General features: G+C 42.5%; 4 protein-coding genes and 1 long non-coding RNA gene across 5 annotated transcripts; 1 reads left to right on the top strand and 4 right to left on the bottom strand.

The window, feature by feature from the left end:
• Positions 1-4015: 4015 nt before the first annotated feature.
• Positions 4016-15084, bottom strand: LOC115143313 (interferon-induced GTP-binding protein Mx1). The gene is made up of 12 exons (XM_029683587.2): positions 14722-15084; positions 7783-7920; positions 7423-7577; positions 7160-7298; positions 6865-7063; positions 6646-6724; positions 6424-6546; positions 6051-6192; positions 5717-5875; positions 5456-5532; positions 5066-5305; positions 4016-4725 (listed from the first exon to the last, which is right to left on the bottom strand). Exons 1-12 carry the CDS (start codon positions 14909-14911, stop codon positions 4501-4503), a joined length of 1866 nt encoding a protein of 621 aa, XP_029539447.1. The 5' UTR covers positions 14912-15084; the 3' UTR covers positions 4016-4500.
• A 12545-nt stretch (positions 15085-27629) lies between these two features.
• On the bottom strand, positions 27630-32380 carry LOC115143312 (interferon-induced GTP-binding protein Mx3). Its single transcript, XM_029683585.2, has 12 exons — positions 32038-32380; positions 31111-31248; positions 30751-30905; positions 30505-30643; positions 30210-30408; positions 29945-30023; positions 29723-29845; positions 29366-29507; positions 29021-29179; positions 28745-28821; positions 28349-28594; positions 27630-28008 (listed from the first exon to the last, which is right to left on the bottom strand). The coding sequence occupies exons 1-12, from the start codon at positions 32225-32227 to the stop codon at positions 27784-27786; spliced, it is 1872 nt and encodes a 623-aa protein (XP_029539445.1). The 5' UTR covers positions 32228-32380; the 3' UTR covers positions 27630-27783.
• Positions 32381-50775: 18395 nt separating this feature from the next.
• LOC115143311 (interferon-induced GTP-binding protein Mx2) lies at positions 50776-60997 on the bottom strand. The gene is made up of 12 exons (XM_029683584.2): positions 60725-60997; positions 57213-57350; positions 56884-57038; positions 56609-56747; positions 56285-56483; positions 53315-53393; positions 53075-53197; positions 52852-52990; positions 52379-52537; positions 51641-51717; positions 51224-51508; positions 50776-51125 (listed from the first exon to the last, which is right to left on the bottom strand). Exons 1-12 carry the CDS (start codon positions 60912-60914, stop codon positions 50901-50903), a joined length of 1908 nt encoding a protein of 635 aa, XP_029539444.1. The 5' UTR covers positions 60915-60997; the 3' UTR covers positions 50776-50900.
• Positions 60998-61043: 46 nt separating this feature from the next.
• LOC135560244 (uncharacterized) lies at positions 61044-66447 on the top strand. The gene is made up of 2 exons (XR_010458840.1): positions 61044-61185; positions 65418-66447. It is a non-coding gene; the product is annotated as an uncharacterized LOC135560244 (long non-coding RNA).
• Positions 66448-69233: 2786 nt separating this feature from the next.
• LOC115143738 (synaptoporin-like) lies at positions 69234-110190 on the bottom strand. Its single transcript, XM_029684213.2, has 6 exons — positions 110061-110190; positions 109833-109898; positions 72097-72224; positions 71344-71542; positions 70951-71142; positions 69234-70859 (listed from the first exon to the last, which is right to left on the bottom strand). The coding sequence occupies exons 1-6, from the start codon at positions 110076-110078 to the stop codon at positions 70602-70604; spliced, it is 861 nt and encodes a 286-aa protein (XP_029540073.1). The 5' UTR covers positions 110079-110190; the 3' UTR covers positions 69234-70601.
• Positions 110191-144179: the final 33989 nt, after the last annotated feature.

The following is a 144179-nucleotide window of genomic DNA, read 5'->3' as shown; positions in this document are numbered from 1 at the left end:
CTTGTAATTCTCTATTTGGTTAGGTCAGGGTGTGACTAGGGTGGGCAATCTATGTTTTCTATTTCTTTGTTGGCCGGGTATGGTTCCCAATCAGAGGCAGCTGTCTATCGTTGTCTCTGATTGGGGATCATACTTAGGCAGCCTTTTTCCACCTGTAGTTTGTGGATCTTGTTTTTGGTACTGTGCTGTTTAGCCCTACTAGAAGTTACGTTTAGTTTTGTATTTATTGTTTTTTTTTGGCGTTCATGTAATAAATTAAAATGTACGCCTTCCACGCTGCACTTTGGTCCGATCCTTCCATCAACGAACGTAACATCATTTAGCCTCATTTACTGCCTTTAATTTTAACTAGGCAAGTCAGTTAAGAAGATGGCTGACTTCGTTAAACAAATATGGTTTCTACTGACAATTCAGATGTACAAGCTATGGCATAAGGGGACAACAAGCGGATCAGAGGCAATCCATAATAACTCACTCATTAAAGTCAACACAACTCCACATGGTTTATAAGCACCATTACACAAGAGATTGCTTCATAATATTTCAGAACAACACAATGAGATGCAACAAATCTATTTTTTTCTGTCAATGAAGTTTAGATTTTTTTGAGAGCAAAACATCATTGACAGAACTTTATTTCATTCCCATTGTAGGTTAGCCCCTCGTGTTGTGTTGTTGTTGTCCTCCGGTGGCTGTGATTGGTGTGAAGCAAAATCCAACCTGGCTTCCCTTGACACTTTCTCTTGGTGCGCAAGGACCATTCACAGTAAAACTGCAAAAAGACTAGAAATCATGGTGAATGACAATCTAACACAGGATGCTGTCGAAATAGCAATAGCCTTCAATTCCTACTTTATTGACTCTGTCAGGGTACTGACACAGAACCCCTCCACTGGTTTCTTTGGCTCAGTGCTAGTGAAGGATACTTAACCTCATCATAAGGAAGGTTTCTGAGTCAGAGGTGAACAAGGTGATTAGATCACTAAAGAACTCTAAAGCCAAAGATTTGTTTGAGCTGGACTCGACCTTTCTTAAAAACCACTAAGCATCATCTCATTGGCCCCATTACTAAGGTAACTAAACATAATAACGGCCATCTTTAAATCAGGTGACCCTGCTGACATTAGTAACTACAGGCCCATTAGTATACTACTTGTGGTTGCGAATGTTGCTGAAAAGTGTGTAGCAGAGCAACTGATTGCCCACCTCAACAACAGCCCTTTCACATTACACTCCATGCAGTTTGTCTTCAGAGCATAAGACTCCACAGAAACGGCCAACTGCTTTCTTCTGGAAGATGTGAAGTCCAAGACTAACAAAGACGGCGTTGTTGGGGCTTTATTTCTAGACCTAAGGAAAGCTTTTGATACTGTTAACCATGAGGTACTCGTCACAAAATTCAACTTTTCCCCCGATGCCTTGAGATGGATGAAATCCTATTTTGAAGGCAGAACCCAGTGTGTCAGAGTGGGCAATGAGCTGTCGCCCACTCTCAGCTATGATGTGGGCGTGCCCCAATGTTCAATACTGGGGTCCCTCCTGATCAGCCCTGTACATTAATGATCTGCCTTCTGTCTGTGCTGGGTCTGAAGTTCAAATGTATGCAGATATACTCTACAGTACTGTTCAAAAGTTTGGGGTCACTTAGAAATGTCCTTGTTTTTGAAAGAAAAACACATTTTTGTCCATTAAAATAACATCACATTGATAAGAAATATAGTGTAGAGATTGTTAATGTTGTAAATGACTATTGTAGCTGGAAACAGCTGATTTTTAATGGAACATCTACATTGGTGTACAGAGGCCCATTATCAGCAACCATCACTCCTGTGTTCCAATGGCACGTTGTGTTAGCTAATCCAAGTTACCAATTTTACAAGGCTAATTGATCATTAGAAAACACCTTTGAAATTATGTTAGCACAGTTGAAAACTGTTGTTCTGATTAAAGCAGCAATAAAACTGGCCTTCTTTAAATCTAGTTGAGTATCTGGAGCATCAGCATTTGTGGGTTCGATTACAGGCTCAAAATGGCCAGAAACAAAGAACTTTCTTCTGGAACTCGTCAGTCTATTCTTGTTCTGAGACATGAAGGATATTCCATGCAGGAAATTGCCAAGAAACTAAAGATCTCGTACAACGCTGTGTACTACTCCCTTCACAGAACAGCGCAAACTGGATCTAACCAGAATAGAAAAAGGAGTGGGAGGCCCCGGTGCACAACGGAGAAAGAGAACAAGTACATTAGAGTGTCTAGTTTGAGAAACAGACGCCTCACAAGTCCTCAACTGGCAGCTTCATTAAATAGTACCCGCAAAACACCAGTCTCAACGTCAACAGTGAAGATGCGACTCCTGGATGCTGGCCTTCTAGGCAGAGTTGCTCTGTCCAGTGTCTGTGTTCTTTTGCCCATCTTAATCTTTTATTTGTATTGGCCAGTCAGATGTGGCTTTTTCTTTGCTCCACCTCTGGATTACCGACCTCTGCCTGACCTGAGCCTGCCTGCCGTCCTGTTCCTGTGCCCCTGTTGCTGTAATAAACGTTGTTACTTAGACATGGTCTGGTTCTGGGTCTTACCTTGATTCCTGATACATCCATGCTTCACGGTGGGAAGCAGAGAGCGCAGATCATCCATTCACCTACTCTGCATCTCACAAAGACAGAGGTTGGAACCAAAAATCTCTCATTTGGACTCCACAGACCAAAGGACAGATTTACACCAGTCTAATGTCCATTGCTCGTGTTTCTTGGCCCAATCAAGTGTCTTCTTCTTATTGCTGTCCTTTAGTAGTGGTTTCTTTGCAGCAATTTGACCATGAAGGCCTGATTTACGCAGTCTCCTCTGAACAGTTGATGTTGAGATGTGTCTGTTACTTGAACTCTGTGAAGCATTTATTTGGGCTGCAATATGAGGCTGGTAACTCTAATGAATTTATCCTCTGCAGCAGAGGTAACTCTGGGTCTACCTTTCCTGTGGAGGTCCTCATGAGAGCCAGTTACATCATAGCGTTTGATGGGTTTTGCGACTGCACTTGAAGAAACTTGAAAAGTTCTTGAAATGTTCCATATTTACTGACCTTCATGTCTTAAAGTAATGATGGACTGTCTCTTTGCTTTTTTGAGCTGTTCTTGCCAAAATGGAGACTTGGTATTTTACCAAATAGGGCTATCTTCTGTATACCAGCCCTACCTTGTCACAACACAACTGATTGGCTCCAAGAAAGAAAAAATTCCACAATTGAAGTTTTAACAAAGCACACCTGTTGATTGAAATGCATTCCAGGTGAAGACCTCTTGAAGCTGGTTGAGAGAATGCCAAGAGTGTGCAAAGCTGTCATCAAAGCAAAGGGTGGCTACTTTGAAGAATCTCAAATAAACTTATCAAAATATATTTTCTAAGTTATTTGGTTACTACATGATTTCATATTTGTTATTTCATAGTTATGATGTATTCACTATTATTCTACAAAGTAGAAAATAGTACAAATAAAGAAAAACCATTGAATGAGTAGGTGTATTCAAACTTTTGTCTGGTACTGTACATGTGTATTGCAGTTTTGAGGAGAGCATTTCGCTACAACGTTTGCTTCCTTTATTCAGGGCATGTGACCAATAATCTTTGATTTGATTTGATGACAGCCAGGGACTAATTCTGAAAATGTACTGGGCAGGGGCGCAGCCTTGGGTGGGCCTCCATCCACTGGGGAGCCAGTCCGTCAATCAGAATGTGTTTTTCCGCACAAAAGAGCTTTATTACAGACAGAAACATTCCTCAGCACTCGACTCATTTTCCTTTAATGGGTACAAAACAGCCGTTGTCATTCCTGGAAATCGTATCTTACCCGGTATGTTTCACTTTCATTTCTTCATTGAAAGTTAGTGCAAGGGAGTCATGGCGTCATTCCTAGGCTAGACCAGTAGATGGACCTGTTTCACCATAACATTTAACTTCAGATTGAGAGGTCTCATCTAGAGTGCAATAAAATTGGACAGTTCAACATGTTTTTTTTTCTTCACACATTTTTTATTTGGCTTAATTTTTTTTAAAGAAATTATAATAAATATACAACTTGGTTTAACATAGATAAACCCTAATTGTGAGGCCATTAGTTGATGCTCAGTGGTCCACAGGCCCACCATCCAGACATGATAAAAAGGAGACACAATAACAATAAAATGTATGTCAGCAGAAATATAAACCACAAGTTATACATTGCCTTTCAATAAAATGATTGCACTTCCTTCTCTGTTCCCAAATGTTATCAGGCAGGTTCCCACTCCACCTGGTAGACTAGCTGCTTGCGTTCGTCAGACAACAACAAAAAAGGATAACAAAGGACTTGATTGCATAGTAACTTCTATTACATTTACTATGCAATGAACTGAGATCACAGAATATACGCCAAACCCCACTGCAACACACCTGTAGGTCTACTTCCATTGACCAATCCATCTGGCATTAGTCAAGACCATCCTAAATGTTAACAAGCAGCTGTCCATACTAGAACTCCACTAGGTAGCTGTGTGCCTTCATCAGGCGTTTGAGCTTGTTCTGCAGTGCAGCCCTCTTGCTGCCGATGTCGAAGTCCTCCTTCAGCAGCTGCTCGATGTTGTCCTTCTCCTGCAGAGTCTGAAGCATCTCCCTCTGCAGCTGGGAAGCAAACTCCTGCAGGACCAGGTAGCGGATCACCATGGGAATCTGATCAGCCAGACGCTGACTGGCAATCTGGCAAAGATAAAGAGACAGACAAGACAAAACACCTATTAATAAAATAGATAGATATAGTGGTCTACCATCACTTTTGTCCCATTCAAGTTGTAGTCTCCTCACAATGGTTGGTTCACACACACTCTGAATTGTATAATGGTATAGCACATTTACATGCAATATTATAATCTAGCTTTCAGGGAATTGGTGAAGAAATTAGTTTAAGAATCAGCAGTTCCATTCAATCTCTGAGTTAGTGCCCTCTTATCCCTAGTCTGAAGAGCTGGTGGAAATACAGGTAGGTTCTTGTTTAGGGTGTTAGGCCAGCATCTAAGATAGTGATTTACACAGTGCTTACAGTGTAATAGGACATGAGGTGCAGAATCATCTCCTGTAGGGTGGCATGGTTGTCTGTGCTAAAGATCGTACTCCTTATCTCAGTTAAGGGTTGGTCTTCGTCCTCCTCCCTCTTCCTCTCACACAGACTGTGGCTGTAGGTGCTGTCCTGTGTGTACACTATCATCTCCATCTTGAACTGAGTCCTCAACATGGACTCAGCTGTAGACTCATTCACCTGCTTAATGGCCTCAATCTTTGTCTGTAGTTAACAAAACACAACTCAGTCAATCAACAGGAGATAAATGTAGTTGGTGCATGTCAGCTATCTAATTCACATACAGGTTGATGACCAACTGTGGGAATATCAGAGATAAATGGTGACATTAATATTGCATGGTGTGAGATAAACCTTCGCTGATTTCAAGAGGTTAGGAAATCCAGTGAAGCTGCTCTGAGCCAGCAGTAAGAACACCTTCCTAACGGCATCTAGAGAAGGGAAGAAACACCATAACATCACTCAGGACTCACAGATAGATTACATTCTTGGATGGAAAATATACATAAAGCATCTTGGCTTTATAGTTTGGCAAATAGGGCCCCCATATCAAATAAAATCACAAACTGGGTTTCAGTATATGTATCAAATAAAATGATCAAACATATACTATACCTGAAATCTCCTTCAGTTTCTTGACTGCTGGTTCCTCCAGTTGTTTGATCTGGTCTTTCACCATCACCTCAAAGGTCTTGTAGTTGATGAACCCTGGGAGCTCCCTTCCACGGTACGTCTTCTCATAATCATCCACTTCTCCCTCGATCCTCTGGTTAACTGCAATATACAAAGGATGTCACTGTTGCATTACATTAAATAAGCACGTGTATATGCCTTCCATGTTGAATACAAATTTGGTACAGAAATCTCAATTCACATATCTATTATTTGTTATCTAGCACGCTGAAATGAGCAATTGTTTTCGATGGGTGTGTGATAATAGTACACTCACAGTTTTCTCCAGAGCGATCCAGGTGTAACTTCCATTTCCCAAACTCTTTTCTGAGTGTGGAGAAGACGTTGAGACGAACTCCGCTTTTCAGCTCCTCCCCAGTGCTCAGGTTGATGGCATCTTGGGTGAATGCAGTCACTTTCTGGGACACAGAAAAATAAGTTGTTGGATACATGGAGAGGGATAGACGGATAGAAAGAGAAAAAGCCATGGATATAAAATATGATCAACTTTCAAATTATTTCCAGAATTTTCCAATTTTGCTAACAAAGACTAACATGACTGCTGTGAGTTTGGGTCAAGAGTCAAAGCCAAAGCAGAGTGAAAAAGACTGTAACTAAATAATCTGGGGATTGCAGGCTGGGGGACTCACATCAATTAGGAAATACAGCCTCTCTGCCGAGTCCTCAGGTGGCCCGGTACCATATCTTTCCAGCTCGGCATGTGTCTCTGCCAGCTTTGCCTCAATCTGCTCTTCTAGACGAGGCAGGGATTTCTAAAGGGCACAACGCAGAGTCATGGCTTATGGCAACAGTCACTCAGTAACAAATGTATAGGATTTTGTGCAGTGAAATGTAATGGAAGAAGAATTTACCTCGATATGATGCACCAGTTCAAGAGTTAATTTCTCTGCCAGTTTAGGGATGGTGGCATGGCCCTCATCATAAAGTGTGCTGCAGAAATGATAGGATTTTTTTTTCTCACAACTTCACAAATAGTTTGGTTACCACACAGGTACAAACTTTATTTAAAAATCTATAAAATAGATCGTATTGTATAAAATCTGAGGGACACATCAGCCTAGAGGACCAACCTGAGATGAGCGTGCTCTTTGAAGAAAGCCTTCTCCCTCTCTGTGGCCTCGGTCAGTGAGACTCGCTCCATGATCTCCTTCTGGCCCCTGCACTTGACTATCATGTAGCCCTTAGTCAGGTGGATAACCTCATTATGAACTATGTCCACCACCGTCTCCTCTGTGCCTTTGTCTACCAGGTCAGGCTTGGTCAGGATGCCTGTTCAATGGGAAACACACACAAATCTCACTCATTAAAGTCAACACAAGTCAACATGGTCCATAATAGTTGAGTAAATATTAAAAGGGGGATTACCTAATGTCCTTTCCCCTTCAGGGTCCACCTCTTGTGCCATCTGCAAAGCCTCTGTGGTTGCAATGTCAACGTTGCATGGCACAACCACCAAGTTGATTGTTTCTTGCTTCATGATGAATTTCCGTATCAGTCTCTTAATCTGAAAATGTTGAACATTATTATACATAACATGTTGTGGGGGGACTTGGCTTCTGTTCTAAAACTGGGGTTAAAAATGCACAGTGTTTTCCCACTAACATTGTGGGTCAGGTGGAAGGGTGTACCTGTTCACCAATGTTCTCAGGTTGACCTTTGACAGCTACCCGGGCGATGCCTGGCAGGTCGATGAGTGTGAGGTCTGGGACGTCAGGGGAGCCAATCTCTAGGCTGATGAGGTCATCACTGATACCCACCCCCACACCTGCCATTTCATCCTGGGCTGAAGGAAGGAATAAGAATACAGAACACCGTTGCTAGAAACCACCAGGGTTCCAACAGCACAATAGTAAAGTGCATCAAGTTATCTTTTTTATTGGCATTTAGGTATTTAATACTTATGGTTGTGCTGTGTTATGGAATAGAGAACATAGATAAGACTTTAGAGACTTTCATCTTTGCTATGATCAGCAGACCAATGACCACACCTTCACGAATTTTCTTCTCCACATCAGAGGGATCCTCAATCTCCTCTTCATGGTCTTGGTAGCTGATTTTTCCATGCCATTCCTCTCCTTCTTTCTTCCTCTTCATCTTCAGCTCGAGAGGGCATCGTGTTACAATACCTGTCAGAGTTGACAGAGGAGGAGGAATTAGAGTGGGATCAAATGAAACTGAACAAAAGCCCATACATCAACTAAAGCAACCAGAAATAAATTACTTTTAATGAAAATGAAATTGTCCAATGCTTAATTACCAAGTGAAATTAGAAATCAAATGATAATCAAATCAATATAGGCAATATAGGCTTCTTCAACCTATTTGAGACTGATATTGATAAATAAACAAGGATACAGTAAACATGTCGTCCCCCACAAATGATGCAACCATACAGATACGAACCCTGTTTAGGGTAAGGATACAAACATGGTTTAGGGTAAGGGTTTGGGTTAGGTGGTCAAGTGGCATCTCTAACAATGAAAATAAATGTCTTCAAAAATGGAAAGCAGTTAGCCTCGGTACCAGTATCTTTAGGTAATCCACTCCCTGTTCTCCATGTCATGCACTGAGGCATAATAAGAATTAGAGACTGCCTCCACGATGACCAAGCTTTGTTTTCAATGTAATCTACTCACATTCACTTTTTCATGGTTGCTGCCATCTTTCTTACTGGGATTAAGAAGCCTGCGCACTAGCACTCAGTGCACACTGAACAGACAGCATTATCGAGCAAACATTCACCAGCAACTCTGTCAGATCATATGGACAGCTAAACAAGCCGACCAGCACTTCCCCGGGCTAGCTGGGATCATGATCTCAGAGCATGAATATAAAATGTTCATATCCTAATAACCACTTTAGTCATCGTTGCTGCGCGCCCTGCACCCTGTATGCACTGAGTGCTAGTGCGCATGTGATGTTGGTCCTTATAAACTGGATGCAACCCGGGTATAGAGGGTCCATGAATCTGCCTATGCGAACATGAATAGATTACCTTGAAAACAACAAGCGGACGCAGTCTCCAGTTCTTATTATACCTCAGTGGAGGAGGCAAGATCAGTGGGACCAATGATGTGTATAAACCCACAATGACTGACAGAGGGTGCTGTATTGATGTTACCACGCAGTCATCTTGCTACTTCTCCTCCATGGTAAAAAAAGATTTAGGAAACTATATACATTTATTTATTCATGTCTACATTCATTTTTCACACGTTTATTCTATTACAGACACCTTAATGTATACTTTAAGTTATATTATGTGAGATAAACATACAAATCTATTTGTATGTTTTGTTCACATAATATAATTTAAAAGTTTGAAGATCAGTCAATCCAGATAATTTCAAGATCTTTGAAAGTTTCTTCAAGTGCAGTCACAAAAACCATCAAGCGCTATAATGAAATTGGCTCTCATGAGGAAAGAAAGACCCATAGTTACCTCTGCTACAGAGGATAAATTCATTAGAAATTGCAGCCCAAATAAATGCTTCGCAGAGTTCAAGTAACAGACACATCTCAACATCAACTGTTCAGAGGAGCCTGTGTGGAACAGGCCTTCATGGTCGAATTGCTGCAAAGAAACCACTACTTAAGGACACCAATAAAAAGAAGGGCCAAGAAACACGAGCAATGGACATTAGACCGGTGGAAATCTGTCTTTTGGTCTGATAAGTCCAATTTTGAGACACAGAGTAGGCGAACGGATGACCTCCGCATATGTGGTTCCCACCGTGAAGCATGGAGGAAGAGGTGTGATGGTGTGGGGGTCCTTTGCTAGTGACAATGTCTGCGATTTATTTAGAATTCAAGGCACACTTAACCAGCCTGGCTACCACAGCATTCTGCAGCGATACGCCATCCCATCTGTTTTGCGCTTAGTAGGACTATCATTTGTTTTTCAACAGGAAAATGACCCAACACACCTCCAAGCTGTGTAAGGGCTATTTGAACAAGAATGAGAGTGATAGAGTGCTGCATCAGAAGACCTGGCCTCCACAATCACCCTACCTCAACCCAATTGAGATGGTTTTGGATGAGTTGGACCGCAGAGTGAAGGAAAAGCAGCCAACAAGTGCTCAGCATATGTGGGAACTCCTTCAAGACTGTTGGAAAAGTATTACAGGTGAAGCTGGTTGAGAGAATGCCAAGAGTGTGCAAAGCTGTCATCAAGGCAAAGGGTGGCTACTTTCATTTGAATCTCAAATATAAAATATATTTTGATTTGTTTAACACTTTTTTGGTTACTACATGATTCCGTATGTGTGATTTCATAGTTTTGATGTCTTCACTATTATTCTACAATGTTGAAAATAGTATAAAGTAAGAAAAACCCTTGAATGAGTAGGTGTGTCCAAACTTCTGACTGGTACTCTATTATTTATTTTTTTACTAACGCTACGGTCCCACTACTATTGTTTTTTATTAAACATGTAATTGAAATACTGGAAATACTGTAGAATTCCATTCATTCCTATGGAGGAGTGCCAATTTGGCTGACTGACCAGTGGCTTCAAGCCTCTCAATGGCCAATAGGCTACATGGCATCAGCAATCCAAAGTTTATATACATCATTGGGTGGGACCATTTTCAATTTGTATTTATTATGGACCCAATGTGACCAGCCAAATTAAGGCAGTTACTTCTAGCTAAGAAGACAGATATGCGTGTGAACAATGGGTGCGACTCCAAAATTAATTTTATTTTATTTTTAAGTTGCCGGTATGTCATGTGTCCTACTTATCAGTACACTCCTAACAATCTATGCACACACAAAAAATATATTCAATCAAATAAGCCACACATACTGAATAAGCCATTCCATTTTTGTTAACCACATTTCAACACTTTCTCATTGACCTGTATATTAAAACTCCACCTGCTGGAGAAGTCAGATTTTGGGCCTAGATATCCCTCTTGCTTCGCCTCTTCCTCTCTGGTGACTCACACATTTCAATGAATTATTATAGTAATAATTATAATTATATATATAATAATATAATAATAATAATATAGAATATAATAAATATAATTACAACTTTCGAACGGACACCGTTCCACAAAATCAAACAGACAACGATCTACAGTCCCCTTCTTATCATAGAGAACAATAATCATGATCTGTTTCATGAATTATCCAGCATGGTCTCATATTTCGATTTTAGCAGACGCTCTTATCCATAGCAATTTACAGTAGTGAGTGCATCATTTGTAATAGATGTTTCTAGGGATGCACGATATATCGGTGAACATATCGGAATTAGCCGATATTAGCTAAAAATGCCAACATCGGTATCGGCAGATGTCTAGTTTAATTAACACTGATGTGCAAAACCGATGTCGAAGCTGACGTGCGTACCTATATAATGTAGGTACATGACGTAATGACACCACATAATAGTTTGCGCTATACGTGCAACCAGCATTCCTAAACTAGCCCACAATGTCTGCTGTGTGGATCGAGCAGTCATTTGAAAGAGTAACAAAATTTCAGCGAGACAACTCAAAGGCGAAATCCATTTAAGCCAAGATAATGGAATTCATTGCCCTTGACAATCAACCGTTCTCTGTTGTGGGTGATGTTGGCTTTCGCCAACTGGTCGAGCACCGGTACACACTACCAAATGTGCTATTTTTCAGATGTTGCCCTACTGGAGTTACACAGCAATAGTGTCACTGCTATTAGCTTCACAACATGCATACTATGGATCGCCATTTGGGTCTTTGTGTGTCACTAGCACTGTCAAAGCTGTACAAAAAAAGTTTGCAAACAAGCAAACACTGGCCACTAACAATGTGTTTACAATACCACGTTGGGTAATAAAGCATCATTTGTTCGAGCGCAACTTCTGGAGTAGCTAGCTTTAGCTTGGTATTACCTAATGTTAGCTAGCATCAATACAACCAGCCTGAAAACAATGACCAGTAGAAACTGTAGTAATTTCCATTATTCTTAGCAATGGTTTAGGAATCCTTGTGTAAGTATTAGCTAGGTTGCCACTTGTTCGCCTATTGAAACTGAACTCCAGTTCATGAAAAAGAAATAGCTATCCAGCTACTTAACCCTGTTATAAGCCACCAGCTAGCTAGCTTCATCTGGCTATTCAGCTTCATCTGGCTCGACCAGACCGGGTTATGTGTTGTGAAGGTAGCCACAATAAGGATTAGGCACAATAGTGGAATTTGCGGATTGCCTTCAAAATAAAAGTATGTCATTGACAGTGATGCAAATTAATACAAATAGTATAATTATGCCATACTTTTCTTTTGAAGGCTAACCGCAAAGTCCACTATTGTGGCCAATCCTTAATTGAGGCTAGCTTCACATAGATGGGTCCGATGGGTCAAATAAGAACTGTTTTAAAAATTAGGGTTATTTTAGATGATGACACCTAGCTATTTTTGTTTTACGTAGTGATTACACATTGATTACACTATCACTCGTATTTCATACGTCACAACATTTCATCGATACGTATGCTACATTGCTGGTAAAGTTGTCTCGCGCACCTACAGTGCTGGTCATTTAAAAAAAAGCTAGCTAGCTCATGGATGCAAAAAAAAAAAATCCCCAAAAACATAGCAAAACAACATAATCTGTTTCAGTAGCTATACGATTCATCGATACGTATGCTACGTTGCTGGTAAAATTGTCTCGCGCACCTACAGTGCTGGTCATTTTTTTTTAAACTAGCTAGCTCATGGATGCAAACAATGTTCTTCCTCCAAAACATAGCAAAACGACATCTGTTTCAGTAGCTTGATTACACTCACTCGTATTTCATATGTCACAACGATTCATCGATACGTATGCTACATAGCTACTGAAACAGATTATGTCGTTTTGCTATGTTTTGGGGGAAGAACGTTGTTTGCATCCATGAGCTAGTTAGCTTTTTTTAAATGACCAGCACTGTAGGTGCGCGAGACAATTTTACCAGCAATGTAGCATACGTATCGATGAATCGTTGTGACATATGAAATTCGAGTGAGTGTAATCAATGTGTAATCACTACGTAAAACAATTATGAACGCTTTAAATTATTATGTGACGTGTAGTCATATTCAGGTCCTGATTGGTCAACAAGCTTATTTGACACGTCAAATAGTGTTATTTGACACATCAAATAGTGGTAAATAGTCAATTTTTTGACACGCAAAGACCCAAATTGCGTCCCATAGCAAAGATCCAGCCCCAAAAAATTGCTAGCAAGTGCAAGCTAACTGGCTAAATTGCCGTATATGTTTAAGGCTTTTCGACCTGTCCCCAAATGAATGTGAATGGTTCAGAGTTTGTTTTGATATTTTAACTTGCGTGTCGTGATAGCGTTTGGTGTAGGGGGACAAACTAAATGTGTGCACGATAGCGCACGCGCGCAGCCGGTTTGGGTTCCGTGTAACAGTGAGGAAAAAAGTAGTCGGCTTGAGGATAAATTCAGCCACTATTTATTGTTGAACTCAGCTGGTTTTGTTTGGCTAATAGCCTACACATATGGGCTGCAATATTCTAGGTACATTTAAATTAAATGCAACTTGAGTTGCTCCAACGGTGTCCTGAAGTCTGCATCTTCTGTGTGCACGGCCTGTAGGTCCAGGTTGCGGGCCGAATGTTTTCTATACTCAGTATTGCCAACCCGTACAGTATTTCCTGAGACATTGTGCATTATATGTTGATACATTTAGTCTTGAATGATGCATGCCAAGATATTGATGCATGCCAAGACTATTGATATTGCAACCACACAACTCAGACTCCGGTTCGACAGTATGAATGAAGGCTGGGCTGCAATGAAATCGCAAACAGCTTTTCTTGTTCAAGCCCTTAACAACTTGTCTGCTAAAGATGATAACCTGTTTGCATCTGTTAATTTATTGGCTGTCCAGTATCAAGACAATATAAGGTTAATCACTTTCCATAACGTGTTGAGGCCGGTGGGTACACACTCAATTCTTTATTGCTGTGACTTGCTTGCTAGTTGAGATTTCTGCTCTTCACTCAAGTTATCGGTTTAGCCTAGATTTCACTGATCTTAGTAGCAGAAAGCATTTTTTTTATCTGTGTCCTTCAAGACAGCTGTCAATGATCACGTTAGGCTGCGTTTCACTTATTTTTTTTAATGGTGGTTTGATCGCAGGGGAGGAACTAATAATGTCTGCAGTTTTCGGTTTGGCTATTTGTTTCAAGTGTATTAGTCTATAAATACATCTCTTTGACACAATTCGTCATCTCTCCCATGTGTTATTCGACTAGTAGTTGTTCCGAAATTGTTATTGCTTACCTACATTTTACTCCCTCTATGTTTATGTGGCCGATGTGATATGGCTAGCTAGTTAGTGGTGGTGCGCGCTAATAATGTTTCAGTCGGTGACGTCACTCGCTCTGAGACCTAGAAGAAATTGTTCCCCTTACTCTGTGGAGCAATGGATAAAGATGCTTCGTGAGTGACTGGTTGATGTGCGCAGAGGGTCCCTGGTTCGAGTCAGGTCGGGGCTCATTTACAACACCGAATGACATGCATGACTAATGTTACAGAACTCCGCCCAGTTTCCCTGATGTTGCTACGGCAATCAAACTATTAAATCTGTCGCTTCTACTAAGATCGTTTTCTCTTCTAAAACTAAGAAGAATTAGGCTAAGTAAGCTCCACTCATTGCACTGTCGTCTGGCGCCATCTTAGCCTTGATCACGGCATTTATTCAAGGATATACCCATATACTTTCAATCAGTAATATATTTTTTAGTCACATTCCTGAAGCACAAGAACGTAGCTTCCTAGTACATAAGGTTATTAGTGACTTTTTGGAGTCTTACTGTATAAATGATTTATTAAATACATTTTTAAAAAACACATCGATAAGCTGGGGCTGCGGGGGTGTCAGGTACGCCAGTGCGTCTATCCATGAGTCCAGGTCTAATTATCACTCACCACTCCCCCTTGGCAAAGCCACCCCAGACAGCGCCTCCAACACGGAGCTCTTCCCCGAACTCTGGTCCCCTATCACGGCGATGGCTGGCAGCGCAAGGTCCTTCTCTACGCCAAGGGAGCGTAGAGAGTCGATGAGGTCGATACAGGGCCGCACCTTCTCTTCGTAATGTTGGTTCAGCGTATTATTCATGGTGTATTATTATTTAGTGATACAACTTAAATAAAAAGCAAGATTTTCTGCTATCTGATGCCCACTGCGGATGTTGAAAAGTTATGAAATGATTGGCAATGCATATATTTCAAAAGTAGTCTATTCCCTCCTCAAGCTCCAGTCCCTTCTCCGAGAGGGAGAGTTTTTACTCTCGACTCGTTTTTATAACAACCGGTTTTGTAAAACGGAGGGAGTATCATTCCTGGGAATCGAATCTTACACGGTATGTTTCACTTTCATGTCTCAATTGAAAGTTAGTGCTGAAGCTGGATGCTGTCATGGGATGGGGTAAGGCTATAGGGCAGGGTTCCCCAACAACGTCGCCTATGGGCACAAACCCACCGTCGCTGGAGACGAGTCGCGTTTTGTCTCACCAGGGGTGATGGTCTGATTCGCGTTAATCGTCGAAGGAATGAGCGTTACACCGAGGCCTGTACTCTGGAGCGGGATCGATTTGGAGGTGGAGGGTCTGGTCTGGGGCGGTGCGTCACAGCATCAATTCAATTCAATTCAAGGGCTTTATTGGCATGGGAAACATGTGTTAACATTGCCAAAGCAAATGAGGTAGACAACATACAAAGTGAATATATAAGGTGAAAAACAACAAAAATGAACAGTAAACATTACACATACAGAAGTTTCAAAACAGTAAAGACATTACAAATGTCATATATATATATATATATATATATATATATATATATATATATATATATATATATATATATATATATATATATATATATATATACAATGTACAAATAGTTAAAGGACTGTAAGGAATTGCTATTTCGTATGCAGGTGACTAAACTTACTGCTAATTACATGGCTACAACTCACAGTAAAGCCTGTGGGGTCCCCTACAGGATAGCTCCCACATTACACACATAATCTCCCTTTTTTAACCGAACACTGTGCCCGAAGAAGATCCTACGATGACGGACAGACAACTGAGCCAATGGCGGAAGACTACAGACTACAACCAGCTGAACCAATCCGGAGATCCGATCTTCCTAGGGTCAACCTACTTTCTGTGACGTATATAAGGGCTGTGCTGACTGTTTACGCTCTCTGCCTGCTGTTCCAACACGAACTAACGGAAGAGCCGTATTTACGTGTACCAGATATTCTCCCTCTGAAATAAACTGTCGCTTGTCGTACAATTTTAACACCTGGTCTGAATCGATCCTTAACCGGCTCACCCTTCTAATATCCTTTTATCAACAGGACACAAGATAAAATAAATAAGCATAAATATGGGTTGTATTTACAATGGTGTTTGTTCTTCACTGGTTGCCCTTTTCTCGTGGCAACAGGTCACAAATCTTGCTGCTGTGATGGCACACTGTGGAATTTCACCCAAAAGATATGGGAGTTTTTCAAAATTGGATTTGTTTTCGAATTCTTTGTGGATCTGTGTGATCTGGGGGAAATATGTATCTCTAATATGGTCATACATTGGGCAGGAGGTTAGAAAGTGCAGCTCAGTTTCCACCTCATTTTGTGGGCAGTGAGCACATAGCCTGTCTTCTCTTGAGAGCCATGTCTGCCTACGGCGGCCTTTCTCAATAGCAAGGCTATGCTCACTGAGTCTGTACATAGTCAAAGCTTTCCTTAATTTTGGGTCAGTCACAGTGGTCAGGTATTCTGCCGCTGTGTACTCTCTGTGTAGGGCCAAATAGCATTCTAGTTTGCTCTGTTTTTTTGTTAATTCTTTCCAATGTGTTAAGTAATTATCTTTTTGTTTTCTCATGATTTGGTTGGGTCTAATTGTGCTGTTGTCCTGGGGCTCTGTAGGGTGTGTTTGTGTTTGTGAACAGAGCCCCAGGACCAGCTTGCTTAGGGGACTCTTCTCCAGGTTCATCTCTCTGTAGGTGATGGCTTTGTTATGGAAGGTTTGTGAATCACTTCCTTTTAGGTGGTTGTAGAATTTAATGGCTCTTTTCTGGATTTTGATAATTAGTGGGTATCGGCCTAATTCTGCTCTGCATGCATTATTTGGTGTTTTACGTTGTACACGGAGGATATTTTTGCAGAATTCTGCGTGCAGAGTCTCAATTTGTTTGTCCCATTTTGTGAAGTCTTGGTTGGTGAGCGGACCCCAGACCTCACAATCATAAAGGGCAATGGGCTCTATGACTGATTCAAGTATTTTTAGCCAAATCCTAATTGGTATGTTGAAATTTATGTTTCTTTTGATGGCATAGAATGCCCTTCTTGCCTTGTCTCTCAGATCGTTCACATCATCGGACTGAGCTTGTTGTCATTGCAGGCAATCTCAACGCAGTGTGTTACAGGGAAGACATCCTCCTCCCTCATTTTGTACCCTTCCTGCAGGCTCATCCTGACATCAACCTCTAGCATTACAATGCCACCAGCCATACTGCTCGTTCTGTGCAGGATTTCCTGCAAGACAGGAATGTCAGTGTTCTGCCATGGCCAGCGAAAAGCCCAGATCTCAATCCCATTGAGCACGTCTGGGACCTGTTGGATCGGAGGGCGAGGGCTACGGCCATTCTCCCCAGAAATGTCCGGGAACTTGCAGGTGCCTTGGTGGAAGAGTGGGGTAACATCTCACAGCAAGAACTGGCAAATCTGGTGCAGTCCTTGAGGAGGAGATGCAAAGCAGTACTTAATGCAGCTGGCGGCAACACCAGATACTGACTGTTACTTTAGATTTTGACTCCCCCCTTTTGTTCAGGGACACATTATTCCATTTTTGCTAGTCACATGTCTGTGGAACTTGTTCAGTTTGTCTCAGTTTTTGAATCTTGGTATGTTCATACACATATTTACATATGTTAAATTTCCTGAAATTAAATGCAGTTGACAATGAGAGGACGTTTCTTTTTTTTTGCTGAGTTTAGTTGATGATCCCTGCTATAACGACCGAGGTAAAGTCAGTGTCAGGTTGGATATTCAACTGATATTCGTGCTTTCAAAACCTCAATAGCCTTCAAACATTCAGAATGGATTAAATGCATTTTTTTCTCTCACCATTCTACACACAGTACCCCATAATGACAAAGTAAAAACAAATGTTTAGAAATGTTTGCAAATTCATTGAAAATGAAATACAGAAATATCTAATTTACATAAATATTCACAACCTCTGTCAAATTGGTTGTTGATCATTGCTAGACAACCATTTTCAAATCTTGCCGTAGAGTTACATTACCAGTCAAAGTTTGGACACCTTCAAGGGTTTTTCTTTATTTTCTCTATTTTCTACATTGTAAAATAATAGTGAAGACATCAAAACTATAAAATATCACATGTGGTAACCAACACTTTTTTCAACAAGCTTGAGAGCTTTACACACTTTTTTAACTAGGCAAGTCAGTTAAGAACAAGTTATTAACTGCCTTGTTCAGGGGCAGAATGACATATTTTTTACCTTGTCTGCTCAGGGATTCGATCTAGCAACCTAACCGATCTACCTGCCGCCCCTCTTGGCATTCTCTCAACTAGCTTCACCCTGAATGCGTTTCCAACCGTCTTGAAGGAAAAGGTTAAGTGTGCCTTGAATTCTAAATACATCACTGACAGTGTGACCAGCAAAGCACCATCACACCTCCTCCTCCATGCTTCATGGTGGGAACCACACATGCGGAGATCGTCTGTTCACTTACACTGCTTCTCACAAAGACACGGCGGTTTGAACCAAAAATATCCAATTTGGACTCATCAGACCAAATTACAGATTTCCACCAGTCTAATGTCCATTGCTTGTGTTTCTTGTCCTTTAGTAGTGGTTTCTTTGCACCAATTTGACCATGAATGCCTGATTCACGCAGTCTCCTCTGAACAGTTGATGTTGAGATGTCTGTTACTTGAACTCTGAAGCATTTATTTGGGCTGCAGTTTCTAAGGCTGGTAACTCTAATAAACGTATCCTCTGCAGCAGAGGTAACTCTTTACTTTGGCGGTCCTCTAGAAAGCCAGTTTTATCATAACGCTTGATGGTTTTTGCGATTGCACTTGAAGAAAATTTCAAAGATCTTTACATTTTCTGGATTGACTGACCTTCATGTCTTGAAGTAATGATGGTGTAACACTTTTTTTGGTTATTGTATGATTCCATATGTGTTATTTCATAGTTATGATGTCTTATTCTACAATGTAGAAAATAGTAAAAATAATAAACCCTTGAATGAGTAGGTGGTACAGTAAGTCAACCCTTTAACTAGGCCACTCAGGAACATTCACTGTCTTCTTGGTAAGCAACTGCAGTGTAGATTTAGCCTTGTGTTTTAGGTTTTTGCATTGCCAGGTTTTTGTCCTGCTGATTAATTAACCCTCCTGTTGTGTTTGTTTCATGTTAATTAATTCTGTGTTCCCGGGAAAAAATAACCTCTTAATTATAGCTGATTATGAATCCATAATAATATATTATCACCCAATGTTGTGTTAGATCTTTTTATCAACTTAAGTTCTTGTGAACATTACACGTTTTGAACTTCTATTTGCTATTTATGGCCAGTATGACCTGAGCTCGTACAACCCGTTTTTGAGTTTTAAAAAACTATGTATGGATTATTTTGATTAACAAATACTCAGATTAAACATATTGTGCTATTTATCACAGACTACTTTGTGTCAAACTTTAACAAGGACTCTCTCCTCCTCACCAGTGTCATGATCAAAGATATGATCAAGAGCCTCACATACAGTATATCGTTTGGTCATTGTGCTGCCACAGAATGAATTGTTAGCAAGGCCTCAAAAAAGCTTTATATACCAGAGCTGCAAGAATTTCTATATATTATTGAAACAATATTGCGATTGTTTGTGAGAATGCCAACAGGTGTGATTCCCGTTTGGGTTGCCTTTCTAGCTAAGAAGGGGAGTGAGGTGTGTGTTTGTTTGATCAAACTCACATGAATGTGGGGGTCTGGGAGAGGAAGTATGTCCATCTGATGAATGGGCATGTGCCTGAACTCAATTTTATACACTAATTGTAGTCTCACCCATTCATTTCTAATGACCGGTCATTTTTGACCGGGAACACCACATGTGTTCAAAAGTTATATTAAACACCCCAAATGTCATGAAAATCATCAATGTATTTTGTGTGTTCAGATGACCTGTGTGGACAGTCATGGAATCAGATTAAATTAACTACAGGTCCAATTCGACCGGAAGACAACAGGAGGGTTAATCTCTGTGTCTGGTGGAAAGCAGACAGAACCAGGTTGTCCTCTAGGATTTTTGCCTATTTTATTTTATTTAATCTTTATTTAACTAGGCAAGTCAGTTAAGAACAGATTCTTATTTACATTGACGGCCTACACGGCCTGTGCTTAGCTCCATTGTGTGAATGTTTTTTTATCCTGAAAAATTCCCCAGTGCTTAACAATTACATGCGTACCCATAACATGATGCAGCCACCACTATGCTTGAAAATATGGACAGTGGTAATCAGTAATGTGTTGTATTGGATTTCCCCCAGAAATAACACTTCATATTCAGGACAAAAAATAAATTGCTTGGCCACATTTTTTTGCAGTATTACTTTAGTGCCTTGTTGCAAACAGGATGCATATTTTGGAATATTTTTATTCTGTACAAGCTTCCTTCTTTTCACTCTGTCAATTAGGTTAGTATTGATGAGTAACTACAATGTTGTTTATCCATCTTCAGTTTTCTCCTATCACAGCCATTAAACTCTGTAACTGTTTTAATGTCACCATTGGCCTCATGGTGAAATCCCAGAGCGGTTTCGTAACTCTCTGGCAACTGTGTTAGGAATGACGCCTGTAGTGATTGGGTGTATTGATACATCATCCAAAGTGTAATTAATAACTAACTACACCATGCTCAAAGGGCTATTCAATGACTGCTTTTTAAATGTATTTTTACCCATCTGCCAATAGGTGCCCTTCTTTGCGAGGCATTGGAAAACCTCCTTGGTCTTTGTGGTTGAATCTGTATTTGAAATTAACTGCTCGACTGAGGAACCTTACATATAATTGTATGTGTGGGGTACAGAGATGAGGTAGTCATTCAAAAATAATGTTAAATACTATTATTACACAGTCAGTCCATGCAACTTATTATGTGACTTGTTACATATATAGGCTTGCCATAACAAAGGGGTTGAATACTTATTCACACAAGACATTTCAGCTTTACATTTTTTGTAAATTTGTGAAAATGTCAAAAAAGGATAATTCCATTTTGACATTACTATGCATTGTGTGCAGGCCAGTGACAAATATCAATTGAATTCATTTTCAATTCAGGCTGTAACACAACAAAATGGGGGAAAGGTCTAGGGTTGTGAGTACTTTCTGAAGGCACTGTATTAGAACCAATGGTAACCTATTAAGCATTTAAATATAATTTTATTTGTCACATACACATGTTTAGCAGATGTTAATGCGAGTGTAGCGAAATGCTTGTGCTTCTAGTTCCGACCATGCAGTAATATTTAACAAGTAATCTAACCTAACAATTTCACAACAACTACCTTACACACAAGTGTAAAGGAATGAAGAAGAATATGTACATAAACATATATGAATGAGTGATGGCCGAACGGCATAAGCAAGATAATTTATTCAGTAGGTTTTCTAATAAATGTGTTAATTCATTCACAACTAGGATGTTGCTGGGCTCAGTAAAGGACAGTGTTGTTCCCCTGTGGTTCTGGTACCAGTGCCGTGAGAAAGGATGCTAGGCTTAGGCAGTGGAGAGACACACAGCTGTACTGCCAGTTCCTTAATATGTAATAGTAATTAGCACTAGGGTAGGGAGGCACAAATATGACACAATCCTAATTATGTCTACTAATACACACTTAAACTGCTAATTAGTTTAATGTCCCTATAATTGACTAAGTGTTTTTATTCATTGACAACTACGATGATGCAAGGCCTAGCACAGATAATGATGATGCCCAGGTCCATCATAAAGCTGAAGAAAGAGAACAAGAGAAGCAAATGGGCTGGTGTGGCAAAAATGTCAGGGAAGAATTTTCGTCCCAGTTTGCCAAGGCAGTGCAGGGAGTTATTTAAAAAAAAACATGTATTTAACCTTTACTTAACTAGGCAAGTCAGTTAAGAACAAAATCTTATTTCCAATGACGGACTACTCCGGCCAAACCCCGACAACGTTGGGCCAATTGTGTGCCGCCCTATGGGACACCCAATCACGGTCGGATGTGATACAGCCTGGATTCAAACCAGGTACATAGTGACGCCTCTAGTGCTGAGATGCAGTGCCTTAGCCCGCTGCACCACTCAGGAGCCCAAAAGTTCTATACAGAAATGCACCTTCTCATAATGTTGGTTCAGTGTGAATGATTATTTAGTGATAAAACTGAAATAAAAAGCAAGATGTTCTGTTATCTGATGCCCACTGCAGATGTTGAAAGGTTATGCAATTATTGGCAAAGCATTTATTTTAACACTGTTCACCTTACAAAAATGATTGCAGTCAGAGTGTATTATTACATTTACATTTAAGTCATTTAGCAGACGCTCTTATCCAGAGCGACTTATTATAACTGCGGTATGCAGCAAATACTGCCTCCAAAATAAAACATTTTTACTGCTGTAATTTTGCAGTGTAATTCTCCAATTACTGCATCTAAAATACCACAGTCTACTACAGTCTTTTTTGTAAGGGTCTCTCATGCAGCTCCAGTCGAGCACTATAAATGACACCGCATTTTACACTCGACTCGTTTCTATAAATGACACCGCATTTTACACTCGACTCGTTTCTATAAATGGCTAAAAACAGCCGGTGTCATCCCTGGGAATCGAGTCTTACATGATATGTTTCAGTTCTGTGGTCCATAGGCCCACCATCCAGACATGGTAAAAAAGGAGACACCATAACAATAAAAAGTGTCTTTGCAGAAATATAAACCTATCAATAAAAAGATAGCATTTGGGAACAGAGAAGGAAGTGAAATTAGGCAGCCACCAGGTAGACTAGCTGCTTGCCTTCATCAGGCATTTGAGTTTAATATTATAAACAAGAAAGGATAGCAAAGAACTTGACTGCATAGTAACTTATATTACAGTTGCTCTGCAATGAACTGAGATTACAGAATCTACCCCAAACCCCACTGCAATGCTACCGGAGGCTTACTTCCATTGACCAACTATCTGGCATTAGTCACAGAATTGACTGAAACTGAAACGGTGGCAGCGTGTGCGTTTTTACTAGGAACGATGTGCATTTTAACCTTCGTTCAGATCTGAAAACGGATGGCCTTGAGGTTGCATGGGTAGATATACTTCTTCCTATATGTCGTCCTATACTTGTTGGTGTGTGCTATCGGCCTCCTAAGCAGAATAATTTATATGGTATATTATATACTTGAATCGAATTGCTGTGATCACAATGTATTTGCTTATAGGGAATGTTTTCTGCTTGGGGATTTTAATACAAATGTGCAGTTATCACCCAAGAAAAGTACACTAGTAAATGCCCTGTATAACTTTAATCAATTATTTGGACTAAAACAACTGATTGAGCCAACCCGGGTGTGTATTGACAGTAAATCAACTTTGGATTTGATTATTGTATCAGACCAAGAGAATGTCTGCCAGTCAGGAGTCTTAAATATTGGTTTTAGTGATCATATGGTAACCTACTGTACCCGTAAGACATCTAAAATGCTACTAGAGCCAGGTAATAAATACATGAAGGTCTATGAAACAATACTCAAAGGAACGTTTTGTAGAAGTACTTGGCATTATGGATTGGTCTCATGCACTAAACTGCAATGCTGCTAAAGCTTGGTATCCTTTTAAAGATCGGTTTCTGTCTGCACTCGACTCTCTGGCTCCGACTAAACAAATTCTAAACAGTGGTCAGGGAAATGGATCACTTCCCGAGATCTTATACCTCAAAATGAAAATGGATCACAACCTGGCCAGATTCAGAAGGACAAATCGTTTTTCCATCTACGTAACATTGCAAAAATCAGAAACTTTCTGTCCAAAAATGATGCAGAAAAATTTATCCATGCTTTTGTCACTTCTAGGTTAGACTACTGCAATGCTCTACTTTCCGGCTACCAGGATAAAGCACTAAATAAACTTCAGTTAGTGCTAAATACGGCTGCTAGAATCCTGACTAGAACCAAAAAATTTGATCATATTACTCCAGTGCTAGCCTCCCTTACACTGGCTTCCTGTCAAAGCAAGGGCTGATTTCAAGGTTTTATTGCTAACCTACAAAGCATTACATGGGCTTGCTCCTACCTATCTCTCTGATTTGGTCCTGCCGTACATACCTACACGTACCTACACGTACCTACCTAGGACCATGCCCCAGGACTACCTGACATGATGACTCCTTGCTGTCCCCAGTCCACCTGACCCTGCTGCTGCTCCAGTTTCAACTGTTCTACCTTATTATTATTCGACCATGCTGGTCATTTATGAACATTTGAACATCTTGGCCATGTTCTGTTGTAATCTCCGCCCGGCACAGCCAGAGGAGGACTGGCCGCCCCACATAGCCTGGTTCCTCTCTAGGTTTCTTCCTGGGTTTTGGCCTTTCTGGGGAGTTTTTCCTAGCCGCCGTGCTTCTACACCTGCATTGCTTGCTGTTTGGGGTTTTAGGCTGGGTTTCTGTACAGCACTTTGAAATATCAGCTGATGTACGAAGGGCTATATAAATACATTTGATTTGATTTGATCTATAACAAGATTATGATGGTTATATTAACAGTAGAAACCAGGCAAGATACAAAATGGAAAAGGGCAAATCCCAACATTACATAGACGCTGTTAATGACAACTTACATAAACTGTGGAACATTTTTAAGGACATTGGCTCAACTCCCCATAAGGTAAAATCCTGTACTATTGGAGTGGATATTGATGATGTTTTATGCTATGACCAGGAAAAGGTTGCAAATTATTAACACATTTTTTTACCACTATAGCCTCATCTCTGGTAAAGAAGTTACCGACCTGCTCTGGACACTATGGCCAGTCTTTCATTAAGAACGTTTACCATAGCAAAGCTATCACAAATTATTTGTTTGAGTTGTGAATTGTAACAGAGGACAAAGTTTCAAATCTAGTATGCTTAATGAGCAAAAACAAAGCAACTGGGCTGGATAATCTTCCTGCAAGATTCATCAAGTATAGTGCTTGTGTCACTGCTAAAATGATAACGCATATTGTAAACTTGTATTAGTAGTGGTACATTTCCCAATGATCTCAAAACAGCCGGGGTGGATCCGCTCCACAAGAAGAGCAGTAACATTTTAATCCACTTGAGGGATACCTTCTCGAGCACAAACTTCTTTATGAACTACCATCTGGCTTTAGAACAGCTCATTCCACTGATACTTGCCTTATCCACCATTTAGACCACATTAAGCGGGAAAGTGAGAAGGGGGAACTGTACAGGTATGGTCATGTTAGACTTACAGAAAGCTTTTGACACTGTGGACCATGATATTCTCCTGATGAAACTGAAATGCATGGGTCTAAATGATGTAGCAGTGAATTGGTTGAGGTCTTTTCTGACCAACAGAGCACAAGTATGAAATGTTGGTGATGTTCTGTAAGAGGCCAAAGAAGTATCCTGTGGAGTACCGCAGGGATACATTTTAGGGCCTCTCTTATATACGTTAATGATATGCCAGATACAGTAAAGCGCAAACTCCTTCATTATGCTGATGATTCAGCCATGCTGGTATCAGCGAAGGATACAGTTTACATAGAGGAGACCCTGAGTAAGGAATTGCATTTCGTTAGAGATTGGTTGACTGACAACAAATTGTCTCTACATTTGGGAAAAACTTAATTATATTTTGTTTGGAACAAAATGTAGATTGCTTAGGGCTGACCAGATATAGGTAAACTGTGCAGGCAAGGAGATTGAATCTAAAACAAGTGTAACTTATCTTTGTGTTTCCCTAGATCAATCCCTTTCTGGAGACCTGATTGCTGCTAAATTTCTTTCTACAATGGCAAATAAACTGAAATGTTTATATCGTAACTGTCACGTTCGTGAGGAGAGACGGGCCAAAGCGCAGCTTGATATGGATTCCACATCTTTTAATTGGTGAAACACACAAAAACAATAAAGAGCAAACAACACGTGAAGCTATGGAGTGCTCACAGGCAACTACACATAAACAAAATCCCACAAAAACCAGTGGGGAAATGGCTGCCTAAATATGATCCCCAATCAGAGACAACGATAAACAGCTGCCTCTGGTTGGGAACCATACCCGGCCAACATAGATATAAACAACCTAGATTACCCACCCTAGTCACACCCCGACCTAACCAAAATAGGCAATAAAAAGGCTCTCTATGGTCAGTAACACTAGATATTTTAACATCAAAGTTTAGAACTGCTTGTTTCAACCTTGATTCAGTGCCATTATGATTATGCCTACTCTGCTTGGTATATTGGGCTATCAAAAAAGCTGAAAAAGAGAATGCGGGTCATGCAAAATAATGCTATCAGGTATATGCTGAATGTCCTCCCTAGGATCCACATAGGGAGGTGGGCTTGTTGCCTTTGGAGTCCAGAGTGGACCAACTTAAAATGGATCATATGTTTGACATCTTAAATGATCATGCCCCAGGTTATATGAAAAACCACATTGATATCATCTATAACCAGCACAGTTACAATACCAGAGCTAGTGTTATGTCTTGTAAAATCCCAAGAGTTAACAGTACTGCGAGGAGCACATTTTTTTATAAAGGCATTTGTCTATGGAGTAGCCTCCCCTTCGAGATCAAGCAAAGAAAAAGTTAAAAATAGGTTTAAAAAGCAGGCAAAGGTTTTCATTTGGAGAAGGTTGTCTGAGTAAGAGAAACCACTCCACTGCCCCTTGTGCCCCCTACTGCTGGTAAGGTGTATTTATTTGAAGGATCAGTATGATGTCCAATTAATAGTTTGTTTGAATGTGAAATGAATATAGTTGATTTAAGGTAAGGGAAGACCCCAATGAAATGGACAAAAAGGTAAGGGAAGACCCCCATGAAATGGACAAAAAGGTAAGGGAAGACCCCCATGAAATGGACAAAAAGGTAAGGGAAGACCCCCATGGAATGGACAAAAAGGTAAGGGAAGACCCCCATGAAATGGACAAAAAGGTAAGGGAAGACCCCCATGAAATGGACAAAAAGGTAAGGAAGACCCCATGAAATGGACAAAAGGTAAGGGAAGACCCCATGAAATGGACAAAAAGGTAAGGGAAGACCCCCATGGAATGGACAAAAAGGTAAGGGAAGACCCCCATGAAATGGACAAAAAGGTAAGGGAAGACCCCCATGAAATGGACAAAAAGGTAAGGGAAGACCCCATGAAATGGACAAAAGGTAAGGGAAGACCCCATGAAATGGACAAAAGGTAAGGGAAGACCCCCATGAAATGGACAAAAAGGTAAGGGAAGACCCCCATGAAATGGACAAAAAGGTAAGGGAAGACCCCCATGAAATGGACAAAAAGGTAAGGGAAGACCCCCATGGAATGGACAAAAAGGTAAGGGAAGACCCCCATGAAATGGACAAAAAGGTAAGGGAAGACCCCCATGGAATGGACAAAAAGGTAAGGGAAGACCCCCATGGAATGGACAAAAAGGGCAGGGAAAAGGGTCACTTTTTAGGATGTCAATATAATGAATGTATTTATGGTTTGTACTTTTGTCTTGCCTTTTAATCATTTATGTGTTATTGTTTTTACCATTGAGGACCACTTTGGAAACAAGCATTTTAATTAATACTTTCAAGTGATATCCTCTGGGTCCACATTGTACATTTAGTTGAATATGTCTGTTATCCTCCCAAAAAATACATTCAATTTAAAAAAAATTCAAGACCATCCTAAATGTTAACAAGCAGCTGTCCATACTAGAACTCCACTAGGTAGCTGTGTGCCTTCATCAGGCGTTTGAGCTTGTTCTGCAGTGCAGCCCTCTTGCTGCCGATGTCAAAGTCCTCCTTCAGCAGCTGCTCGATGTTGTCCTTCTCCTGCAGAGTCTGAAGCATCTCCCTCTGCAGCTGGGAAGCAAACTCCTGCAGCACCAGGTAGCGGATCACCATGGGAATCTGATCAGCCAGACGCTGACTGGATATCTGGCAAAGATAAAGAGACAGACAAGACAAAACACCTATTAATAAAATAGATAGATATAGTGATCTAACATCACTTTTGTCCCATTCAAGTTTTAGTCCCCTCACAATGGTTGGTTCACACACACTCTGAATTGTATAATGTTATAGCACATTTACATGCAATATTATAATCTAGCTTTCAGGGAATTGGTGAAGAAATTAGTTTAAGAATCAGCAGTTCCATTCAATCTCTGAGTTAGTGCCCTCTTATCCCTAGTCTGAAGAGCTGGTGGAAATACAGGTAGGTTGTTGTTTAGGGTGTTAGGCCAGCATCTAAGATAGTGATTTACACAATGCTTACCCTGTAATAGGACTTGAGGTGCAGCATCATCTCCTGTAGGGTGGCATGGTTGTCTGTGCTAAAGATCGTACTCCTTATCTTATGGGTTGGTAAGGGTTGGTCGTCTTCCTCCTCCCTCTTCCTCTCACACAGACTGTGGCTGTAGGTGCTGTCCTGTGTGTACACTATCATCTCCATCTTGAACTGAGTCCTCAACATGGACTCAGCTGTAGACTCATTCACCTGCTTAATGGCCTCAATCTTTGTCTGTAGTTAACAAAACACAACTCAGTCAATCAACAGGAGATAAATGTAGTTGGTGCATGTCAGCTATCTCATTCACATACAGGTTGATGACCAACTGTGGGAATATCAGAGATAAATGGTGACATTAATATTGCATGGTGTGAGATAAACCTTCGCTGATTTCAAGAGGTTAGGAAATCCAGTGAAGCTGCTCTGAGCCAGCAGTAAGAACACCTTCCTAACGGCATCTAAAGAAGGGAAGAAACACCATAACATCACTCTGACACAGGACTCACAGATAGATTACATTCTTGGATGGAAAATATACATAAAGCATCTTGGCTTTATAGTTTGGCAAATAGGCTCCCATATTAAATAATATACTTGGTTTTAGTATATGGGAAAAAAGTGGGAAAAAAGAAGAACCTTCTCAAACATATACTATACCTGAAATCTCCTTCAGTTTCTTGACTGCTGGTTCCTCCAGTTGTTTGATCTGGTCTTTCACCATCACCTCAAAGGTCTTGTAGTTGATGAACCCTGGGAGCTCCCTTCCACGGTACTTCTTCTCATAATCAGCCACTTCTCCCTCGATCTTCTGGTTAACTGCAATATACAAAAGGATGTCATTATGTTGCATTACACTAAATAAGCAATTGTGTGAGCCTTCCATGTCAAATAAAAATTCTGCACATCAATCTCAATTCAAATAGCAATTCTTTGTTATCTAGCTCGCTGAAGTAAGCCATTGTTTTTGATGGGTACATCGGAGCATGATAATGGTGAACTCACAGTTTTCTCCAGAGTGATCCAGGTGTAGCTTCCATTTCCCAAACCCTTGTCTGAGTGTGGAAAAGACATTGAGACGAACTCCGCTTTTCAGCTCCTCCCCAGTGCTCAGGTTGATGGCATCCTGGGTGAACGCAGTCACTTTCTGAGACACAGAAAGATAAGTTATTAGATACTTGGGAGGGGTAGATGTGTAAAGAGAAACAGCTATGGATAAGATTTCATCAACTTTCAAATGCTTTCCTGAATTGATAAGTTTTGCTAACAAAGACAAACATGGCTGTTGTGAGTTTGGGTCAAGGCCAGAGCTGAGTGAAGGAGAGGGTAACTAAATCATCTGTTGCAGGCTGGGGAGCTCACATCGATCAGGAAGTACATCCTTTCTGCCGAGTCCTCAGGGGGTCCGGTACCATATCTTTCCAGCTCGGCATGTGTCTCTGCCAGCTTTGCCTCAATCTGCTCTTCTAGACGAGGCAGGGATTTCTAAAGGGCACAACGCAGAGTCATGGCTTATAGCAACAGTCACTCAGTAACAAATGTATAGGATTTTGTGCAGTAACATGTAATGGAAGAAGAATTTACCTCGATATGATGCACCAGTTCAAGAGTTAATTTCTCTGCCAGTTTAGGGATGGTGGCATGGCCCTCATCATAAAGTGTGCTGCAGAAAGGTTAGAAAAAACAGGTGTTCACAACATACCAAGTAGTTTGGTTACCACACAGGTACACAATTCAATTAAAAACTAACACACTTTGAGTGTTTAAAATGGGCACTGGATCAAATTTGCTTCATGCTTTCCAAGACAGCTTTTAAAATCTAAGGCACACTTCAACCCAGAGGACCAACCTGAGATGAGCGTGGTCTTTGAAGAAAGCCTTCTCCCTCTCTGTGGCCTCGGTCAGTGAGACTCGCTCCATGATCTCTTTCTGTCCCCTGCACTTGACTATCATGTAGCCCTTAGTCAGGTGGATAACCTCATTATGAACTATGTCCACCACCGTCTCCTCTGTGCCTTTGTCTACCAGGTCAGGCTTGGTCAGGATGCCTGTTCAATGGGAAACACACACAAATCTCACTCATTAAAGTCAACACAAGTCAACATGGTCCATAATAGTTGAGTAAATAATACAAGGGGGATTACCTAACGTCCTTTCCCCTTCAGGGTCCACCTCTTGTGCCATCTGCAAAGCCTCTGTGGTTGCAATGTCAACGTTGCATGGCACAACCACCAAGTTGATTGTTTCTTGCTTCATGATGAACTTCCGTATCAGTCTCTTAATCTGGAAATGTCATATATTATACATAACATGTTGTGGGGGGACTTGGTTTCTGGGTTAAAAATGCAGTGTATTCCCACTAACATTGTGGGTGGGGTGGAGGTATGTACCTGTTCACCAATGTTCTCAGGTTGACCTTTGACAGCTACCCGGGCGATGCCTGGCAGGTCGATGAGTGTGAGGTCTGGGACGTCAGGGGAGCCAATCTCTAGGCTGATGAGGTCATCACTGATACCCACCCCCACACCTGCCATTTCATCCTGGGCTGAAGGGAGGAATAAGAATACAGAACACCGTTGCTAGAAACCACCAGGGTTCCAACAGCACAATAGTAAAGTGGATCAAGTTATCTTTTTTTTTGGTATTTAGGTATTTAATACTTATAGGTGTGCTCTCTTATGGATTGGAGAACATAGTTTAGACTTTAGAGACTTTCATCTTTGCCATGATCAGCAGATCAATGACCACACCTTCACGAATTTTCTTTTCCACATCAGAGGGGTCCTCAATCTCCTCCTCATGGTCTTGGTAGCTGATTTTTCCGTGCCATTCTTCTCCTTCTCTCTTCCTCTTCATCTTCAGCTCGAGAGGGCATCGTGTTACAATACCTGTCAGAGTTGACAGAGGAATTAGAAAGCATGAAAGAGATTAAATTAAACTGTAAGAAACACAGAAAAAACAGTCCATATACAACATTTTCCCAGTACAATCAAATTAAATTGTGAAATATTCCAACTTTCTGTGCTTGTAGTTGATCCCCAAAAACATTTGACATCTTGTTTTAAAGAAAATTGGTAGTCACATTTTGCTCAGTCATCAATCATTGATCATAATGCATTATGAAAATGTATCGAAAGCATGTTAGAAAATGCTCCAAACCAATTCTGAATGATGTCTCAAAAAATATATATACTGTATAATGTTCCACTGTCCCATAAATCCATATTTGTGTTGCTGTTGTAAAGAGCATCATTCAAACATGGATTCATGGCACAGTTGATTTATTTTGTATTTTTATGAGTGCAGAGACATCATTCAGACTCAGAATGGGATTTTGATGTAATAGTTGGTGTGGAGTGTTTTAGTGTTTTCTAATATGCGTTACACATATTTGCATATTGCAATACAGTCAATGGCAAGTGATGACTCAGTATAATGACTCATTCACTCAGTATAATGACTCTGTAATAAAATAAATAAATATATATAATACAAAAAAACATACAGAATACAGAAAAAGTTAAAATAAAGCCGCATATAAAATGGGTGAACTTCCTCTTTAACATATTAAGAGATCAAATGATAACCAAATCAATACAGATTCACTTGTTAAACCTCCCTGAGACATTGATAGATGATAAATACTTGTTACCTCAATTTATCAAACTATCACTCACCACTCCCCCTTGGCAAAGCCACCCCAGACAGCGCCTCCAGCACCGAGCTCTTTCCCGAACTCTGGTCCCCTATCACGGCGATGGCTGGCAGCGCAAGGTCCTTCTCCACACCAAGGGAGCGCAGGGAGTCGATAAGGTCGATACAGGGCCGCACCTTCTCCTCATAATGTTGGTTTAGAGTGTTATTCATGGTGTATTATTATTTAGTGATAACACTTAAATAAAAAAGTTAAGTGTTCTGCTCTCTGATGACCACTGCGTGTCCCTTTTCTCCGATACAGGAGATTTTACGTCTCGATACGTGTTATAATGGGTGAAACAACCGGTTCCGTGTGTTCAGTGTCATCCCTGGGAATCGAATCTTAAGCGGTTGTTCCCACTTTCCTTTCTTCATCGAAAGTTAGTGCGGAAGCTGGAAGCTGCACCCAACTGAACCAAACGACATGTGAGACATGGCGTCATTTCTAGGCTACACCACTAGATGGCCCTGTCTCACTAGATAAGTTATAGACTACTTTAGGTTTCTTGTGTGGCCTGCCTGACGTGGACTGATAAAGAGCGCAATGCATTTGACAGCTCAAAACGGTTTTTAATTTTCACATCTTTTTAATTTTGACAATAGATTTAAAAAACAATTGGTTTAACATTCCAACTAAATCCAAATAGGTCAACCTAAACTGTGAGGCCATTCCCACTGGGCACAGACGTAATTTCAACGTCTAGTTTTGATTTACTTTTGGTTGCGTTGTCAACTAACGTGAATTCAACAAAAAATTATCACCCCTTCATTGGATTTAAGCTATTTTTCACCATAGAAATTCAACTTTATAATAAAGGATTGCATGCCTCTATCATCACCTTTGCAGGCTAATGCAAGCCTACTATTCTTAATGTGATTATTAGATTGGATAGTGGTAATTTAGGCTATTAATAAACGTGTAGTGGGATAGGTTTATAAGCTACAGTTGAAGTCGGAGGTTTACATAAACTTAGGTTGGAGTCTTGTTTTTCAACCAGTCCACAAATTTCTTGTTAACAAAATATAGTTTTGGCAAGTCGGCTAGGACATCTACTTTGTGCATGACACAATATATTTTTCCAACAATTGTTTACAGACAGATTATTTCACTTATAATTCACTGTATCGCCTACCTTCAAACTCAGTGCCTCTTTGCTTGACATCATTGTAAAATCAAAATAAATAAGCCAAGACCTAAAAAAAAAATGGTAGACCTCCACAAGTCTGGTTCATCCTTCGGAGCAATTTCCAAACGCCTGAAGGTACCACGTTCATCTGTACAAACAATAGTACGAAAGTATAAACACCATGGCCGTAATACTGCTCAGGAAGGAGATGCGTTTTTTTCTCCTAGAGATGAACATACTTTGGTGCGAAAAGTGAAAATCAATCCCAGAACAACAGCAAAGTCCTTGTGAAGATGCTGGAGGAAACAGATAAAAAAAAGTATCTATATCCACAGTAAAACGAGTCCTATATCAACATAACCTGAAAGGCTGCTCAGCAAGGAAGAAGCAACTGCTCCAAAACCGCCATATAAAAGCCAGACTATGGATTGCAACTGCACATGGGGACAAGATTGTCCTTTTTGGAGAAATGTCCTCTGGCCTGATGAAACAAAAATAGAACTGTTTGGCCATAATGACCATCGTTATGTTTGGAAGGTAAAGGGGGAGGCTTGCAAGCCGAAGAACACTATCCCAACCGTGAAGCATGGGGTTGGCAGCATCATGTTGTGGGGGTGCTTTGCTACAGGAGGGACTAGTGCACTTCCCAAAATAGATGACATAATGAGGAAGGAAAATTATGTGGATGTATTGAAGCAACATCTCAAGACATCAGTCAGGAAGTTAAAGCTTGGTCGCAAATGGGTCTTCCAAATGGACAATGACCCCAAGCATACTTCCAAAGTTGGCGCAAAATGGCTTAAGGACAACAAAGTCACGGTATTGGAGTAGCCATCACAAAGCCCTTTGAGGGCAGAACTGAAAAAGCGTGTGTGAGCAAGGAGACCTACAAACCTGACTCAGTTACACCAGCTCTGTCAAGAGGAATGGGACAAAATTCACCCAAGTTATTGTGGGAGGCTTGTGGAAGGCTACCCGAAACGTTTGACCCAAGTTAAACAATTTAAAGGCAATGCTACAAAATACTAATTGAGTGTATGTAAACTTCTGACTCACTGGGAATGTGATGAGAGAAATAAAAGCTGAAATAAATCATTCTCTCTACTTTTATTCTGACATTTCACATTCTTTAAATAAAGTGGTGATCCTAACTGACCTAAAACAGGGAAATTTACTAGGATTAAATGTCAGGAATTGTGAAACTGAGTTTAAATCTATTTGGCTAAGGTGTATGTAAACTTCCGACTTCAACTGTATATCAGAGACGTTTCCTTTGAGCGTGAAAAATATGTCCCCTGATAAACATTTCATGCAATTCTACTACACTTTATATGACAGAATAATGGTAGCCTAGGCCTTCTCTACTGACAACAGATCAATAAAAAAAAAACTTGTATTGAATACAACCATGTAATCTAGGTCTATGAAAAAGGGCTTGGCTAAAAGGGATCCAGCTTTTGTCAAATTGTCAGAAGTAAAATAATAATAATAATAATAATTGCGTTTTAGCTAACCCTAACTCTTTTCCTAACTTTAACACAATTCTCCTAACCTGCTACGAAATGTCAAATATGACGTTAATTTGACAAAAGCTGGATTCCTTCTAGCCATGACCATGAAAAGGGGGAAACGCAACATTGTTGTCCAAAAAAACTCCAGTGGTATCATTATTGTAATGACATGGCTAGATCATAAATGAACAAATGTCCAGACAGAGGTTTGAGTTTACGAATTCCCGGTTTATAAATAGCCTACTGTTTGGCCGTAGCCCACGCCAAATAAATCAAGGATCACAGTATAAAATAACAGTGACCATCTCTTCATAAGACAAAACCTAAGAGAGAGAACAATAGCTAAGCATGGTCTTAAACTTGCGGCAAAGATGTTCTAAGATTGGATGTGGTCTATCGTTTCCTATGGAGGCAAGTGAGCCGAGTCGGTGGGATCGTGTGTCGAGATGGGTTCTTCAAAGTCACGTTATTAGTCTATCAGATGTCAGTCAGTTGGCTTAGTGACGTCAATAAAAACATCGTCATCATATTCGAATTAGGTTTATGAGATGCAGACGTTGGACTGGAGATTTGGAGAAGAGGGACTTCAACATATGTTTTGATGTATCTAACGTTAAGTAACTATTCGTTGTTGAGCCTTTTATAATTCCACCAAGATAGAAAAGTAAGTTACAAATATATAGTTTAATGTTATACATGTTATATAAATGATTACTTAAACGCTTTGTAGTGGGCGTTAACTGTTTGGCTAGCTATTTTCCGGTAACATGCTGAGGGACAGTAACGGTAAATTAGCTAACAGTTAATAATGTTAAATTAGCTGGGCTCCGAACATGCAAGAAACTAGCTGAGGACTAGTTAACAGTTGTCATTTTTCTAACCAATACTGAAGATTATTGGTCAAATATAATTGAGTGAGGTTATTAATAGCTAACCTTCTCTTAAAACTTGTTGAGGATAGGGGGCAGTATTTTCACTTTGGATGAATTGCGTGCCCATAGTGAACGGCATCAAACTCTGTCCTAGATTGCTAATATATGCATATTATTATTACTATTGGATAGAAAACACTCTGAAGTTTCTAAAACTGTTTGAATTATGTCTGTGAGTATAACAGAACTCATAGGGCAGGCAATCTTCCAAACAAGAAGTGAAATTCTGAAAGTTGGAGCAACTTTAACGTCATCGCCCCCTCCTTTCCCAACAAGATATGGATCTGGAAGCACTTCCTACGCCTTCCACTAGATGTCCTCATTCAGTAGAAAGTGTAATGGAGCACTTGCTGTGAACTTTGTGGGAGGGAAAATAGTCAGTGTCGCAACAGAATGCCATTTTGCTGTGGCGCATTTCTCTGTGGCTGCTACGGCTGTTCCATTCGGCCCCAGATGAAAACGTATGATCCGGTTGGAACGTTATTGGATATATATGATAATAACATCCTGAAGATTGATTCTCTACTTAGTTTGACCAGTTTATTCGACCTGGAATATATCTTTTGGAAGTTTTCGTGCGAGTTATCTTGGACCAGCAGTCAGTTTTTGGGCACGTGAGCTGAAAGTGATCGCAAATACAGCTACTTGGACACTAGTATTGGACATTATGGAACAAAACAACGATTTATTGTGGAACTAGGACTCCTTGCACTACATTCTGATGAAAGATCATCAAAGGTAAGGGAATATTTCTGTTGTAATTTCGTATTTCTGTTGACTCCAACATGGCGGTTACGTCTGAGCGCCGTCTCAGATTATTGCAATGTTAGGCTTTTTCCATAACGTTTAAAAAACATCTGACACAGCGGTTGCATTAAGAACCAGTGTATCTTTAATTATATGTAGAACATGTATCTTTAGTCAAAGTTTATGATGAGTATTTCTGTTATCTGAGCTTTCTATAATTCCTCCGGATATTTTGGAGGAATTTCTGAACATGGCGTCAATGTAAACCGAGATTTGTGGATATAAAAATGCATATTATCGAGAAAGAAAAAAACATAAATGTACTGTGAAACATGTCATATGACTGTCATCTGATGAAGATTTTCAAGAGGTTAGTGATTCATTTTATTTCTAATCCTGTTTTTGTGATTTTATCTTTGGCTGGAAAAAATGGCTGCGTTTTTTCTTTGGTTTGGTGGTGGTCTAACTTAAATATATGTTGTGTTTTCGCTGTAAAACATTTTAAAAATCTGACATAATGTTTATCTTTCATTTGAGGTATTGGACTTGTTAATGTGTGAAAGTTAAATATTTCTAAAGAATATTTTTGAATTCCCTGTGCCACCTTTTCAGCTGAACAGGGGGGTGGAGTTCCCTGAGGGGAACTCCTTGCCCCAACAGGTTTTAATATATGTTATAATTTCACATTGGCAAGAAGAGAGAAATAGTAGCTAGCTTGATATACAATAGTGTAATGAAACAGCAGGGAGCAGGCCTCGAACCCTTGACCTTCTAGTCCGAAGTCTAGCGCGCTATCAACTGTGCCGCAAAAAGCATGCTCGAAAACGATTTAGTTTAGCTAGCTAATCATTCAGGACCGCACATCAGAGTGAACAGAACGTAAGTTATTTGTTTACTCAAAGAGCTAGGAACAGCTAGAACATAGATGAGCACGGACGAACAGCATTTGTATGAACTAACTTCCGGCGCCAACAGAGATGGCCGCCTCGCTTCGCGTTCCTAGGAAACTATGCAGTATTTGTGTTATTTCTTACATTGCTACCCCAGGTAATCTTAGGTTTCCTTACATACAGTCGGGAAGAACTACTGAACATAAGGGCAACATCAACTCACCATCAGTACGACCAGGAATATAACTTTCCCGATGCGGATCCTGTGTTCTGCCTTCCACGCAGGACAACGGAATGGATCCCAGCCTGCGACCCAAAACAATGACGTCGTAAAAGAGGCAAAAGAAGCGGTCTTCTGGTCAGGCTCCGGAGACGGGCACATCGCGCACCACTCCCTAGCATACTACTCGCCAATGTCCAGTCTCTTGACAACAAGGTTGATGAAATCCGAGCAAGGGTAGCATTCCAGAGAGACATCAGAGACTGTAACGTTCTTTGCTTCACGGAAACATGGCTCACTCGAGAGACGCTAACGAAATCAGTGCAGCCAGCTGGTTTCTTCACACATCGCGCCGACAGAAACAAACATCTTTCTGGTAAGAAGAGGGGCGGGGGCGTATGCCTTATGATTAACGAGACGTGGTGTGATCACAACAACATACAGGAACTCAAGTCCTTCTGTTCACCTGATTTAGAATTCCTCACAATCAAATGTCGACCGCAATATCTACCAAGGGAACTCTCTTCGATTATAATCACAGCCGTATGTATCCCCCCCCAAGCAGACACATCGATGGCCCTGAACAAACTTTATTTGACTCTTTGCAAACTGGAAACCACATATCCTGAGGCTGCATTCATTGGAGCTGGGGATTTTAACAAGGCTAATCTGAAAACAAGACTCCCTAAATTGTATCAGCATATCGATTGCGCAACCAGGGCTGGTAAAACCTTGGATCATTGCTATTCTAACTTCCGCAACGCATTTAAGGCCCTCCCACTCCCTCCTTTCGGAAAAGCTGACCACGATATTTCTTTTGCTCCCTGCCTACAGACAGAAACTAAAGCAAGAAGCTCCCGCGCTCAGGTCTGTTCAACGCTGGTCCGACCAATCTGATTCCACGCTTCAAGACTGCTTCGGTCACGTGGACTGGGATATGTTTCGCATTGCTTCCAACAACAACATTGACAAATACGCTGATTCGGTGAGCGAGTTCATTAGAAAGTGCATTGACGATGGCATTCCCATAGCAACGATTAAAACATTCCCCAACCAGAAACAGTGGATTGATGGCAGCATTCGCGTGAAACTGAAAGCGCGAACCACTGCTTTTAACCAGGGAAAGGTGACCGGAAACATGACCGAATACAAACAGTGTAGTTATTCCCTCCGCAAGGCAATCAAACAAGCTAAGCGTCAGTATAGAGACAAAGTAGATTCACAATTCAACGGCTAAGACACAAGAGGTATGTGGCAGGGTCTATAGTCAATCACGGATTACAAAAAGAAAACCAGCCCCGTCACGGACCAGGATGTCTTGCTCCCAGGCAGACTAAATAACTTTTTTGCCTGCTTTGTGGACAATACAGTGCCACTGACAGGGCCCGCAACCAAAACCTGCTGAATCTCCTTCACTGCAGCTGACGTGAGTAAAACATTTAAACGTGTTAACCCTCGCAAGGCTGCAGGCCCAGACGGCATCCCCAGGCGCGTCCTCAGAGCATGCGCAGACCAGCTTACGGACATATTCAATCAATCCTTATCCCAGTCTGCTGTTCCCACATGCTTCAAGAGGGCCACTATTGTCCCTGTTCCCAAGAAAGCTAAGGTACCTGAGCTAAACGACTACCGCCCCGTAGCACTCACTTCCATCATCATGAAGTGATTTGAGAGACTAGTCAAGGACCATATGACCTCCACCCTACCTGACACCCTAGACCCACTCCAATTTGCTTACCGCCCAAATAGGTCCACAGACGATGCAATCTCAACCACACTGTACACTGCCCTAACCCATCTGGACAAGAGGAATACCTATGTGAGAATGCTGTTCATCGACTACAGCTCAGCATTTAACACCATAGTGCCCTCCAAACTCGTCATCAAGCTCGAGACCCTGGGTTTAGACCCCGCCCTGTGCAACTGGGTACTGGACTTCCTGACGGGCCGCCCCCAGGTGGTGAGGGTAGGTAACAACATCTCCACCCCGCTGATTCTCAACACTGGAGACCCACAAGGGTGCGTTCTGAGCCCTCTCCTGTACTCCCTGTTCACCCACGACTGCGTGGCCATGCACGCCTCCAACTCAATCATCAAGTTTGCGGACGACACTACAGTGGTAGGCTTGATTACCAACAATGACGAGACGGCCTACAGGGAGGAGGTGAGGGCCCTCGGAGTGTTGTGTCAGGAAAATAACCTCACACTCAACGTCAACAAAACATAGGAGATGATCGTGGACTTCAGGAAACAGCAGAGGGAGCACCCCCCCTATCCACATCGATGGGAGAGTAGTGGAGAGGGTAGTAAGTTTTAAGTTCCTCATAGTGGAGAGGGTAGTAAGTTTTAAGTTCCTCGGCGTACACATCACGGACAAACTGAATTGGTCCACCCACACAGACAGCGTCGTGAAGAAGGCGCAGCAGCGCCTCTTCAACCTCAGGAGGCTGAAGAAATTTGGCTTGTCACCAAAAGCACTCACAAACTTCTACAGATGCACAATCGGGAGCATCCTGTCGGGCTGTATCACCGCCTGGTACGGCAACTGCTCCGCCCACAACCGTAAGGCTCTCCAGAGGGTAGTGAGGTCAGCACAACGCATCACTGGGGGCAAACTACCTGCCCTCCAGGACACTACCCGATGTCACAGGAAGGCCAAAAAGATCATCAAGGACAACAACCTCCCGAGCCACTGCCTGTTCACCCCGCTATCATCCAGAAGGCGAGGTCAGTACAGGTGCATCAAAGCAGGGACCGAGAGACTGAAAAACAGCTTCTATCTCAAGGCCATCAGACTGTTAAACAGCCACCACTAACATTGAGTGTCTGCTGCCAACACACTGACTAAACTCCAGTACTTGAATAATGGGAATTGATGGAAATTTATGTAAAATATATCACTAGCCACTTTAATGTTTACATACCCTACATTACTCATCTCATCTCATATGTATATGTGTATACTGTACTCTATATCATCTACTGCAGCTTCGTTCTGCCCCTGAACAGGCAGTTAACCCACTGTTCCTAGGCCGTCATTGAAAATAAGAATGTGTTCTTAACTGACTTGCCTAGTAAAATAAAGGTAAAATAAAAAATAAAAATACATCTTTATGTAATACATGTATCACTAGCCACTTTAAACTATGCCACTTTGTTCACATACCCTACATTACTCATCTCATATGTATATACTGTACTCGATACCATCTACTGCATCTTGCCTATGCCGTTCTGTACCATCACTCATTCATATATCTTTATGTACATATTCTTTATCCCTTTACACTTGTGTGTATAAGGTAGTAGTTTTGGAATTGTTAGGTTAGATTACTCGTTGGTTATTACTGCATTGTCGGAACTAGAAGCACAAGCATTTCGCTACACTCGCATTAACATCTGCTAACCATGTGTATGTGACAAATACATTTGATTTGATTTGATTTAATGTACAATGTTACACCTCCATAAGAGACAAGGTTTTGTCAATTATGTCCTCCATTTTTGTTATTCCAATCTATAAGATGACAACGAACTTGGTTTTGGTGGCTTTTAGTCTTGCGGCATGCCTACTTTGCATTTGCCTATTGTGATTTTGACAGCTTCCTTTCCAGGAGCTGTATTCTCTTAAAGTAACATCTGTATGAGATTAACTTTGTGATTGTTTTGTTTCAATGTGTGTGCAATTAATCACTGTGGGAGCATTATTATTATTATTATACTATAGACCTTCAATTGGATGATGGCCTCCTCCTGCATGACACCTGAGCTACATTCTGCTTCCTTTCACGCCTGAGCTTCCTCTATCCTCCTGAAGAGGACTCCTTCCGCTACCTCTTGTCACCTGAGCTTCCTCCTGTATGCATGTGAGGAAGCCTCCTGCCACCTCTGTCACCTGACAGACCACCTCCTGCAAGACCACCTGAACTAAATTCAGCATCTGCTGCTTCCTCTGCTGGGTCTACGCTCTCCTTCACTCTCTTGTTCTCTCTGACTTTCTCACCTAAAACTCCTACATCTGCTTCCCTGTCCTCTCCTTAAAAAATAGACCATTCAAGACTTTAAACCTGTCGATAAAACAATAATGATCCATCTTTAATTGCTACGAACTTTGTGGTTGGCTTACTACTTTTTGTACTACGCTGTGCATCTGCTGCAGATTGAGGGGGTGAATGCAATTTACTCTGGTAGGTACTGCCTCGGAAGACAGTGTTTTCCATGAACCCTGTTGAAAGACATTTTTACCAGAAAAGTATCATATGACTGAAATGTATTTTTATTGACCAAGATAATAATCAGAATAAATCACTCTTCAAAGTGTGCCTCACACACAGAGTAACCCCCTTTCTTCAGGTCCTCAAAGGACTTCTGCAGACTGATGTCCCTACGCCTGGTTTAATCTCACATTTGATTGAATTCAGCTAGATGTTGGTCTATGTTTAAGGTCTCCTGTTTTATAGTTAACTTAGGAGTATAGTGGTTGCTATAACATCTGTGGTAGTATATTGTACATAATAGTTAATGTCCTCTATCCCTGTTATTCACCTTGATTTTTACTTTTTAATAGTACTCTACAGTGAATTATACAGCTGCCGGGTTGTTTTTCTCTCTGTATGTGTAAGAGGAGTGTGACATACACTCCAAAACTGACATGCCTCTGTGAGACACCACCTTAACAACCATCGCCTGATTAGCAACACCTCCAAAAGTACATATTATAGTATAAAGACCCACACATTATCCTGTCCTATGAAACATTAGAATAAAGACCCACACTTTATCCTATGAAGCATTTTCAATTGCTGCCCTCTTAAACCTGATTGATCTTTTGAAGCTCTGCTCTAGTGGAACTTGTTCAGTTTGTCTCAATAGTTGAAACTTATGTTCATACAAATATTTACACATGTTAAGTTTGAAAATAAACGCAGTTGACAGTGAGAGGATGTTTCTTCTTCTTCTTTGCTGAGTTTATATAGCTATATCCTATTATAATCTATATTTTGTTTTCTCCTATTGCAACTGAAAATACATGGATAAACTGTTAGATGTGATTTTTAAGGCATAACCCTCAATAGGCCTCTCTGTATCTTCCCTCTCTGTGGCAGCTGACAAGTTGTCTTCATCATCCTCCTGTAATGAAAATTTATCAATTTTGGTGTTCTACTGTAACCATTATGAAAAATCTGTGGAGTATTAAGAGTACTTACAACTGCATGGAGGTCTGTTATGGCAGAAGGCTCCACCAGACAGATGACACCATCAGTAACTGGTAGAAGATTAAACAGTTCAATTATAACTTCCCCCAGAAAAGTGCCCCACCTAATTTGAAGTTGTGTCTAAGAGGGATGGGTGGGAGTCACTGAGGTAACACTGGCAAAAGGATGAATGTAAATACATAATTAATTTGGATAACTAACCTCTTATGTAGACACTTGTGTCCTGTGGGGTGGTTGGGTCAGATGAGCTTCTTACAGAGATGCCTTCAGCAATAGGTTGCCCACTGTTTTGACTGAGAGCCATCTCTTCAGCCTCTGTGAGTGGTGGTGGTGGTGGTGGACCCCCCCCCCCGCCCCACCTGTTTTTCGGCCCTCAGCCTTTTTTCTATTGGCTATAATGGAGGTCAAATTTGAACGTGTCCAGTAAGCACAAATTTGGAGACTGGTATGTATGAAGGAATTTAGGTGTTACTTTCAAAGAAATAGTATTTAATCCTGGCAGTGTTGGGATGGCTGAAAATTGTACTTTTTTTGCATCAAAAATGTCACTAACTACTTAAATATATCACACGTTGAATGTAGCCACTTAATGCTGTTTAATTAGGAAGGGTAGGCTAAACAACATCACAATTGCTTGCAATGAAATTATACCTCACCTGTTTGAAGTATATTTTTATACTTCATCTTCAGTTGCTGACAAGTACATTTTGTGGCTGTTGGGTTGCACCTGCATATATATATATATATATATATATATATATATATATATATATATATACACATATGCGCACGCATACACACAAAAATATATATGTGTGTGTGTGTTGAATAAGTGGAACACTCGAGATAAAACTTTTTTTCATTTTTTTTCAATTAATACTCATGCATTAACTCGGTCAGCAATCTTCTGCCATGCCAGTCCACGTTCTTTTGCTGCTGCTAATGTATTGCTTTTTTTCTTAAATATATACTCATATTTGCTTTGCTTTATCTTGGCCAGGTCGCAGTTGTAAATGAGAACGTGTTCTCAACTAGCTTACCTGGTTAAATAAAGGTGGAAGAAAAACAATATATAGATATATTCTGCATATGCGTTCATTAAGATTTCTTACTCCACTGGTGAGAAGTAGGAGGTTTGAGCCCTTTTTTCTCCTGTTGCCATGATGAATCATGTTCTCTGCATTCCATTGATGAGGGCTTTTTATCTCCCCATGCACATGCTTTACTCAGGGTTAACTTAACTCAGAGTTGATTGAACTAATTGTTATCACCTGTTCTGAAACCGAAAACTCTGAGTTTGACAGCTCAGACAGAGTTAGTTAACTTAGAGTTCAGGTTTAAACTCAGAGTTTGTTAAACCTGCTTTCTGAAACAGGGCCCAGGTGAAATATTTAGTCAGATTGGCTAGCTACTTGTCATTAAAAGCCTAAAGGGGATATCAGCAGTTTCTAGATCCATCTTTGGACTGTTAAATTAATGATATGTACCCATTGATTCTTGAAGATATAACTTATAAAATACCTTATGAGCTTAGTTCAACCGTCATACCCCACCAGAACCCCAAATAAAAGCTTGTTTTACTCCAATGTTTGTAAACAAAGTAAGTGTAAACAAACACAGTATAGCCTCAAACTATAGCATGCATGGTCAGTCCTTGCATCCATAGCTCTGGCTATGAATTTGAGAGTGGTAACATTTCTCCAGCCCCGTCCCAAAGCTTTTTACCCAAACTGGAACATGGAAGATGCTTTACTGTTTCTACTGCTGATTGCAGCTTCAAGTGCTTTTCATTTGCTTCATATTGTAACCTGCAATAGGCTCGATGTGAGTGCAGTATAATGAAAAGACTGGCTCCTACTACCCTGACCAAGGGCTTTTGGTCTTGCTGGCAAAGGCTAATTACCTTTCAGTTAGACCAAAAGGCCTGACGGCTCTTCTTCATAGCGCAACAGTTTGTCGGAGAATTTGGACTTTCCTTTGCAGGTAAAGTACTATTGAAAAACAGATTAAAAGTAGACAATACGGTTGCTGTGTTTCTTGTTTTCCTAAAGCATATTTAACATAAATACCAATAATAATAATTAGGTGGGCGCTTATACTTGTCGTATATTGTGTCATTCTGCACCACGTTATTTTAATTGTTCATAGGTATAACTGGACCAGAGGAGGGTGGGAGGAGCCCAGCAGATCTAGTTCTGGCAGTTAAAGACGTCTTCAATTCTAAATGTAATATGTTTATGTTTAAAGTGATTTCATTTCTGTCAATAGCAAACAACAGATTCATTTAGTCACATCAATAGATTATAGATACATTTTGTCACATCAATAGATACCAGATACATTTGGTCACATCAATTATTGTAGACTAAATGTAATTGTATTGTTTAGTGTTACCAATAATGTAGTATGTAACATTTGATGTTTGATATCTACAGTATGTATGTATGTTATCCATGTCAAGTTCTCTGTATCTACCCTGTTAGATGAATGTGGTGGAAAAGGTTGGTTCCCCTACCGCTCTTTTGAGGGGACCATCGTCATGTCTGGGGCATGAGTTTACCATCAAGAGACCGTGATCTTTTGGAAAGAAGCAGCTGGAAGACATACTGGCAAAGGGCAGACTTCAAATTTGAAATTAGTAGGTGTAAATTGGTTATAATAAAACATTTATTATAACACGAAGAGAGTGGTATGAGATCTCTCAACAATGGACAACAGAGTGCAGCAGGAAATGTCAAGGTAACAGACGTCTAAACCCCTTCACTGCCTGGGTTCCTATCTGGTGTATTTGGAATGGTATGCGTGTGTGCGTACTTTTCCCAAATCTTCCCGTACCTTCCTAACATTCCCTTTCCCTCACAATTTCCTGTACAAAGTCGACAACATGTCGATAAATGACTCAGAATGGCCTTTAGGGTTTAAAGCAGCAGTCATCATTTCGTTGTCACTTAGGTTACAGGCAAGTGCTGGAATTTGCACCCCAGTGCTGATTTCTAATGGAAGCTCTCTGCTCACCCAGTTGAAGTCAGTGCCCTGTAATGAGGCAGGTTGCTTGAATAAAACACAAAATGTATGTATTAAAAAATTATCTTTGTGTGTTGTATGAATTACCTCCATATCGCACATTACCAATTTCCCACAACTGGTTGGGAGTGCAGTTCTGCTCAGTGCTCTGTGGATGGTAGTTCCATCCCTCTGTGAATGAGTACAGGTCTGTCTGAAGGCGTGACAAGTACACATACTCTTTATGTTATAATAAAAGTTTTAACCAAGCATGTTTTTATTGGAATTACACATTGAATAACACTGCAATCAATCGAAGCTGTTGTTGTCAACATATTTCCCACTCCATTGTTACATTTTGCAATTTAGCTAAGCCTAACAAATAACACATTTATCACAGCCTTTAACATGTTTGTAATTATTTACAACCAACAAATTATACAACAAGTATTCACATACAAATGAAACAACAATAATTAAAAGCTCATGAACAGTCTCATGGTGTCTTCATTGATCACTCACAATGCCAGCTGTCAATTTCCATTGCATGGCATTGACTACCTTTGCGGTGAGCTTTAACTCTGATTTAATAGATTGTACTACAAAACTGACTCCTAGTTTAGTCTCTTAACTTCTTAAAAAAAAAAATTAACCACACAGGACACCCACTTCGACATTGGCCCCTTTCAGCCTTGATGAAAATTGGCGTTCTGCAATCAAAGAACATTTTCTGAAAATGTAAAAGATATTTGAGGTGTGTTCTGGTGAGAGAAACCAAAATCGCATTGGCCAGCACACAAACAGTAAGTGTGTGTCATATACTAACAATTACTTGTTTCCATCACAGACTCTCAGAGCTCTTTGGCTGTGGCAGGATCTGGTGCCAAGACAGCCTGCTGTTGATAGGGAGGCTGTGAAGGCTGGGCCTGCTGGATGGCAGTCAGCAGAGAGGGAAACCAGATAAGCGTGTCCATCTTCACATAAAATGAATGACCTTAAGTGACTGATTAGATAGAGGACTATTAAGGATGATCTGAAAGGTGCCTCACTAAGGACTTTTGCAACAGGAACAGGGACGTAAGGGTAATAGAATGCCACAGCTGGGACAGAGGAGTGTTGGCAGCTGTGTAAACAATTAAAACAATTACATTTCTACACTAAACTTGAGAAGAAAATCAACACTTTCATGTAATTTCAGTGTACAAGTAAGCTAACTCATATTGTAATGGCTTTCCTCCTCCTCTTCTGAGGAGGAGTAGCAAGGATCGGACCAAGACGCAGCGTGGTAAGTGTCCATGATACTTTAATAATAATAATAATAAGTATGATTCTCAATCAGAGACAACTAACGACACCTGCTTCTGATTGAGAACCATACCAGGCCAAACACAAAACACAACATAGAAAAACGAACATATACAACCCACCCAACTCACGCCCTGAGCATACTAAAACAAAAACATAACAAAATAACTAAGGTCAGAACGTGACAGTACCCCCCCCCCCCCAAGGTGCGGACTCCGGCCACAAAACCTGAACCTATAGGGGAGGGTCTAGGTGGGTGTCTGTCCGCGGTGGCGGCTCTGGCGCGGGACGTGGACCCCACTCCATCATACTCTTTACCCGCTTCTTAACCCGCCTCCGTGGCGCCTTTCGAGCTGCGACCCTTGCCGCCAACCTCGGACTGGGGACCCTAGCAACAGACGGGCGGCTCTGGCAGCTCAGGACAGACGGGCGTCTCTGGCAGCTCAGGACAGACGGGCCACTCTGGCAGCTCAGGACAGACGGGCGACTCTGGCAGCTCAGGACAGACGGGCGACTCTGGCAGCTCAGGACAGACGGGCGACTCTGGCAGCTCAGGACAGACGGGCGACTCTGGCAGCTCAGGACAGACGGGCGACTCTGGCAGCTCAGGACAGACGGGCGTCTCTGGCAGCTCAGGACAGACGGGCGACTCTGGCAGCTCAGGACAGACGGGCGACTCTGGCAGCTCAGGACAGACGGGCGACTCTGGCAGTTCAGGACAGACGGGCGTCTCTGGCAGCTCAGGACAGACGGGCGATTCTGGCAGCTCAGGACAGACGGGCGACTCTGGCAGCTCAGGACAGACGGGAGACTCTGGCAGCTCAGGACAGACGGGAGACTCTGGCAGCGCTGGACAGGAGGGAGGACCTGGAGGAAGGAGACGGAGAGACAGCCTGGTGTGTGGGGCTGCCACCGGCCTGATGCGTGAAGGAGGCACCGGATAGACCGGACCGTGGAGGCGCACTGGAGGTCTCGAGCACCGAGCCTGCACAACCCTACCTGGCTGGATACTCCCCATAGCCAGGCCAGTGCGGTGAGGTGGAACAGACCGCACTGGGCTGTGCTGGCGAACCGGGGACACCGTGCGTAGGGCTGGTGCCATGTACCCCGGCCCTAGGAGACACACTGGAGACCAGATGTGCTGAGCCGGCTTCATGGCACCTGGCTCGGTCCATCTCTCTCTACGGTAAGCACGGGGAGTTGGCTCAGGTCTCCTACCTGACTTAGCCACACCCCCCGTGTGCCCCCCCCAATAAATTCTTGGGGCTGCCTCTCGTCCCAGCCGCGCTGCCGTGCTGCCTCCTCATAACCCTGCCGCTCAGCTTTCGCTGCCTCCAGCTCTGCCTTGGGGCGGCGATATTCCCTAGCCTGTGGCCGTGGTCCTTCTCCGTCCAGAATCTCCTCCCATGTCCATGAGTCCAGAGATTTCTGCTGCTGCCCGATACCACGCTGCTTGGTACATGGTTGGTGGGTGATTCTGTAACGGCTTTCCTCCTCCTAGCAAGGATCGGACCAAGACGCAACGTGGTAAGTGTCCATGATACTTTAATAATAACTGAACACGACTCAATACAAAAATAACAAAGTGAATGGAAACGAAAAACGAAACAGTCTTGAATGTTGACACAAACAACAAAACAGGAAACAATCACCCACCAAACACAGGTGGGAAAAGGCTACCTAACTATGATTCTCAATCAGAGACAACTAACGACACCTGCCTTTGATTGAGAACCTTACCAGGCCAAACACAAAACACAACATAGAAAAACGAACATAGACAACCCACCCAACTCACGCCCTGAGCATACTAAAACAAAAACATAACAAAAGAACTAAGGTCAGAAAGTGACACATATGTTAAGGTTAGATGTCTTAGTAAAAAGTAGGATATTATTACTAAAGCATCATTTCAGGTGAACAAAAATAAGTTGATCCTGAACTCCTGGGTGAGCAGACTTCTGTTCCAGCCCAGCAAAAACACCCTTGATTATTAACTCATTAGGTTTGATACATTGAATCAGGTGTGTTAGTGCTGGGCCGGAAAATAAATGTGCACACCCAGCAGGGTTGGCCTGCCTCAGTTGTAATAAATGAATACATTGTGTGACTATTAAACTGTAACATAGGTACACATATACTGTACAAAATTACAATTCATATAAGGAAATCAGTCAATTGAAATAAATTCATTAGGCCCAAATCTATGAATTTCAAATGACTGGGCAGGGTTTGGGCAGCCCCCCTCCACCCATCAGACAATCCTGCAGATGAAGAAGCAAAAATGTACATTCAATTCTCTGGCAACAGCTCTGGTGGACATTCCTGCAGTCAGCATGCCTATTGCACACTCCCTCAAAACTTGAGACATCTGTGGCAATATGCTGTGTGAAAAAACTGCTAATTTTAGAGTGGCCTTTTATTTTCCCCAGCACAAGGTGCACCTGTGTAATGATCATGCTGTTTAATCAGCTTCTTGATATGCTACAACTGTCAGGTGAATAGATTATCTGGGCAAATGAGAAATTATCACTAACAGGGATTGAAACCAATTTGTGCACAACATTTGAGAGAAATAAGCTTTTAGCGCATATGGAACATTTCTGCGATGTTTTATTTCAGCTCATGGAACCAACACTTTACATGTTGCGTTTATATTTTTGTTCAGTGTATAATCCATGGTATACAATGATGTACCCTTATTATATTGGGACATTCGTTGGGACCTCTTCATCTGCAGACAGGGTTTGAAAAAAAATATATCCATCTGTCTACATATATCAAGAGATGGCATATGATGTTTCTGTGAGATACCCGATTGGTTGGATGATGCTGTTCTTGTCAATTATCCTGAAAAAACAATCAATCCTGCATCGTTAACACTATGGAAAGGTCAAATGCTTTATTATCTAATCAAATCAAATTGTATTTGTCACATGTTTAGCAGATGTGTAGCTAAATACTTGTAATCTAAATGTTGAAAGAGTGTGGGCGACGGAGAGAAACAAAATGGTGCCATTTGAGGTGGGCGCTGGAGATGAGGGTGTGAGCAGGTGAGTGGGGTGATGTGAATATTTGTGTGCGTCTGTATGTTTTTGTTTGTTTGTGGATGTTTTGTATTGTTAAAAAAAAACAATGGGAAAAAAACTAGTCCAATATAGGATTCCAATAGGATTCTGGTAGAGGTGATACAAAATCATATAGGACTGCAAGAATTCTATAGGGTCTGATAGGATTACTTTTGATTCCCAATAGGAAAAAACAGTCCAATATAATTCCAATAGGATTCTAATACAGGTGACACAACATCCTATAGGACTGTGAGAATCCTATAGAATCCAATATGATTACTTTTTTATTTCCAATAGATTCTAATAGGATTCCAAAAGGATTCTGATAGAGGTGACGAGATTCTATTGAAAAAAATCACTAATCCTATAGGATTTTTTCACAAGGGCTGAAATGATGTAGAAACAATGTTGATTCAAACAGTTTTTGCCCAGTGGGTAAGTTGATGTTCTGTGATCCCCACAGGCCCATCCAAACATGATAAAGAGGAAGCACGTTAAATAATAAAATATATTTTTTCAGAAATATAAACTATAAAACACAAGTGAAAATATCAGAAATAAATTATACATTGCCTATTAATAAAAATATTGCACATCCTTCTCTGTTCCCAAATGCTATCAGGCAGCTTTCCACTCCACCAGGTAGGCTAGCTGCATTTGAGTTTAATATTATAAACAAAAAACGATAACAAAGAACTTGACTGCATAGTAACTTTATTATAGATAACAGAATCTACCCCAAACCTCAATGCCTACTTCCATTAACCAACCTATCTGAAGTTAGACAAGACCATCCTAAATGTTAACAAGCAGCTGTCCATACTAGAACTCCACTAGATAGTTGCGTGCCTTCATCAGGCGTTTGAGCTTGCTCTGCAGTGCAGCCCTCTTGCTGCCGATGTCGATGTCCTCTTTCAGCAGCTGCTCGATGTTGTCCTTCTCCTGCAGAGTCTGAAGCATCTCCCTCTGCAGCTGGGAAGCAAACTCCTGCAGCACCAGGTAGCGGATCACCATGGGAATCTGATCAGCCAGACGCTGACTGGCAATCTGGCAAAGAAAAAAACCGAAGAGGAGTGTATCAGCTCTTGGGCATGAGACAATTAACTTCTTTTAACAGTAGCCTGCTGTAAATCCTCCTGACTTACATGATAATAGGACTTGAGGTGCAGCATCATCTCCCGTAGGGTAGCATGGGTGTCAAGGCCGCTGACAGTACTCCTTACAGAGACAACAGAGAACCCTTTCTGACTCCCTAAATGATTTTTAACTAACTCTCCCTCCTCCAACTCTTCCTCCTCCCTCTTCCTCTTCTTCAGGCTAGAGCTGTAGGTGCTGTCCTGTGTGTACACTATCAGCTCCATCTTGAACTGAGTCTTCAACGTGGACTCAGCCATAGACTCCTTCTCCTGCTTGATTGTCTCGATCTTAGTCTGAAGGCCCAAAAACGAGTTATTCAATGTGTTCTCTCCGCATCTTGTTTAGGTTTAACTTGATGGCCAGCTGTGGCAATATATATGGAAAAGTATGGGAAAGTATATAGAAACAGTTATGAAAACAGTTACCTTTGCTGTTTTCAGAAGGATAGGGAAACCTGTGAAGCTGTTCTGAGCCAGCAGTATGAACGCCTTCCTAGCAGCATCTAGAAAAGGGAAGAAACACCACTGTGATACATACAGATGTAGGATCTTAATTTGATCACTCTTTTGTTGCTAAGAATTATTTTGTTGCTAATAAATGCAGATGAGCTTCATGATTTACATAAATCCACTGAAAACACACAATAACACAAGGTTATATTAACGGTATTGCATACACACACATAATTGTTTATTTGTATTGTTTGTATATTGTTGTATTTAACATTTATGTGACTGTCCTTGTTTATCAGTGTATCACTATTGTGTTACTTGTCATATTATGTGTTTCTTGTGGACCCCAGGAAGAGTAGCTGCTGCTTCTGCAAAAGTTAATGGGGATCCAAATAAACAAATAGGCATTTTGCATGTAGCATAATTTTGGCCAGCTGATAGCCTAACCACCAATCAAGCAACATTATGGACTAAATGTTAAAATCCTGTTGCTGCAGGAACATTTTGCTGCGACAATACTAGTCAAACTAAGATCTGACATCGGTAGGACTCAAAACTACTACCAAACTCAAAGATAAGACTACATTCTTGGATGGGAAAATATAAATCCTTTTGGTGGCTTCATAGTTGAATCAAACCCAATGACTGGGTTTCAGGATAAGTAAATATATATATATATTTTTTAAAAGATCTATGTACTCAATACTGTACCTGATAACTCTTTCAGCTTCTTGACTGCTGGTTCTTCCAGTTGTTTGATCTGGTCCTTCACAATCACCTCAAAGGTCTTGTAGTTGATGAACCCTGGGAGCTCCCTTCCACGGTACCGCTTCTCATAATCAGCCACTTCTTTTTCAATCTTCTTATTAACTGCAATATGAGGCATCCACATTATCCTGTTGTTTAACCTAAACGTGTGAGTGTAAGCTTTCAATGTGATTTTAGATTCACAAGAAAGATGCTATGAGGCTTCATTCATTTTATACATCTATGTTAACAATCTACAACTTTGATATGATATTTTGTTTGTCTTGAAATATCTGGGCACTACATTTGACATTTTGATGATGGATGACACAGGAACAGAAAACATTTTGACATAAATGGCAACTCTCGGTTCCCAAACTTCCTGACCCAGTATTTATGGCCAATGTTTGATTGGTGTATGAGAATTGTGTACTCACAGTTCTTTCCAGAGCGATCCACGTGTGCCTTCCATTTCCCGAACTCTGTTCTGAGTGTGGAGAAGACATTGATGTCTCCACTTTTCAGCTCCTCCCCAGTGCTCAGGTTAATGGCATCCTGGGTGAACAAAGTCACTTTCTGCCACACGGAAAGAGGAAGTATCATGTGTCAGTGTATCCTAAGAATGAGGAACTATGATTGCTTTGAGCTTCAGGGACTCACATCGATCAGAAAATACAGCCGTTCTTTTGGGTCTTCAGGGGGTCCGGTACCACATTTCTCCAGAGCGGTGCGTGTCTCCTCCAGCTTTTCCTCAATCTGCTCTTTTAGACGAGGCATGGATTTCTAAACACAAAGAAAGACATTCAAACAAGCATATAACAATACACCCAGCAAATAATCACGGTATATTCACATAAAGCCAGAGAGGTACTGGGACATCATAATGTAAGAGGAATTCACCTCGATATGTTGCACTAGTTCAAGAGTTAATTTCTCCGCCAGTTTAGGGATGGTGGCATGCCCCTCATCATAAAGTGTGCTACATAAAGAATAGAGAAAATGTGAAAACACAATGCAAACCTTTCAGAAAATGTTGATGCATTTGTCAGACAATAAGACAACAACAACAACAACAACACAGATGAAAATTATAGGGGAGACAGCCTAAAAACACACCGGTAGGATTGTCAGACGTTTTCCGTCAACAATACTTAGCAACTCTGAACAGAATGTCACAGTCAATCTCTTTTGTGCTCACACAGCAAAGACCTTGAAGTCATTAACCAGTCAGAATTGTTCAAATAACTCAAACCAGAAGGTGGCAATAGTGTTGCTTGGAAATGCATGTCTGTGTGTGTTGCTTTATGGTCTAGTCCAGGTATTCCCAAACTGGGGTACGCGCAATGCCGTTGGGTGTACGCCAAATAAAAATGATTGATTAAAAAATATATATATAATTCTTCACATTTTTAAACAGTTATATTTTCCAACAGGGCTATACATTTGGGTAAGGTTTTTCTCTCGCCTGAGTAGCCTCGTTTCACTGCCAAAAAATAAATTAAACCATCTAGTAAACCATCTAGTTTAACTTTGTTTAAGCAAGGCCCCTGAACTCTCATGTGTTTTCTGCACAATGCAATGATATGGGCAGCGACCATGTAACGCTTTTACAATGTACAGAAGTGCGCTGGTTATCAAGGGGCAAAGTATTGACACGTTCTTTTGAATTGAGAGACGAGCTTAAAGTTTTCTTTACTGACCGCTTGCATGATGACGAGTTTCTCACACGACTGGTCTATCTGGGTGATATTTTTTCTCGCCTCAATGATCTGAATCTAGGATTACAGGGACTCTCCGCAACTATATTCAATGTGCAGGACAAAATTGAGGCTATGATTAAGAAGTTGGAGCTCTTCTCTGTCTGCATTAACAAGGACAACACACAGGTCTTTCCATCATTCTATGATTTGTTTGTGTGCAAATGAACTCAAGCTCACAGACAATGTCAAATGTGATATAGAGAAACACCTGAGTGAGTTGGGTGCGCAATTACGCAGGTACATTCCCGAAACGGATGACACAAAAAACTGGACTCGTTATCCCTTTTATGCCCTGCATCCAGTCTACTTACCGATACGCGAACAAGAGAGCCTCATCGAAATTTCAACATGCGGTTCTGTGAAAATGTAATTTAATCAGAAGCCACCATCAGATTTCTGGAGTGGGCTGCGCTCAGAGTATCCTGCCTTGGCAAATCGTGCTGTTAAGACACTGATGCCCTTTGCAACCACATACCTATGTGAGAGTGGATTCTCGGCCCTCACTAGCATGAAAACTAAATACAGGCACAGACTGTGTGTGTAAAATTATTTAAGACGGAGACTCTCTCCAATACCACCCAACATTGCAGAGTTATGTGTATCCTTACAAGCACAGCCTTCTCATTAACCTGTGGTGAGTTGTTCACAATTTTCGATGAACAAATAAGGTTTTATATGTAAGATGGTGAAATAAAGAGAAAAATTATTGATTATTATTATTTGTGCCCTGGTCCTATAAGAGCTCTTTGTCACTTCCCACGAGCCGAGTTGTGACAAAAACTCACACTCATTCTTATGTTTAATAAATGTATAACATAGTGTGTGTGTGGCAGGCTTACAATGATGGCAAAAAACAACATTTGAGAGTGCGCTGACCCTGGTGCTAGAGGGGGTACGTAGCCGGAGGTTGAATGTTTGAAGGGGTACAGGACTATAAAACGTTTGGGAACCACTGGTCTAGTCAATAGCTAGCTGCGCTAATGTTGCTATTGTTGTAGAAAGCCCTTGTTGATACTAGCCAGATGGCACCAGCTAGATAACTAGCTAGCAATATTTTAATTCACTCTCCATAATTGCATACTGCCCATAGATACATTTTTAGCTACCTGGCTAATGTTAGCTAAATTGTTAGCATGATTCGCTCGCTACCTGTTGTGCTAGCTAGGTAAAGTAATGACACTGCATTGATATTCAGCATCCAGCTACAGGCAGCTGCTTCATGGAAACATATCCATTGTGATTTAATTATAATGTTACTGACTATAGTGGCCAGATAGCTATCTTGGTAAAGCATTTAGTGTTGTGTGCATTGTGCTGCACTTATTACCACTCCCTTAATTTCATATGAGGTGTGTGTGACTGCCTTGCTCAGTTAGGAAGCTAACTAATAAGCTAGTGCACATTGTCAAACCTAACAACAACAACAAAACTCCTTTGTTTTTTGTGCTTGAAGAACAATTCTCATGAAAAGGGTGGATGAGACCGGAAAAATTGCCCTATTTTTTCTTTTTTCTTGTCACTCCCCTCACAAAAAACTATAGCAGTTTTGAAACGGCAGTAAAAGTGCAGTAACTGCAGTATTTTGGACGCAGTCGTTACAGAATAACTGCAGTGTACTGCACTGTAACTGCAGCAGCACTGAAAAATTACTGCAGTAAAAAAACGGGGTTATTTTGAACGCAGTATTTGCAGCATACTGAAGTTATACTGCACTCTGACTACAATCGTTCTTCGTAAGGGTCCAGTCGCCTCCCCCACGTGGAGGTCTGTGCTCTCTGATTGGCTCAAAGTCAAGCTGTTGGCCACAGCTGAGCGTTGCAATTCTACAAGTAGAAACTGCAGTTTCATCGGTACCAGGTCAGTACATAGCAGGTACGTATTTTATTCTAGCAAGAGAAGGAACGGCCTCATACTGTGAAAAGTACCTATCGGCAGTCTCAGATTCTCAGTGCGTTTCATGCTTAAGATGGTCTGGCTCGATGGCTGGAATCTGTGGTAAATCTTGTTATCACGTGGGGTAAAGAGCAATAATTGGCCGCAGAATGTTCATGACTAATTGTCAGCCCTCTGTGTACCAGACTTAAAGCACACTTCAACCCAGAGGACCAACCTGAGATGAGCGTGGTCTTTGAAGAAAGCCTTCTCCCTCTCTGTGGCCTCGGTCAGTGAGACTCGCTCCATGATCTCTTTCTGTCCCCTGCACTTGACTATCATGTAGCCCTTAGCCAGGTGGATAACCTCATTATGAACTATGTCCACCACCGTCTCCTCTGTGCCTTTGTCTACCAGGTCAGGCTTGGTCAGGATACCTGTTCAATGGGAAACACACACAAATCTCACTCATTAAAGTCAACACAAGTCAACATGGTTTATAATCACCATTACACAAGAGCTTGCTTCATAATAGTTGAGTAAATAATAAATGGTGGAATACCTAATGTCCTTCCACCTAGAGGGTCCACCTCTTGTGCCATCTTCAAAGCCTCTGTGGTTGCAATGTCAACGTTGCATGGCACAACCACCAAGTTGATTGTTTCTTGCTTTGTGATGAACTTCCGTATCAGTCTCTTAATCTGGAAATGCCAAAGATTATTATACTGTAACGTGTGGTGGGGGGGATACGTGTCATTTTGGCTTCTGCTCTAAAACTGGGGTGACAAATGAACAGTGTATTCCCACTAACATTGGGGGTGGGGTGGAGGTATGTACCTGTTCCCCAATGTTCTCAGGTTGACCCTTAACAGCTACCCGGGCGATGCCTGGCAAGTCGATGAGTGTGAGGTCTGGGACGTCAGGGGAGCCAATCTCCAAGCTGATGAGGTCATCACTGATACCCACCCCCACACCTGCCATTTCATCCTGGGCTGGAGGGGGGGAATAAGAATACAGGTGCCTTAGAACTAGTTTACTGTACTAACAGTTAATGATATTTTTAATGGTTTTAGGTATACATGAAAAGAGTATGTTAGTGAAGAATAATGACTCAGTTTAGATGCTTGAAGTAATGAGAGTGGGTCAATGACAGTGACCACACCCACCTTTCCGAATTTTGTTCTCCACATCAGAGGGATCCTCAATCTCCTCCTCGCGGTCTTGGTAGCTGATTTTTCCGTGCCATTCCTCTCCTTCTTTCTTCCTCTTCATCTTCAGCTCGAGAGGGCATCGTGTTACAATACCTGTCAGAGTTGACAGAAGAGGAGTTAGAGAGTGTAAAAGAGATTAGATGACTCTGCAAGAAACCCAGAGAAAAACAGCCCATATACATCACCCTGTCAGAGAGTTCATTGGAAGAAGAGGAGTGAGAGAGAGAAGAACAAAAAGAATATCAACTTACAGTGCCTTCGGTGTTGATATGTTACAGCCTTACACTAAAATGAATTACATTTTTTTTTAATTCCTCAGAAATCTACACACAATAACCCAAATGACAAAGCGAAAACAGGTTTTTTGACATTTTTGCAAATGCATTAAAATTAAGAAACAGAAATACCTTATTTACATAAGTTTTCAGACCCTTTGCTATGAGGCTCGAAATTGAGCTCAGGTGAATCCTGTTTCCATTGATCATCCTTGAGATGTTTCTTCAACTTGAGTCCACCTGTGGTAAATGTTATTGATTGAACATGATTTGGAAAGGCACACACCTGTCTACATAAAGTCTCACAGTTGACAGTGCATGTCAGTTCAAAAACCAAACCATCAGGTCGAAGTAATTGTCCGAAGAGCTTCGAGTCTGTATTGTGTCGTAGGCACAGGTCTGGGGAAGGGTACCAAAAAATGTCTGAGCATTGAAGGTCCCCAAGAACACAGTGGCCTCCATCATTCTTAAATGGTAGAAGTTTGGAACCGCCAAGACTCTTCCTAGAGCTGGCCGCCCGGCCAAACTGAGCAATCGGGGGAGAAGGGCCCCCGATCAGGCCTTTATAGTAGAGTGGCCAGACAGAAGCCACTCCTCAGTAAGGCACATGGCAGCACTCTTGGAGTTTGCCAAAAGGCACCTACAGACTCTCAGACCATGATAAAAAATATTCTCTGGTCTGACGAAACCAAGATTGAACTCTTTGGCCTGAATGCAAAGCGTCACATCTGGAGGAAACCTGGCACCATCCCTAAGGTGAAGCATGGTGGTGGCAGCATCATGCTGTGAGGATGTTTTTCAGTGGTAGGGACTGGGAGACTAGTCAGGATCAAGGCAAAGATGAACGGAACAAAATACAGAGAGATCCTTGATGAAAACCTGCTCCAGAGCACTCAGGACCTCAGACTGGGGAGAAGGTTCACCTTCCAACAGGACAATGACCCTAAGCACACAGCCAAGACAATGCAGGAGTGGCTTCGGGACAAGTCCCTGAATGATGTTGAGTGGCCCAGCCAGAGCCCAGACTTGAAACTGATTTAACATTTTTGGAGAGACCTGAAAATAGCTGTGCAGCGACGCTCCCCATCCAACTTGACAGAGCTTGAGAGGATCTGCAGAGAAGAATGGGAGAAACTCCCCAAATACAGGTGTGCCAAACTTGTAGCATTATACCCAAGAAGACTTGAGGCTGTAATCACTGCCAAAGGTGCTTCAACCAAGTACTGAGTAAAGGGTCTGGATACTTATGTAAATGTGATACTTCAGTTTTTATTTTTAATAAATTAGCAAACATTTATAAAAACCTGTTTTTGCTTTGTCATTATGGGGTAATGTGTGTAGATTGATGAGGGGGAAAAAACGATTTAATCAATTTTATAATATGGCTGTAATCTAACAAAATGTGGAAAAAGTCTAGGGGTCTGAATACTTTCCAAAGGCACTGTACATATCAACTATAACATTAGAAACTAAACATAGAAACTAGCAAACACAATTGCATTTTATCGATGGCAAATTTAATGCACAAAAATACTGTGATGAGATCCTGTATCTGTGACCAACAGATGCATATCTTTATTCCTAGTCATGTGAAATCCATAGATTTGGACCTAATTTATTTATTTTAATTGACTGATTTCCTCATTTGAACGGTAACTCAGTAAAATCAATGAAATTGTTGCATGTTGCATTTATATTTTGTTCAGTAAAGTTGATTGCAACATACTGGCTGCGTACTCATAGTATTTATTGGATTACATGCCATTTAGGGACCTACTTTCCCACTGCCCTCATCTCTTTTTTTATAAATGTTTTGTTAACAACAATAACAATACAGAGTGTACACGAGGGAACACAAGTGTATATATAGATTATATACAATGGACAATTGAGCTAGGGGTTACAATATCACATTACACAAAGACCTTAATCAGGGACATACATACACTTATAATTCTAACAGCTTTTTTTTTTAGTAGAGTATTTCATTGTCTTAAAATACAGTTCAATTTCTTTTTGTAGGGTAAGAAAATGTGTTTTTTTGTTTGTAAATTTACATTTGTGAATATGAAATTTGGCCAAAAGAATAATGAAATGAATTACATAAAAATGTTTCAGCTTATTCCCATCGTAGGTAAAGAATCCAAGCAGTACATCTCTCCACAATAGTGTAAGACCTTCATAAACGTGTTCAATTATAAATCTACTGATGTCTTGCCACAGTTTTCTTACATGAATACAATGACAAAAAAGATGCAACACTGTTTCTGGGTGGTTACTACAAAAGGAGCAATTTAAGCAAATCTTCATATAGTGGTTGGCAGGATAATATTTATTAATAATTTTAATGGAAACTTCCTTAATTCTGTTAAGAAGTAGTGTGTGTGGCAACTGTGTGTGGCAACATCCAAACTTTTTTCCAACAGATACTATCAATAAATCCATTCAAATAAGGCATGACATAAGGTCCTGACATACAACATCCTGCTGAAACAAGGTTGGTATCGCTCTATTGTTGAATGGACCAAAAGAGAAACAAATATTTCCTACTGATGAGTCAACAGGGACAATAGAAGGCTGGCTCTGAGGGTCAGGTCTTGACACGTTCCTGAATAATAGAGCAACACCTGAGGGAATGGCATCTAAAACAATTGCAAGATCTTTAGGTGTTACAGGGACCTTGTAAAGTGATATGAATTCCTTATAACTGAGTGCATTTACCAGTTGGCTCACCAATATGATATTATTTCGGGAACCAATATTCTAAAAACCACTGCCCTCATCTCACCTGTTTCATCAGAATCTAAGTAACTTTTATTCGCCAAGTACATTTACATGGGGCGGCAGGGTAGCCTAGTGGTTAGAGCGTTGGAGGTTGCTATATCAAATTCCCGAGCTGACAAGGTTAAGAAAAATCTGTCTTCTGCCACTGAACAAGGCAGTTAACCCACTGTGCCTAGACGTCATTGAAAATAAGAATTTGTTCGTAACTGACTTGCCTAGTTAAATAAAGGTACAAAAAAAATAAACATGTACCTACCAGAAATTTGACATGATGAAGCCACAATAAACACATAATTTACACTATCAACATGTACACTACGTAGAAAAACAACAACTACAGGCACTGTTAACACTATAAACTACACGATAAATTGTGCACGTACAGAATGTTCACGAATTATCACTCACCACTACCCCTTGGCAAAGCCACCCCAGACAGCGCCTCCAGCACGGAGCTCTTTCCCGAACTCTGGTCCCCTATCACGGCGATGGCTGGCAGCGCAAGGTCCTTCTCTACACCAAGGGAGCGTAGAGAGTCGATGAGGTCAATACTAGGACGCACCTTCTCCTCATAATGTTGGTTCAGCGTATAATTCATGATTTGCGATTTTTTTTAACGGTTAATACACTGCAACTGACTACTGACTGTACAGGATCTGTAGAAAGAGTAATCCCCGGGAAACGATCCTTAACCATAATAGAGTTTCACTTTCAGTTCTTCAACACCGAGTTAACCTGTGTTTCATTTCACTCGATTTTACATACATTTTTCAAATTTCCTCTGGAGGTGCAGGTGTAGAGGGACCTCGAACTGATGCTAAAGTTCGCACCGGACAGACGCGGGAGTCTATCCAAATCTTGTGTCATTAGTAAGCCTTTGAAATAATCAATCATATATTTTTTTAGTTTTAATGGAAATGTAGGTAACAAAAAGTGTCTTTTATGGTCGTCACAATTGTGACCAGTGGGATAATGTGATGTATACTGAATTAACATATTTCTCCTATGCAGTCATGAAAATGCTTATATATCCCAGCTGTCACGCCCTTGCCATAAAGAGGCTTTTTATTCTCTATTTTGGTTAGGCCAGGGTGTGACTAATGTGGGCATTCTATGTCCTTTTTTCTATGTTTTGTATTTCTAGGTCTTGGCTTGGTATGGTTCTCAATCAGGGACAGCTGTCTATCGTTGTCTCTGATTGAGAACCATACTTAGGTGCCCTTTTCCCCCACTTGTTTTGTGGGAAGTTAACTTCAGGGCACATAGCCCAAAGCGTCACGGTTTGAATAAAGAATAAAGCGTCATTTTGGATAAAGAAAAAATGTATGCTTACCATGCTGCACCTTGGTCCAGTCCTTCAGCCAGCAGTTTTTGATGTCCCATTGGTAGGATATTCGTGATCGTACCTTGTCTAATTTATTGTCCAATGATTGCATGTTGGTGAGTAGTATTGACGGTAATGGCAGCTTTCCCACTCGCCTTCTCCAGGTCTTGACCAGGCATCCGGCTTTATTCTCTGTACTTCCTCTTGCAAATAACGGGGATATCGGCCCTTAGGGTTGTTTGGAGAATGTCTTTGTCTAATCCAAGATGAGTGATCGCTGTCCTGATATCCAGAAGCTCTTTTTGCCGTAAGATACGTTTGCAGAAACATTATGTACAAAATAAGTTACAAATAACGCAACCCCCCCCCCCCCCCCCACACACACACACACATAATCGCAAAATTGGTTGCGGCGCCCGTAAAACTGCTGCCATTTCTTCGAGCGCCATTTTGAACTTGATCTTGCTTGATCTTGAGTTTCAGTATGAATACAACTGCTCTGCTCCCTCAATGCTCTGAAGAAGAAGGATGTGTCTTGGGCTTTCGAAGACTTGAAAGAGGCCCTAACCAAAGCACCAATGGTACTCTCCCATGGCTTCTGCCTGCCCAAAGTACAAACAGATGCCAGTGACATCGGACCTGCTGCTGTTTTGACAAGAGATTGATGGCAATGAGTGAGTTATCGCCTATGGATCAAGACTGTTGAACTCTGCCGAGAATAATTACTCTTGTCTCTGAGCGAGAGTGCCTAGCAGTCATTTGGGCAGTGGAAAAGTGGCGGTCTTTTCTTGAAGGGAGGAAATTCGAGGTCATTACTGACTACTCAGCCCTGGCCCGGGTGTTCCACTATCCAAAGCCCAATTCAAGACTGATAGATGGATGATAATACTACATTTTGACTTCCATGTCACCTACAGAAAAGGACAGTGCAACATTGTTCCGGATACTCTCTCCTGCACCCCGGGTTGGGAGGCAGAAGCATGCTGGGACTGGATATCATGGGCCCTTGACTATTGTAGCAAATGGGTTGAATTGTTCCCCATGCGAGAGGCGAAGACCTCGAAGATAGCCTCCATTCTCACTGATGAAATATTCACCAGATGGGGAACGCCAGCATATCTCGTCTCGGACAGAGGAGCACAGTTCACCTCCATTCTTCTCAAACAGGTTTGCCAGCAATGGGGTGTTGTCCAAAAGCTCACTACACTGTACCATCCACAAACAAATCTGTCAGAACGCGTCAATCGCACATTGAAGACCATGATCACAACCTTCGTGAAGGACAAGCACAACACTTGGGACAGCTTGTTGCCTGAGTTCCGCTTCTCCATCAACACTGCCTGGCAGGAGTCAACAGGTTTCACACCTGCAGAAATTGCTCTCGGGCCGAAGCTGAAAGGTCCGCATGAAAGGCTCATCAGCAAGTCACCTGATCCTGACCAGAATGCCTACTCACTGCTCGAGAGGCAACAGCTCATGCTGAAATAGGTTAAACGCAATGTCTCTAAATGTCTCCATAAATTGTGAAGCTGTGGAACCAAACCCGAAGTGTTACTGGTTTTCATTAGTAGTTCAATTATTTGTTGAATAAAGCGCTAAAGAAGAAAAGTAGCATTATAACAACTGTAGGCTCAAGGGATTCACCTTGGGTGGCTTGCTGCCAGACCATATAGTGGGCTCGGATCAGGAAACCACAGGGGAGCTCGAGGGTAACTGTGTAAAAAGCACACAAAAGGAGTACTAAGTATCTATAGTTTGTCCTTACTCAGACGAAGTGCCAAACCCCTGCTTTCAGCAAATAATTTATTTCAAGAAATGTGTTTTAGTTGAAATCCTATACCCAGGACTTAACGAGTGTGACTCACACATAAGGGTGTTTTCCGGTCAACTAGAAAGAGAGGACCAGCCGCTAGCAGGAGTGTCTGAGATTATGCTGTGTTTATAAAAAATGGTTTAACCCCGTGGCTGAACATATCCAGCGTGAACAGCGAGATAACACGCAGTAAGAGCCAGGCCACGCCAAAATAGTACAGAGCGGAATATAAATAAATATTAGATTGCTCGTTGGTGTTGTACACAAAAATAGCCCCCTCTGACACGTAGTGTACCGTGTCACAAATGACCCGCAGTGTTAACAGTAGAAAGAAGTGAGCTAACCTATGTGGCAAGCAGGGATAGACCAAGAGGGGTGACCCGGGTTGGTAAAGTGAGGGCTCCACTGCTAACTCAGCTTAGGATAGGAAGACTGGGAGGCCCCCTCACTGGGAAAGAGGCTCATACTGCAGGATAATCCAGGCTTACAACATGTGATGGGAGTTGACCCACCCTGTGTGGTCAAGAGAAGATCCACAGGCAAAGACAACTGGCGCATGAGTGAACCTAGTAGGACCGTCTGGGAGACGGACCGCACTAGTTGGTTTGATTTTGTATGCCATCTGTTTTATTTGTTAAATGTGCAAAAAAAATCCTTTATTCTATTAGCGGCGTTGGATTTAGTGCTTACTAACTGTTAGAACCATACCAAACGTAACATATCATACTAATTTGAGAGACTTTTATTTTAATTTGACTTAACCTTTATTTAAATAGGCAAGTCAGTTGAGAACAAATTCTTATTTACAATGACTGCCTACCAAAAGGCAAAAGGCCTCCTGCGGGGATGGGGGCTGGGACAAATAAAAAAATAAAAATATAGGACAAAACACACATCACGATAAGAGAGAAAAACACAACCCTACATAAAGAGACCTAAGACAACAACATAGCAAGGCAGCAACACATGACAACACAGCATGGTAGCAACACAAAATGACAAAAAATATGGTAGCAACACAACATGACAAAAGCACAACATGGTAGCAGCACAAAACATGGTACAAACATTATTGGGTACAGATAACAGCACAAAGGGGCCTGGATGTACTTTAACTATATTACGTCTAGTCTATGAGACCAGGCTGCAATAACCAACAGGTTTTTAGGTAGGCTGTCCTCCTTTTATACCTCTAGATGTCCCTATCTCAATAAATAAGGGACGAGTCTGGTTTTTCTATCAGTAGAATAGCCTGAACTGGAACAGAGACAATATATATTTAAATGGGTGATCAAGAAAATACACAGCCTTTTCTTCTTTAATTTAGGTCCTGCTGCTGAAAAGTGTAATATCTTGCAATTGGATGTCTAAAGTTATCTTGTATGTAGACAAATCAGTATAAGGATGCAAAATAGTATTTATACTTGAATGTTGTATTTTCATCAACTGTTAAATACATGTCCATTGCTTTTTATGGATTTTGTGTCCATGACTCGTGTGCAAAATAAATTCCCATTAAGGGCATACAGGTTTCAGTAACATTAATTTATTTAAAGGGATTACTTTTATGTATACTGAACTAAAATAGGAAAGCAATTTGTAAAATGTTGGTCCCATGTTTCATGAGCTGCAATAATAGATCTCAGCGATGTTTCATACGCCCAAAAAGCTTGTCTTTCAAATGTTGTGCACAAATGTGTTTACATCCCTGTTTGTGAGCATTTCTCATTTGCCAAGATAATCTATCCACCTCAGGTGTGACATATTAAACAACATGATCATTACACAGGTGCACCTTGTGCTGGGGACAATAAAAGGCCACTAAAATGTGCAGTCTTGTCACACAATGCCACAGATATCTCAAGTTTTGAGGGCGAATGCAATTGGCATGCTGACTGCAGGAATGTCCAACAGAGCTGTTGCCAGAGAACTGAATGTTTGTTTCTCTACCATCATCGTTTTAGAGAATTTGGCAGTACGTCCAACCGGCCTCACAGCCGCAGACCATGTGTACCCACGCCATCAAAGGACATCCACATCCCGCTTATTCACCTGCAGGATCATCTGAGGAGGGGTGCTGAGGAGTATTTTTGTCTGTAATAAGGTCCTTTTGTGGGGAAAAACTCATTCTGATTGGCTGGGCCTGGCTCCATAGTGGGTGGACCTGGCTCCCAAGTGGTGGGGTCTATAGATTAGGGCCTAATGAATTCATGTAAATTGACTGATTTCCTTCTATGAAATGTAACTCAGTAAAATCTTTGAAATTGTTACATGTTGTGTTTATATTTATGTTCAGTATATATCAGCCACCCCTGGCACTGAATATCATTATTGTCCCTGAATAGCGTTAGAATAGCATTTGCTTCTGATGAGTAAGAGGGGGGGGAGGGTGGCTGTATGATTCACTTAATATTAACATTATAAGACAGTTCCATTGAGTCACACTGTAGAGACAATTGGGAGCACCCTGCTGCCTGGAAATGGACTGAGATGCCGTGTCTTCTAAGGAAAGAACATTGCCAAGTTAATGAGCTATAGAGATGAAGCATAATTTACTAGTGCGTGCACCACACTCAATCAACTGACTGCATATCACTGTCTTGTCTCTGTTGTGTAAAGCAGCATAGTGCTCCATAAAATGCAGTCTTTTGTCATTGTAACTTTATTTATTTTGAGGTTTGCCTGTCTTGGACCTATTGAGCAAATACTGCATGTTGTTTATACAGTAGGGTATGTTGGTTGTGTAGTAACCTAGACTACAGTGTAGCTGTCCGGATCTCTGGCAGCAGATCTGAAGTGACAGACACGCTGATGACGAGGAGCAGAACGTCTTTGAGTGCTATCCTCCTCTCCCTATCTTCCTCCAGTTCATCATCAATCTCTTGTACTTTGGCTTCAACTCTTGACTGTGCAAGAGATGACAAAATGCTAACATTATTGAACATGTTGGAACCCCCTCTGTCGTAAATAAATCAATGATGTTCCTTGAGTGAATTTAGGAGATTAGGCCTATATGATTTGCTACGTTTCTGTCCAGTCATTACAGTGTTTACACTGTCACAGATGTCTCTCTGGGTATAATTATTTTACCCTGAAACAGACACTCCCTGACATCGGAGAATATACATGTTCTATTCTATACATATTCTATTCATAATCTCGGATGTCAGGGTGTGTTGGGATAAAAGAGTGATATCCAGAGAGAGACATCAGTCTTGTGGAGAGAAGAGACTGCAGAGAGGAGTTAATGCCTCTTGGCTGGTGTGTATTGGTCCTGTTCTTAATGGCCACAGCCTGTTGGAGCAGGGAGACAGGCACAGATACAGCACCACACTGCATTTAGGCAGAAAGGCCTTGCTACTAGCTCAGTGTTCCCTTTTCCCTCCCCAAAAACTCCAGAGATGCAGTGCACCTCCACAACCACAGCAGGGCACTCGGATGCCTTGATGATGATGGTGGTCAGAGGCTAGTCACTCGATGACCATGCTAGAATGGACCTAAGACTTAGTATAGTAGTCTGAACTGATGAGAAAATACAGGTGCTCAACTGGAGTCACATTCTTTTGAGTCAATATTTTTTGTTCAGTATAGATGTACTCACACAGTTTCAGGCTTTTACCAGGGTAAGAGAAGTTACTCACAGTTTCATGCTTTTAACGGGGTAAGAAAACAGAGGGCACATGACTACAGCCCTTCACTCTCACTGCACTAAAGTGCTTTTACCAGTTTCTTGAATTTCTCTAGACACATTCTCTTTGGGAAAGCTTTTCTTCCTTCATTTCATATTCGTACCATTCAATTTCTTAACGCAACATGTAACAATTTCATCCATTTTACTGTTACATTTCATATGAGCAAATCAGTCAACTGAAATAAATACATTTGGCCTTAATCTATGGATTTCTTATGACTGGGAATACAGATATGTATTTGTTGGTCACAGATACATTAAAATATATGGGCCTCACAATGGACCTCAGGATCTCGTCACGATATTTATGTGCATTCAAATTGCCATCAATAAAATCAATTGTGTTCGTTGTCCGTAGTTTATGCCTGCTCATACCATAACCCAAACGCCACCATGGGGCACTCTGTTCACAACATCAGCAAAACATTCGCCCACACGACACCATACACGTGGACTGCAGTTGTACGTACTGCCAAATTCTGTAAAAGGACATTGGAGGCGGCTTATGGTGGATAAATTAACATTAAATTCTCTCTTAAATTCTTCCTGCAGTCAGCATGCCAATTGCATGCTCCCTCAAAACTTGAGACATGACAAAACTGCACATTTTAGAATGTCCTTTTATTCTCACCAGAACAAGGTGCACCTGTGTAATGATCATGCTGTTTAATCAGCTTCTTGATATGCCATTACCTTGGCAAAAGAGAAATGCTCACTAAATGAATAAGGAAAATGTCAGGGATTTTTATTTCAACTCATGAAACATGAGACCAACACTTTACATGTTGTGTTTATATTTGTGTTAAGTGTAATTACCCTGATAAAAGCCTGAAACTGTGAGTAACTTCTCTTGCCCTGGTAAAAGCCTGAACCTTGGTGAGTAACGTCTCCCTGACCACTCCTCTGTTGACCCGGGAGAGCTGTAAAAAGAGCAGCACAGAGAGAGAGACATTTACATTACATTTAAGTCATTTAGCAGACGCTCTTATCCAGAGCGACTTACAAATTAGTGCGTTCACCTTAGACCCCCAATCAAACAATTGTTTGATTTCAGATGCAGCAATAAAAACACATAAGCTTACAGTAGCTGAGTGTCAACGAGGCAGCGACCATACTGTACCTACCTTCAATGGAGGACAGCTGTTTGGACACTTTAACCCTGTTTCAAAGAACCAGGAACAGATAGCAAACTGATAGCAATGGCACACTCCCACATAGTCCGACATGGACACTGGTATAGAAAGTTGAACATGTAATGGTACAATAGGTTCACTTACCTGTTTGACACCTTGGAAGCTGTATTGACTAATGCTTGAAATCCTATTTTACTTGTGTTCTTTGGTTTAATGTTGAACCACCCAAATTAACAGGAATCTTTAGTGTAGAACAGGTAACTTGGCAACAGGTGTTCTTAGGCAAACATTAGCCTTACTGTGACCAAGCCCGCTTAGGTGCTGTTTTTTAGGGCCAAAGTAATAGTCAATCTGAGCTCCAGATTGGATTATCTTAAATACGTAAATTCTGTTCCCTGAGAATAGCAATAAGGAATCTCTGTTGTCAGGTCAGATGCTCATTGTTAGATTCCCAAGTTAAACTAATACATTCAGCCAGATACCTTTCATTCCAAAGCTTGGGGACAGATGACTGCTGGACTCATTACCCAGGGATTCCTGTCTGCTGATTCAGGTTTACTGGATACGGATCATTTTCTTTATTGAGACATAAAGTCTGGGATTAGGTTTGTTTGTTTGCTAGTAAAATTACTTCACTCTGGTAATGGTAAACAAAGGGCCACAGACTTAACTGCCTGCCTCTCTCTGGGAAAGGCTGTTTCTGCTCAACCATCTGACAGACATTCATTGCCCATCCTCCAATCCCTATGGTAACCAAGCTGAGATGTGTTTAAAGGTGGTGCTCTACCTGGGGCATTGGGTCAGGGCAGGGTAAGTGGTGAATCAGGTACCTCTGTGCTGGAGTTAGCCTGGCCCATTAGGGATACTGGCCTGTCTACCCATGTCCCCTAAGACACTCTTTGTGCAACTGTCTGAGAGAGAGAAAGAGAACATACCATGAATGGATTTGCCCAACATCTTTATTAGCATTATTTGAAATGCTTGTAAAATATCCTCCACCCTCAGTAATCATAAACAGATTACAAATACTGGTAAATGGTTTTCAAATTGTTCAAATTATAATGTTACACGGACAGAAGAGCAAGTATATACATGGAGTTTTTTTTACCACATGCTTTGACACTCAAGACACATAGTTAATTCATTATCATCATCAATATCAGACACCATCTCATTAGACTTGTTTTTATTCATTGCACAAACTTTCCAAAAGTTGTACAAACCTGAATGACTTTGTTTATAGAATTCAAGACAGAGAAAACATGACAGATAACATGGAGGGTGTTCAGGAATGGTTATAAGTACAAGCTTGGCTGAGCTCACTGTTTTAATTGCAACTTAGTTATTCTGGCCCTTTTTCACTGGGGCCTAGCTAGCTAGCTCCAGGATGTGTATGAAATTATTATTTCATTTGAATCAAGAGCAAACATTTGTAAACAGAGCGGGTACAAACACTTTTCCCATTTACAATTGTTAACAACAACATCAAAAACTCCCCACAAATCAATACATAAAACCCATTTATGATCAAGGGCATCTTGTGTAACATGGCAGACAGCGAACAATTCTTCCTTAGTGCAGTGAAATAAAACTTGATACAATTTAAATAATCATTCTAAATATATAAAATAAAAACACATGTATTAAAATATAGTGTATACTATAAAGGATGTCTTGAAAAAAATATAAATAAATACAAGCGATGAAATAAAATTCTAATAATGAGGAATAAACTGCTACTGTTACCTTGCAGTAACGCTGAGATTAAATCCTGCCAGTTTCATAATTAGAATGTGCACAAACAAGCATAGAAACACATAGCACAACTTCATGCACTTTGTCAAGACTATATAGGAAACTTCAAGAATTATACAATTGTAGACCACATTTCTCTTCCACGACAGTACAAACCAGTTTGAAAAAGATGTCTCGTTAAAAAGGTCTGTGGCATTGCACCTAGCACAGAAAAAGATCAACTGTAAACAGACTCAAGCCACAGGCAATACAACATTCACGAAACAACATCTAAAAACGTAACTAAAATCTAGATTTGTGCAGTACTTCAAAATAGAACGCGTGGAACTGTATCAATCGACAACTTACCTTTTCTGGCACCAGAATATTTTTACCTAAGAACTGCATGTAGGTCATTTGGACACATTTTTTTATGTTTTTGCACAAACAGGACACCAACAACGTGATGCATCAGAGGATCAAACTGAGCTAGCCCCTCATGGCCCCTCCCTCCCTTCAACCCTTTCCTTCCTTAACCCCTGATTGAATTTGCCCTTATAGAACACTGATGTGCCAATCAGACTGCAAGGCTACATCTGATTGGAGTAGGAGGTGGGTTCGCCCACAGGACTGTATTCTGATGCCTGCTCCCGGTCTCCCTGGCCACTGTAGCCTCCTGACTGGTCGAAGCTGCCCTGGTTGTAGGGCTGCTGCTGGCTGAAGGTCGCGGCCTGTTTTTCGGGTGGCGCTCCAGCGTACCGAGCAGGTCCTCCCTTATGCCAGCCAGTCTCCTTGAAAACAAACCAGATGTTTCCTGCCCACAGGACGAAGTTTAGGAAGCCAAACACCTGGGGAGAGACAAAGTATATCACAACAAAACAAACCATACATGTGGTGTGTGTGTTGTGGTGTGGTAGTGTGTGGTTCAGTCTGTCGTACCACAGAGGTGTTAAGGCCTGACCAACGGGGTCCTTGCACTGAGCCACACTTGTTGGTCATGACCTTACAGGCAGATATGAGCTCCTGCACCTCATCTGGATCTGTGGCGACCTTGACGTCCGACAAGGCCTGGGCCCAGGCCGAAGAACTGACCAGCCACATGAAGGCGAACACCACGGTCACTATGAAGTCCTGAGAGGGGAGGGGGACATGTTACTGAATAGTGATCAAGTTGCTGTTTGCACAACCAGCAGATGTGAAAGGTGCAGGGACTGGGTACATTATACAAAATATATTGCAGCATGGAAGCAGTACAAACACATAGCATACTATCTTATTCAAAAGGAAATATAATCAGTGGAGGTTTGAACACGGAAAAGGTGAGCAGCTCACGATGAGAGGGCCTCGGTTGTTCTCTCGGTACTCGTTCTGGAAGAAGATGTAGACTATGGTGGCCATGAGGGAGTAGAGGAAGGCGAACACAGCAATGGTGACGAAGAACTCAGCTGAGGAAGAATAGTCCCCAATGAGGAAGAGACTCTCCCTCCTCCTCCCATCACACAGCGGAGCCTCAAAGGACACCTGGTGCAACCTGCCACAGAGTGGAGAAAAGAGGAGTCTAAAACACCTGTAGCCACTCTTTAAACAATGGAGAGATTAAGTCTGTTAAAAGACATCAACAGACTGCTGATGACCTTATTTTGTGTGTCTTGAGTGAATATTAGCAAAGCCACCACTGAAAGCATTTTAGACATCTTGTCTGGTGCTAATCACTACCCCTTTGTTTGGCTGCATAATAGCTTTCAGAGTGCCACACAGATGGATCTTAATTGGCTCGACTAAATCTTGCATATGGTGTTAGAATTTACATCTCAAATTGTCTCAAATATTATCCCGCTAGGCTGGTGTTGAAAAGCACATGTGTGCACACACACACATACACACAGAAACACAGACAGCAAAGGAATTTGAATGAGGAGCAACAGAGTTGGAGATGGCTCCTAATCTCTTTGGGTTCATTAAACATTCATGGGGCTGTGCTGGAAATTGAGAAAAAAAAACTCTAACCCAAATGTGCTTGTCCTCGAGTTGCATTACTATTATGTGTCTTAAATGTTACTAGAAAGTGTCTAGAAAGGGTCTTACCTAAAAGGATAGGCAAAATCGATGCCAATACTGAGGTTGCTGCTGGCCTTGTCAAGCTGACAGTCAACGCTAACCCGCAGCTGTCCACTGTAGCCTCCACATGTTGCAAATGCAAAAATGGCAAAAAGCTGTTGAGAGACAAACAAACAAAAACAACAAAATTATTGAATTGGAGTAATTAGTAGTTCAGGAGTAATTAGCATGATTATTTAAAGGCCCAATGTATCTGTTTTTTTTATTATCTCAATATCAAATCATTTCTGGTTAACAATTATATACATGTACCTTACTGTAATAGTTTTCCATTAAAATAGTCAAAAATAAACAATATTAGCTGTTTAGCAGAGGCTTGGCAGAGGCTTGGAACTGTCTTTATTGGTCCATTAAAGGCCTAGTGCAGTCAAAGATGAGATTTTTCCTGTGTGTTATATATATTTCCACACTGAGGTTGGAATAATACTGTGAAATTGTGAAAATGATGGTAATGTTTTTTTGTGTAAGAGCTGTTTGAAAAGACCACCTGAAATGTCAGCCTGTTTTGGTGGGATCGAGTTTTGGCCTGGATGGTGACATCACCGGGCGGGAAATTAGTTAGACCAATAAGACAGAGATCCAAACCTCTCTGGCAATAACAGCTGATTTTCAGTTTTCCCCTAACTAGTGTTAGCGCAATGATTGGAAGTCTATGAATATCTGCATGCTGCTAACGCTAGTTAGCATTGGCTCGTGAAACTCCACGACTTCATCTGATTCTGGGGAAGTAGATAATGGGCCTCATTGCCAAAATCCTGAAGTATGCCTTTAACTGAAAATGATTTGATATGGAGATTAAAATAGCTGCATGGCAAGACAAAACTCCAACCATGCAAAACCTGCTGGTTAGAAGGTCCTGTGTAAATTGTACTTTCTACCAGCAACTATGAGAAAATAACACTGATCAAATGTTCACACTTTTACAATGTTAGTTTCATCAGCTGTTGTACAATATGATACAGAACACAGGAAAAACAGCATTTTGAATGTAATGGGCTTAATGACTCATCTGTTGAAAGTCTGAGAGCGTATTGTGATCACTAAGAACACAAGGGCCTTGTTGTAATTTCCTCCCAATTATTTATGCATCCATCAGTTGTTAAGTCAAAGATAAACAAGAACACCAAAGCGTGCAGATCTAATCCCTCCCAAGGATTTTGTTGGTCTTCCAGCAGGCAAAGCAGTGCTCAATTTCAATTAGGCCCCCTCCCACACATACAGGTAATTCATATCCAGCACCACTCTCTCTGTGGTGGATTCTCACTGCAGTTAGACAAAGAGGCAGTGACATGGCTACGGCTACTGACAGCAATGTCTGGAGTACCCACCCACCAAAGAGCGAGACAGGTAGAGATAGCGAGACAGGCAGAGAAATAGGGAGAGAGAGAGAGAAAAGAAACCATTTTCAACGTGAACGACCTCTGTAAGTTACAGGCCTGATGAAGTATATTAGCTAAGCACTGAGAACAGAATGGGCTCATACTGAGAGGTTAGGCCTCTCACCGCCTGCTTGCAAAACTAATACAAAAGAAAAGTCTCATCATGAGTGGGAATTAGATTTCAGTAGATGACTCAGATGCCAATGTTCCGTTATGAAACAAACAGACACAGAAGAATTATTAACACTTGGACCTGGACCATTCCAGCAAGGATAATAGGGTAACAACATGCGGCATAAAAAACATCTGACAATATCAATCGCTCAAATCAGCTATCTGCTCCTTCAACCTGTAGCTACAGCTATAGTTCCAGACACGTCAGGTGTCTGGACACATAACATGCAAGAACAAAATACATTAGGTTTCTTTCACAAGACACCCATATAGCAGACGGCAGTCATTAGTACTGTACTGACAGACTGGAGAGAGAGAGCAGTCAGCGTGACAGAGACATCCTCTGTAGTCGTCTTGCGCCCAATGATGACCTCATCACCCGCAGACTCAAGAGAAATTGCTGGACATCATTAGACTTCCGCTCCACTTGGCATGCCCACAATGGGACCACAACTTCTCCTCTCCCAGGGGTGGCTGCAGAGACTGTAGATCCATCTCTGAAAAACGACTAGTGCTATGGAGATATGCATACACTGCCACACATACACATGACATAACATGCATATACACATACATCAACACACACACACACACACACACACACACACACACACACACACACACACACACACACACACACACACACACACACACACACACACACACACACACACTTGTCCAGTCTGTTGGCTGAAATATATATCAGGTTTGTTTCTATGGGGATCCTCCAAACAGAGCCTGAGAAATAATTCCCATGCTGCAACTGAGCCAAACACTCAACTACCATGAGAACTAGGAAACTTAGATTCACATGTATAAGCACTACTCATCCATAGTCTCATTTTCAGCCCTGCATCCAGAGCTCTGGGAGCAGTAATAGTTATCATTAGCAAGCTCATAATATAATTTGTCTGCGCAGACTGAATGATCCTCTATGTCTAACGTTTTGTTAAAATGAACCCACCAGTAGTAGAGCAGAGGAAAGGAGAGAAGGGAAGGATTGAGAGAGGCTCACTGTAAAGGGCGGCAGGGTAGCCTAGTGGTTAGAGCGTTGGACTAGTAACTGAAAGGTTGCAAGTGCATTTCCCCGAGCTGACAAGGTACAAATCTGTCGCTCTGCCCCTGAACAGGCAGCACTGTTCCTAGGCCGTCATTGAAAATAAGAATTTGTTCTTAACTGACTTGCCTAGTTAAATAAAGGTTAAAAAAAAAAAATATTATCTTGGTCAGAAGTAATTGAAAGGATGAGTAAAGGCACCGATGAGAGTTTACAGGCTGTAATTAGGCTAGAGCAGGGTTTCCCCCCACTAGGTGCACATTTGTTTTTTTTGCCCTAGCACTACACAGCTGATTGAAATCATCAAAGCTTGAATTTGTATTTATTTTACCTTTATTTAACTAGGCAAGTCAGTTAAGAACAAATTCTTATTTTTAATGACGGCCTAGGAACAGTGGGTTAACTGCCTGTTCAGGGGCAGAATGACAGATTTGTACCTTGTCAGCTCAGGGATTTGAACTTGCAACCTTCCGGTTACCAGTCCAACACCGGTTACTAACCACTAGGCTACCCTGCCGCCCCAGCTGTGTAGTGCTAGGGCAAAAACCAAAATGTGCACCTGGGGGGCCCAGGACCGAGTTTGGGAAACCCTGGGCTAGAGAGAGCAAGACATGATGGAAAGGCTCATTACTGCCTGCACTGAGAGAGGGTTATTAGTAAGCTCTCATATCTAGTCACTTCAAAGGACAACACAGGTATTTCTCCTCAGAAAGCCATGTAGTGGGACAGCAAGTCAAACCAGGAAGATAATGTAACAAACGGCAGGTAGGAAAGTGAACCCGGGTCTCTGGCGTGAAAGGCAAACACCCTAAACATCACGTCAATAGAGTTAACCCACCTGGTGGGAATTGTAATGTGGCTCATATAGCGAGGATCGCTACAATATCTTACAGACCAATGTGAAACTGATGCTGGATTGAACAGAAGTGTCGCACTAAGAATTACACATCTCCATTTACATTGCACCAACTTTAGTTGATCATGCAGAACATTACACAGCCTAATCACTCTGTCAACTTATCTAAATCTCAACAATTTTGCAATTATTTCTTAAGGGAGAGGCATGGTATTCTCTTATCATTAGGACCTCAATGCTGAAATACATTTGTTGAATTTCATTAAACATTTTGTAACTGAATATCTGACCACACCTAATCAACTGCAGTATGTAGAGTGTATGAAAATGTAACTTACCGGTGCAAATATAACCATACACATTTGAAAAGAAAATTACAATCCAACTTTGTTACACAAAATGTTTTCTAGTAGCTCTCACTCTCATCCCGTGAAACCGAAGAAGATGCTCCCCAGAGACTGAACAGGGTTGTGTGTTTTCTACCTCTCTCTCTTTCTCCCTCCCTCCCTTTTTCATAAAGTAAAACAACGAATATTGTGAGAGAGAAAAGTGATATGAAAAAAGCGAGACACGGGATAAAGAGAGAGAGATATGGATATGATGTCACCTATCAGTTTCTTTATTCAGTGTGTTCTCTTCTTACCCCAGCTGAAGATAGGACTCCACACACACACACACACACACACACACACACACACACACACACACACACACACACACACACACACACACACACACACACACACACACACACACACACACACACACACACACACACCTAGCTATAATGTACACAAAACCATACCACAGGAACCCCAGAACATGCCATAAACAACCTCACAACATCAATAACCTACACAACTACAACATTCTGAGCACCACCAGCTAACGTTCTCTTCCAATGACATTGATGTACAGTACCAGTCATAAGTTTGGACACACCCTACTAATTCAATGTTTTTATTTACATATCTTGATTTGTTTAACACTTTTATGGTAACTAAATGATTCCATGTGTTATTTCATAGTGTTGATGTCTTCACTAATAATCTACAATGTTGAAAATAGTACAAATAAAGACAAACCCTGGAATGAGTAGGTGTGTTCAAACTTATGACTGGTACTGTAAGTGCACAGAAACACCACTCAAACCAGACCTAAATGAGTCTGAGGAAATGCTGCCATTAGAGAAAACAATATCCGTAATCACAGACCCAACAGGGAGAGTTTCATTAGGCAAGAATTATAATTCTGTAGCAGTTGAGGAAGACCAGCTAGAGTGGGGCTTGACCCAGCAACCCTGCAGTAACAGGGCAATCACACAACCTACGCCATAAAGATCCAGACCTCTTGCCAGCGGCTGTACTACGCTTACGTACTTAGGTGTTACAAAACTGTGATGTCTAAGATTGAATCATTGAGGGAGATATGAGAGTTAGTAGGGAGTGGGGTAAGAAGCCATTTTTTACAGGGAAATATAGTATTCTTTCTAACAAAGATGTCTCCATATACACTACATGGCCAAAATTATGTGGAGACCTGCTCGATGAACTTCTCATTCCAAAATCATGGGCATTAATATGGAGTTGGTCACCCCTTTGCTGCTTTAACAGCCTCCACTCTTCTGACCTGCTTCCATTCAGCCACAAGTGCATTTGTGAGGTTGGGCACTGATGTTGGATGATTAGGCCTGGCTCGCAGTCTGTGTTCCAATTAATCCCAAAGGTGTTTGCTGGAGTTGAGGGCAGGGCTATGTGCAGGCCAGTCAATTTCGTCCCCACCGATCTCGACAAACCATTTCTATATAGACCTCACTTTGTGCATGGGGACATTGTCATGCTGAAACAGGAAAGGGCCTTCCCCAAACTTTTGCAACAAAGTTGGACGCACAAAATCATCTAAAATATAATTGTATGCTGCAATTCATTTCACTGGAACTATAGGGCCTAGTCCGAACCATGAAAAACAGCCCTAGACCATTATTCCACCTCCACCAAACTTTACAGTTGGCACTATGCATTGGGGCAGATAGCATTCTCCTGGCATCCTCCAAACTCACATTCGTCCATCGGACTGCCAGATGGTGAAGCGTGATTCATCACTCCAGAGAACGTGTTTCCACTGCTCCAGAGTCCAATGATGGTGAGCTTTACACCACTCCAGCCGATGCTTGGCATTGCGCATGGAGATCTTAGGCTTTTCTGTGGCTGCTCGGCCATGAAAACCCATTTCATGAAGCTCCCGACAAACAGTTATTGTGCTGACGTTGCTTCCAGAGGCTGTTTGGAACTCGGTAGTGAGTGTTGCAACAGAGGATAGACGATTTTTACTCGCTACAGCACTTCAGCACTCGGCGGTCCCGTTCTGTGAGATTGTGTGACCTACTACTTCGCGGCTGAGCTGTTGTTGCTCCTCAACGTTTCCACTCCACAATAGCAGCACATACAGTTGACCGGGGCAGCTCTAGCAGTGCAGAAATTTGACGAACTAAATTGTTGGAAAGGTGGCATCCTATGACGGTGTCACGTTAAAAGTCACTGAGCTCTTCAGTAGGGGCCTACTGCCAATGTTTGTCTATGGAGATTGCATGGCTGTGTGGTCAGTAACGGGTATGGCTCGAATAGCCAAATCCACTCATTTGAAGAGGTGTCCACATACTTTTGGTCATATAGTGTATTTCAGGATGTTGTGTATCCCTAAAAATAATCTGAATTAATGTAAACAATACAGTTTTGAAAGCATAGCTTGTCCAAAGAAAGAGGTCTCTTGGCACAACTTACACAACAGGCATGGGGCAAATTAAGCTGCAGGACAGGGTAAGTTACACTGCCTACACATTTCTGTAATGAATGAAATTGTAGGGACCGACACTGGAGATGAGAAGCAGGTACGGGGAGTCAAACATTTAATCAGGAACAGACATGAAACAAGACAGGAGCAGCGTCAGCACACGGGTATACAAAGACAAATAACAATCAATGCAGAAGCAGGGAACAGAGCAGGGAACCAGACAGATATAGGGAAGGTAATGACAGATCAAATCAAATCAAATTGTATTTGTCACATACACATGGTTAGCAGATGTTAATGCGAGTGTAGCGAAATGCTTGTGCTTCTAGTTCCGACAATGCAGTAATAACCAACAAGTAATCTAGCTAACAATTCCAAAACTACTACCTTATAGACACAAGTGTAAGGGGATAAAGAATATGTACATAAGATATATGAATGAGTGATGGTACAGAGCGGCATAGGCAAGATACAGTAGATGGTATCGAGTACAGTATATACATATGAGATGAGTATGTAAACAAAGTGGAATAGTTAAAGTGGCTAGTGATACATGTATTACATAAAGATGCAGTAGATGATATAGAGTACAGTATATACGTATACATATGAGATGAATAATGTAGGGTATGTAAACATTATATTAGGTAGCATTGTTTAAAGTGGCTAGTGATATATTTTACATCATTTCCCATCAATTCCCATTATTAAAGTGGCTGGAGTTGAGTCAGTGTGTTGGCAGCAGCCACTCAATGTTAGTGGTGGCTGTTTAACAGTCTGATGGTCTTGAGATAGAAGCTGTTTTTCAGTCTCTCGGTCCCAGCTTTGATGCACCTGTACTGACCTCGCCTTCTGGATGATAGCGGGGTGAACAGGCAGTGGCTCGGGTGGTTGTTGTCCTTGATGATCTTTATGGCCTTCCTGTAACATCGGGTGGTGTAGGTGTCCTGGAGGGCAGGTAGTTTGCCCCCGGTGATGCGTTGTGCAGACCTCACTACCCTCTGGAGAGCCTTACGGTTGTGGGTGGAGCAGTTGCCGTACCAGGCGGTGATACAGCCCGCCAGGATGCTCTCGATTGGGCATCTGTAGAAGTTTGTGAGTGCTTTTGGTGACAAGCCGAATTTCTTCAGCCTCCTGAGGTTGAAGAGGCGCTGCTGCGCCTTCTTCACGATGCTGTCTATGTGGGTGGACCAATTCAGTTTGTCTGTGATGCTTTTTGTGCTCCCGAACCCTACGGCCCAGGGGACTGCAGCAGAGGAGGCTGGTGGGATGAGCTATAGGAGGACGGACTCTTTGTAATGGCTGGAATGGAATTAACGGAATGGAGTCAAACGTGGTTTCCATATGTTTGATGTATTTGATTCCGTTCCAATGATACTTCAGCCATTCCAATGAGTCCGTCCTCCTATAGCTCCCCCCACCAGCCTCCACTGGATTTCAGATATAAAAGGGTGGCTGAATCTGTTTTAAAAAGAACAAAGAAAGTTTCAGGAAACTAAAAATTGTCCTTCATCTGAGGCCAGGACTAATGGGGTGTTACCAACTCTATCTGGGACTATAGGGAGAAATCACAGGCTGTGACAAATGCAGGTCTGCAGTTTAATATCGCATAGGTTATCATTGCCATTGTAAAAATACAAACCCTCTGTGGCAATGGTAGAAGAGAATCCTACAGCTATAGGGGAAAAACTGTGGTTCCGTGTATTGATTGGTATCGGGTATATTTCATGACGTAATGACAACTATATTAAAGACAGAAAGAAAGCAAAAGCCCCCCTCCAACATCACAAGACCATCTCTTTCCTAGAACCAACGAGGGAAACTGAAAAAAAAGGGCGTCCACGGAACACATGTAGATGGAAACTTGAATCAGGCATCAACAAATCAGACATAGGATGGAAGAAATCAGAGAGAACTGCCCAGAACAGAGTGTGATGGACACTTGTTGGATTATTACTTTGTTTCTGCCTCCGTGGTTTGAAGAAAGTATATTGTACTACTTCAGATATGCACTGCCAAAAAAAAAACGTTGATTTCATGTATTCATTTGTATCTGGTATATTTCATGACAACAAAATGAAAGACAGAAAGCAAAACATCAAACATCCCTTTGAAGGAACAACTTTCTGTAGTTCTCCAGTGAGATGCTTTTTAATACCTATGAAAAGGTATATAGAAGTTAAACCTCACGAGTCAGATTAGTGTCAAAAAACTGGACTTGGCAGCTTGGAGGAAGTTATATCACTCCTAGTAGTCTACACCACTGCACACAGAAGCTCTGCTCCAAACTCAGCCTTGAACATCATCTATCATCTCACTATCTGTCTCAGACCAGGTACAGTATATGTATCCAGATCCAATGATAAATTATGTAACACATTTCCTCTGCCATCACATTACAATCTACCTCCCATGAAAGTACAGAAGAGAATGACCATTAGCTGCTGTGGGCCTGCAGGTCTGGAATTGGAGGTGAGGGCCGAGGGCTGAGGGCAAAAGTTATGGAGCCTGGGGAAAGAAAGTGTGTCAAGCTCTCCTCCTACAAAGATATTGATCGAAGAAAGTTTTTCACAATGTATAATGAACAAGGAGGTTTTCTTGGTTTAGAGTAACAGATGAGTACAATATATTGTAAACAGAAGGAGAACTAGCTACATCCCAAACATCCCCTTTTACTTCACCCTGGCTGCCTCTTCTAATTGAAAAACGTATCTTTGAGGATGTCAGGAGGAGAACATGTGTCACGGATCAGACATACTCTCCAAAAGCCCCCCTCCAACATCACAAGACCATAACTTACTTGGAATCCACAAGGGAAATGGAAAAAGAGGCCGCCCACGGAACACATGTTGATGAAAGGCTGAATCGGGCATCAACAAAACAGACATAGGATGGAAGAAATCAGAGAGAAATGCCCAGAACAGAGTGGGATGGACATTAGTGGTCCATGGCCTATGTTCCCTAAGGAGCGATGGGCCTATAACTGGTTGGATTATTACTTTGTTTTTGCCTCCGTGGTTTGAAGAAAGTGTGTTGTACTACTTCAGATATGCACTACAAAGATGCATCTCAATAGTTATTTCCTTGTATCCTCTCCTTCATACACACTGATCTGAAAAGGTATGACTGTAACAACTGCTCGCTGAAGGAGGGAAAGAGGTACAGTGCCTTCAGTAAGTATTCAGACCCCTTGACTTTTTCCAAATTTTGTTACGTTACAGCCTTAAACTTAAAATGTACTAAATAAATAAAAAGAATCAGCAATCTACACACAATACCCCATAATGTATTGTCCTGAATCTTCGTCATAGGAATCACTCGGATTGCCTGCTTCTGGAGAGGGGATGATATTTCCTGCATCAACATGGGCGCTCAGGTCTTGGGATCAGTCGATGTGATGACGCTGCAGAAGCGTGGGGGACACACAACAAATTGCAGCCTGTACCAATGTTCGCTCTAATTCTTTTCGGCACTGAGCAAATTTCAGGTCCGCTGAGCGCAAACTTGAACATTGTGAAAATTCTGTGAACACTGTGGCTGTAACCACCTTATGTTCCAGTTTTAACAGTGGCCAAGTAGGCTACTATGGCTATTTAATCATAATGTAGGCCTACCAGAGTGGCCAGTAGTGAAAAGTACTGAAGGAAAAATACTTTAAAGTAGTACATACGTAGTTTTTTGGGCTTACTTTACTTTACTATTTATATTTTTTACAACTTTTACTTCACTACATAACTAAAGAAAATTATTTACTTTCTACGCCTTACATTTTTCCTGACACCCAAAAGCACTCGTGACATTTTGAATGCTTAGCAGGACAGGAAAATGGTCCAATTCCCCCACTTATCAAGAGAACATCCCTGGTCATCCCTACTGCCTCTGATCTGGCAGACTCATGAAACACAAATAAGGTCACAGTTATGAAAACTAAGGACACTAAAGAGGCCTTTCTAATGACTCTGAAAAACCCCAACGAAAGATGCCCAGGGTCCCTGCTCATCTGCGTGAATGTGCCTTAGGCATGCTGCTATACATTTGGGGGGCTATACATTTGGGTGAGTTTTTTTGTCACTTGAGTAGCCTCGTTTCACTGCCAAAAACAAAATAAAACCATCTAGTGTTCAGCGAAATAACAACACAATGTCAAATACAGGTAGTCAAATATTTAACATCCGATCACATTAACCGTTACTCTCTCGCGGGAATTCCACTAACGGTCCGTATGTAGCCAAACGTAGCTGCTGCTCATGTTGGTATCTGTACTGATGGCGCAAAAGCCATGACAGGGAGACATATTGGACTGGTAACGTGCGTGCAAGCAGTTTCTCCCGACGCCACTTGGGTGCACTGCAGCATCCACCAAGAGGCTCTTGCTGCCAAGGGAATGCCTGACAGCTTGAAAGACGTTTTAAAGCAAGGCCCCTGAACTCTTGTGTATTTGCTGCACTATGCAATGATATGGGCAGCGACCATATAACGCTTTTACAACATACAGAAGTGCGCTGGTTATCAAGGGGCAAAGTATTGACATGTTTTTTTTAAATTGAGAGACGAGCTTAAAGTTTTCTTTACTGACCATCATTTTCACTTGTCTGACCGCTTGCATGATGATGAGTTTCTCACATGACTGGGTGATGTATTGTCTCGCCTCAATGATCTGAATCTAGGATTACAGAGACTCTCCACAACTATATTCAATGTGCGGGACAAAATTGAGGCTATGATTAAGAAGTTGGAGCTCTTCTCTGTCTGCATTAATAAGGACAACACACAGGTCTTTCCATCTTTGTATGAGTTTTTCTGTGCAAATGAACTCAAGCTTACGGACAATGTCAAATGTGATATAGCGAAGCACCTGTGTGAGTTGGGTGCACAATTACACAGGTACCCAAAATGGATGACACAAACAACTGGACTCGTTATCCCTTTCATGCCCCTGCCTCCAGTCCACTTACCGATATCTGAACAAGAGAGCCTCATCGAAATTGCAACATGCGGTTCTGTGAAAATGTAATCAGAAGCCACTGACAGACTTCTGGATTGGGCTGTGCTCAGAGTATTCCGCTGTTAAGACACTGATGCCCTTTGCAACCACGTACCTATGTGAAAGTGGATTCTTGGCCCTCACTAGCATGAAAACTAAATACAGGCACAGACTGTGTGTGGAAAATGATTTAAGACTGAGACTCTCTCTAATACAACACAACATTGCAGAGTTATGTGCATCCTTTCAAGCACACCCTTCTCATTAACCTGTGGTGAGTTATTCACAATTTTCGATGAACAAATAAATATGTAAGATGGTTAAATAAAGAGCAAAATTATTGATTATTATTATATTATTATTTGTGCCCTGGTCCTATAGGAGCTCTTTTTCACTTCACACGAGCCGGGTGGTGACAAAAACTCACACTCATTCTTATGTTTAATAAATGTATCGTATAGTGTGTGTGTGGCAGGCTTACAATGATGGCAAATAACAACATTTGAGAGTGAGCTGACCCTGGATGCTAGAGGCGGTACGTAGCTGGAGGTTGAATGTTTGAAGGGGTACAGGACTATAAAAGGTTTGGGAACCACTGCACTACACTACACTAGTTTGTTTAGTCACATAAACTGAAATTAGGCAGTTTTAGCAACCAGGAAATGGTGGACCGATTTCTGCATAGTGTCACTTTAACAAAACGGGAAAACTCTAGAAAGTTGAGTGAAGTTCAATCTTGTGCTTCTCTGAGCAGGCTGATATTTATTCTGCACGGCAGTCCGAGGGAAGAGGAACATTGGCCCTGTACCCAGATGTCATTGTTTGCATGGCAACACTGTGCATGCGCACCATTGGTCGGAGCAGACAGCAAGCCTCCCGTGAAGGGGCGGGACGTTACCTTATGGACTGGGAGAGATTGGTTCTTCTTCCATTTCCCCCCCCCACTCTGGACAACCGTGTGTCTAAATGTGGAGAAGGGACAACTTTCATCGAACTCACATATGGGAGACACACCACTTTTGACACCCGTGAAGACTGCTTAACAAGTCAAATAATAAGCTGCATGGACTTACTCTGTGTGCAATAATAGTGTTTAACATGATTTTTGAATGACTACCTCATCTCAATACCCCACACATACAATTATATGTAAGGTTCCTCAGTCAAACAGTGAATTTCAAACACAGATTCAACCACAAAGATTAGGGAGATTTTCCAATGCCTCGCAAAGAAAGGCACCTACAGTATTGGTAGATTTCTTAAAAGAATAGCAGATATTTAATATTTAATTTAACCTTTATTTAACCAGGCAAGTCAGTTAAGAACACATTCTTATTTTCAATGACGGCCTGGGAACAGTGGGTTAACTGCCTGTTCAGGGGCAGAACGACAGATTTGTACCTTGTCAGCTCGGGGGTTTGAACTCGCAACCTTCCGGTTACTAGTCCAACGCTCTAACCACTAGGCTACTGTACCTTTGAGCATGGAGAAGTTATTAATTACACTTTGGATGGTGTATCAATACACCTAGTCACTACAAAGATACAGGCCTCCTTCCTAACTCAGTTGCCGAAGAGGAAGGAAACCGCTCAGGGATTTCACCAATGGTGACTTTAAAACAGATACAGAGTTTAATAGCTGTGATAGGAGAAAACTGAGGATGGATCAACAACATTATAGTTACTCCACAATACTCACCTAATTGACAGAGTGACAAGAAGGAAGCCTGTACAGAATATAAATGTTCCAAAATATGCATCCTGTTCGCAATAAGGCACTAAAGTAATACTGCAAAACATTTGGCAAAGTGCTTAACTTTTTGTCCTGAATACAAAGGGTTATGTTTGTGGCAAATCCAATACAACACATTACTGAGTATCATGTTATGGCTATGCTTGTAGTCATTAAGGACTGCTGAGTATTTCAGAATAAAAAAGAAACAGAATGGAGATAAGCACAGGCAAAATCCTAGAGGAAACCCGGTTCAGTCTGCTTTCCACCAGACCCTTTCAGCAGGACAATAACCTAAAACACAAGGTCAATTCTACACTGGAATTACTTACCAAGAAGAAAGTGAATGTTCCTGAGTGGCTGAGTTTTGACTTAAATCTACTTAAAAATCTATGGCAAGACCTGAAAATGGTTGTCTAGTAATGATCAACAACCAATTTGACAGAAATTGAGAATTTTTAAAAGAATAGTGGGAAAATGTTGCACAATCCAGGTGTGGAAAGCTCTTAGAGACTTACCCAGAAAGACCCTGTAATTGCAGCCAAAGGTGCTTCTACAAAGTATTGACTCAAGGGTGTGAATTCTTCTGTAAATTAGATATTTCTGTATTTCAATTTCAATACATTTACTAAAATGTGGAATAAGTCAAGGGGCATGAATACTTTCTTACGGCACTGTACAAGACAACCAATGTGAGTATCTTTTAATTCATTGGGGCAACCCATCTTCTTAGCCTTCATCGTTTTGGTCTCATTAACCATCTTACTTATTGCTATAGCCAGGCTAAGCAATTCGAACAATAACTACGTTTTTGATTAGGACATTTCTGAGAACCATTCAAACTTCAGCAAACAACGTCCAGGGGGTGAGCATGCTCTACCACTAAGGGACAGTTAAGTTGGTGCAACGTAAGACAGTCTCGTGTTCCAATTCTTTGTTTTAATAGCCGGGCAGCCGAGCGGAAATGGAGGAAAACTCGCCTCCCTGCGGACCTGGCATCCTTTCACTCCCTCCTCTCTACATTTTCCTCTTCTCTCTCTGCTGCTAAAGCCACTTTCTACCACTCTAAATTCCAAGCATCTGCCTCTAACCCTAGGAAGCTCTTTGCCACCTTCTCCTCCCTCCTGAATCCTCCTCCCCCTCCCCCCCCTCCTCCCTCTCTGCAGATGACTTCGTCAACCATTTTGAAAAGAAGGTCGACGACATCCGATCCTCGTTTGCTAAGTCAAACGACACCGCTGGTTCTGCTCACACTGCCCTACCCTGTGCTCTGACCTCTTTCTCCCCTCTCTCTCCAGATGAAATCTCGCGTCTTGTGACGGCCGGCCGCCCAACAACCTGCCCGCTTGACCCTATCCCCTCCTCTCTTCTCCAGACCATTTCCGGAGACCTTCTCCCTTACCTCACCTCGCTCATCAACTCATCCCTGACCGCTGGCTACGTCCCTTCCGTCTTCAAGAGAGCGAGAGTTGCACCCCTTCTGAAAAAACCTACACTCGATCCCTCCGATGTCAACAACTACAGACCAGTATCCCTTCTCTCTTTTCTCTCCAAAACTCTTGAACGTGCCGTCCTTGGCCAGCTCTCCCGCTATCTCTCTCAGATTGACCTTCTTGATCCAAATCAGTCAGGTTTCAAGACTAGTCATTCAACTGAGACTGCTCTTCTCTGTATCACGGAGGCGCTCCGCACTGCTAAAGCTAACTCTCTCTCCTCTGCTCTCATCCTTCTAGACCTATCGGCTGCCTTCGATACTGTGAACCATCAGATCCTCCTCTCCACCCTCTCCGAGTTGGGCATCTCCGGCGCGGCCCACGCTTGGATTGCGTCCTACCTGACAGGTCGCTCCTACCAGGTGGCGTGGCGAGAATCTGTCTCCTCACCACGTGCTCTCACCACTGGTGTCCCCCAGGGCTCTGTTCTAGGCCCTCTCCTATTCTCGCTATACACCAAGTCACTTGGCTCTGTCATAACCTCACATGGTCTCTACTATCATTGCTATGCAGACGACACACAATTAATCTTCTTCTTTTCCCCCTTCTGATGACCAGGTGGCGAATCGCATCTCTGCATGTCTGGCAGACATATCAGTGTGGATGACGGATCACCACCTCAAGCTGAACCTCGGCAAGACGGAGCTGCTCTTCCTCCCGGGGAAGGACTGCCCGTTCCATGATCTCGCCATCACGGTTGACAACTCCATTGTGTCCTCCTCCCAGAGCGCTAAGAACCTTGGCGTGATCCTGGACAACACCCTGTCGTTCTCAAATAACATCAAGGCGGTGGCCCGTTCCTGTAGGTTCATGCTCTACAACATCCGCAGAATACGACCCTGCCTCACACAGGAAGCGGCGCAGGTCCTAATCCAGGCACTTGTCGTCTCCCGTCTGGATTACTGCAACTCGCTGTTGGCTGGGCTCCCTGCCTGTGCCATTAAACCCCTACAACTCATCCAGAACGCCGCAGCCCGTCTGGTGTTCAACCTTCCCAAGTTCTCTCACGTCACCCCGCTCCTCCGCTCTCTCCACTGGCTTCCAGTTGAAGCTCGCATCCGCTACAAGACCATGGTGCTTGCCTACGGAGCTGTGAGGGGAACGGCACCTCAGTACCTCCAGGCTCTGATCAGGCCCTACACCCAAACAAGGGCACTGCGTTCATCCACCTCTGGCCTGCTCGCCTCCCTACCACTGAGGAAGTACAGTTCCCGCTCAGCCCAGTCAAAACTGTTCGCTGCTCTGGCCCCACAATGGTGGAACAAACTCCCTCACGACGCCAGGACAGCGGAGTCAATCACCACCTTCCGGAGACACCTGAAACCCCACCTCTTTAAGGAATACCTAGGATAGGATAAAGTAATCCTTCTCACCCCCCTTAAAAGATTTAGATGCACTATTGTAAAGTGGCTGTTCCACTGGATGTCATAAGGTGAATGCACCAATTTGTAAGTCGCTCTGGATAAGAGCGTCTGCTAAATGACTTAAATGTAAATGTAAATGTGAATCGTTCCTCTTCATGCAAATGTGGTCGAATAATTGAAGAAATGAATCCAAGCCTTACTCTTATCACCTTGAGGCACGGATTTCATGGCCTTGTCAGGCGTGATTGTAGATCCTTCAAACAAAGTTGTAAGAGTGCAACTTCCCCCATGGTATGTTGTACCGAAGTTGACTAACTGGAAGCGAAACATACTTTCTTTCTCCATGACAGAGGTAGAGTCCCCCCAAGAGGTAAAAAGAGAAGCAGCAGTACTTCCGCTACAAGTCCCTCTCCCTGCCTGTCAGCAGCACACACCATTTCCTCTTCTCTATCGTGGTCTCTCCAAGCCCATTTTCCATATAAAGCTCTTTGCCTGCAGGCTCCTCAAAACCATGATCACCATAATCAGAGCTGACACCTACGTAGTATGCAGCTCCAGTCTGCCATTACAGGCAGCTGGATGGCCAGTTTACCAAAAGGAGGCGAGGTTACAGCTTGATGTCAATGGCATTCAACTCCTGGAGGGGCTAATTACATTTGGTATGCCATTATCAGATTATGCAGCTTGACCTCACACATTCATCTGGGTACGAGCATCAACATTGACTTACACGTGCACAACTACAGAATATGAGTCACATATAAACATGCACAAGTGCAAACATGCACACACATCTGCACACATTCATACACACATACAGTAACAGTCAAAAGTTTGGACACACCTAGTCATTCAAGGGTTTTTCTTTATTTTTACTATTTTCTATATTGTAGAATAACAGTGAAGACATCAAAACCGTTAATAACACATATGGAATCTTGTAGTAACCAAAAATGTATTAAACAAATCAAAATATATTTTATATTTTTCAAAGTATCCACCCTTTGCCTTGATGACAGCTGTCAAAGGATGGCATTTGTTTTACATTATTATTATTATGATTTTTTTTCACCTTTATTTAACCAGGTAGGCTAGTTGAGAACAAGTTCTCATTTGCAACTGCGACCTGGCCAAGATAAAGCATAGCAGTTCGACACATACAACAACACAGAGTTACACATGGAATGAACAAAACATACAGTCAATAATACAGTAGAAAAAAAAAGAAAAAGTCTGGAATGAAGATATATCTAGGACATACATAACCTTGGGAAATCAAATTGGTCAAGGCATTCAAAACTGTTACAAACGAGAGTAAAAATGCATGCTTGAACTGATGTATAATAACTGAACATCTCATATACTGTACACTACCACAGCCATTATTATCAGGTGATCTGTGCACCTTGTGGTGGTAAATGGACATTGAGGAAAGCTGGTTGGAGGCGTAGTAGGTACACTGGACAGTTCAGTAGGGTTTCCAGTAATGTGTTCCTGGTTAGGTCCCTGCCTGAGACAGCCTAATCTCATCTCCTTCTTTTAATTAACTGAGCTGCTCATAGCCATCCAGCAACTAATGCTTCATATATACACAGTGTGTGTGTGCATGTCAAATCAAATCACATTTTATTTGTCACATCTGCCAAATAGAACAGGTGTAGTAGACCTTACCGCGAAATGCTTACTTATAAGCCCTTAACCAACAATGTGGTTCAAGAAATAGAGTTAAGAAAATATTTACTAAATAAAATAAAGTAAACAAATATATATATAATCAAAAAGTAACACAAGAAAATTACATAAGAAAATTACATAACAAGAACGAGGCTACATTTATTTAATTTGATTTCGCCTTTATTTAATCAGATAAGCCAGTTGAGAACAATTTCTCATTTACAACTGTGACCTGGCCAAGATAAAGCAAAGCTGTGCGACAAAAACAACAACACAGAGTTACACATACACAAACATAGAGTCAATAACACAATAGAAAAATAGATGTACAGTGTGTGCAAATGTAGAAGAGTAGGGAGGTAAGGCAATAAATAGGTAAAATAATCACAATTTAGCGTTAACACTGGCGTGATAGATGACGATTTGCAAGTAGTGATACTGTGGTGCAAAAGAGCAAGTGGATAAATAACAACTGAGGTAGTTGGGTGTGCTATTTACAGATTGGCTGTGTACAGGTACAGTGATCGATAAGCTGCTCTGACAGCTGATGCTTACAGTTAGAGAGGGATAAGACTCCAGCTTCAGTGATTATTGTAATTCGTTCCAGTCATTGGCAGCAGAGAACTGGAAGGAAAGGCGGCCAAAGGAAATGTTGGCTTTGGGGATGACCAGTGAAATATACCTGCTAGAGCGTGTGCTACGGGTGGGTGTTGCTATGGTGACCAGTGAGCTGAGATAAGGTGGGGCTTTACCTAGCAAAGACTTATAGATGACCTGTAGCCAGTGGGTTTGGCAAAGAATATGTAGTGAGGGTCAGCCAACGAGAGCATACAGGTCGCAGTGGTGGGTAGTATATGTGCCTTTGGTGACAAAACGGATGGCACTGTGATAGACGACATCCAGTTTGCTGAGTAGAGTGTTGGATGCTATTTTGTAAATGACATCGCCGAAGTCAAGGATCGGTAGGATAGTCAGTTTTACGAGGGTATGTTTGGCACCATGAGTGAAGGAGGCTTTGTTGCAAAATAGGAAGCCGATTCTAGATTTCATTTTGGATTGGAGATGCTTAATGTGAGTCTGGTAGGAGAGTTTACAGTCTAACCAGACACTTAGGTATTTGTAGTTGTCCCCATATTCTAAGTCAGAACCGACCAGAGTAGTGATGCTAGACAGGTGGGCGGGTGCGGGCAGCAATCGGTTGAAGAGCATGCACTTAGTTTTACTAGCATTTAAAAGCAATTGCAGGCCACGAAGGAGTGCTGTATGACATTGAAGCTCATTTGGAGGTTTGTTAACAGGGGATACCGGTACCGAGTCAATGTGCAGGGGTACAGGCTAGTCGGGGTAACTTGTAAAGTGAATATGCATAGATAATAAACAGCGAGTAGCAGCAGTGTAAAAACAAAGGGGGGGGGGGGTCAATGTAAATAGTCCGGGTGGCTATTTGATTAATTGTTCAGCAGTCTTACGGCTTGGGGGTAGAAGCTGTTAAGGAGCTTTTTGGTCCTAGACTTTGCACTCCGGTACCATTTGCTGTGCGGTAGCAGAGAGATCAATCTGTGACTTGGGTGATTGGAGTCTTTGACTATTTTTTGGGCCTTCCTCTGACACAGCCTAGTATATAGTTCCTGGATGTCAGGAAGCTTGGCCCCAGTGATGTACTGGGCCGTACGCACTACCCTCTGCAGCGTCTTACGGTCATCAAATGCCGAGCATTTGCAATACCAGGCGGTGGTGCAACCGGTCAGGATGCTCTCGATGGTGTAAATGTCAAACTTTTTGAGGATCTGGGGACTCATGCCAGTCTCCTGAGGGGGAAAAGGTGTTGTCATGTCCTCTTCACAACTGTCTTGGTGTGTTTGGACCATGATAGTTCGTTGGTGATGTGGACACCAAGGAACTTGAAACTCTCAACCCGCTCCACTCTCAGGGCTGTTGATGTTAATCGGATCTGTTCGGCCCTCCTTTTCCTATAGTCCACAATCAGCTCCTTTGTCTTGCTCACATTGAGGGAGAGGTTGTTGTCCTGACATCAACCTCTCACACACGTGTGTGTGTGTGTGTGCGTGTATATATGCATGTGTGTGTACGTGTGTGCGCGAGTGAGAGAACCCCCAATCACCCAATCACAATTACTAGGATCATGAAAAAAGACATCCAAATTCCACAAACTTGTCCTTCATGAATCAAAGCAGGATAAAGGTAAAGCTCCAGTCAGGCCATCCCATAGCCCTGTGCTCTGTCCTGACTACGGCAGCCCTGCTCTCTGTCCTGACCACGGCAGCCCTGCTCTCTGTCCTGACTACGGCAGCCCTGCTCTCTGTCCTGACCACGGCAGCCCTGCTCTCTGTCCTGACCACGGCAGCCCTGCTCTCTGTCCTGACCACGGCAGCCCTGCTCTCTGTCCTGACCACGGCAGCCCTGCTCTCTGTCCTGACCACGGCAGCCCTGCTCTCTGTCCTGACCACGGCAGCCCTGCTCTCTGTCCTGACCACGGCAGCCCTGCTCTCTGTCCTGACCACGGGAGCCCTGCTCTCTGTCCTGACCACGGCAGCCCTGCTCTCTGTCCTGACCACGGCAGCCCTGCTCTCTGTCCTGACCACGGCAGCCCTGCTCTCTGTCCTCTCCATGACAGTACAGTGACCCCATATGTGTGCTTGCTGCTGTGACGCAATTTGGATTCTCCCTGGGGTGGCATGGCATCAGTGGAGCACAGACTGTCCAGCATAGCAGAGCAGGATGCTAGGCTAGGAGAGGCCATTCCAGAGCACAGCTACACTATACTGGGTCAGGGTCTCTCCCTTCTCTTAACACCCCATTACCCCAAGTATACTGTCAGTCTCTTCTCATTTCCTAATCTCAAGCACAAAGAAACACAGCAGGAGGGCATAAGCAAATATATTCAGTGCTTTTAAGTATGATATTGCATTTAACGCTCACATCACACTGTTTTGGTTGAGAGGGATAAGGGGATTATAAAAAGCAACATGCACGCACACACGCACACGCATACACATTTTACATTTACACACACAAACACAACTGAGAGAGGGAGAGACAGAGAGAAAGAGCGAGAGAGAGCGCAATTCCAACATAACATCACATTACTCTCTCTCCCTCTCCCTCTCTCTCCCTCTCTCTCCCTCTCTCTCTCCCCCTCCCTCCCTCCCTCCCTCCCTCCCTTTCCTGCAGCCGCCTCCATTCCCTATGTTTACCCCTCTCGTTTATAGTGGAGGCCTTTGAACAGGAGAGCGTGGCATTGTGAAGGGGAGTGTGTGCTAAGCCCCGCACCCCTGTGTGTTTATCTGCCTCTCCCAGCTGGGCTCCTGGGGGAGGGATGAGGCCTGGGAGAGAAGCTGGGATGAGGGCTAGGATGGAGACTGGGAGAAAACTGGGGAAAAAAAGCTAGGATGAGGCTAGGACAAGGGCTGGGGAATGATTATGTTTTTGTCCTTCTAGCGGAAATTCTATCCTCACAGATCACCACAGTTAGTTACACATACACACAACACCCCCATGAAAACATACATGAGATATATCAATTATAATGAGGGCTGGGATGAGAGCTGGGATGGACTCAACGAGAATGAAGAACGAAAGGGAGAAAACAGAAAACAAGGAGAAGTGAAAGTGAAATGGTGAGAACTGAGGAGAGAGCGAGTGAGCGTAAGAAGGAGTGTGGGGGTTGGCAAACAAGGAAGTGGTAGATGGAGAGGGATCAAGTGCAGAGTAAAGATGGAGATCATGCTAAGGACACTGTGTATTCAGTCAGTCTCACTGAGGAGCCTCAGCACAGCATTCATCAGCAACACTTATGTTCCCTCAGGCACCGTAGACGCTGCTATCCACCTGCTCTATTCAAGACGTAGGCGTCGCAGCATGAAGTACCCACTTGGGGAACCAAAAGCCTGAAATCTTCTCTCTACAACTGCAGAAATCTGGTACAGTCTTTATCAAGAGGAGAGGGAAAGAGAAGACCATGTCTGCAGCCCATTAAATGTTTTAAACCACCATTACAATAGTCATATAAAGGGTCTACACAACCACCCTGAGAGCCAGGAACCCAGCTATTACAACATTATTACCACTGGGCTTAGAAGAACCAAACAGGGACATGATCCTTGCTACAGCACCTCTCGCCTACTGTTACAGCACACTTCAGTGTAACACACTCAAGCTGTTGTGTTTGGTAAGTGTCTATATGAGTATGTGATGATAAAGCATAGCCTCTGAAGAAAGTACAAACAACACTACCGATCAAGGGCTTTCCCCCCACACGTGTTTCCATGCTGTGCCTGTCTCCAGTGATACTGTGTCTGTGTCTGTGTGTGTGTGTCTGTGTGTGATAAAAATATCCCTTCTCCTCCACTCGAGTGGAAGCATTATCTACAATGCCGTTTCCTCCTACATGGTCCGTCAGTGTGGTAACATGAGCAATTTTAAGCTAGCTAGTTACAAAATAAAACAGCAACCGTCTTTCAAAAACTATCAGAGACAACAGGGAGAATAAACTAAATCACATTTACGCTTGCGCTTAATCAAAGACAAATGCCCAATGTAGAAAGCTACAAACAGATCTGTTTTGGAAAAATTATTTTTTCTGCCTTTAAATGGTCTGGACCATGGTGAGCCTCCATTTTCAATGAGGTCCTTTTTGTTCATAGTCCTCTTATTTATACCCATTTAGCCGTAAAAGAGGCCAATCTCAGATATGCAATACTGTACTTCAAAGTGATTCAGTGACATAACTAGCCCAACATACACTGTGAAAACAATCTGATCAAGACATTATGGTAGAATCAAGTTATCATGGAAGTTGATTGTGCTACATGGTGAATGCTTTGTGCCCTGCTTAACCCATGCATCTCTCCTCTCCTCTCCTCTCCTCTCCTCTCCTCTCTCTCCTCTCCTCTCCTCTCCTCTCCTCTCCTCTCCTCTCCTCTCCTCTCCTCTCCTCTCATATTTCTGCAAGCATGACTGACCACAAGCAAGCAGCAAATCTCAATTTATTTTATAACAGTGCTTCTTCATGCTCCTCTTCTCCTCGTGGGGTTTCCATGGCTACTTGGTCAGGTGACCTAGCTGGAGCCCATCCCCTGCCCTGCAGTCATTGTCACAGCAGTTAGTCAGCCTCGGCCACACAACAAGGAAATGTTACGACTGTGTGTGTGTGTGTGTGTGTGTGTGTGTGTGTGTGTGTGTGTGTGTGTGTGTGTTAGTATGCATACACCACCCGGCAGTGGTACAGTGTTTAGTGTGTGTGGATGGTAGGACAGCATAGTTATTTTTTTTGTAAACATATATACACAGTAATAATATATATTTTTTAAATATATTTTCCTTTATTATTTTCCCCTAACCCTACCCCCCCTCCCCAAAATGTAGGCTTCTAATTCCAGCTTATACATAATATATTCATTTTAATGACACAATGTATTTTACAATAGCATTTTACAATTTTACAATAGTCATCCTTCAGCTACCGTCAACCCCTCCCATCTATCTCTGAAGACCATCCAGTTTGATTTATATTTGCCATATATTTCTAACTGTGTTGTTTCACAAGTTCTGAACCCATATACATTTTACGGGCACAGTATATTTTGCACCCCCCCCACTCAACCCCTCCCATCTATCTCTTAACACCATCTATTTTTGTCTTCTATTTGCAATATATTTTTCAACTGTGCTTTGATGTTTCACAAAAGTTCTGTCACGTTCTGACCTTAGTTCTGTTATTATATCTTTGTTTTAGTATGGTCAGGGCGTGAGTTGGGTGGGCAGTCTATGTTTGTTTTTCTATGTTGGTTTTTGAGTTCGGCCTAGTATGGTTCTCAATCAGAGGCAGCTGTCAATTTTTTGTCCCTGATTGAGAATCATACTTAGGTAGCCTGGGTTTCACTTTTGGGTTGTGGGTGTTTGTTTTCCATGTGAGTGTTTGGTCCACACGATACTGTTTTCGGTTTTGAATTTTCACGTCATCGTTTGTTGTTTTGTTCGAGTGTTCTATTGTCTTTATTAAAAAACATTATGGACACTTACCACCCTGCGCATTGGTCCTCCGATCCTTCTCGCTACTCCTCCTCAGAAGAGGAGGACGAGAACCCTTACAAGTTCTGAACCTTTCTATTCTCATAGTTTCTACAGATTGTAAATGAAAGACAACAGCAGTGATTTGTGTGTGTGTATGTGAAAGTTAATATTTGTGCAAAAACCTATGAGTGAGAGTTCCAGTAATTGTATTATATGTAAGAGTGGACACTTTTAGCAGAATGACACTTTACATTCATATTACTGGGCATGTCAAATTCTCTCTTTACTAAAGAGATGAGACACAAAAGTGTGGTGTTCACACCTAAAGTATATGCCAACTGGACCCAGATGTCAATTCAATGTCTATTTTACGTTGGTTCAATGAAATTTCATTAAAATGAAGTGGAACCAACGTTGATTCAACCAGTGGGTGTCCAGTGGGTGTTCACCTTGATGAGGCTGTTAATACTATTTGCTTTTAACACAATGGTATATGATGTTACAGAGCTACAAACATTCCACAAATAGAGTGCTTTTTGGGTAGTGTAATTTTTATTTAAAAAATGTAAAAAAAAATATTTATTTCACCTAATTAAAACATTCTGTTATAAAGAGCGTAAAGAGCATAAAAAAACATGTTTTCACTTACTATAGTAAGTGCCAAATAAAGTAACAGGGTTGACAATTTTATCTTAAATCAGCCATAAATTCCTTTGTGATGGGAGAATGGAGGCAACAGGGAGGGGCAATTGAATGCAAGCGTCACAAAAACATTCAATTGTAAAAAAAAGAAAATCCTGCCTATCTATCTATGGGTAACAGTGCTGACGTGCTATGCTTGACACACAGTTTTCCACCAGAAAAAAAGCTCACCTGCTTTAACACTATGATTTGACTAATAGATGTTCGATGTGTCTTCTGAAAAGTTTTTTTTAAAGAACAGCTTCACTATATTAAAACAAGAGTTCCGTTCACGTAACAGGGTTGACCTGAGGAACAAACGTAAATGAATCACTAATCACATTAAATAAATAATCATCTTCAGAAATTATTTAATCAAAGCAACAAAAGAACTAGGGCTTTACAATGACGGTGAAAACTTGGGAAAATGTTTGGGGTGGTGGGTTAAAATCTTCCTAGAAGACGGAAAAGGGCCACATGGCAAATTTGCAGATCTTTTGCATTTTAGCAAGTCTTTATTCATACCAAAAAAATGTTTTTATTGAATTTGACCAATCACATCCGAACTTTTCACATCAGATCTTTTTCAGAGCTGATCTGATTGGTCAAAAGACCAATTAGTAAAACAAATATATCAGACTTTGACTGCCTGTGTAAATTCAGCCCATGTGGTTTATATTAAAGGGACTTCATTTAATAAAACAGGCTTTAAAAATTCAATATTGGTGCATAATTTCTACTCCAGACCATTAGACTACACTCGCCAACCTTTCCCTTGTAGGGTTTCACTCGCTGATCGATGTTGAGAAGAATGGCATTGGGCATGATCTCTGCTCCTCGCTTCGACGAGAGGCTGTGCCAACAAAAAGGAAGGGACAGGCCAACCTTCTCCTGCCTGACTCACAGACCGAGATGAAACCAGAGACGTGAGCTCCCCTCTGACATGATGGGTTAGCATTAGCAGAACTAAGTTACAGCGTAAAACTCCATCCACATCACATGCGGACTGTGGAGACACACACACACGTATACGCCAGCCAGCCCGCCCGCCCACAGACAGACAGACAGACAGACAGACAGACAGACAGACAGACAGACAGACAGACAGATTTGCAAATTATGGTGGAAAATAAGTATTTGCTCAGTACTTTGGAATATACCCTTTGTTGGCAATGACAGATGTCAAACGTTTTCTGTAAGTCTTCACAAGGTCTTCACACACTGTTGCTGGTATTTTGGCCCATTACTCCATGCAGATCTCCTCTAGAGCAGTGATGTTTTGGGGCTGTTGCTGGGCAACACAGACTTTCAACTCCCTCCAATAATTTTCTATGGGGTTGAGATCTGGAGACTGGCTATGCCACTCCAGGACCTTGAAATGCTTCTTATGAAGCCACTCCTTCGTTGCCTAGGCGGTGTGTTTGGGATCATTGTCATGCTGAAAGACCCAGCAACGTTTCATCTTCAATGCCCTTGCTGATGGAAGGAGGTTTTCACTCAAAATCTCACGATACATGGCCCCATTCATTCTTTCCTTTACACGGATCAGTCGTCCTGGCCCCTTTGCAGAAAAACAGCTCCAAAGCATGATGTTTCCACCCCCATGCTTCACAGTAGGTATGGTGTTCTTTGGATGCAACTCAGCATTCTTTGTCCTCCAAACACGACGAGTTGAGTTTTTACCAAAAAGTTATATTTTGGTTTCATCTGAACATATGACATTCTCCCAATCTTTTTCTGGATCATCCAAATGCTCTCTAGCAAACTTCAGACGGGCCTGGACATGTACTGGCTTAAGCAGGGGGACATGTCTGGCACTGCAGGATTTGAGTCCCTGGCGGCGTAGTGTGTTACTGATGGTAGGCTTTGTTACTTTGGTCCCAGCTCTCTGCAGGTCATTCACTAGGTCCCACCAGGTGAGATCTTGCGTGGAGCCTCAGATCGAGGGAGATTATCAGTGGTCTTGTATGTCTTCCATTTCCTAATAATTGCTCCCACAGTTGATTTCTTCAAATCAAGCTGCTTACCTATTGCAGATTCAGTCTTCCCAGCCTGGTGCAGGTCTACAATTTTGTTTCTGGTGTCCTTTGACTGCTCTTTGGTCTTGGCCATAGTGGAGTTTGGAGTGTGACTGTTTGAGGTTGTGGACAGGTGTCTTTTATACTGATAACAAGTTCAAACAGTTGCCATTAATACAGGTAACGAGTGGGGGACAGAGGAGCCTCTTAAAGAAGAAGTTACAGGTCTGTGAGAGCCTGAACTCTTGCTTGATTGTAGGTGACCAAATACTTATTTTCCACCATAATTTGCAAATAAATTCATTAAAAATCCTACAATGTGATTTTCTGGATTTTCTTTTCTTGTTTTGTCTTTCATAGTTGAAGTGTACCTATGATGAAAATTACAGGCCTCTCTCATCTTTTTAAGTGGGAGAACTTGCACAACTGGTGGCTGACTAAAAACTTTTTTTGCCCCACTGTACAGTGTGTGCAAATGAAGTAAGATTAGGGAGGTAAGGCAATAAATAGGCCACAGTGGCAAAATAATTACAATATAGCAATTAAACACTGGAGTGATAGATGTGCAGAAGATGAATGTGCAAGTAGAGATACTGGGGTGCCAAAGGAGAAAAAAAACAATATAGGGATGAGGTAGTTGGGTGGGTTATTTACAGATGGGCTATGTACAGGTGCAATGATCTGTAAGCTGCTCTGACAGCTGTGGCTTACAGTTAGAGGGAGATGTAAGACTCCAGCTTCAGTGATTTTTGCAATCATTGGCAGCATAGAACTGGAAGGAAAGGCGGCCAAAGGAAGTGTTGGCTTTGGGGATGACCAGTGCAATGTACCTGCTGGAGCGCGTGCTATGTGTGGGTGTTGCTATGGTGACCAGTGAGCTGAGATAAGGCGGGGCTTTACCTAGCAAAGACCTGGAGCCTGTGGGTTTGGCAACGGATATGTAGTGAGTGCCAGCCAACGAGAGCATACTGGTCGCAGTGGTGGGTAGTATATAGGGCTTTCGTGATAAAACGGATGACACTGTGATAGACTACATCCAGTTTGCTGAGTAGAGTGTTGGGGGCTATTTTGTAAATGACATCGCTAAAGTCAAGGATCGGTAGGATAGTCAGTTTTACGAGGGTATGTTTGGCGGATTGAGTGAAGGAGGCTTTGTTGCGAAATAGGAAGCCGATTCTAGATTTAATTTTGGATTGGAGATGCTTAATGTGAGTCTGGAAGGAGAGTTTACAGTCTAACAGCTAGGTATTTGACAGCTAGGTATTTGTAGTTGTCCACGTATTCTAGGTCAGAACCGTCCAGAGTAGTAATGTTTGTTGGGCGGGAGGATGCGGGCAGCAATCGGTTGAAGAGCATGCACTCAGTTTTACTAGCATTTAAAAGCAGTTGCAGACCATGGACGGAGGGTTATATGGTGTTGAAGCACATTTGGAGGTTTGTTAGCACAGTGTCCAAAAAAGGGACAGATATATACAGAATGGTGTCGTCTGCGTAGAGATGGATCAGAGAATCACCAGCAGCAAGAGCGACATCATATACAGAGAAAAGAGTCGGCCCGAGAATCGTTAAGAACTTCCGGGTTGGAGCGAGCGGTCGCATCCGCACTCGGTCCGCAGGTAGTATTACATTTCATTACATTTCATTATAGTACAACGGTTTGATTTGTCTAATCTTAGCAATTTCTTCTTAGCTAGCTACATAGCCGTCTTTGTATCATAGATAATTGCGTAATTATCGTATTTCGTCGTCCTAACGCAGTCTACACTACTATCTGCCCAGCAGCTAGCCAGCTAGCTAACGTCCACCGTCTACCGATTAGCAGCACAACTATTACACTCAACTGAACGACTTGATTAGTGTAGTGTTAGCTAGCTACATAGTTGTCTTTGCTGTCTTCGTATCCAAGATAATTGTGTAGTTTAGAGTGTGTAGTTTTAGAGTGATTATCTTAATTTACCGAGGTTAGCTAGCCAGCTATTTGTCGTCCTTAACGTAGGAGACACTGCTAGCTAGCCAACAGCTAGCCAACGTCTACCGAACAGAACTTCCGCACTCAACAACCCGGTCGCATTTCGCTTCGCTCCACAGGTAGTATCACATTTTCATTTCATTTCATTACAGTACAACGGCTTGATTTGTTTGATCGTAGCTAGCTACATAGCTAACTACATAGCCGTCTTTGTATCAAAGATAATTGTGTAGTCTAGAGCGATTTCCTAGGTTAGCTAGCCAGCTATTGTCGTTCTTTTAACGCAATGTAACGTAATCAACACTGCTAGCTAGCCAGCTAGCCCTGAATAGCAGCACAGTAGAAACTATTACACTCAACGGAACGACTTGATTAGTGTAGTGTCAACAACGCAGCCACTGCCAGCTAGCCTACATAGTCAACAACGCAGCCACTGCCAGCTAGCCTACTTCAGCAGTACTGTATCATTTTAATCATTTTAGTCAATAAGATTCTTGCTACGTAAGCTTAACTTTCTGAACACTCGAGACGTGTAGTCCACTTGTCATTCAATCTCCTTTGCATTAGCGTAGCCTCTTGTGTAGCCTGTCAACTATGTGTCTGTCTATCCCTGTTCTCTCCTCTCTGCACAGACCATACAAACGCTCCACACCGCGTGGCCGCGGCCACCCTAATCTGGTGGTCCCAGCGCGCACGACCCACGTGGAGTTCCAGGTCTCCGGTAGCCTCTGGAACTGCCGATCTGCGGCCAACAAGGCAGAGTTCATCTCAGCCTATGCCTCCCTCCAGTCCCTCGACTTCTTGGCACTGACGGAAACATGGATCACCACAGACAACACTGCTACTCCTACTGCTCTCTCTTCATCTGCCCACGTGTTCTCGCACACCCCGAGAGCTTCTGGTCAGCGGGGTGGTGGCACCGGGATCCTCATCTCTCCCAAGTGGTCATTCTCTCTTTCTCCCCTTACCCATCTGTCTATCGCCTCCTTTGAATTCCATGCTGTCACAGTTACCAGCCCTTTCAAGCTTAACATCCTTATCATTTATCGCCCTCCAGGTTCCCTCGGAGAGTTCATCAATGAGCTTGATGCCTTGATAAGCTCCTTTCCTGAGGACGGCTCACCTCTCACAGTTCTGGGCGACTTTAACCTCCCCACGTCTACCTTTGACTCATTCCTCTCTGCCTCCTTCTTTCCACTCCTCTCCTCTTTTGACCTCACCCTCTCACCTTCCCCCCCTACTCACAAGGCAGGAAATACGCTCGACCTCATCTTTACTAGATGCTGTTCTTCCACTAACCTCATTGCAACTCCCCTCCAAGTCTCCGACCACTACCCTGTATCCTTTTCCCTCTCGCTCTCATCCAACACTTCCCACACTGCCCCTACTCGGATGGTATCGCGCCGTCCCAACCTTCGCTCTCTCTCCACCGCTACTCTCTCCTCTTCCATCCTATCATCTCTTCCCTCTGCTCAAACCTTCTCCAACCTATCTCCTGATTCTGCCTCCTCAACCCTCCTCTCCTCCCTTTCTGCATCCTTTGACTCTCTATGTCCCCTATCCTCCAGGCCGGCTCGGTCCTCCCCTCCCGCTCCGTGGCTCGACGACTCATTGCGAGCTCACAGAACAGGGCTCCGGGCAGCCGAGCGGAAATGGAGGAAAACTCGCCTCCCTGCGGACCTGGCATCCTTTCACTCCCTCCTCTCTACATTTTCCTCTTCTCTCTCTGCTGCTAAAGCCACTTTCTACCACTCTAAATTCCAAGCATCTGCCTCTAACCCTAGGAAGCTCTTTGCCACCTTCTCCTCCCTCCTGAATCCTCCTCCCCCTCGACGACATCCGATCCTCGTTTGCTAAGTCAAACGACACCGCTGGTTCTGCTCACACTGCCCTACCCTATGCTCTGACCTCTTTCTTCCCCCTCTCTCCAGATGAAATCTCGCGTCTTGTGACGGCCGGCCGCCCAACAACCTGCCCGCTTGACCCTATCCCCTCCTCTCTTCTCCAGACCATTTCCGGAGACCTTCTCCCTTACCTCACCTCGCTCATCAACTCATCCCTGACCGCTGGCTACGTCCCTTCCGTCTTCAAGAGAGCGAGAGTTGCACCCCTTCTGAAAAAAACTACACTCGATCCCTCCGATGTCAACAACTACAGACCAGTATCCCTTCTTTCTTTTCTCTCCAAAACTCTTGAACGTGCCGTCCTTGGCCAGCTCTCCCGCTATCTCTCTCAGAATGACCTTCTTGATCCAAATCAGTCAGGTTTCAAGACTAGTCATTCAACTGAGACTGCTCTTCTCTGTATCATGGAGGCGCTCCGCACTGCTAAAGCTAACTCTCTCTCCTCTGCTCTCATCCTTCTAGACCTATCAGCTGCCTTCGACACTGTGAACCATCAGATCCTCCTCTCCACCCTCTCCGAGTTGGGCATCTCCGGCGCGGCCCACGCTTGGATTGCGTCCTACCTGACAGGTCGCTCCTACCAGGTGGCGTGGCGAGAATCCGTCTCCACACCACGTGCTCTCACCACTGGTGTCCCCCAGGGCTCTGTTCTAGGCCCTCTCCTATTCTCGCTATACACCAAGTCACTTGGCTCTGTCATAACCTCACATGGTCTCTCCTATCATTGCTATGCAGACGACACACAATTAATCTTCTCCTTTTCCCCTTCTGATGACCAGGTGGCGAATCGCATCTCTGCATGTCTGGCAGACATATCAGTGTGGATGACGGATCACCACCTCAAGCTGAACCTCGGCAAGACGGAGCTGCTCTTCCTCCCGGGAAGGACTGCCCGTTCCATGATCTCGCCATCACGGTTGACAACTCCATTGTGTCCTCCTCCCAGAGCGCTAAGAACCTTGGCGTGATCCTGGACAACACCCTGTCGTTCTCAACTAACATCAAGGCGGTGGCCCGTTCCTGTAGGTTCATGCTCTACAACATCCGCAGAGTACGACCCTGCCTCACACAGGAAGCGGCGCAGGTCCTAATCCAGGCACTTGTCATCTCCCGTCTGGATTACTGCAACTCACTGTTGGCTGGGCTCCCTGCCTGTGCCATTAAACCCCTACAACTCATCCAGAACGCCGCAGCCTGTCTGGTGTTCAACCTTCCCAAGTTCTCTCACGTCACCCCGCTCCTCCGCTCTCTCCACTGGCTTCCAGTTGAAGCTCGCATCCGCTACAAGACCATGGTGCTTGCCTACGGAGCTGTGAGGGGAACGGCACCTCAGTACCTCCAGGCTCTGATCAGGCCCTACACCCAAACAAGGGCACTGCGTTCATCCACCTCTGGCCTGCTCGCCTCCCTACCACTGAGGAAGTACAGTTCCCGCTCAGCCCAGTCAAAACTGTTCGCTGCTCTGGCCCACCAATGGTGGAACAAACTCCCTCACGACGCCAGGACAGCGGAGTCAATCACCACCTTCCGGAGACACCTGAAACCCCACCTCTTTAAGGAATACCTAGGATAGGATAAAGTAATCCCTCTCACCCCCCTTAAAAGATTTAGATGCACTACTGTTCCACTGGATGTCATAAGGTGAATGCACCAATTTGTAAGTCGCTCTGGATAAGAGCGTCTGCTAAATGACTTAAATGTAATGTAAATGTAATTGAACCCTGTGGCACCCCCATAGAGACTGCCAGGGGTCCGGACAACAGGCTCTCCGATTTGACACACTGAACTCTATCTGAGAAGTAGTTGGTGAACCAGGCGAGGCAGTCATTTGAGAAGCCAAGGCTATTGAGTCTGCCGATAAGAATTCAGTGACTGACAGAGTCGAAAGCCTTGGCCAGGTCGATGAATACGGCTGCACAGTATTATCTTTTATCGATGGAGGTTATGATATCGTTTAGGGCCTTGAGCGTGGCTGAGGTGCACCCATGACCAGCTCGGAAACCAGATTGCATAGCAGAGAAGGTACGGTGGGATTCGAAATGGTCGGTGATCTGTTTGTTAACTTGGCTTTCGAAGACCTTGGAAAGGCAGAGTAGGATAGAGATAGGTCTGTAACAGTTTGGGTCTAGAGTGTATTGTCCTTTGAAAAGGGGGATGACCACGGCAGCTTTCCAATCTTTGGGGATCTCAGAAAGAGAGGTTGAGCAGGCTAGTAATAGGGGTTGCAACAATTGTGGTGGATAATTTTAGAAAGAGAGAGTCCAGATTGTCTAGCCTATCTGATTTGTAGGGGTCCTAATTTTGCAGCTATTTCAGAACATCAGCTATCTGGATTTGGGTGAAAGAGAAATGAGGGAGGCTTGGGCAAGTTGCTGTGGGGGGTGCAGAGCTGTTGACTGGGGTAGGCGTAGCCAGGTGGAAAGCTTGGCCATCCGTAGAAAAATGCTTATTGAAATTCTTGATTATCATAGATTTATCGGTGGTGACAGTGTTTCCTAGCCTTAGTGCAGTGGGCAGCTGGGAGGAGGTGCTCTTATTCTCCATGGACTTTACAGTGTCCCAGAACTTTTTGGAGTTTGTGCTACAGGATGCAAATTTCTGTTTGAAAAAGCTAGCCTTTGCTTTCCTAACTGACTGTCTATATTGGTTCCTAACTTCCCTGAAAAGTTGCATATCGCGGGGGCTATTCGATACTGATGCTGTATGCCACAGGAGTAAAATAAGGCTGCAATGTAACAAAATGTGGAAAAAGTCTGAATGCGCTGTATGCTTTGATTGAAACAAAATACAAGCAAGGCTAATAGTTTGTTATCATCTGCTCTAAGTAACTCACGAAACATTAGTTCAAGAAGATCGAAATGCATAGGCTATTCCTATGAAACTGATTGAGATCAATCTAATGATTGGCATGCAGGTGCAAATATTACATTTTATTGAGACAATATGTGTGGGCATAGGCAACATTTTAATTGGAGGATTACTTTTTGGCATTTCTACAACAGGGCTCTCCAACCCTGTTTGTTCTTGGAGAGCTACCACCATTTAGGTTTTCATTCTAACACTAATCGAGCGCAACTGATTCAAATAATTAGCTGGTTTATAAGATGAATCGGGTTAGTCTGAAACCCTACTGTAACGAGTGCGCTGAGAGTCGGGAAGCAAGTACAGGGAGTGAGTGTTTTAGTAAAGAAACAAAACAATAAACACGATACACAAACAATGCACCGACATGAAACAAAGTCAATAACACCTGAGGAATGAGCCAAGGGTAGTGACAGATAGAGTAAAGATAATCAAGGAGGTGATGGAGTTCAGGTGAGTGTCATGAGGCGCAGGTGCGCAAGACGATGGTGACAGGTGTGTGGGATAATCAGCCAGAGGGAGTATACGTGACACCTACAGGACGGTAGCACTCCAGGAACAGGGTTGGAGAGCCATGATAGGCTATTCAATAGGCTACTGTTGGTAGAAACTTTGATTGAGGAAATGATGACGTCACTTACATATTTTGTGCGCTCCCTCATCTAAAAAATAGGCACTACACCACTGCAAGTAAGATCTGTAGTAGGGCTGTAGCCGTGATGCTGTCTGTATGCTGCATGTGTTCCCTGCTGGCTTCATCCATCTGAGCAGAATCCAAAATGCCACTTGTCACTTGCTCATTACGAACAGGGTAAATAAAGGACCTTGAATGACAGCACCATAAACAACTCCTCCTTTCACCGGGAGACTTCCTAACATTGATCTGTCGCTGACCACGTTTTAGCCTTCTTCTCCATTTACATTGTGTCGTAGCCTACACTTGGATTAGCCTACACTGTAATTCATTAAACTGGACTGGTTTATTTTACCGCACCTGCATTGCAATCCAATGAATGCACAATTTATGCAATAAACAAAGATATGCTACAGAAGACTATATAGGTCCACTAATACAGGACTAGTAAAGTCCCAGTGCACTACTTTTGTGATTTAAAAAAAAAGTTTATATATTTGTATTTTTCAGGGGGTGCTGCAGCACCCTCAGCACCCCTTGGCAACAGCTAATGGGGATCCTAAATAAATACTCAATACTAAATACATGGGCCTTATTACAAGCTCTACTGTCTCTGGAAGTCAGTGGATTTGCATTCTGTGGATCTAGTAAACTTGAACTCAGAGCGTTGCTTGAACTATTTTTTTTACATCAGCTCTGTATGCAAATATCCTTCAGATAGGAATGATATATCTCCAACAGCAAATGATCTTCCAGGGAGGTAGTCATCAAAACAAGTCCAACAGTACAGTCACTGTAGTATTGAAGGCTGTGGGGAGTAAAAACAGACCCAAACCACAACGTGGTCAGTACAAGGACGTGATTGTACCCACATGTGTTTCCCGGGTGATAAGCCTCGCATGCAGAGAGAGAGAGAGGGGGAGATTCATTCTCCCTAGAGAAGTTGCATCTCTTTTCACCAATCCCCTGGCATTCAAAAGCAAAAATTATATGAAATGATAATTCCTCTTTTGTAGTACTACCTCATTTGCATAACAATGGAGGCTTTTTGGCTCCTCTCTCCCACTCTACTCTGCTCTATAAGAGGCAGTGGACCGGGGTCAATCTCAAAGAGTAGATGAAAATTTGACATATGAACTTTGTAGCATTGCCATTCTGAACAGGTGTTGATTAGCCATGCCAGGTTTGAGTGGGAATGCATGCCAAGTGCAAAGCTTGTGATTTGTGAAACCAAAACAGCGAAAGCCCAACTTCCGTATGGTTCTGTTTTCTTGAGCCTTACCAACATGTTGCCCTATGAAAACAATAATAAATTGTCTTGTTGAGAAAAACCTACAGTAGCTGAGACAGGTGTATCAAGTTTCACAGTCACACGGAAGTCACAGATCCTATACTGATATCTGATGTGACAAGCCATACAAATCCATGTTAGAACATTTTGCAGTTTTGATGTTGTTATTATGTCTGAGCAAATAACAGCATTAGCCATGGCAAAATACATAGAACTGCAGGAAATTATCTTTAAAATTGCAACATTTACTTCAGCTCCACAGCAAAATGTGTAGAATTGTATCGAATTAGATCTAAAACTTCACAAATGTCTCTCATCTTGATTTGATTTGATTCATCTCCATGGAGAAATGTGTAGAATTGCAGGAAATTGCCTTAAAATGCAAAAATGTCTCTACACCGCCAAGATGGGGCCTCTAAAATGCAGCCGCGACAACAGGCCAACCCCACCACCTAAGCCTTTTTTTTATCCATAAAAAACACTGCACTACACTTACATATACACTGACACACGGACACACGCACATACACAGAGACGAACACACAACAAGGAGCTAGGGCACATCTTAAAGCGCAGCTTCTGCATGACTTGAGAATGGGAAGCTTACAGGTGTTTGGAGAATTGTCCGCCACATACTGACAACGTGCCAGAGAGCCAGAGCTGCAGCTTTGGAAATGCATGGGAGATGATTATTTACCATAAAGTAGTGTGAAAGTATCAGGTTTTGATGACTAGATGCCGCTGTTCCTGCTATACCAACACACTCTTTTATCCATTTTGCTGGTCTCTTGTGTTTATTAAATAGATCACAGCATTTATTTTGCAACTTTGGGTAGAACACGAATAGATGTGGCTCATGATTGGTACCCTAGGGCTTCTGAGTGGCGCAGCAGTCTAAGGCACTGCATTTCAGTACTAGAGTCATCACTACAGACCCTGGTTCAATTCCAGGCTGTATCACAACCGGCTGTTGTTGGGAGTCCCAGGGTTGTGCACAATTGGCCCAGCATTATCTGGATTAGGGTTTGGCTGGGGTAGGCTGTCATTGTAAATAAGAATTTGTTCTTAACTGACTTGCCTAGTTAAATAAAACATTGTGTGGTCATCCTCACAAGTCCTCCATGAAAGCAAATACTTCTGTCCTTCTCTTAGCAACCTAATACTGACTGACTGCTGAGGGCCCTATCTTGGCAAACAAGGATCATCTGGGGCAAAAATACGTTCATAGCTTTCAGAAGCATAATAATGCACTTCAGTACAATTCAACTTCTTCCTATTTTGATGATCTTTGAATACATTTGGACATATGACTTGAGTAATAGATTATCACACACTTCTCAGGATTCAATGTTGTGCAGAATGAACTGCTCATAAGAGTCCGTAATAGTAAAGGTACTGAAGATTACTTGGTTTTACTTACATCTCGGTCATCTCTTTTTTTCTGACTCTGGCCACTCATACTAATTAAGCTGAACCAATTTAACCACTCTGAGCATCCGAGTGTGTCAATGGGTTAGCTGTCTCTGTGTCACTCTGCTCCTGATGGGAAAGATGCTGTTTCCTCCTCTATTCCTCTGCATTACACACTCATAGAGTGAAACTATCATCTCCATGTCACTGTGACACCACTACATGCTCAGATCTCTGTCAGCCATTGCCCCAGAAGCCACCAATTTCAAGCTGTTTGTGTGTGTGTGTGTGTGTGTGTGTGTGTGTGTGTGTGTGTGTGTTCTGCAAAGAGTCACCATATACTGAAACATCAGTCAACCAATGACTGCCTACTGTTATATAAAACAAATAATACTTCAATTCAACAGCTGACCCCTGTGCCATGTCACTGTTGTAATTTAGATAAGTAGGCCTAAATAACATTGAAATTAAATTGTAGGCGACATATGATAATTTGATATCCCTTCATGCTTTTATATTGTTGATATTTGTAAATTGACAAATTATTTAATGCCACAGCCTCCCATGATTACAATGGAATTATGGAAACCAAATATATACCAGTGACTTGCAGTGTTTTGACGTGAACTCCTAATAAAGACAGCTTGCTGTTGAAACGTTGGTCAATACATTACTGCATCAAAGCTACTAGAGTGCTGCTTTTCCTTTACTGTTTATCCATATGTGACAGGATGAAATTTGTTCCATGAGAGCACGCACGCACACACACACACACACGCACCCGCGCGCACACACACACACACACACAAACGAGCTCTGACTGACTGAACGTTTTGGATCACCTGCCTGCTATTTTAGACTGACCCATAAATATCACCGTGAATAACCGTTACACCTAAACAACCAAAGTGACCAGCCTCCCAGTGAAGACAGTAGCCACACTAGCCTTATGTAATAGAGCAGCAATTCATTACATAAACTTGAACCATTTGGTCAATGTAAAGCGAATTGTTCACACGCTGATTGAACATGCGCTGGGATGGTTCTTCATCAGAGAAAGTGGAACATCACTATACACGACATAGAACGCAATTATGAAAATAAAAAGTTTCACCTGAGAGTAATGGAAATGAATGAAAACAAAACGTACAGGATAGCCTAACGCTACTCTCAAATACACAACATGCCCGCTTAGGTAAGCAAAACAAACACGCAATTATGAAAGCGCACAGGGGTTCAGTGAGCAAATGCAAATACGACTGTGCAATGTATACAGCTAGGCTGTAAATCGGCAGACACTAATAGATAGGATCAATAAATTGACTTCCTACTGTAAACATGTTATCGTTCAGTTAACTCAAACAAAACAAATAAGTGTTTCTGCAAACACTCAACTTACCCATTCCAAAACGCGGATAAATCCAAGGGGTAATTTAAGCACTTGAAACGTTCCAACAGACACGAGCTAAGGGAATAATGACAACAACAATGACATGGAAACAAAAACTATATTGTTAATCAAATAGCCATAACTATTAGTATAGAATTTGACAAATTTGAATAATGGCCTTTTAACGCACATTATTTTGAGACCTGACCAAACACCATTTACAATCAATAAACATACCTGGTTAGCTGATTCCATTTTCAAAATACTTATCTACCTGTTTAGTAAGACGTAAACAATTTTTACAGTGCTACCCAAACCGACTGATGTCTGTGCCTCGCGCAAAAGACTCTCGGCTTTAATTGCTACTGCACGGAAAAACCCGAGCTCTATTCGGCTTGTTGAAAAATAAAACACCATAGAGACAGACTGGGATTGGCTTCACGGAAATAAACGATGGCGTCCACATTTGCCGATTGTAACGGCCTCTCCTCCCCACGTCGGAGATGGTTGAGGGGATGTGATTGTATCCCTCGTGCATTAATGTTGGATCGAGGCACCACGCATTGTAAGGTCATATAAGTAGAAATATACAGTACCAGTCAAAAGTTTGGACACACCTACTCATTCAAATCAAATCCAATTGTATTTGTCACATATGCCAAATACAACAGGTGTAGGTAGACCTTATAGTGAAATGCTTACTTTACAAGCCCTTATAACCAACAATGCCGTTTTAAGAAAACAAGTATTATGTAAAAAAAAATACATACACTACCGTCAAAAGTTTTAGAACACCTCCTCATTCAAGGATTTTTCTTTATTTGTACTATTTTCTACATTGTAGAATAATAGTGAAAACATCAAAACTATGTAATAACACATATGGAATCATGTAGTAACCAAAAAAGTATTAAACAAATCAAAATATTTTTTATATTTAAGATTCATCAAATAGCCACCCTTTGCATTGACGACAGCTTTGCACACTCTTGGAATTATCTCAACCAGCTTCATGAGGTAGTCACCTGGAATTTATTTCAATTAACAGGTGTGCCTTCTTAAAAGTTAATTTGTGGAATTGCTTTCCTTCTTAATGCGTTTGAGCCATTCAGTTGTGTTGTGACAAGGTAGGGGGGTATACAGAAGATAGCCCTATTTGGTAAAAGACCAAGTCCATTTTATGGCAAGATCAGCTCAAATAAGCTAAAATAAACGACAGTCCATCATTACTTTAATACATGAAGGTCAGTCAATACGGAACATTTCAAGAACTTTGAAAGTTTCTTCAAGTACAGTCGCAAAAACCATCAAGCGCTATGATGAAACTGGCTCTCATGAGGAATGGAAGACCCAGAGGTACCTCTGCTGCAGAGGATAAGTTCATTCGAGTTACCAGCCTCAGAAATTGCAGCACAAATAAATGCAACACAGAGTTCAAGTAACAGACACATCTCAACATAAACTGTTCAGAGGAAACTTTGTGAACCAGGCCTTCATGGTTAAATTGCTGCAAAGAAACCACTTCTAAAGGACACCATCAAGAAGAAGAGACTTGCTTCGGCCAAGAAACACGAGCAATGGACATTAGACCGGTGGAAATGTGTCCTTTGTTCTGGAGTCCAAATTGAATATTTTTGGTTCCAACTGTCATGTCTTTGTGAGACGTGGTGTGGGTAAACGGATGATTTCAGCATGTGTATTTCCCACCGTGAAGCATGGAGGAGGAGGCGTTATAGTGTGGGGGTGCTTTGCTGGTGACACTGTCTGTGATTTATTTAGAATTCAATGTACACTTAACCAGCATGGCTCCACAGCATTCTGCAGCAATACGCCATCTCATCTGGTTTGGGCTTAGTGGGACTATCATTTGTTTTTCAACAGGACAATTACCCAAATCACACCTCCAGGCTGTGTAAGGGCTATTTGACCAAGAAGGAGAGTGATGGAGTGCTGCATCAGATGACCTGGCCTCCACAATCCCCGACCTCAACCAAATTGAGATGGTTTGGGATGAGTCAGACCGCAGAGTGAAGGATAAGCAGCCAACAAGTGTTCAGCATATGTGGGAACTCCTTCAAGACTGTTAAAAAAACATTCCAGGTGACTACCTCATGAAGCTGGTTGAGATAATACAACGCTGTCATCAAGGCCAAGGGTGGCTACTTTGAAGAATCTAAAATGCATCATATAGTTTGATTTGCTCAACACTTTTTTGGTTACTACTTGATTCCATATGTGTTATTTCATAGTTTTGATGTCTTCACTATTATTCTACAATGTAGATAATACTAAAAATAAAGAAAAACCCTACAAACCCTACTACCCTTGTGACCATCACTCTAGCCCATTCAAGATGAGCCTGTCATCTTCTGCCAGCCTCAAATTGCTGTACTTTGTGCAGAATAATAACACCCAAATCACCATGGCTCTAAAAGCCTCAAAAGTGACTATATATACACTTAGTATACAAAACATTAAGAGCACCTGCTCTATCCGTGACATACTGACCAGGTGAAAGCTATGATCCCTTATTGATGTCACTTGTTAAATCTACTTCAATCAGTGTAGATGAAAGGGAGGAGACAGGTTAAAAAATGATTTTTAAGCCTTGAGACAATTGAGACATGGATTGTGTATGTGTGCTATTCAGAGGGGGAATGGGCAAGACAACATATTTATGTGCCTTTGAACGAGGTAGTATGTGCCAGGCGCAACAGTTTGTGCCAAGAACTGCAATTCTGCTGGGTTTTTCACATTATATTTAGGCAACTTCTATTACTTGTAGGCTACATATATTATGTGGATTCTTATAGAGTTTGACAAATAAACCTAAATTGCCCAGAATTAAACATTCAGAGAGCATTGCAGATAGAAATTGACTAGATGTGATTCTCTATATTCCAATTGTACGTGCATGGTTCTGAGAATTCTGTGGTACTGAAGAATCCCCTGTTTGAAGCCCAGGCAAACAGTCAGCATGGCTGTCGGCTTAACACAGTCCAAGGGCCAATAGGAACGTGACTCAGACTCACTGAAGCCATAATGTTATGTAATGTGGAGCAGAGACTGTTTCCAAGACTGAGTTGTACTCCTGTTTAGTCACAGTGTACAGTCATATTTAAATGCACGGGTGAAATATATTTTGCCTGACATAAAAATGTGTTTGATTCTCTGTGTGTGACTATTGTGATGAAACAGAACCCTGTTTTTCCTTGTCTTTTTCTGTTGATATGATCATACCTTTCTATGCGATAGCCATTCCTAGCCAGCCCGCTGAAGGTTGAGCAATTTGTCTTCTAATTAGCCAGCTGAGGCAGAGAGAAGAGAGCTGGACTGTAAACTACCTGCAGGCAAGATGATAGTGAGCGAGGATTCCTGATTCTGCCACAGAGATTATAATTCCAATAGAGATGAGTGAAAACCAGGCTGACAACGTGGCTAATTTTACAACATCTCTTCTCTCACTCCAACCCTCCTTCTCCCCTTGTTTTACTCTCCTGCTCACACACATCCCTCTCTTCTCATCTCCTTTTCTCCTCTCTCTCTCCCTCTCTCTCTCACACTCTCTCTACCTCTCTCTCTCACGCTCTCTCTCTCTGCCTGCCTGAAGTGCTGTCCTAGCGATTAGGAAACTGTTAGATCTGATTGGCTAATCTTCGCACCACAGAAGATCTAAAAGAAGTCAGCAGGAAGAATAGAGGATCTCATGCATACTTTATCCATTTAGTTGGATGTGATTTTTTTCATGAGCCCAGTCACAGACAGCTGTTTCTGGAAGGGATGCCTGCCATTCGTTTTTAGATGTTGAGAATTTTACAAGCTTGCCAGGGTCAGTAAAACAATGGTCAATACAATGATTGACCATAGGGAGATATTGATGTTGACTGATATTAATTTAGATAATCTCTTATCCACAGAGCACAGGTGCCTAGTGGTTAGAGCATTGGACTAGTAACCGAAAGGTTGCAAGATTGAATCAATGAGCTGACAAACAAAAACCTGTCGTTCTGCCCCTGAACAAGTTAACCCACTGTTCCCCGGTAGGCTGTCATTGAAAATAAGAATTTGTTCTTAACTGACTTACCTGGTAAAATACAGTTTTTTACAATCACTTTGGCACTAATTTCGGGACCTCGATGTCATTTTTCAAAACTCTAGACACAAAACTCACAAGCAATGATCAATGATTTTTCAAAACTCTTAACACTTTTTCCAATTGCTTGGATACAATACACATAAAGCTAAAATAATTTGTTCATTGAACTAAAATCACCTGTTCAAAATGACACAACTTAAAATCAAAGTATTAGCATTTCAAAATGCAATTCAGACATTACATCTGAGATGACTGTCTATCCTTTCATTACAATGATCTAACTATCAATTGATACAACTGCTCAAAATGATAAGTAACTGTTGCATTAGTCTTAATGCATAGTTTTACGGAAACTGATGAACAATATTCCATGTTTAGATCATGAAAGTTTCAGGATTACGAGATCCATTGACGCCAATTACCGTGGAATATGAACCAATTGGACTACATTATCTGTGGATGTAATATTTTATCATCATTCTTTATCAGACACTGTTTCTATGGTCCCATGTACCACTTTTCCAGACCAGGTTTTCAGATTTGACATTACTGTACACTCACTGGCCACTTTATTAGGTACACCTATCTAGTACTGGGTAGGACCCCCTTTTGCCTCCACAACAGCATGAATTATTCACGGTGTTTTACGTTAAGAGATACCCTTGTGCACACCACTGTTTTAAACAGCTGTTATTTGAGCGTTTGTGGCCTTTCTGTTAGCTTGAATGAGTCTGGACATTCTCCTCTGACCTTAACAAGGTGTTTTTGCCCACAGAACTGCCGCTCACTGAATGTGTTTTGTTTATCGCACCATTCTCTGTTAACTCTAGAGACTGTAATGGGTAAAAATCCCAGGAAGGCAGCTGTTTCTGAGATGCTGGAACCACCATGTGTGGCATCAACAATCATACCACGGTCAAAGTTGCTAAGATTACTCATCTTGCCCGTTCTAATGTTTGGTCGAACAACATCTAAAGCTCTCTACACTATATACTCTGTATATTGAGTTGCAGGCAGCCACATGATTCTCAGTTCGAATGTAACCTTCCATGATGAGCTAAATCAGGTCTGTAGAGCTGATGGCGTGACCTATGTCATTGTGTGGGATAATGTCAGGTTCCACCATGCTCAAATGGTGCAAGCATGGTTTCAGGCCCAACCGCAATTTACCACCCTGAAATTACACCCATACTATCCTTCTCTAAAACCCGAGTGTCAGGCATGGATTTGCCCGAAGATTCTTCCCAAGATGTTTGGCTAATGAAAACATCCATTGTGATGTGGATGAGAACCTGTGGCCAAATCCACAAAACAGAGCTGATGGAAATATAGAAGTACAGTAATCAATCTTTTGTTTTTCTTTTTACAGTAAGCCAGGTGAGGAACACTGCAGTTGATGTTTTACTGTCGTTTTTTTCTTGTTTTGTAGCTAATTATTTTTGCTTTGATTCAAAGAAACCTATGTTGTGATTTTATTGTATTTCATCAATGAATTTCATATTTTGTTCAATGATTCCACTGTGTCTGTAGCATTCTCTTTACTAGTCCTTCTACAGTGATGTATTTACGTGTAGTACCATAATAAAACATGTATCACATATTTTGTACTACAATATTTAATGATCGTACAAACAACTACACAGTGAAACTGTCGGTATCTTGTGTGTGGGTGATCTAAATGAATGTTCCTATGGTATTTCATGATAAATGAGTTATTTGAACCAATGATTCTGCAAGTGTAAGGTTTCTTTAAAGATATGAATGCACAATGCAATGTTTTGAACATTGGACAGCCTGTGTTACAAGTGATGACCGTTTTGAGTTTTGTGTCTAGAGTTTTGAAAAATGACTGGTTCTGAAATGAGTGCCAAAGGGATTGTAAAAAACTGTAATATATATATATATACAGTGCCTTGCGAAAGTATTCGGCCCCCTTGAACTTTGCGACCTTTTGCCACATTTCAGGCTTCAAACATAAAGATATAAAACTGTATTTTTTGTGAAGAATCAACAACAAATGGGACACAATCATGAAGTGGAACGACATTTATTGGATATTTCAAACTTTTTTAACAAATCAAAAACTGAAAATTTGGGCGTGCAAAATTATTCAGCCCCCTTAAGTTAATACTTTGTAGCGCCACCTTTTGCTGCGATTACAGCTGTAAGTCGCTTGGGGTATGTCTCTATCAGTTTTGCACATCGAGAGACTGACATTTTTTCCCATTCCTCCTTGCAAAACAGCTCGAGCTCAGTGAGGTTGGATGGAGAGCATTTGTGAACAGCAGTTTTCAGTTCTTTCCACAGATTCTCGGTTGGATTCAGGTCTGGACTTTGACTTGGCCATTTTAACACCTGGATATGTTTATTTTTGAACCATTCCAATGTAGATTTTGCTTTATGTTTTGGATCATTGTCTTGTTGGAAGACAAATCTCCGTCCCAGTCTCAGGTCTTTTGCAGACTCCATCAGGTTTTCTTCCAGAATGGTCCTGTATTTGGCTCCATCCATCTTCCCATCAATTTTAACCATCTTCCCTGTCCCTGCTGAATAAAAGCAGGCCCAAACCATGATGCTGCCACCACCATGTTTTGACAGTGGGGATGGTGTGTTCAGGGTGATGAGCTGTGTTGCTTTTACGCCAAACATAACGTTTTGCATTGTTGCCAAAAAGTTCAATTTTGGTTTCATCTGACCAGAGCACCTTCTTCCACATGTTTGGTGTGTCTCCCAGGTGGCTTGTGGCAAACTTTAAACGACACTTTTTATGGATATCTTTAAGAAATGGCTTTCTTCTTGCCACTCTTCCATAAAGGCCAGATTTGTGCAATATACGACTGATTGTTGTCCTATGGACAGAGTCTCCCACCTCAGCTGTAGATCTCTGCAGTTCATCCAGAGTGATCATGGGCCTCTTGGCTGCATCTCTGATCAGTCTTCTCCTTGTATGAGCTGAAAGTTTAGAGGGACGACCAGGTCTTGGTAGATTTGCAGTGGTCTGATACTCCTTCCATTTCAATATTATCGCTTGCACAGTGCTCCTTGGGATGTTTAAAGCTTGGGAAATCTTTTTGTATCCAAATCCGGCTTTAAACTTCTTCACAACAGTATCTCCGACCTGCCTGGTGTGTTCCTTGTTCTTCATGATGCTCTCTGCGCTTTTAACGGACCTCTGAGACTATCACAGTGCAGGTGCATTTATACGGAGACTTGATTACACACAGGTGGATTTTATTTATCATCATTAGTCATTTAGTTCAACATTGGATCATTCAGAGATCCTCACTGAACTTCTGGAGAGAGTTTGCTGCACTGAAAGTAAAGGGGCTCAATAATTTTGCACGCCCAATTTTTCCGTTTTTGATTTGTTAAAAACGTTTGAAATATCCAATAAATGTCGTTCCACTTCATGATTGTGTCCCACTTATTGTTGATTCTTCACAACAAAATACAGTTTTATATCTTTATGTTTGAAGCCTGAAATGTGGCAAAAGGTCGCAAAGTTCAAGGGGGCCGAATACTTTCGCAAGGCATTGTATATATATATATATATATATATATATATATATATATATATATTTTTTTTTAGATCATTACCAGACCAGACCACAGTCTCCAGAGTGGTCATGTCACCACCTGAAGATTCAGAGGGGCTTTTTCCCCCCAAATGTGAAAATTGACATTTTGCCCCCCTCAGGAAGAGCCACTGTTCATTTGAAGGAGGCTGCATGTGACCGTTCCAAGGTCAACTCGCATCGTTCTACCAGCACATAGTGCCACCACCCCTCAGAGAATGCTGGGAAAAGGCTGCAAATAGATGCAAAGCAACTGAAGGAATTTTTTGCAGGGATCGCAGCTGTGTCCGCTCACTCGCACTCGATTTCTTCCTGCACGTTAAGATTCTGAGAAGAGGTGAATAGGGGTGATTCTGTGCCATGATAACTGTCATGATAAAGTGATGCCCACCTACTGTCTACTGTAGCTCTTATGGGGAGTTGTCTTATCCCTGTCAAAATCCTCTTGGGGTTTTAGGGGAGACTCCTTGGTGCTGGAACAGCATCCTTTCGGTCCCCCTGGATGGGAGTATCAAGGAGAATCTGTCACACACACTGGCAGGTGTCCAAACACATCACACATACCTTGACAAACTGCAAATGTGCTGCAGAGGCAGAAACGAGCACACCTGGGTTTAGTACCTGGGGGACCAGAGAGTGACAGAGGAGCTGTGTGTGTGTGTGTGTGTGTGTGTGTGTGTGTGTGTGTGTGTGTGTGTGTGTGTGTGTGTGTGTGTGTGTGTGTGTGTGTGTGTGTGTGTGTGTGTGTGTGTGTGTGTGTGTGCGTGCGTGTGTGTGTGTGTGTGTGTGCGCGTGTGCTCGCGCATGCATGTGTGTGTGGGTGGGTGATAAGAGAGACAGAGGGAGAGTAAAATTTGATCATTCAGATACATTCAGTTATTGTTATAACCATGTTAATATTAATGCTGACTTGAAAACAACTGGCAACTAACTTCTACTACAGTAGTCAAAATGCCTGGAAACATTGTTTGTCAACTCCTCACCATAAGGGCCATCAACAAACACATTAAGGTTTAATTAGAAATGAACCAGCCACAAGTATCTACACCTCTGTGTCTCTAATCAACATTTGCCTACGCAGGCAGTAGATTAGATCTCCAAGTAAAGTGTTAATAACATAAAAGCTAAACTAATTGATCATATAAAGCTTTGACCAGTGGCAGTGTGGGGTGTCTTTGTCACCATAGTTACAGTGTCTCAATTAACCCAATGTCAAGAAGACATTACAGTCATAACGCCCCCTGCTGGTCACACAAAAAAGAGGTGGGAAAATATCAGAGGCTTTAGTTGAATAGCTGGGGATTATACAGACTTAAAATTGTTTTTCTTCAGCCTAAGAAAGAGTCTGTAAATGTACAGTTATAATCCTGGGATGACGATGGCAAGGCAAAAATATCCCTAAAAGGGAGTTATGTCAAGTAAATGTATTAAGAGTGAAGGATTATGTTGTGTGTTCCTCTCTGGTTTTGGGCAGGCAGTATTATAAGAAAATACACAGTATCCATTAGTTCAGTTTTGTCACGTCCTCTTCAGTTTAGTCTCATCTTCCTCTAGGGCAATAGACCAGAAGTGTGTTTTAGCACATGTGCTGACCAGCCACAGCACAGCACTCACACCTGTACCCTAACACGTGTAGCCTACTGGAGAAAAACAAATCAGTCCTGCCCCCATAACCACACCTGATACAGCAACACATGTATCATCAGGGACATGAAACCATTATTTTTCATTGATTTAACCATAATCTAGAGATCAGACAAGAGGTATTATATTCATATTCATTGAGTCTCTACTGTGGAGTACTGTTATGTTCATCATACAGGCAAACAAACACACACAAAAAAACTACTGTAAGGTGCTAATCTCGGTTAACCCAGAAGTAATATCTTGTGTAATTTGGTCAACTTCGCAGAATCTGCCCATGAGAGATGAGTACTTTGATTTTGCTCTTCCATCATCAACATAGAGTGGAAAGTCCTTATTTTATATATATTTTTTTACTTCAGACAACTGCATGATATAAATGATATACAGGAAACTGTCAATGATATCTCCCTTGACCCATTGCCTATCTGAATTAGAATCTCTTGCTGTTGCGTTTCCTAGACACTAGGTGGCAGTTTTACTGTACGGTGTGCTAAGTTCAGGGCTACCTTTATAGACCCCTGCAGAAGGCCTTACGTGCAACTATCATTTTCCCCATGAAAAGTAACCGTTAACATTTTTCCTGAAAATAAACAAAGGTGTGGAAGCATGATCACATACAACACAGCGTCTCACACACTAGGAGTTTGTCATTAACTGTTACCTACTTTTAAAGGCCCACCGCAATCAAACATTGGATTTTTCTGTGTTTTATATATATTTCCACGCTATGAGGTTAGAATAATACTGTGAAATTGTGAAAATTATGATAATGCCCTTTTAGTGTAAGAGCTGTTTGAAACCTGAAATTTCAGTCTGTTTTGGTGGGATGGAGTTTTGGCCCGCCTGGTGACATCACCAGGTGGTAAATTAGATAAAAGACCAATAAGAAAGAGAGTTCCAAACCTCTCTGCTAATAACAGCTAGTTTTCAGTTTCCCCCTCCCCTTCAGACCACTCCCAGACAGTCCTGGCAAAATTCATGTTTCTTTTGGACCACTTGAATTGAAAAGAATCATCGTACGGTACTTTATTGTTACCCAGAAATTGAGATAAAAATGGCTGCATTGGATCTTTAAATGGCAGACCTACCACCACTGATGCCACCGTTTTCTCAGGAATGCAATGCTTCACATTCTCAAAGCAGGTCATCATGTCTTACCTAGCTATCATTGTAATTTTTCAAGAGACACCCCCGAACGACCAACGGAGAAAGTGTTCATTTAAAAGTGTGCCTTTGTCATTTTCAGATCTCTCTCTGTGTGGGTGAGTGATGTAACGAAAGACAGTTCCAGAGCAGGCCGCGTTAAGCTGCTGGAGCACAGAGCAGTGTTGCACTGTCTGGGTGTGGATGGAGCAGACAGCACAGTGACACTGGGAACAATTACTGTTCTTCTCCTCTGTTTAAGCTTCTTTCATATTGCCCCTATTGGAGGAATTATAGCAGAGAATAGGCCAGTCACTTATCCAGAGCAACAACTGTACAACTGGCAGGCGTCCCAGAGCACGTCCAATGTTTACAATATTGCATAGTCTGTCTCTCGTTTCCAAAGGTGAGCTTTGCGGTCAATAGTACATTTTGATGAAGATCAGAGGAGCATGATTGTCTCTCTGCTTGTCTCTGTCCTTCCTCCCCTCTCCTCTGTGTGAAACCCCCGTTTTTCCCTCTATTCTTTTCATAGGTATTAACAAAGTTCTGTGCATTGCCTTGAGGCGTTCATGGTCTATATAGTAGTGATGGACTAGTATCTGATCACCTGTGTGTGCTTTGCTGTTTAACAGTCTCACTACATTTTTCTTCATAGGAGAATGGGAGATACAGTATTTGGCCTCTGACAGGCTTGACGCTTTTTTGCTTATTTTCTGCAGTGAAATGTCATGGCTCAGTCATTTTGGACACCATCACATTTTTCATAGTTAGTTGTCAAACCTACAATCATGCGCCTGCAAAAACACAAAGAAATGAAACACAATTAGACACTGAAACAAAAGCCGGGCATTTGGAAATATGTCTGGTTAAATGGCATTAACCCCGGTCTCATTCTGCACCAGTAAAACAGCGTACATAATCAGGAGTAACATTAGCACGATAGGAAAAACACTGACAGAGAGAGAACGAGAGAGAGGGAGAGGAGGGGGAGCTATGATGATGGCCTCAAACTAAGATATTGGTGATATGCAGTAACACATGTATGAAATACTCATAAACAAACATGTGCATTCCACCACAAACACATACACACATATTACAGTAGACCCACAGTCATTTCCATATGGCTGTGAGTAGACCCACAGTCATTTCCATATGGCTCTGAGTAGACCCACAGTCATTTCCATATGGCTGTGAGTAGACCCACAGTCATTTCCATATGGCTGTGAGTAGACCCACAGTCATTTCCATATGGCTGTGAGTAGACCTACAGTCATTTCCATATGGCTGTGAGTAGACCTACAGTCATTTCCATATGGCTGTGAGTAGACCTACAGTCATTTCCATATGGCTCTGAGTAGACCTACAGTCATTTCCATATGGCTGTGAGTAGACCTACAGTCATTTCCATATGGCTGTGAGTAGACCCACAGTCATTTCCATATGGCTGTGAGACCTACAGTCATTTCCTACAGTCATTTCCATATGGCTGTGAGTAGTCATTTCAGTATGGCTGTGAGTAGACCTAGTCATTTCCATATGGCTCTGAGTAGACCTACAGTCATTTCCATATGGCTGTGAGTAGACCAGTCATTTCCATATGTCATTTCCATATGGCTGTGAGTAGACCTACAGTCATTTCCATATGGCTGTGAGTAGACCTACAGTCATTTCCATATGGCTGTGAGTAGACCTACAGTCATTTCCATATGGCTGGCTGTGAGTAGACCTACAGTCATTTCCATATGGCTGTGAGTAGACCTACAGTCATTTCCATATGGCTGTGAGTAGACCTACAGTCATTTCCATATGGCTGTGAGTAGACCTACAGTCATTTCCATATGGCTGTGAGTAGACCCACAGTCATTTCCATATGGCTCTGAGTAGACCATATGGCTGTGAGTAGACCTACAGTCATTTCCATATGGCTGTGAGTAGACCCACAGTCATTTCCATATGGCTGTGAGTAGACCTACAGTCATTTCCATATGGCTGTGAGTAGACCTACAGTCATTTCCATATGGCTGTGAGTAGACCTCATTTCAGTCATTTTCCATATGGCTGTGAGTAGACCCACAGTCATTTCCATATGGCTCTGAGTAGACCTACAGTCATTTCCATATGGCTGTGAGTAGACCTACAGTCATTTCCATATGGCTGTGAGTAGACCTACAGTCATTTCCATATGGCACCTACAGTCATTTCCATATGGCTGTGAGTAGACCCACAGTCATTTCCATATGGCTGTGAGTAGACCTACAGTCATTTCCATATGGCTGTGAGTAGAGTAGACCTACAGTCATTTCCATATGGCTCTGAGTAGACCTACAGTCATTTCCATATGGCTGTGAGTAGACCTACAGTCATTTCCATATGGCTGTGAGTAGACCCACAGTCAGGCTCTGAGTAGACCCACAGTCATTTCCATATGGCTGTGAGTAGACCTACAGTCATTTCCATATGGCTGTGAGTAGACCCACAGTCATTTCCATATGGCTGTGAGTAGACCCACAGTCATTTCCATATGGCTCTGAGTAGACCTACAGTCATTTCCATATGGCTGTGAGTAGACCTACAGTCATTTTTCCATATGGCTGTGAGTAGACCCAGTCACAGTCATTTCCATATGGCTGTGAGTAGACCTACAGTCATTTCAGTCATTTCCATATGGCTGTGAGTAGACCCACAGTCATTTCCATCATGGCTGTGAGTAGACCCACAGTCATTTCCATATGGCTGTGAGTAGACCCACAGTCATTTCCATATGGCTGTGAGTAGACCTACAGTCATTTCCATATGGCTGTGAGTGAGTCATTTCCATATGGCTGTGAGAGACCCACAGTCATTTCCATATGGCTCTGAGTAGACCCACAGTCATTTTCCCATATGGCTGTGAGTAGACCTACAGTCATTTCCATATGGCTGTGAGTAGACCCACAGTCATTTCCATATGGCTGTGAGTAGACCCACAGTCATTTCCATATGGCTGTGAGTAGACCTACAGTCATTTCCATATGGCTGTGAGTAGACACAGTCATTTCCATATGGCTGTGAGTAGACCTACAGTCATTTCCATATGGCTGTGAGTAGACCCAGTCATTTCCATATGGCTGTGAGTAGACCTACAGTCATTTCCATATTTCCATATGGCTGTGAGTAGACCCACAGTCATTTCCATATGGCTGTGAGTAGACCTACAGTCATTTCCATATGGCTGTGAGTAGACCTACAGTCATTTCCATATGGCTGTGAGTAGACCTACAGTCATTTCCATATGGCTGTGAGTAGACCCACAGTCATTTCCATATGGCTGTGAGTAGACCTACAGTCATTTCCATATGGCTGTGAGTAGACCTACAGTCATTTCCATATGGCTGTGAGTAGACCCACAGTCATTTCCATATGGCTGTGAGTAGACCTATTTCCATATGGCTGTGAGTAGACCTACAGTCATTTCCATATGGCTGTGAGTAGACCTACAGTCATTTCCATATGGCTGTGAGTAGACCTACAGTCATTTCCATATGGCTGTGAGTAGACCTACAGTCATTTCCATATGGCTCTGAGTAGACCCACAGTCATTTCCATATGGCTGTGAGTAGACCTACAGTCATTTCCATATGGCTGTGAGTAGACCTACAGTCATTTCCATATGGCTGGCTGTCATTTCCATATGGCTGTGAGTAGACCCACAGTCATTTCAGTCATTTCCATATGGCTGTGAGTAGACCCACAGTCATTTCCATATGGCTCTGAGTAGACCCACAGTCATTTCCTTATGGCTGTGAGTAGACCCACAGTCATTTCCATATGGCTCTGAGTAGACCTACAGTCATTTCCATATGGCTCTGAGTAGACCCACAGTCATTTCCATATGGCTCTGAGTAGACCTACAGTCATTTCCATATGGCTGTGAGTAGACCTACAGTCATTTCCATATGGCTGTGAGTAGACCTACAGTCATTTCCATATGGCTGTGACCTTTCCATATGGCTGTGAGTAGACCTACAGTCATTTCCATATGGCTGTGAGTAGACCCACAGTCATTTCCATATGGCTGTGAGTAGACCCACAGTCATTTCCATATGGCTGTGAGTAGACCTACAGTCATTTCCATATGAGTAGACCTACAGTCATTTCCATATGGCTGTGAGTAGACCTACAGTCATTTCCATATGGCTGTGAGTAGACCTACAGTCATTTCCATATGGCTGTGAGTAGACCTACAGTCATTTCCATATGGCTGTGAGTAGACCCACAGTCATTTCCATATGGCTGTGAGTAGACCTACAGTCATTTCCATATGGCTGTGAGTGACCTACAGTCATTTCCATATGGCTCTGACCTACAGTCATTTCCATATGGCTGTGAGTAGACCTACAGTCATTTCCATATGGCTGTGAGTAGACCTCATCATTTCCATATGGCTGTGAGTAGACCTACAGTCATTTCCATATGGCTGTGAGTAGACCCACAGTCATCATTTCCATATGGCTGTGAGTAGACCTACAGTCATTTCCATATGGCTGTGAGTAGACCTACAGTCATTTCCATATGGCTGTGAGTAGACCTACAGTCATTTCCATATGGCTGTGAGTAGACCTACAGTCATTTCCATATGGCTGTGAGTAGACCTACAGTCATTTCCATATGGCTGTGAGTAGACCCACAGTCATTTCCATATGGCTGAGTAGACCTACAGTCATTTCCATATGGCTGTGAGTAGACCCACAGTCATTTCCATATGGCTGTGAGTAGACCCACAGTCATTTCCATATGGCTGTGAGTAGACCTACAGTCATTTCCATATGGCTGTGAGTAGACCCACAGTCATTTCCATATGGCTGTGAGTAGATTTCCATATGGCTGTGACAGTCATTTCCATATGGCTGTGAGTAGACCCACAGTCATTTCCATATGGCTGTGAGTAGACCCACAGTCATTTCCATATGGCTGTGAGTAGACCCACAGTCATTTCCATATGGCTGTGAGTAGACCCACAGTCATTTCCATATGGCTGTGAGTAGACCTACAGTCATTTCCATATGGCTCTGAGTAGACCCACAGTCATTTCCATATGGCTGTGAGTAGACCTACAGTCATTTCCATATGGCTGTGAGTAGACCTACAGTCATTTCCATATGGCTGTGTCATTTCCATATGGCTGTGAGAGACCTACAGTCATTTCCATATGGCTGTGAGTAGACCTACAGTCATTTCCATATGGCTGTGAGTAGACCTACAGTCATTTCCATATGGCTGTGAGTAGACCTACAGTCATTTCCATATGGCTGTGAGTAGACCTACAGTCATTTCCATATGGCTGTGAGTAGACCTACAGTCATTTCCATATGGCTGTGAGTAGACCTACAGTCATTTCCATATGGCTGTGAGTAGACCTACAGTCATTTCCATATGGCTCTGAGTAGACCTACAGTCATTTCCATATGGCTGTGAGTAGACCTACACAGTCATTTCCATATGGCTGTGAGTCATTTCCATATGGCCTGACAGTCATTTCCATATGGCTGTGAGTAGACCTACAGTCATTTCCATATGGCTGTCATTTCCATATGGCTGTGAGTAGACCCACAGTCATTTCCATATGGCTGTGAGTAGACCCTGTGACAGTCATTTCCATATGGCTGTGAGTAGACCTACAGTCATTTCAGTCATTTCCATTTCCATGGCTGTGAGTAGACCCACAGTCATTTCCATATGGCTGTGAGTAGACCCACAGTCATTTCCATATGGCTGTGAGTAGACCTACAGTCATTTCCATATGGCTGTGAGTAGACCCACAGTCATTTCCATATGGCTGTGAGTAGACCTACAGTCATTTCCATATGGCTGTGAGTAGACCTACAGTCATTTCCATATGGCTGTGAGTAGACCTACAGTCATTTCCATATGGCTGTGAGTAGACCTACAGTCATTTCCATATGGCTGTGAGTAGACCCACAGTCATTTCCATATGGCTGTGAGTAGACCTACAGTCATTTCCATATGGCTCTGAGTGGTCATTTCCATATGGCTGAGTAGACCTACAGTCATTTCCATATGGCTGTGAGTAGACCCACAGTCATTTCCATATGGCTGTGAGTAGACCTACAGTCATTTCCATATGGCTGTGAGTAGACCTACAGTCATTTCCATATGGCTGTGAGTAGACCTACAGTCATTTCCATATGGCTGTGAGTAGAGTAGACCTACAGTCATTTCCATATGGCTGGCTGAGTAGACCTACAGTCATTTCCATATGGCTGTGAGTAGACCTACAGTCATTTCCATATGGCTGTGAGTAGACCTACAGTCATTTCCATATGGCTGTGAGTAGACCTACAGTCATTTCCATATGGCTGTGAGTAGACCTACAGTCATTTCCATATGGCTGTGAGTAGACCTACAGTCATTTCCATATGGCTGTGAGTAGACCTACAGTCATTTCCATATGGCTGTGAGTAGACCCACAGTCATTTCCATATGGCTGTGAGTAGACCTACAGTCATTTCCATATGGCTGTGAGTAGACCCACAGTCATTTCCATATGGCTGTGAGTAGACCCACAGTCATTTCCATATGGCTGTGAGTAGACCTACAGTCATTTCCATATGGCTGTGAGTAGACCCACAGTCATTTCCATATGGCTGTGAGTAGACCCACAGTCATTTCCATATGGCTGTGAGTAGACCCACAGTCATTTCCATATGGCTGTGAGTAGACCTACAGTCATTTCCATATGGCTGTGAGTAGACCTACAGTCATTTCCATATGGCTGTGAGTAGACCTACAGTCATTTCCATATGGCTGTGAGTAGACCTACAGTCATTTCCATATGGCTGTGAGTAGACCTACAGTCATTTCCATATGGCTGTGAGTAGACCCACAGTCATTTCCATATGGCTCTGAGTAGACCCACAGTCATTTCCATATGGCTGTGAGTAGACCTACAGTCATTTCCATATGGCTGTGAGTAGACCTACAGTCATTTCCATATGGCTGTGAGTAGACCCACAGTCATTTCCATATGGCTGTGAGTAGACCTACAGTCATTTCCATATGGCTGTGAGTAGACCTAGTCATTTCCATATGGCTGTGAGTCATTTTCCATATGGCTGTGAGTAGACCCACAGTCATTTCCATATGGCTGTGAGTAGACCTACAGTCATTTCCATATGGCTGTGAGTAGACCCACAGTCATTTCCATATGGCTGTGAGTAGACCCACAGTCATTTCCATATGGCTGTGAGTAGACCTACAGTCATTTCCATATGGCTGTGAGTAGACCTACAGTCATTTCCATATGGCTGTGAGTAGACCTACAGTCATTTCCATATGGCTGTGAGTAGACCTACAGTCATTTCCATATGGCTGTGAGTAGACCATATGGCTGTGAGTACACAGTCATTTCCATATGGCTGTGAGTAGACCTACAGTCATTTCCATATGGCTGTGAGTGAGAGACCTACACAGTCATTTCCATATGGCTGTGAGTAGACCTACAGTCATTTCCATATGGCTGTGAGTAGACCCACAGTCATTTCCATATGGCTGTGAGTAGACCTACAGTCATTTCCATATGGCTGTGAGTAGACCTACAGTCATTTCCATATGGCTGTGAGTAGACCCACAGTCATTTCCATATGGCTGTGAGTAGACCCACAGTCATTTCCATATGGCTGTGAGTAGACCTACAGTCATTTCCATATGGCTGTGAGTAGACCCACAGTCATTTCCATATGGCTCTGAGTAGACCCACAGTCATTTCCATATGGCTGTGAGTAGACCTACAGTCATTTCCATATGGCTGTGAGTAGACCTACAGTCATTTCCATATGGCTGTGAGTAGACCTACAGTCATTTCCATATGGCTGTGAGTAGACCTACAGTCATTTCCATATGGCTGTGAGTAGACCTACAGTCATTTCCATATGGCTGTGAGTAGACCTACAGTCATTTCCATATGGCTGTGAGTAGACCTACAGTCATTTCCATATGGCTGTGAGTAGACCTACAGTCATTTCCATATGGCTGTGAGTAGACCTACAGTCATTTCCATATGGCTGTGAGTAGACCTACAGTCATTTCCATATGGCTGTGAGTAGACCTGTGAGTAGACCTACAGTCATTTCCATATGGCTGTGAGTAGACCTACAGTCATTTCCATATGGCTGTGAGTAGACCCACAGTCATTTCCATATGGCTGTGAGTAGACCTACAGTCATTTCCATATGGCTGTGAGTAGACATTTCCATATGGCTGTGAGTAGACCTACAGTCATTTCCATATGGCTGTGACCTACAGTCATTTCCATATGACCCTACAGTCATTTCCATATGGCTGTGAGTAGACCCACAGTCATTTCCATATGGCTGTGAGTAGACCCACAGTCATTTCCATATGGCTGTGAGTAGACCTACAGTCATTTCCATATGGCTGTGAGTAGACCCACAGTCATTTCCATATGGCTGTGAGTAGACCCACAGTCATTTCCATATGGCTGTGAGTAGACCCACAGTCATTTCCATATGGCTGTGAGTAGACCTACAGTCATTTCCATATGGCTGTGAGTAGACCTACAGTCATTTCCATATGGCTGTGAGTAGACCTACAGTCATTTCCATATGGCTGTGAGTAGACCCACAGTCATTTCCATATGGCTGTGAGTAGACCTACAGTCATTTCCATATGGCTGTGAGTAGACCTACAGTCATTTCCATATGGCTGTGAGTAGACCTACAGTCACAGTCATTTCCATATGGCTGTGAGTAGACCTACAGTCATTTCCATATGGCTGTGAGTAGACCCACAGTCATTTCCATATGGCTGTGAGTAGACCTACAGTCATTTCCATATGGCTGTGAGTAGACCTACACAGTCATTTCCATATGGCTGTGAGTAGACCTACAGTCATTTCCATATGGCTGTGAGTAGACCCACAGTCATTTCCATATGGCTCTGAGTAGACCTCACAGTCATTTCCATATGGCTGTGAGTAGACCTACAGTCATTTCCATATGGCTCTGAGTAGACCCACAGTCATTTTCCATATGGCTGTGAGTAGACCCACAGTCATTTCCATATGGCTGTGAGTAGACCTACAGTCATTTCCATATGGCTGTGAGTAGACCTACAGTCATTTCCATATGGCTCTGAGTAGACCTACAGTCATTTCCATATGGCTGTGAGTAGACCTACAGTCATTTCCATATGGCTGTGAGTAGACCCACAGTCATTTCCATATGGCTGTGAGTAGACCCACAGTCATTTCCATATGGCTGTGAGTAGACCTACAGTCATTTCCATATGGCTGTGAGTAGACCTACAGTCATTTCCATATGGCTGTGAGTAGACCTACAGTCATTTCCATATGGCTGTGAGTAGACCTACAGTCATTTCCATATGGCTGTGAGTAGACCTACAGTCATTTCCATATGGCTCTGAGTAGACCTACAGTCATTTCCATATGGCTGTGAGTAGACCATTTCCACTGTGAGTAGACCTCATTTTCCATATGGCTGTGAGTAGACCTACAGTCATTTCCATATGGCTGTGAGTAGACCCACAGTCATTTCCATATGGCTCTGAGTAGACCTACAGTCATTTCCATATGGCTGTGAGTAGACCCACAGTCATTTCCATATGGCTGTGAGTAGACCCACAGTCATTTCCATATGGCTGTGAGTAGACCTACAGTCATTTCCATATGGCTGTGAGTCAGAGACCCACAGTCATTTCCATATGGCTGTGAGTAGACCCACAGTCATTTCCATATGGCTGTGAGTAGACCTACAGTCATTTCCATATGGCTGTGAGTAGACCTACAGTCATTTCCATATGGCTGTGAGTAGACCTACAGTCATTTCCATATGGCTGTGAGTAGACCCACAGTCATTTCCATATGGCTGTGAGTAGACCTACAGTCATTTCCATATGGCTGTGAGTAGACCTACAGTCATTTCCATATGGCTGTGAGTAGACCCACAGTCATTTCCATATGGCTGTGAGTAGACCTACAGTCATTTCCATATGGCTGTGAGTAGACCCACAGTCATTTCCATATGGCTGTGAGTAGACTGTGACAGTCATTTCCATATGGCTGTGAGTAGACCCACAGTCATTTCCATATGGCTGTGAGTAGACCTACAGTCATTTCCATATGGCTGTGAGTAGACCCACAGTCATTTCCATATGGCTGTGAGTAGACCTACAGTCATTTCCATATGGCTGTGAGTAGACCTTTCCACAGTCATTTCCATATGGCTGTGAGTAGACCCACAGTCATTTCCATATGGCTGTGAGTAGACCCACAGTCATTTCCATATGGCTGTGAGTAGACCTACAGTCATTTCCATATGGCTGTGAGACCCAGATTTCCATATGGCTGTGAGTAGACCACAGTCATTTCCATATGGCTGTGAGTAGACCTACAGTCATTTCCATATGGCTGTGAGTAGACCTACAGTCATTTCCATATGGCTGTGAGTAGATTTCCATATGGCTGTGAGTAGACCTGTGACACAGTCATTTCCATATGGCTGTGAGTAGACCCACAGTCATTTCCATATGGCTCTGAGTAGACCCACAGTCATTTCCATATGGCTGTGAGTAGACCTACAGTCATTTCCATATGGCTGTGAGTAGACCCACAGTCATTTCCATATGGCTGTGAGTGACCACAGTCATTTCCATATGGCTGTGAGTAGACCTACAGTCATTTCCATATGGCTGTGAGTAGACCTACAGTCATTTCCATATGGCTGTGAGTAGACCTACAGTCATTTCCATATGGCTGTGAGTAGACCTACAGTCATTTCCATATGGCTGTGAGTAGACCTACAGTCATTTCCATATGGCTCTGAGTAGTCACCATATGGCAGTCATTTCCATATGGCTGTGAGTAGACCCACAGTCATTTCCATATGGCTGTGAGTAGACCCACAGTCATTTCCATATGGCTGTGAGTAGACCTACAGTCATTTCCATATGGCTGTGAGTAGACCTACAGTCATTTCCATATGGCTGTGAGTAGACCCACAGTCATTTCCATATGGCTCTGAGTAGACCTACAGTCATTTCCATATGGCTGTGAGTAGACCCACAGTCATTTCCATATGGCTGTGAGTAGACCCACAGTCATTTCCATATGGCTGTGAGTATTTCCATATGGCTGTGAGTACCCACAGTCATTTCCATATGGCTCTGAGTAGACCTCATTTCCATAGTCATTTCAGTCATTTCCATGGCTGTGAGTAGACCTACAGTCATTTCCATATGGCTGTGAGTAGACCCACAGTCATTTCCATATGGCTGTGAGTAGACCTACAGTCATTTCCATATGGCTGTGAGTAGACCTACAGTCATTTCCATATGGCTCTGAGTAGACCCACAGTCATTTCCATATGGCTGTGAGTAGACCTACAGTCATTTCCATATGGCTGTGAGTAGACCTACAGTCATTTCCATATGGCTGTGAGTAGACCTACAGTCATTTCCATATGGCTGTGAGTAGACCCACAGTCATTTCCATATGGCTGTGAGTAGACCTACAGTCATTTCCATATGGCTGTGAGTAGACCCACAGTCATTTCCATATGGCTGTGAGTAGACCCACAGTCATTTCCATATGGCTGTGAGTAGACCTACAGTCATTTCCATATGGCTGTGAGTAGACCTACAGTCATTTCCATATGGCTGTGAGTAGACCTACAGTCATTTCCATATGGCTCTGAGTAGACCTACAGTCATTTCCATATGGCTGTGAGTAGACCTACAGTCATTTCCATATGGCTGTGAGTAGACCTATTTCCATATGGCTGTGAGTAGACCCACAGTCATTTCCATATGGCTGTGAGTAGACCCACAGTCATTTCCATATGGCTGTGAGTAGACCTACAGTCATTTCCATATGGCTCTGAGTAGACCTACAGTCATTTCCATATGGCTCTGAGTAGACCTACAGTCATTTCCATATGGCTGTGAGTAGACCTACAGTCATTTCCATATGGCTGTGAGTAGACCTACAGTCATTTCCATATGGCTGTGAGTAGACCTACAGTCATTTCCATATGGCTCTGAGTAGACCTACAGTCATTTCCATATGGCTGTGAGACCTAGACCATATGGCTGTGAGTACAGTCATTTCCATATGGCTGTGAGTAGACCTACAGTCATTTCCATATGGCTGTGGCTGTGAGTAGACCCACAGTCATTTCCATATGGCTGTGAGGCTAGAGACCTACAGTCATTTCCATATGGCTGTGAGTAGACCCACAGTCATTTCCATATGGCTGTGAGTAGACCTCACAGTCATTTCCATATGGCTGTGAGTAGACCTACAGTCATTTCCATATGGCTGTGAGTAGACCCACAGTCATTTCCATATGGCTGTGAGTAGACCCACAGTCATTTCCATATGGCTGTGAGTAGACCTACAGTCATTTCCATATGGCTGTGAGTAGACCCACAGTCATTTCCATATGGCTGTGAGTAGACCCACAGTCATTTCCATATGGCTGTGAGTAGACCTACAGTCATTTCCATATGGCTGTGAGTAGACCTACAGTCATTTCCATATGGCTGTGAGTAGACCTACAGTCATTTCCATATGGCTGTGAGTAGACCTACAGTCATTTCCATATGGCTGTGAGTAGACCCACAGTCATTTCCATATGGCTGTGAGTAGACCCACAGTCATTTCCATATGGCTGTGAGTAGACCCACAGTCATTTCCATATGGCTGTGAGTAGACCTACAGTCATTTCCATATGGCTGTGAGTAGACCTACAGTCATTTCCATATGGCTGTGAGACCTAGACCATATGGCAGTCATTTCCATATGGCTGTGAGTAGACCTACAGTCATTTCCATATGGCTGTGAGTAGACCTACAGTCATTTCCATATGGCTGGCTCATGGCTGTGAGTAGACCCACAGTCATTTCCATATGGCTGTGAGTAGACCTACAGTCATTTCCATATGGCTGTGAGTAGACCCACAGTCATTTCCATATGGCTGTGAGTAGACCCACAGTCATTTCCATATGGCTCTGAGTAGACCCACAGTCATTTCCATATGGCTGTGAGTAGACCTACAGTCATTTCCATATGGCTGTGAGTAGACCCACAGTCATTTCCATATGGCTGTGAGTAGACCTACAGTCATTTCCATATGGCTGTGAGTAGACCTACAGTCATTTCCATATGGCTGTGAGTAGACCCACAGTCATTTCCATATGGCTGTGAGTAGACCTACAGTCATTTCCATGGCTGTGAGTAGACCTGTCATTTCCATATGGCTAGACCCACAGTCATTTCCATATGGCTGTGAGTAGACCTACAGTCATTTCCATATGGCTGTGAGTAGACCTACAGTCATTTCCATATGGCTGTGAGTAGACCTACAGTCATTTCCATATGGCTGTGAGTAGACCCACAGTCATTTCCATATGGCTGTGAGTAGACCTACAGTCATTTCCATATGGCTGTGAGTAGACCCACAGTCATTTCCATATGGCTCTGAGTAGACCTACAGTCACCATATGGCTGTGAGTAGACACAGTCATTTCCATATGGCTGTGAGTAGACCTACAGTCATTTCCATATGGCTGTGAGTAGACCTACAGTCATTTCCATATGGCTGTGAGTAGACATTTCCATACAGTCATTTCCATATGGCTGTGAGTAGACCTACAGTCATTTCCATATGGCTGTGAGTAGACCTACAGTCATTTCCATATGGCTGTGAGTAGACCATATGGCTGTGAGTAGACCTACAGTCATTTCCATATGGCTGTGAGTAGACCCACAGTCATTTCCATATGGCTGTGAGTAGACCTACAGTCATTTCCATATGGCTGTGAGTAGACCTACAGTCATTTCCATATGGCTGTGAGTCATTTCCATATGGCTGCTGTGAGTAGACCCACAGTCATTTCCATATGGCTGTGAGTAGACCTACAGTCATTTCCATATGGCTGTGAGTAGACCTACAGTCATTTCCATATGGCTGTGAGTAGACCACAGTCATTTCCATATGGCTGTGAGTAGACCTACAGTCATTTCCATATGGCTGTGAGTAGACCTACAGTCATTTCCATATGGCTGTGAGTAGACCTACAGTCATTTCCATATGGCTCTGAGTAGACCTACAGTCATTTCCATATGGCTGTGAGTAGACCTACAGTCATTTCCATATGGCTGTGAGTAGACCTACAGTCATTTCCATATGGCTGTGAGTAGACCTACAGTCATTTCCATATGGCTGTGAGTAGACCTACAGTCATTTCCATATGGCTGTGAGTAGACCCACAGTCATTTCCATATGGCTGTGAGTAGACCTACAGTCATTTCCATATGGCTGTGAGTAGACCTACAGTCATTTCCATATGGCTGTGAGTAGACCTACAGTCATTTCCATATGGCTGTGAGTAGACCTACAGTCATTTCCATATGGCTGTGAGTAGACCCACAGTCATTTCCATATGGCTGTGAGTAGACCTACAGTCATTTCCATATGGCTGTGAGTAGACCTACAGTCATTTCCATATGGCTGTGAGACCTAGATTTCCATACAGTCATTTCCATATGGCTGTGAGTAGACCTACAGTCATTTCCATATGGCTCTCATTTCCATATGGCTGTGAGTAGACCTACAGTCATTTCCATATGTCATTTCCATATGGCTGTGAGTAGACCTACAGTCATTTCCATATGGCTCTGAGTAGACCTACAGTCATTTCCATATGGCTGTGAGTAGACCACAGTCATTTCCATATGGCTGTGAGTAGACCTACAGTCATTTCCATATGGCTGTGAGTAGACCTACAGTCATTTCCATATGGCTGTGAGTAGACCCACAGTCATTTCCATATGGCTGTGAGTAGACCCACAGTCATTTCCATATGGCTCTGAGTAGACCTACAGTCATTTCCATATGGCTGTGAGTAGACCCACAGTCATTTCCATATGGCTGTGAGTAGACCTACAGTCATTTCCATATGGCTGTGAGTAGACCTACAGTCATTTCCATATGGCTGTGAGTAGACCTACAGTCATTTCCATATGGCTGTGAGTAGACCTACAGTCATTTCCATATGGCTCTGAGTAGACCTGTGAGTAGACCAGTCATTTCCATATGGCTCTGAGTAGACCTACAGTCATTTCCATTTGAGTAGACCAGTCATTTCCATATGGCTGTGAGTATCATTTCCATATGGCTGTGAGTAGACCTACAGTCATTTCCATATGGCTGTGAGTAGACCTACAGTCATTTCCATATGGCTGTGAGTAGACCTACAGTCATTTCCATATGGCTGTGAGTAGACCTACAGTCATTTCCATATGGCTGTGAGTAGACCTACAGTCATTTCCATATGGCTCTGAGTAGACCCATATGGTCATTTCCATCATTTCCATATGGCTGTGAGTAGACCCACAGTCATTTCCAGTATTTCCATATGGCTCTGAGTAGACCTACAGTCATTTCCATATGGCTGTGAGTAGACCTACAGTCATTTCCATATGGCTCTGAGTAGACCCACAGTCATTTCCATATGGCTGTGAGTAGACCCACAGTCATTTCCATATGGCTCTGAGTAGACCTACAGTCATTTCCATATGGCTCTGAGTAGACCTACAGTCATTTCCATATGGCTGTGAGTAGTCATTTCCATATGGCTGTGACAGTCATTTCCATATGGCTGTGAGTAGACCTACAGTCATTTCCATATGGCTGTGAGTAGACCTACAGTCATTTCCATATGGCTCTGAGTAGACCTACAGTCATTTCCATATGGCTGTGAGTAGACCCACAGTCATTTCCATATGGCTCTGAGTAGACCTACAGTCATTTCCATATGGCTCTGAGGCTAGACCCACAGTCATTTCCATATGGCTGTGAGTAGACCTACAGTCATTTCCATATGGCTGTGAGTAGACCTACAGTCATTTCCATATGGCTGTGAGTAGACCTACACAGTCATTTCCATATGGCTGTGAGTAGACCTACAGTCATTTCCATATGGCTGTGAGTAGACCTACAGTCATTTCCATATGGCTCTGAGTAGACCCACAGTCATTTCCATATGGCTGTGAGTAGACCTACAGTCATTTCCATATGGCTGTGAGTAGACAGTCATTTCCATATGGCTGTGAGTAGACCCACAGTCATTTCCATATGGCTGTGAGTAGACCTACAGTCATTTCCATATGGCTGTGAGTAGACAGTCATTTCCATATGGCTGTGAGTAGACCTACAGTCATTTCCATATGGCTGTGAGTAGACCTACAGTCATTTCCATATGGCTGTGAGTAGACCCACAGTCATTTCCATATGGCTCTGAGTAGACCCACAGTCATTTCCATATGGCTGTGAGTAGACCTACAGTCATTTCCATATGGCTGTGAGTAGACCTACAGTCATTTCCATATGGCTTTAGACCCACAGTCATTTCCATATGGCTGTGAGTAGACCCACAGTCATTTCCATATGGCTGTGAGTAGACCTACAGTCATTTCCATATGGCTGTGAGTAGACCTACAGTCATTTCCATATGGCTGTGAGTAGACCTACAGTCATTTCCATATGGCTGTGAGTAGACCCACAGTCATTTCCATATGGCTGTGAGTAGACCTACAGTCATTTCCATATGGCTGTGAGTAGACCTACAGTCATTTCCATATGGCTCTGAGTAGACCCACAGTCATTTCCATATGGCTGTGAGTAGACCTACAGTCATTTCCATATGGCTGTGAGTAGACCTACATTTCCACAGTCATTTTCCATATGGCTGTGAGTAGACCTACAGTCATTTCCATATGGCTGTGAGTAGACCTACAGTCATTTCCATATGGCTGTGATATGTCATTTCCATATGGCTGTGAGTAGACCCACAGTCATTTCCATATGGCTGTGAGTAGACCCACAGTCATTTCCATATGGCTCTGAGTAGACCTACAGTCATTTCCATATGGCTGTGAGTAGACCCACAGTCATTTCCATATGGCTGTGAGTAGACCCACAGTCATTTCCATATGGCTGTGAGTAGACCTACAGTCATTTTCCATATGGCTGTGAGTAGACCCACAGTCATTTCCATATGGCTGTGAGTAGACCCACAGTCATTTCCATATGGCTGTGAGTAGACCTACAGTCATTTCCATATGGCTGTGAGTAGACCTACAGTCATTTCCATCTGTGAGTAGACCTATCATTTCCATATGGCTGTGAGTAGACCCACAGTCATTTCCATATGGCTGTGAGTAGACCTACAGTCATTTCCATATGGCTGTGAGTAGACCTACAGTCATTTCCATATGGCTGTGAGTAGACCTACAGTCATTTCCATATGGCTGTGAGTAGACCTACAGTCATTTCCATATGGCTGTGAGTAGACCTACACAGTCATTTCCATATGGCTGTGAGTAGACCTACAGTCATTTCCATATGGCTGTGAGTAGACCTACAGTCATTTCCATATGGCTGTGAGTAGATTTCCATATGGCTGTGAGTAGACATCATTTCCATATGGCTGTGAGTAGACCCACAGTCATTTCCATATGGCTGTGAGTAGACCCACAGTCATTTCCATATGGCTGTGAGTAGACCTACAGTCATTTCCATATGGCTGTGAGTAGACCTACAGTCATTTCCATATGGCTGTGAGTAGACCTACAGTCATTTCCATATGGCTGTGAGTAGACCCACAGTCATTTCCATATGGCTGTGAGTAGACCTACAGTCATTTCCATATGGCTGTGAGTAGACCTACAGTCATTTCCATATGGCTGTGAGTAGACCCACAGTCATTTCCATATGGCTGTGAGTAGACCTACAGTCATTTCCATATGGCTGTGAGTAGACCTACAGTCATTTCCATATGGCTGTGAGTAGACCTACAGTCATTTCCATATGGCTGTGAGTAGACCTACAGTCATTTCCATATGGCTGTGAGTAGACCTCATTTCCATATGGCTGTGAGTAGACATCATTTCCATATGGCTGTGAGTAGACCTACAGTCATTTCCATATGGCTGTGAGTAGACCTACAGTCATTTCCATATGGCTCTGAGTAGACCCACAGTCATTTCCATATGGCTGTGAGTAGACCTACAGTCATTTCCATATGGCTGTGAGTAGACCTACAGTCATTTCCATATGGCTGTGAGTAGACCTACAGTCATTTCCATATGGCTGTGAGTAGACCCACAGTCATTTCCATATGGCTGTGAGTAGACCTCATTTCCAGTCATTTCATTTCCATATGGCTGTGAGTAGACCTACAGTCATTTCCATATGGCTGTGAGTAGACCTACAGTCATTTCCATATGGCTGTGAGTAGACCTACAGTCATTTCCATATGGCTGTGAGTAGACCTACAGTCATTTCCATATGGCTGTGAGTAGACCTACAGTCATTTCCATATGGCTGTGAGTAGACCTACAGTCATTTCCATATGGCTGTGAGTAGACCTACAGTCATTTCCATATGGCTGTGAGTAGACCCACAGTCATTTCCATATGGCTGTGAGTAGACCTACAGTCATTTCCATATGGCTGTGAGTAGACCCACAGTCATTTCCATATGGCTGTGAGTAGACCCACAGTCATTTCCATATGGCTGTGAGTAGACCTACAGTCATTTCCATATGGCTGTGAGTAGACCCACAGTCATTTCCATATGGCTGTGAGTAGACCCACAGTCATTTCCATATGGCTGTGAGTAGACCTACAGTCATTTCCATATGGCTGTGAGTAGACCTACAGTCATTTCCATATGGCTGTGAGTAGACCATACAGTCATTTTCCATATGGCTGTGAGTAGACCTACAGTCATTTCCATATGGCTGTGAGTAGACCTACAGTCATTTCCATATGGCTGTGAGTAGACCCACAGTCATTTCCATATGGCTGTGAGTAGACCTACAGTCATTTCCATATGGCTGTGAGTAGACCTACAGTCATTTCCATATGGCTGTGAGTAGACCCAGTCATTTCCATATGTCATTTTCCATATGGCTGTGAGTAGACCTACAGTCATTTCCATATGGCTGTGAGTAGACCTACAGTCATTTCCATATGGCTGTGAGTAGACCCACAGTCATTTCCATATGGCTGTGAGTAGACCTACAGTCATTTCCATATGGCTGTGAGTAGACCTACAGTCATTTCCATATGGCTGTGAGTAGACCTACAGTCATTTCCATATGGCTGTGAGTAGACCTACAGTCATTTCCATATGGCTGTGAGTAGACCTACAGTCATTTCCATATGGCTGTGAGTAGACCCACAGTCATTTCCATATGGCTGTGAGTAGACCTGAGTAGACCTACAGTCATTTCCATATGGCTGTGAGTAGACCTACAGTCATTTCCATATGGCTGTGAGTAGACCTCATTTCCATATGGCTGTGAGTAGACCTACAGTCATTTCCATATGGCTGTGAGTAGACCTACAGTCATTTCCATATGGCTGTGAGTAGACCTACAGTCTGTGATTTCATTTCCATATGGCTGTGAGTAGACCTACAGTCATTTCCATATGGCTGTGAGTAGACCCACAGTCATTTCCATATGGCTGTGAGTAGACCTACAGTCATTTCCATATGGCTGTGAGTAGACCTACAGTCATTTCCATATGGCTGTGAGTAGACATTTCCATACAGTCATTTCCATATGGCTGTGAGTAGACCCACAGTCATTTCCATATGGCTGTGAGTAGACCTACAGTCATTTCCATATGGCTGTGAGTAGACCTACAGTCATTTCCATATGGCTGTGAGTAGACCTACAGTCATTTCCATATGGCTGTGAGTAGACCCACAGTCATTTCCATATGGCTGTGAGTAGACCTTTCCACAGTCATTTCCATATGGCTGTGAGTAGACCCACAGTCATTTCCATATGGCTGTGAGTAGACCTACAGTCATTTCCATCATTTCCATATGGCTGTGAGTAGACCTACAGTCATTTCCATATGGCTGTGAGTAGACCTACAGTCATTTCCATATGGCTGTGAGTAGACCCACAGTCATTTCCATATGGCTGTGAGTAGACCTACAGTCATTTCCATATGGCTGTGAGTAGACCCACAGTCATTTCCATATGGCTGTGAGTAGACCCACAGTCATTTCCATATGGCTGTGAGTAGACCTACAGTCATTTCCATATGGCTGTGAGTAGACCTACAGTCATTTCCATATGGCTGTGAGTAGACCCACAGTCATTTCCATATGGCTGTGAGTAGACCTACAGTCATTTCCATATGGCTGTGAGTAGACCTACAGTCATTTCCATATGGCTGTGTCATTTCCATATGGCTAGACCCACAGTCATTTCCATATGGCTGTGAGTAGACCCACAGTCATTTCCATATGGCTGTGAGTAGACCTACAGTCATTTCCATATGGCTGTGAGTAGACCTACAGTCATTTCCATATGGCTGTGAGTAGACCTCATTTCCATATGGCTCATTTCATTTCCATATGGCTGTGAGTAGACCCACAGTCATTTCCATATGGCTGTGAGTAGACCTACAGTCATTTCCATATGGCTGTGAGTAGACCTACAGTCATTTCCATATGGCTGTGAGTAGACCTACAGTCATTTCCATATGGCTGTGAGTAGACCTACAGTCATTTCCATATGGCTGTGAGTAGACCTACAGTCATTTCCATATGGCTGTGAGTAGACCTACAGTCATTTCCATATGGCTGTGAGTAGACCTACAGTCATTTCCATATGGCTGTGAGTAGATTTCCATATGGCTGTGAGTAGACCACAGTCATTTCCATATGGCTGTGAGTAGACCTACAGTCATTTCCATATGGCTGTGAGTAGACCTACAGTCACAGTCATTTCCATATGGCTGTGAGTAGACCCACAGTCATTTCCATATGGCTGTGAGTAGACCTACAGTCATTTCCATATGGCTGTGAGTAGACCTACAGTCATTTCCATATGGCTGTGAGTAGACCCACAGTCATTTCCATATGGCTGTGAGTAGACCTACAGTCATTTCCATATGGCTGGCTGAGTAGACCTACAGTCATTTCCATATGGCTGTGAGTAGACCCACAGTCATTTCCATATGGCTGTGAGTAGACCTACAGTCATTTCCATATGGCTGTGAGTAGACCTACAGTCATTTCCATATGGCTGTGAGTAGACCCACAGTCATTTCCATATGGCTGTGAGTAGACCTACAGTCATTTCCATATGGCTGTGAGTAGACCTACAGTCATTTCCATATGGCTGTAGACCCACAGTCATTTCCATATGTCATTTCATTTCCATATGGCTGTGAGTAGACCTACAGTCATTTCCATATGGCTGTGAGTAGACCCACAGTCATTTCCATATGGCTGTGAGTAGACCCACAGTCATTTCCATATGGCTGTGAGTAGACCTACAGTCATTTCCATTTCCATGGCTGTGAGTAGACCCACAGTCATTTCCATATGGCTGTGAGTAGACCCACAGTCATTTCCATATGGCTGTGAGTAGACCTACAGTCATTTCCATATGGCTGTGAGTAGACCCACAGTCATTTCCATATGGCTGTGAGTAGACCCACAGTCATTTCCATATGGCTGTGAGTAGACCTACAGTCATTTCCATATGGCTGTGAGTAGACCCACAGTCATTTCCATATGGCTGTGAGTAGACCCACAGTCATTTCCATATGGCTGTGAGTAGACCTACAGTCATTTCCATATGGCTGTGAGTAGACCTACAGTCATTTCCATATGGCTCTGAGTAGACCCACAGTCATTTCCATATGGCTGTGAGTAGACCTACAGTCATTTCCATATGGCTGTGAGTAGACCTACAGTCATTTCCATATGGTAGTGAGTAGACCTACAGTCATTTCCATATGGCTGTGAGTAGACCCACAGTCATTTCCATATGGCTGTGAGTAGACCTACAGTCATTTCCATATGGCTGTGAGTAGACCTACAGTCATTTCCATATCATTTCCATATGGCTGTGAGTAGACCCACAGTCATTTCCATATGGCTGTGAGTAGACCTACAGTCATTTCCATATGGCTGTGAGTAGACCTACAGTCATTTCCATATGGCTGTGAGTAGACCTACAGTCATTTCCATATGGCTCTGAGTAGACCTACAGTCATTTCCATATGGCTGTGAGTAGACCAGTCATTTCCATACAGTCATTTCCATATGGCTGTGAGTAGACCTACAGTCATTTCCATATGGTAGTGAGTAGACCTACAGTCATTTCCATATGGCTGTGAGTAGACCCACAGTCATTTCCATATGGCTGTGAGTAGACCTACAGTCATTTCCATATGGCTGTGAGTAGACCTACAGTCATTTCCATATGGCTGTGAGTAGACCCACAGTCATTTCCATATGGCTCTGAGTAGACCCACAGTCATTTCCTTATGGCTGTGAGTAGACCCACAGTCATTTCCATATGGCTGTGAGTAGACCCACAGTCATTTCCATATGGCTGTGAGTAGACCCACAGTCATTTCCATATGGCTGTGAGTAGACCCACAGTCATTTCCATATGGCTGTGAGTAGACCTACAGTCATTTCCATATGGCTGTGAGTAGACCTACAGTCATTTCCATATGGCTGTGAGTAGACCTACAGTCATTTCCATATGGCTCTGAGTAGACCTACAGTCATTTCCATATGGCTGTGAGTAGACCTACAGTCATTTCCATATGGCTGTGAGTAGACCTACAGTCATTTCCATATGGCTGTGAGTAGACCTACAGTCATTTCCATATGGCTGTGAGTAGACCTACAGTCATTTCCATATGGCTGTGAGTAGACCTACAGTCATTTCCATATGGCTGTGAGTAGACCTACAGTCATTTCCATATGGCTGTGAGTAGACCTCAGTCATTTCCATATGGCTGTGAGTAGACCTACAGTCATTTCCATATGGCTGTGAGTAGACCTACAGTCATTTCCAGTCATTTTCCATATGGCTGTGAGTAGACCTACAGTCAGTCATTTCCATATGGCTGTGAGTAGACCCACAGTCATTTCCATATGGTCATTTCCATGGCTCTGAGTAGACCCACAGTCATTTCCATATGGCTGTGAGTAGACCCACAGTCATTTCCATATGGCTCTGAGTAGACCTACAGTCATTTCCATATGGCTGTGAGTAGACCCACAGTCATTTCCATATGGCTGTGAGTAGACCTACAGTCATTTCCATATGGCTGTGAGACCTACAGTCATTTCCATATGGCTGTGAGTAGACCCACAGTCATTTCCATATGGCTGTGAGTAGACCTACAGTCATTTCCATATGGCTGTGAGTAGACCTACAGTCATTTCCATATGGCTCTGAGTAGACCCATATGGCTGTGAGTACAGTCATTTCCATATGGCTGTGAGTAGACCCACAGTCATTTCCATATGGCTGTGAGTAGACCTACAGTCATTTCCATATGGCTGTGAGTAGACCTACAGTCATTTCCATATGGCTGTGAGTAGACCTACAGTCATTTCCATATGGCTGTGAGTAGACCTACAGTCATTTCCATATGGCTGTGAGTAGACCTACAGTCATTTCCATATGGCTGTGAGTAGACCTACACAGTCATTTCCATATGGCTGTGAGTAGACCTACAGTCATTTCCATATGGTAGACCTGTCATTTCCATATGGCTGTGAGTAGACCTACAGTCATTTCCATATGGCTGTGAGTAGACCCACAGTCATTTCCATATGGCTCTGAGTAGACCTACAGTCATTTCCATATGGCTGTGAGTAGACCCACAGTCATTTCCATATGGCTGTGAGTAGACCCACAGTCATTTCCATATGGCTGTGAGTAGACCTCATTTCATTTTCCATATGGCTGTGAGTAGACCCACAGTCATTTCCATATGGCTGTGAGTAGACC

Source organism: Oncorhynchus nerka, linkage group LG15, assembly GCF_034236695.1.
Source record: "Oncorhynchus nerka isolate Pitt River linkage group LG15, Oner_Uvic_2.0, whole genome shotgun sequence".
Classification (NCBI taxonomy): domain Eukaryota; kingdom Metazoa; phylum Chordata; class Actinopteri; order Salmoniformes; family Salmonidae; genus Oncorhynchus; species Oncorhynchus nerka.
Note: the sequence above shows the minus strand (reverse complement) of the source record. Positions and strands in the feature narration are given on the sequence as shown.

Coding starts and splice junctions, on each gene's coding strand:
- LOC115143313 (XM_029683587.2), bottom strand. CDS start 14,911: ATGAATAATACGCTGAACCAACATTACGAAGAGAAGGTGCGGCCCTGT. Junction 7,299..7,422: donor CTGAGAACATTGGTGAACAG/GTACACCCTTCC, acceptor CAACATTTTCAG/ATTAAGAGACTGATACGGAA. Junction 6,547..6,645: donor AACTGGTGCATCATATCGAG/GTAAATTCTTCT, acceptor TGTGCCCTTTAG/AAATCCCTGCCTCGTCTAGA.
- LOC115143312 (XM_029683585.2), bottom strand. CDS start 32,227: ATGAATAACACTCTAAACCAACATTATGAGGAGAAGGTGCGGCCCTGT. Junction 29,508..29,722: donor GGATGTACTTCCTGATCGAT/GTGAGCTCCCCA, acceptor TCTGTGTCTCAG/AAAGTGACTGCGTTCACCCA. Junction 28,822..29,020: donor GAAACTGAAGGAGATTTCAG/GTATAGTATATG, acceptor TCCCTTCTTTAG/ATGCCGTTAGGAAGGTGTTC.
- LOC115143311 (XM_029683584.2), bottom strand. CDS start 60,914: ATGAATTATACGCTGAACCAACATTATGAGGAGAAGGTGCGTCCTAGT. Junction 57,351..60,724: donor GGCTTTGCCAAGGGGTAGTG/GTGAGTGATAAT, acceptor CAACTCTGACAG/GTATTGTAACACGATGCCCT. Junction 51,718..52,378: donor GAAGCTGAAAGAGTTATCAG/GTACAGTATTGA, acceptor TCCCTTTTCTAG/ATGCTGCTAGGAAGGCGTTC.
- LOC115143738 (XM_029684213.2), bottom strand. Junction 71,143..71,343: donor ACAACCGAGGCCCTCTCATC/GTGAGCTGCTCA, acceptor CTCCCCTCTCAG/GACTTCATAGTGACCGTGGT. Junction 70,860..70,950: donor CAGGCCTTAACACCTCTGTG/GTACGACAGACT, acceptor GTCTCTCCCCAG/GTGTTTGGCTTCCTAAACTT.